Source organism: Populus alba, chromosome 15 (assembly GCF_005239225.2).
Source record: "Populus alba chromosome 15, ASM523922v2, whole genome shotgun sequence".
NCBI classification, from domain to species: Eukaryota; Viridiplantae; Streptophyta; class Magnoliopsida; order Malpighiales; family Salicaceae; genus Populus; species Populus alba.
In genome coordinates, this window is record NC_133298.1 from 13,376,861 (window position 1) to 13,521,039 (window position 144,179).

At 32.5% G+C, this 144,179-nt stretch overlaps 12 protein-coding genes and 1 long non-coding RNA gene across 25 annotated transcripts; 6 read left to right on the forward strand and 7 right to left on the reverse strand.

Annotated features, from left to right (window-relative positions):
* Nucleotides 1–4,693: 4,693 nt before the first annotated feature.
* Nucleotides 4,694–6,466, forward strand: LOC118033462 (uncharacterized). Its single transcript, XM_035038462.2, has 3 exons — nt 4,694–4,940; nt 5,046–5,112; nt 5,261–6,466. Exons 1-3 carry the CDS (start codon nt 4,875–4,877, stop codon nt 6,181–6,183), a joined length of 1,056 nt encoding a protein of 351 aa, XP_034894353.1. The 5' UTR covers nt 4,694–4,874; the 3' UTR covers nt 6,184–6,466.
* A 3,131-nt stretch (nt 6,467–9,597) lies between these two features.
* On the reverse strand, nt 9,598–12,451 carry LOC118033461 (protein EDS1L). 2 transcript variants are annotated; one of them, XM_073404804.1, is made up of 3 exons: nt 11,732–12,451; nt 10,705–11,478; nt 9,598–10,475 (listed from the first exon to the last, which is right to left on the reverse strand). In XM_073404804.1, the coding sequence occupies exons 1-3, from the start codon at nt 12,122–12,124 to the stop codon at nt 9,798–9,800; spliced, it is 1,845 nt and encodes a 614-aa protein (XP_073260905.1). In that variant the 5' UTR covers nt 12,125–12,451; the 3' UTR covers nt 9,598–9,797. The 2 variants fall into 2 exon arrangements, with proteins under 2 accessions (XP_073260905.1, XP_034894351.1); XM_035038460.2 differs by having other exon boundaries at nt 9,598–10,460; nt 11,732–12,447.
* A 5,200-nt stretch (nt 12,452–17,651) lies between these two features.
* Nucleotides 17,652–23,043, forward strand: LOC118033460 (coatomer subunit alpha-1). Its single transcript, XM_035038459.2, has 4 exons — nt 17,652–17,909; nt 18,217–18,452; nt 18,955–19,449; nt 19,695–23,043. The coding sequence occupies exons 2-4, from the start codon at nt 18,245–18,247 to the stop codon at nt 22,646–22,648; spliced, it is 3,657 nt and encodes a 1,218-aa protein (XP_034894350.1). The 5' UTR covers nt 17,652–17,909; nt 18,217–18,244; the 3' UTR covers nt 22,649–23,043.
* A 6,584-nt stretch (nt 23,044–29,627) lies between these two features.
* LOC118033457 (formin-like protein 8) lies at nt 29,628–32,923 on the reverse strand. Its single transcript, XM_035038456.2, has 2 exons — nt 31,864–32,923; nt 29,628–31,761 (listed from the first exon to the last, which is right to left on the reverse strand). Exons 1-2 carry the CDS (start codon nt 32,904–32,906, stop codon nt 30,435–30,437), a joined length of 2,370 nt encoding a protein of 789 aa, XP_034894347.1. The 5' UTR covers nt 32,907–32,923; the 3' UTR covers nt 29,628–30,434.
* Nucleotides 32,212–33,178, forward strand: LOC140954659 (uncharacterized). Its single transcript, XR_012168092.1, has 2 exons — nt 32,212–32,487; nt 32,575–33,178. It is a non-coding gene; the product is annotated as an uncharacterized lncRNA (long non-coding RNA).
* Nucleotides 33,179–34,641: 1,463 nt separating this feature from the next.
* Nucleotides 34,642–36,798, reverse strand: LOC118033459 (two-component response regulator ARR5). 2 transcript variants are annotated; one of them, XM_035038457.2, is made up of 5 exons: nt 36,396–36,798; nt 36,232–36,308; nt 36,057–36,134; nt 35,845–35,918; nt 34,642–35,271 (listed from the first exon to the last, which is right to left on the reverse strand). In XM_035038457.2, exons 1-5 carry the CDS (start codon nt 36,556–36,558, stop codon nt 34,989–34,991), a joined length of 675 nt encoding a protein of 224 aa, XP_034894348.1. In that variant the 5' UTR covers nt 36,559–36,798; the 3' UTR covers nt 34,642–34,988. The 2 variants fall into 2 exon arrangements, with proteins under 2 accessions (XP_034894348.1, XP_034894349.1); XM_035038458.2 differs by having other exon boundaries at nt 35,845–35,915; nt 36,396–36,795.
* Nucleotides 36,799–47,394: 10,596 nt separating this feature from the next.
* On the forward strand, nt 47,395–52,112 carry LOC118033456 (uncharacterized). Its single transcript, XM_035038455.2, has 6 exons — nt 47,395–48,086; nt 48,905–48,956; nt 50,457–50,540; nt 51,218–51,282; nt 51,441–51,599; nt 51,671–52,112. Exons 1-6 carry the CDS (start codon nt 47,490–47,492, stop codon nt 51,719–51,721), a joined length of 1,008 nt encoding a protein of 335 aa, XP_034894346.1. The 5' UTR covers nt 47,395–47,489; the 3' UTR covers nt 51,722–52,112.
* Nucleotides 52,113–53,674: 1,562 nt separating this feature from the next.
* LOC118033455 (pentatricopeptide repeat-containing protein At1g74900, mitochondrial) lies at nt 53,675–59,901 on the forward strand. Of its 5 annotated transcripts, none has more exons than XM_073404730.1 (6): nt 53,675–55,710; nt 55,861–56,142; nt 56,667–56,776; nt 56,856–57,085; nt 58,545–58,666; nt 59,457–59,898. In XM_073404730.1, the coding sequence occupies exon 1, from the start codon at nt 53,842–53,844 to the stop codon at nt 55,342–55,344; it is 1,503 nt and encodes a 500-aa protein (XP_073260831.1). In that variant the 5' UTR covers nt 53,675–53,841; the 3' UTR covers nt 55,345–55,710; nt 55,861–56,142; nt 56,667–56,776; nt 56,856–57,085; nt 58,545–58,666; nt 59,457–59,898. The 5 variants fall into 5 exon arrangements, 4 of the variants coding, with proteins under 4 accessions (XP_073260831.1, XP_034894340.1, XP_073260830.1 ...); XM_035038449.2 differs by having other exon boundaries at nt 55,861–56,112; nt 59,457–59,896; XR_012167987.1 differs by having other exon boundaries at nt 54,198–54,302; nt 55,861–56,776; nt 59,457–59,901.
* A 4,496-nt stretch (nt 59,902–64,397) lies between these two features.
* On the forward strand, nt 64,398–67,862 carry LOC118033454 (E2F transcription factor-like E2FE). Its single transcript, XM_035038447.2, has 11 exons — nt 64,398–64,776; nt 64,866–64,933; nt 65,062–65,114; nt 65,202–65,279; nt 65,409–65,468; nt 65,602–65,710; nt 66,042–66,109; nt 66,199–66,271; nt 66,361–66,422; nt 66,532–66,934; nt 67,495–67,862. The coding sequence occupies exons 1-11, from the start codon at nt 64,685–64,687 to the stop codon at nt 67,581–67,583; spliced, it is 1,155 nt and encodes a 384-aa protein (XP_034894338.1). The 5' UTR covers nt 64,398–64,684; the 3' UTR covers nt 67,584–67,862.
* Nucleotides 67,863–74,001: 6,139 nt separating this feature from the next.
* Nucleotides 74,002–79,660, reverse strand: LOC118033452 (uncharacterized). 7 transcript variants are annotated; one of them, XM_035038441.2, is made up of 16 exons: nt 79,465–79,660; nt 79,113–79,172; nt 78,747–78,844; nt 78,530–78,630; nt 78,361–78,439; nt 78,128–78,188; nt 77,865–77,911; nt 77,644–77,736; nt 77,195–77,285; nt 76,853–76,901; nt 75,872–76,000; nt 75,635–75,782; nt 74,992–75,084; nt 74,794–74,862; nt 74,393–74,435; nt 74,002–74,286 (listed from the first exon to the last, which is right to left on the reverse strand). In XM_035038441.2, exons 2-16 carry the CDS (start codon nt 79,168–79,170, stop codon nt 74,186–74,188), a joined length of 1,260 nt encoding a protein of 419 aa, XP_034894332.1. In that variant the 5' UTR covers nt 79,171–79,172; nt 79,465–79,660; the 3' UTR covers nt 74,002–74,185. The 7 variants fall into 7 exon arrangements, with proteins under 7 accessions (XP_034894332.1, XP_034894331.1, XP_034894330.1 ...); XM_035038440.2 differs by having other exon boundaries at nt 79,113–79,225; XM_035038439.2 differs by having other exon boundaries at nt 79,113–79,256.
* Nucleotides 79,661–86,873: 7,213 nt separating this feature from the next.
* On the reverse strand, nt 86,874–92,580 carry LOC118033451 (aminoaldehyde dehydrogenase 2, peroxisomal). Its single transcript, XM_035038438.2, has 15 exons — nt 92,351–92,580; nt 92,003–92,145; nt 91,334–91,414; nt 91,109–91,257; nt 90,133–90,225; nt 89,910–90,033; nt 89,728–89,793; nt 89,574–89,640; nt 89,334–89,410; nt 88,465–88,578; nt 88,125–88,202; nt 87,887–88,038; nt 87,660–87,720; nt 87,445–87,551; nt 86,874–87,250 (listed from the first exon to the last, which is right to left on the reverse strand). The coding sequence occupies exons 1-15, from the start codon at nt 92,457–92,459 to the stop codon at nt 87,160–87,162; spliced, it is 1,512 nt and encodes a 503-aa protein (XP_034894329.1). The 5' UTR covers nt 92,460–92,580; the 3' UTR covers nt 86,874–87,159.
* Nucleotides 92,581–104,145: 11,565 nt separating this feature from the next.
* On the reverse strand, nt 104,146–104,757 carry LOC118033450 (uncharacterized). Its single transcript, XM_035038437.2, has one exon. The coding sequence runs from the start codon at nt 104,641–104,643 to the stop codon at nt 104,386–104,388; it is 258 nt and encodes an 85-aa protein (XP_034894328.1). The 5' UTR covers nt 104,644–104,757; the 3' UTR covers nt 104,146–104,385.
* Nucleotides 104,758–141,397: 36,640 nt separating this feature from the next.
* Nucleotides 141,398–141,934, reverse strand: LOC140954617 (uncharacterized). Its single transcript, XM_073404811.1, has one exon. The coding sequence runs from the start codon at nt 141,932–141,934 to the stop codon at nt 141,398–141,400; it is 537 nt and encodes a 178-aa protein (XP_073260912.1).
* Nucleotides 141,935–144,179: the final 2,245 nt, after the last annotated feature.

A 144,179-nucleotide genomic window follows, 5' to 3' on the forward strand; every position in this document is an offset into this window, starting at 1 on the left:
ACTCTGCCAGACAAAAAGACAGATCATCAAAAGGTGGATGAGGGGGTAGAGTCATCAGAGCTGTGCAACGACTGAAAGACTACAGCAGGGGTGTTGGGTTTCAGCCCCATACGAGGGATAGCAGCTACTTTGCTTCGAGTGAGATACTGCCTTTTGAGTGGTTTAGATGCAGTGCCCACCTTATCAGGAATTGGATCAGAGAGCTCAGTACCATCGGCATTGGATCTCTTGCGACCAGGAAACTAGGTGCTTGTAGGATCTGCTGCAGCAACTGCAGTGGATATAGGATCCTCCTAAAGATTAACAGAAGTCCCTACACAATACTGATCCTGTTTCTCAACAGCAACAGTCTCTGCAGAAGGACTAGAGCTAGCTGAGTAGGCTGAATTGTCATGGGGCCTCTTTTTATTGCGGGGGACGTGACCTTTGGTGCAAGTAAGAGTGGAATGGCCAAAAGACTTACACTGCTTACAATAGCGTGGCAGTGATTCATATACCAGTTGCTGCACCAAAGTGTTACCATTAGGTAATGCACAATGACAGTGGATGGCAGATCAGAAAGGAGGTCTACTTCAATGAGGACACGAGCATAAAAAACCCGGGTCATTTGAGCAGTAGGCCCATCACAATGAATCGGTTTACCAACCATGCTTTCAATTTTGGATAAGCAAATATGACTCCAACAACGTAATGGCAAATTAGGGAATCGCACCCATATGGGTATTGTAGTGAGCTCAGTGAATTGGAAATAAAAAAAATCAGGCATGATTTGCAGAACAAGAGGCCTACCAAATATAACATATGGACCCGCCCCTAGAACATCTAACATCTCTAATTCTGAAGAGAATGCAAAGATCAACCAACCCGAATCATGCATAGAGAAATTTGCTTTATGTTGCCATGGGCGGTTAATAAACGATTGCAGAGCAGAATATCCAGAAATTTCCTAGCCATATAGCCAACCAAATAAAACTTCCATTTATCAACTGGTTCACTAACATCACTACCTTGAATATGACATGCAACACAGGATGCAAAGTCAGGGAAGTGAACAAAAGTGGGGAAATGTAATGTACCTGGTGGTGAACCAGCCGGAGCAACTCGACTACAGCCAGCCTGGGGTGTAGCTATCACCCAGGGCGCCAGAGGGACCCCCTCAGTAGGGCATGTCACTGAAGGGTGACCCTAAACTAAAGTAGGGGAAGGAGCAACCTGTTTGGAGTGAAGGCGAGAACCGTTAGCTTTAGCCTCACTACGACGCACCTCATGGTGGTCTAAGTTCAAAGGGATGGCCCTGGAATGACTAGATGAGTCACTGGTACGACCACCAGAAGAGGGATAGTGAGAAGAAGGAGCAGGGGAGCCCGGCATTGACATGGGTTTTTTCTTGTGAGGAGACAAAACCCTAGCATCACTGGAGAAATTTACAAAATCAGCAAAAGCAACCTTCGATCGAGGTGGAATAGAAGTCGAAGATGGGGATTGCACCAGCGAACAACTTTTAGACTAAACCCTAGCCGTGTGCAAGGCAGGGCATCATTTGGATTGGAGCTGGAAATCACCCTAGCCAGAGCGAATAGTTGAGGATTTAGCCTTTGATTTTGTCATGTTGACCGAAGAAAGAGCGTGGGACAGAAGAAGATAATTGGTGACCAGAGAGGGAAGGACACAGACACCGAAGGGTTGCTTCTCTCACTACATCGGGAGTGTCTACTGAGAGCTCTTTCTTCTTTGATTGCTCTTTCTTTTTTTTTTAGTTTAACGTGGGTGTCCGGGCCAGCTTGCGCGCACCTCGACTAATACCACGGGCCCTGAAGTTAACGACCATGTAAGCCTCCAGTGGCCATCATATAAGCAACCTAGGGCTCGAACCTGAGACCACAGAGAGAGCAAAACCTCTTGGTCCTAAGCTCTTACCACTGGGCCACCTCTTTCTTGATTCTATGGGTAGTGGTGCATGGCCTCTAAGAGCTCTTTCTTTCTTTCTTTCTTTCTTTCTTTCTTTTTTATCAAATGTAAGAATTTATAGATCAAAATAAAAGGCTGGGGACCAGCAGTACATAATTACAAAGCTAAATAGCAGCAGGGAACATGCTCCCAAGAGAATAAACCAAGGGAACAGGATCCCATATTGAAATAGCATGAACATCCTTCATACAAGGAACGAAACAAAAAACCTAGGGGAACATACCCCCACTAAGCCGAACCAGAATACCCTAAATAGCAGACCAGCACCTAGACAGCCTGAACCTACTGACTTCCAATCACCAGAGGGTACTAGTGAGCAGAATCACATATATAAAATCATGAATAGCCCTCATGTAGAACAAAATAGAACATCTAATCAAAGCCCCACAACAGAGCACACCAGGATCGAATAAGCAGCCTCCCACTCTAAAGAAAACAACAACAAAAAGCATCAGCATAAGACCCCACAACAGGCTTATACAAAACAGAATAATCCAACAGTAACTAACCAACCTAACCAGTAGGGCAACAAGCACATCTGTACAGCAGCAAACAACAAAATAAGATCCCACAAAAGGGCTTAAATACAACATAAAGACCCAAAAACAATTATCAAAATTCCGACCAGCAAGCCTTTAAATGACTAACGCATCATGAGAAAAGATAAAAATACCTTTGATTCTAAAACAAGCAATTTTTTTAGGAAGGCCATAAATGTCACTTCATTATTGTAATGAATAGTGAATTGTGTCTATATATATATAGGTTGGTTTAGTCTGTATCTATTGGGATTGGATTCAACTTTCATCCTTACTTAAAAATAAAGAGTGGCAACTCCATTTTTTAACGAACATATCTTCGAAGGAGTGATTATACCACCAACTTGTTTTATGCAAGTTGCGATAAACATATACATAATTATAAATGTTTTCTTGTTAAAAATTATTATAAATATGTGTTTAAGTTGTTTTCATACAAATTAAAATAAGTACAATTTCAAAGTTTATATTAAATTTAAACAATAATTCAACTTAAAAGTATAACTTTATTGTTTAGACATTGAACCAATCCACCATTGCAAAAAAATCCTCAAGAAATAAATAAATAAAAATAAAAATAGTGTAAACTACATTTGTGGACTTTTGCTATACTGCGAGCCAACATTTTCTTTTAATTGATTAAAAAAAAATGTTTGGATGACACAAATGTCTCAAAGAAGTAAAACAAAATAACTTGAGGCATAGATCTGACTAAGCAAAAAAAAAAACTAGTATAATTTAATTAGATAATAAAAGAATAAATAACAATAGTTAATTGACCAATTTAAATCAAAAGGTATTATAGGAACTTGCAGGAAAAAAAAATGTTATCAAAAAAAAAAAAAGATGATGAAGCAAAGATTTTAGTCAATTAAATTAAAAAAAATAAAAATAAAAAGAAGAAAAAAATCAAGATGAACGAACCTAAGTGAGTATGACAAGTATGCAATCAAAGTAATGAGATTGAGATAAGTCAAGATAAAGCAAAAAAAAAAAAAATTCCAATGTAGAGGGATTAATTGGAAAAATAAATTCAATTAAAAAAAAAACCATGAAGTCGAGCATGCCAACTAAACTCTATAACTTGGATAATACAAATGAGATACCCAATAAAAAGCAAATCAGAAAAGATTTCAAAGCTTAATTCTTAAATAACCCAATACTAAAGGATGAAATGTAAAAAACATTAAACTTAAAAAAAAAATATTCCTAAAAAATACCTAAGCAAACTAAACTAGCCTGCTAGACTTGTAGTCTAAGTGATGTGACTAGGATAAGTGAATAATATAAAAAAAACTAAAAAAAATCATGAAATTCAATATAAAAAAACTTCAACCTTGAAAGACATGGTTTGGCCACCAATTATTTTCACATATGGTCTCAATGGTGGATGGAGTCACTGTCAAAATTCAAACATCACCAAAAAAAAAAATATGGTTTAGCCAATATTTTTTTTTTAATAAAAGGAGTAAAATTATTATTATTTTACTATTTCAACTTATAGCACTAATGAGTCTAGAGATACATTAAAAATGCTACAAAAAAAAAAACCATCCCCTTTAGTTTTTTTATTAATATATATATATATTTTATTCAATATTAAGAGATATTTTAAAGTCCTCTTACACATTAATAAAAACTAAATCCCATCCTATGTGATTTTAAATGCATACTTTTATATCAACTTAATACATTTATAATTTTTTTAATAATTTCAATCATTTCAAAACTATATAAATATATATATATATAGACATATCTTGTTTATTCTATCTATTTTGTTTTTCCTATTACAATTAATCACTCTATCTTTTCTATCGCTACACGAGTGGTTTGAACTTTGAAATAGAATCGATATGGAAAAAAACCTACTTTTCTCACAAGATAATTACTTTATACAATCTTAAATTAATTAATGATACAAAAAAATCTGGATAACACAAACTTCCTTGTTACAAAAAAAAAAAATACACAAACTTCCATGTGAAAAGGGAGAAAGGTCAAACGACATCGTTTGTCTCGCATAGAAGTTCATTCGGCTTCGCGACGGCATCTCCGTGCACAGAAACTTTGCTCCCCACAATCTACATGCAAAACACACGTTACCCAATGCGGTACATCAGCAAATTAAGTGAAAATTAAGGGCATTTTTGTAACCGGGTCATTATATAAATAAAACAGAAGGCCATCTGTTGCTGGAAAAAATTGGAGGGCAGAGCGAAGCAGAGGAGTTTCCGTTATCCATTTCTCTTTCTCTCTCCAAAGAAACCAATTAGTTTCTTTTCTCTCTCCAGAAAACAAATTCCCTTCTCTCCCAATTGAAACGAATTAGGGTTTTCCAAATCCACAAATTTTGCAGCGGTAACCATGGCTTCCGGTTCAATCAACGCTTCAATTCCTTCTATCCCTAGAGATTTCGGCAAGAAGAAGAGGGTATGAGGGCCACTCCTCTTTTTTTTTTTTTTTTTTTTCTCTCCCTCTCTGGAATTTGATTTCTTTCTAAACAATCAATTATATTCTTTTTTGGGATTTATGCAGGCCAATAGGTCAGCCAAATTGAAACAATGCAAGCTTGACGCTCGTCGAGAGCAATGGCTTTCTCAAGGTACCGTGATGATCTCAAATTTAAATTTTTTGTATATTTGATTATTCTTTTTGAATATTTTTTTAGTTAATTTTAGTTTTTGGATACTGTGGCGGGGCTTTTAATTTATTGATGCGATGTGTGGTGGGTTTTATTTCATTTTTATTAGGTGCAGTGAAGAATAAGGGATGTAAGGAGGAGTTGACGGGCCCACGCGTGTCGCCTCAGCAAATTCATGAAGAGGGAAGGAAGAATACGTTGGAGAATTCGCAGATGAGGCGACGAGGAGGAGTAGGGGAGGATGAAAATGAGAATGAAAATGGGTCGATCCATCATGATTTTGATTTGGATTCCCCTTTGAATAGTCCTACTGGCAGCAGTGTCCTTGGTGGCAACGAATCGGGCACCAATTTTACTGCTTCCAGCAGTAGCAGCACTACTAGTGGAAGTAGCGTTGGTGGCAGCATAACGGGAGAGGATGGAGAAGAGAATGATAATTGCTTGGATGACTGGGAGGCTATGGCTGATGCTTTGGTTGCCAATGATGATGATAATAAGCTAGAAAACCATATTGATGAAAACAATCCATGTTTGGAATTGCAGTCTTCACTGGAGCATGAAACTGTTGTTCAATTGGATTGTAATTTGCAAAATTTGGGTTCTAATAACGAGAATTTGACACAGGAGAGAGGGGTGCCACCGAGAGTGACTCCTGGAAATAGTCGGGCGTGGAGGCCGGATGATGCACTTCGTCCGCAGAGTCTTCCTAATTTGCCCAAGCAGCGCAGCTTTCCGAATACTGACAGGCATTATGGACAAGGAGTGCTTCCGTGGGGCTGTGCTAGTGGTGTTAATGTGCCCACTTCATGTCCTATATGTACAGAAGATTTGGACATCACGGATGCAAGTTTCCTGCCATGTTCCTGTGGGTTCCAGGTCTGTCTTTTCTGCCACAAGAAAATGCTTGAGCTGGATGGCCGCTGCCCAAACTGCAGGGAGCTGTATAAGAATGATCCTGTGAAGGTGGAGGCCAGTGTGCGTAGAGGTAGTCTGACTTTAAGATTGGCTCGTTCTTGTAGCATGAGGTCGTAAGAGGATGATTCTCTGTTTTGGTGAACTTTGGGTCCATGACTTTCTACGTGTGTCTTGTGTGTTCTGTTCTATTGTTAGGCTGTCACTTCGTAGACTTTTTAGATGCAGGGGTATAGATCATTATGTCTTTTGGCACCCGATAATTGAGCTGTTTCTTATTTCGATTCTTGGTTCTTATCTGTGTGGTGCGGATGTAGAAAACTTCGGTATGTGAATAGATAAGGGATATAGAAACTCAATACATGAAAGGTAATTACAATATCCTGTGTTTTCATTTCCCTAATGCTCGATTGAGTTACTATCTGCTTGTGCATGTTAATTATTGTAGATTCCGTCATTGTTAATTGCTTTCTGGGAGACAACCTTAGAATCCAATAGTTCATGGATGGGGCTTATTAGCTAATGGCTTTGATTGCAATGCAAGTCTTGATACTTCATAGTTGTACTGCATGTGATTATTTAAATGTTACATTATATGTAGGTTCATTGATGGAATTACATTTTTTGGCTTTTGCTAATGGGAACAAAAAGGAGCAGAGTTCCGAAAACATTGATGGCTGCCTCTCGGGCTAAAAATATGTTTTAGGAGTCACCTTTTTGGGGCCGCATACAAATTTGTGTCTTTCTTGAGACTGCTTAGCGGTTGAGGTTTGTGCATGAATGCTGTCTCTAATTATGGAATAAAAAGTTCCCTTACTTCTCACTTGAAAACCTGGTTTCTTTTTCTTATTTAATTATCAAGAAAGGTTGGCGTGTGACGCCACCATGCCTTTGCCACGTAACAGCAGAGAAGAATTTGCATCTCATTGACAGCCTTTTGGCTTAATTCTGATTGAGACATCTAGGAGGGAGATATGTAAAAATGTTTGTTTCCTTTGACATCCTTTTGGCATAATTCTGATTGAGACGTCTAGGAGGGAGATACATAAAAGTGTTAGTTTCCTTTACAAGTATTGATGAATTCATTGTTCTTTGGGCTTCGTGATTTACATAGCAAGGTCAAAGGAGCATCGAATGGCTGGAAAAGCAAGCTCGATACTTTTAGCGTGCTGTCATCTCAAGAATTGTTGGCGCTATAGCCTCTATGTTTGTGATTTGCGGGGATGGAGTTGTTTTCGTTTTGGCCTTGTTGGTTGTGGGGTGATTACATCTCTGTGTGCCAGCTACAATTTTTTGGTTATGAAAATCAAGGTGGTTTTCGTTTATACTATTCGTTCAGATATCACGTGATTTTGTCGTCATTTCTTGGCTGTTTCATTTTCAATTATGCTGAAAAGTTTAATTCTCTAAGGGACTCTTCTATTATTTCTAAGGATATTGGATGGCTTCCATTCTCTGTTAGAAACATGTGACTTGTTAAATTTTAGGTATGAATGCACAGATTGTGATTTTGCAGTCTGACAATTTTGAATTACCTCTCAGATAGCAGTCCAAGGCTCCGTTTGTGATGTGAACCATGTTATGTCATGCTTGAAACATATATTTAAAAGTGTTTGATTAATGCTTCCAGTGTTTGATTAATTAACAAATATCACAGTTTTGTATGGATTTTACTAAAAATTCTCTCTTTAAACCTTGGTTAAGAAAAAACTTAAGGGTGCATTTATCAGTTTAAAGTGTTTTTTAAAATTGTTTTTTTTTTTTTTAAAAAAAGACATTAAATTAATGTTTTTATATGTGTTTTTTGGTTTTAATATACTAATATCAAAAATAAAAATAAAAATATCATCTTGATGTATTTTTAATTATAAAACATTTTTGTAAAAACACTTTACATTGCACTTTAAAAATTTATAATGTTTTTTAAACCTACTTTTTTTACTATACCCACAAAAACTATCCCAATGATCAAACACTCACTAATTCAACTTGAAAATTCCAAGTTTATTGGTATCATGAAGCATCCATTGCAGAAGTTCACAAATTGGCATGACAATGGACACTACATGATCAATGTCTAGAAACCTATGATGCGTCCTGGCAACTGAAGGAAATGCAGATGGCAAGCTTTCACTGTTTTTTCTTTCTTAAATACGACGCTTCCAGATGTTAAAACGTGTTTGTTAGTTAACTAGGTCCTGCACTCGATTAATGTCTTGGAATCTGTTTGTTTTCATGGCCACTCATCTCCTATATTAGTTCAGTTGATGAGCATATATTGGAAGAGGCAATGAACAGAGGATCTGACAATAATTTTCCAGGAGCCAGGCGGTGAAGTTTGATAAATAGTTTTGGTTTTTATGTGTAGCTAGATAACTGGATTTGGTGGGTACGTGTTGATCAACACTCTCTTGATTGGATCCTGTAATTTTCTGTTAAAAACATCTGCAATTTAGAGTGAACCAGTAAAACCTGATTAATTAATTTATTAATGTTTTTTTTATAAGAAAATATTTTGATTTGGTTAATTTTTTTATAAATAAAAATTAAGAGTTAACTCAATTTAATCTAGACAGTATTTTTAAACTTGTCTGATGATTGACCTAGCCCGAGTCAATAGTTTTTAACCAGGTCATCGAGTCACCTCAGATCAACGTTAATTTTTTTTTATAAATCAAAACAACGTTATTTTGATAAAAAAAAAATAATAATAATAATAAACTAGTTACAACCGAGTTTTTAACTAGATCACCGAGTCAACCCGCCATCCAATTTCAGCAAATCTTGTGGATTCCAACTCACTGTTACATTCCATGGAAGCAGATAAATTAGGCTGGATAACTAGCCAAGTCTTGAGGACTGAGCGTGTGAGATGCGAAAGAAGCAAAACTTACTAGGCCTAGCCCGATTGAGGCCGAATCAACTGTGATCATTTGTAGTTAATACAAGTGCATCTAGGTGGGCATGGTGAAAACAGGACACAATTTGCTTCTCTAAGCTCTTTCGTGTTCCATCTCTGTAGTTCAAATGATCTCTTAGACTGCTTCGGGCAACTGTCTCCTTTACTTCTACGGTTCTCAACAGAGAAGAATAGATCCCTGAGGGTGCATGGGGACTTGTATAATTTAATGAAGCTTGATAAAGTCTCTAAAAGCAGGATGTACTCCCCATGGTATTGCAGGCAGCATGGCTAGCAGCAGAAGATGCATTCTCCATCACTGTTACATAGAATCCTTGAGCTTCATCAGCAGGTTCTTGCTTCAAAACATCTGGTAGCTCAGTTTATGAGAGCAGCTGATTCATTTTAAAAAAGAATGAACATAATATGTTTTGATCTTAATAATTTTAATTCATATTTAGTCTTAATAAAACATTAAAAGATGACATTTTAAAATGATGTTTTGATGTGTTTGGAATTTCATAATTATAACAAATTTGTAATTTTCTTTGCATAATATTTTTGTCTCGTGAATTTTATCTTTATTCTAGATTTATTAATCAAACATTAAACTGCTAATCAAATATAAATGAACATTGAAGATAAATAAAGCTTTTATTAATAATAAATATATTTTATATAAATAAGATCAACGCTATTGGTTGCAGGATATATTTACTAGATAAGAAAAAGTTCTTGCTCAGGTATGCAAAGGGACATAACAACATTTCTTACACTTCTAAAAGTCCCTGCACATGCAACTCCGTCCTTATCTCTAAAATGCAAGATCCAGAGATCAGGTGGTCAGGAAATGTTGTTTCTGCAATTTCGTAAAGGTGGAATTCTCCAACAGAACATCACCACCTAGTTCCTCATTTTGAATCCACTTATCAACTCTGGTCTTTAGGTGCAAAATGCTTTCTGTAGTTCCCTGGCAACCTGCTTTAATGCATAGTTCCTCTACCTCAGCCCAGAAACAGGATTCTGGAATTTCATTTGGCAACTGCTCAGCATGCTCAAGCCATTTTTGAGTGCATTTATACCTTCTTGGCCTGCCCTTTCCCATGTAGGGTCCTGTGTCTTCATTCTTGAGGTGTCGGTAGTAATTCGCGATATCCAAGGGTTCAACAAGGCGGCGATACCTGGTTCCGAGACCTATCCATTCCTTCTGGCCCTCAAACTCATCAGGGAGTTCATGCCTTTTCAACATTCCTATTATTACATCCCATATACCTGCTAGCTCAAGCCTCGCTACATTCGCATGGAAGTCCTCCTCTTCTTCTGAACTCTTGAAGGCATCATAATAGCCGACTTTATGTGCACACTTACTCTGGTATTCTTGTAGCTTATCTAAACATTTCTCGATATCTTTCTTCTTCCCATCGATTGTAGCCTGGTTCCTCAACTTCTGATTCTCTAACGCTTCAGCAGCACGAAGACAGAGTCTGGCTCTTCCACTCTGGAATCCCAAACACTAGAGCATTTATAAATGTTGGAGGTGTCAACTAATTTCATTTTATTTTTCACTAATATGTCCGGTTTCAGAAAAAAGTTTGAGCATTTCCAAGTCTGATGCTGCTATTTCCTATGTACTGAAACTTGTAACCAAATAAAATTTGCTAGGATAACTTTAGCCAATCTGTGATGAGTGAGCATGTTTATGAAATTGAATGACACATTCAGGAGGGAGTAAAGGAACTTACCAGGCCTAGGTCATTCAAGGCCTCATCAACTTTCTCACGCTCAACGCTTGCAACATTTGAAGACACTGAAAGTGCTTCTTGGCGATGATGAAATAAACTTGTTACAGCTGGCGTTTTTAAGTGCTTTTGCAGGTACTTTTCGTAGCCCAAATGATCTCTTAGGCTTGCTTTGGCAACTGTCTCCTTTTCTTCTCCAGTGCTCAACTGGGAGGAATAGAACAGTACTTGAAGCACAGCATCAGGATTACTTATGACGACAAGTTTCCCAGTTCCTGTACAAAAGACGTAAGTCCCGAAGGGTCTATACGGACTCAGTTCAACGAAACTCGACACGGTTTCCAGCAACGGATTCGTGCTCCCCGTGATCTTACAGGCAGCATAGTTAGCAACAGATGATGCATTTTTCACCACAGTTTCGTAGAAAGCTGGGGCATCATTAGGAGGTTGTTGCGCGTTTTGATTGAAGTAATCGAGGACTCGCTGAAGCTGTTGCTTAATGGAAGAGAGTGGACTGAGGGAAATCCGAGGGACAATGTCATATCTCATAACGAAATTCACAAAGTAGCGAGACCATTTTTCACGCCTAATTGCAATGTTTATAATGTAATCGCCGACGAGGGGAGACCCAAAAGTCAGGCAGAGTGGCGCAATGCAGTCGGAGCTTTGTCTATTGTACACTTCCAAGAACCAAGCTGTTGCCAGTATGGCAATTGCCCCTCCTGAAGAGTGGCCTGTAAACACAACTTGCCTCCTGTCGGCCACAGCTTTTTCCACCTGGGAAAATTGAAAACCAGCATCAGACTGGAGTTAATTAATTTTTCTAGTCCAGCTATTATTTTAATGTTTACTTATTGAATCTATTCTGCTCTCAATCTGTTTTCCATCTCACACTTGTAAATCTTATCGATTATTGTTTGTTCTCGGGGAATTCAATTAGCTTCTTAGAAGGATATCAAGAACACAAATGCAGCTATAGGATCTATATAACAGAAATGGAAATAAAATGACCAGGAGTGGATTGAGTTACCTCATCTTTGAACCGTGGATTAGCCAAAACTGCTTCGAATCTTTTGAAAAAGGCTTCATTGACCCTACCAGTTTGATCAAGACCAACATATTTGAGAGAAGGAAAGAACTGAAGATCCACCTTCATTTCTCCAAAGGCACTTCCAGCAAACCAATCATTTACAGACAAAGATCCAGCAAAGCTAAAGAAAACTTCAGATGATGAACTTTGAATCCCTTCAGAAAGATATTTCTCTGTAGATTTGTGAGCCTTCATGGCCATTGAACATGCTTTCATGATCACCTCTTTTTCGATCTCCATGTTCTCTCCAAGCTTAACAGTACCCATCACTACTCTTCGATTTCTTCTGGAATTTGCTGCTTTTGATCCTTTTCCTTGTCTTCTTTCAGACATAAACGAAATGAAACACTCACGAAATCATAAGGGCACAAATGGTCGGTTCGTCGTCGTTGACTTGTGGACTTTACCTGACTTGGTTGGAAACGTGAAATTTCCGAAGGCTTTCTGTCTTCCCTTTTCTACTGAAACATGTTGGAAGTTTACAAAGATTCCCATATTCCATGCTGTTTCACGCTCAACTTGCGAAGCTGGAAAACTACCCACCTTGATTTTGTTTACAATTTATTTCTACTTTTAGCATGATTGATTCCTTCGATACTTCCTATTTCAACTTTAATGCATTAATATTTAAATTTCGGACAAGTAGTTCTTTGCACAACAAGTCATTCAAGTTTAAATATATTTTTAATATTCTATATAACATATCAAAACCATTAAAAAACATCATCTTACTTTAGTTTTTGCGCTATATTGTAAAATGGTTAAATATATTTAATGACAAACATGATGATGCTCTTAATTAACATTAGAAGGATCATACTTGTTCGACACGTTCATGAAAGTTATGGGAACGGATAGGGAAGACTTTGGAAAAGTCAGTTTTATCCCTGAAGGGGATTAGTTGAATGAAGGTAGAATTGGCCAAGAAAGCCCAAAGTCAAGTTTTGGGTAGGGTCTTGTCTGTTTGAGAATATCTTATACAACTGACATTTTCATTGATGAAGTAAAGGCTAGTCTCTTAAGAGGGTGTTTGGAAGTGTGGTAGCGGTTGCTTTTTAAATAAATTTTCATGTCGAAAAGCATGCTAATAATATTTTTTTATTTTTTAAAAATCATTTTTAATATCAGCACATCAAAACGATCCAGAAAGTACAAACCAAACTCAATTTTAGTATAAAAAAAAATTTGAATTTTTGCAAAAAGTTGTTTGGACCGCAGTGCCAAACAGCTTCTAAGTTTGGAACAGTTCACTAAATTTTGAGAAAAAAATAATTAATATTTTTTATATATTTTTTAAATATTTTGATATGTTGATGATAAAAGTAATTTTTTAAAATAAAAAAATATATTATTTTAATGTATTTATAAGCAAAAAATACTTTGAAAAATAATAACCGGTGTCACACTTTCAAATAATACCAAAACTTTTATAAAAATTAAGTGCTAAATTTTGAAGGTTGTGTGTAAATTTGGTGCATCACAATTTAAATTTAAAAAAAAAACTAAAAATAGTAGTTATAAATAATTCAAAATAATCTATTAAAAAATTAAAAACTACTATAATAATTTAATACTACACATGTGTGTCAAAAACTTACTGGGGTGTTTGGAATAGCGAAAGATATTACTTTTTAAAGTGTAAAAATATATTAAAATAATATTTTTAAAAAATATTTTTTTATATTAAAACATCAAAATAATTTAAAAATATTAAAAAATATAATTTTAAATAAAAAAGATCAAGATTAAAAAAAAAACCATAGGAAAATACACCTCATATTAAGTAAAGTTGGGCCACATTAAGAAATCCATTGCCTATAAAGAAAGAAATTCTAATAGGCCTCCATCATCCCGAGTCCAATAAAATTAATTTCATTTGTCTCCCACTCTAACAAGTCTCTTGCAGGCTTATAGGACTTCTGCTTTGCTCAAAATGCCTAGAGGCTAAGCTAGCCCAATTTTTTTGAGAAACAATCAACAGAACGGGTTCTCCTCCTTAACAACTATGTAATATAAATAAATAAATTTTGAATTATTAAAACACACTGCTGAATGTCAAGTATATTTTGGAATGAATAATAGTTTTCTGCTGCCTAATAATAATAATTCTTCATCCCTAATACATGATAGTCTCTATCATGTGTTAATAGCATTATTTACTTTTTTATTTTTATTTTTTAGTCAATGAAAAAAAATTATAATAATCATTTTTTTATAAGGAAAATTATTTTTTTTACTATAGATGATTGATTTGGACTTTCAATATATTTGCTAAATAATAATTTAGTATGTAAAAAGTTTAAAGAAGCATTTGGGTATTGTTTTGAACATGGGAGATGAAGATAGAAGACAAAGTAAATATGTTTTTTTTTATATATACCTTTTGTTTTGAAAATATATAAAATTATATTATAGACATATTTATTTTACATTTTTTTTAGCTAAATATGTTTTTATATTTTTCGTATTTATCCATTTTATTCTAGAACACTAACCTAACCAAACATAACCTAGATGTTGACATAGATTGGTTTAGGAAGTTTCTTATAGGTTTGGAAAACAATGAATTATTATTCTTTTGGTATTATTTGAATCACTAAAATGCTAAAATGATTAAGTTATTTAATTTAAATTTTATAAATCTCTTTTTCTTATTTTAAACTCAAATTAGTTATTGAAGATTCATACTTTATGGCTATTAAAACTAGTTAAAACTCATCTCGTATAATGTCATTCTTATATATTTATGTACAAATTGATGTTTCAAATTTAAGTAATAATCTATGCTAAAAAATTTCTAATAATTTAAATGTTTTGATCTTCATAATTTTACTTGTTAAATATGTTATGTTTTGTACGCAATCATAGTATTCTTTACTATTGTTATTATTTATATGCATAATATTTATTATTATTATTATTATTATTATTAGTGAAAATTACCTTGAGCATTCTATAGTTTATTCTATTTTACATTTTTCCTCCATTACTTTGAGAGTTACAAAAAAAATTCTCGATCAACAAAAAATTTAAAATTAATCAAAATAACCAAAATAACCTTATATATATTATATCAGAAAAACTAAAAATGTATTCTTTATTTCTCTTCACCTTACAACTTCTTCTCCCTCCTTGTTTAGAATAAAAAACAAAACTCTCATGTGTTGAAAAGAAGCCAAGATCTATTTAGAAATTAATTTTCTAGTTGAGAGAAATAGTGTGTTAGTAAGAGAAGTTTCTTGGGTATTAGTGGCCAGAAATTTATAGAATGTTTTGTGGTGTTTTCAAGAAAATACCTTTTTAAAAAAATTTATAGCTATTGATTTTACGATCAATCTTGCCTTTTATTTAAGTTGTTCTCTAGAGGTTGATCAGAAACAAGTTGATGTGTGGAGAAAAGGGTCGTGAGAGGGATTGTGAAATCGATGGTGAGAGGTGGTATAAAGGTTGTGTTGTTATTGTTGGTTAGCTTAGTTGGCATGGAGAGAGGTTTGAGTTGATTGATGATGGTGGTGATTTTGGGAAAGATGGAGACAATCTTCCCATGAAAGTTACTCTTTCATTTAGATTTTCATATCCTAGAACAATAGTTGAATTTTACTTTGATAAAAATTATTAGATATAGGGGAAGTTTAACTAATGTTTTGACAAATGCAAAATTGATTTTATGCTAGCTTATTGCTCTTGCTTCTTTTAGGGACTAGATGTCCAATTAGGTTATAGCAACGTACATGAAGGATATAAGGTTATGCCAGGGGTGTTGTTCTAGGATTAAGACAACAATAACATTTAAATGCGATGAATTAGGTGTTTCATTAATTATGTCAAATAATGAAAAAAAAAATAAACATATATAACACGATCACCAATAATACAAATAAAGTGCTTAAAGTAAAAAAAAAATAAGGGAAGAAAGATTGTAAACTCAATTTTAACGTGGTTCGATAAGCCTACATATACATTTTAAGTATCAACCGTACTTGAGTATTGTATTTTTTTACTAATCCAAGTGAAAGATACAATGCTCTTGATGAATCTATACCAAGCAACTATAGTACTTGAAGATGTTTCCTCTTCAGAATTTTTTTCTTGGTGATAATAGCTTACCAATGCCGAAAGTTTATACAAACTCTCAAATGTTTACAATTATGATATGTTTACAACAAGATTCACTTTCTCAAAGAGTAGATTGTACAATTAAAAACTATAATCTCTATAACTCACTAAATAACACTTAGGATGATTGAAGGTGTGTAAATGTAATGGGTTTGAGATTTTATATTATTGTGCTAGAATATAAAAATTTAATTTAGTACAACTTAGGGTATGTAAGGATTGATGATTTCTAGTTGATTTTTCTTATGGAATAATTTATATATCATGTATGTTTGAATCTCACTTTTTCGCATAAAAGAGAGCTATATATATATATATATATATATATATATATATATATATATATATATATATATATATATATATATATATATATCCAAGAGAAACTTATCATTGATAGCTGTTGGAATGCCTTTGACAGCTAAAACGATCAACAGGTTTATTCGGTCGACTGATCCCTATAAAATTCTTAAGTGTTCATTCACAAATGAATAACGATCGACTGGTTCACTTGGTATGTCCAAGGGACCGATTCAGCTTAAAAACCAATTTTGACAATTTCAAACTTGGTGAAACTTGAATTGATTAAATATATATCAGTTCTATTTATGCATGCAATGTGAAGAGTATGAGTTCATTTTAATTTGCTATTGAGTAAGATATAAAGATTTAACAATAAGTATTAAAATGAATCCTTGAGAACTAAGTTTTTATTTGGTTTACATCTTGAACTTGTTGATGTATTTATTCATTCAATTCCTCATGCTTATTGATGTGATCTTCTATAAACATGTTTAAACTTATTCTTATCTAAGCATATTACTAGTCTATTTTCATTTAATTATTATCATTAAAATACATAAAATATTAACAATTGACCCAAAGGTCAACAAGAGGAGAAATGGTTAGCTACAAAATGAACTAGGCAAAAAACTACAACCTAACTTGATAGTAAACCCTAGCTTAGATATATTAAAAATATATCTCTTTTACATGGGTCACATGGTATATATTTGGATACAAGAATTAGTGAATGTGAATTAATCTTAAAGATAAAAGTAATAAATAAGCTGAAATTAGAAAGTTATTTTAGTTTTTAAATCCTTATTAAATAAATAAATAGGGCATGTACTTTTTTTTGTTAAAAAAAAAAGTTTCAAATATGAAACCACAACTTGAAGGGGGAGCGAACATGGTGATTTTTATGTTAATTGATGGGTGGTTGGATTTTTTGTTTTGGCAACTTTGTAATCTTAACATTACAAAAGCTCTTTAGTTATTAATTAAGATATAATAATAATTTTATAAATAATTTTTTTATGCAAGTTATCAAATTATAAACTATTAAACTATAATTTTTAAATAAACAAAGACAAAAATGGAAAAAGAATTATTAAACTATAGGAATGTGACAGTAATTTTTCATTATTACTTCCACTGTCCATTATTTTTAAGTCAAAGCACATGAATTAACACTACCTAAAGAATAACAGGTCCAGACCTGACCACCAACTTACTGTCTTCTCTTTAAATCTTGCTTAATATACAAGCCTACATTTTAAAAAAAAAATGAAAAAACACCCCTCAAATTTCTAATCCAACGGCCACCATTCCCATGTCAAAAAAGTCACAACAAACAAGTTCTAATCGGACGGTCAACAGCGCCTTAACATCATAATAAATAACAAAAAATCCACAGAGTTACACTCTTGAAAATTACGGAAATCCCCTCAATATATTCTTCTCTCTAAAATTAACTCCCACACGCACTTAACTCCTCGACGAGACCCAGATCTAAAGTTCCATAATAATAAAGAGAGAGCCCCGCTCCCAAAAAAATAAATAAAGGAGAAGGAGAAGGAAAAAATTTCTCTTCCCCATCTAGCTCTCTTGCTTTCTCTTTTATTTTTTAAAACACAAACAAATTTACAGTCTCACTCAAATTCCAATACTATTTTGTAAATTGCAGATGCGTTTCCGTCTGTTTTGATCAGATCTAAAGGTAATATTTCTTTCTAATCCGAACCACTGGATCTAATTTCTCTAGGTTTTTGGATTAGAATTCGATCCCTTAATGTGATCTCTCCAGTTCCCAATCAGATCTAACTTAATTATCTCTCATTTCTTTGTGTTTTGGTGAATCTTAGATTCTTGTAGATCTGTTTTGATTTGATTTTATGGAAGAGTGATGGGATTAGGTTTTTGTTTTTCTTTTCTATTGTTTCAGTGAGTGTGATGATGACAATTGGCGTCTGATTTTTTTGATTGATTGACTGGTGATTTGTTGTTGTTGTTGTTGATGTGTGTAGCTGTAGTGTTTTTGTTGGATTGAAGAAGATGTTGACCAAGTTTGAGACCAAGAGTAATAGAGTGAAGGGGCTGAGTTTCCACAGTAAGAGACCATGGATCCTTGCTAGCCTTCATAGTGGTGTGATCCAGCTATGGGACTATCGTATGGGCACTCTCATTGATCGCTTTGATGAGCATGATGGCCCTGTTCGTGGTGTTCATTTCCACAAATCCCAGCCTCTTTTTGTATCTGGAGGTACTTGTTTTCCCTCATTTTATGCAATGACATTGCGGTTTTTAAGTGATTCTGGTAACCATTTGTCCTATTAGGTTTGTCTTGTTGGTTTTGGCTGAATTTACAGTAGATCTGCTTGTGATTTGATGGAATGATAGTACTGCCCCCCCCCCTGCAGAAGTAAGATCCAGGTGCTAGATTTAGGATTTTGATTGGATGAAAGATGTAATTCTTATGTGCTGATAGAATATAATGTTGGATTTTAGATTCAGAAAATTGTGTTATCACTCTTCTTAAGTGGGCATTGATATTTATATTAATGTTTTCCTTCATCTTCCCTACCCAACCTCACAATGATATATGTTGATTTTATTTGAATGTGGGTAGATATCATTGTCTTAAAACCTATCATCAGAGATTGAAGTAGGATCAACTCCCAGTCCTGGTTACAATGACAAAGACATTGCTGTGTTTTCCTTTGCTTTTTAAAAAAGGATGCTTATGTCTGTAAATTGATGGCCAGGTGATGATTACAAGATTAAAGTATGGAACTACAAATTGCATAGGTGTCTGTTTACGCTCCTTGGACATCTTGATTACATTCGTACTGTGCAGTTTCATCATGAATACCCATGGATTGTGAGTGCTAGTGATGATCAGACCATCCGCATTTGGAACTGGCAGTCTCGTACTTGCATTTCTGTGTTGACAGGACACAATCATTATGTGATGTGTGCCTCATTCCACCCTAAAGAAGACCTTGTTGTGTCGGCTTCTCTAGATCAGACTGTTCGTGTTTGGGATATTGGTGCTCTGAGAAAAAAGACGGTGTCCCCTGCTGATGACATCATGAGGTTGACTCAGATGAACAGTGACCTTTTTGGTGGTGTTGATGCAGTTGTTAAGTATGTTTTGGAAGGCCATGACCGAGGTGTCAACTGGGCTGCATTCCACCCTACACTTCCTTTGATTGTTTCAGGAGCAGATGATCGCCAAGTGAAGTTGTGGCGCATGAATGGTAAGTCATTAACTACCTGTTATTGATTGTTGGCTCGCATTGATATTTATCATCAATGAAATGGTTATTAAGCATCTATGTCAAACTACTTTGTTGTTCTCTTGCTGTCTTTGGGTTGAGCATTTGTAGTTATATTTTATTTTTGAGAGCTGAAATTTTGACCCCCTGGCATCACCTATTCTTTGTGTGCATTTGTTGCCTGGGATAATTCATCATATGAAGTTTTTTGTTTGTTTTGTTTTCAGACACAAAGGCCTGGGAAGTGGACACATTAAGAGGACACATGAACAATGTGTCATGTGTTATGTTCCATGCCAAACAAGATATAATTGTATCTAATTCAGAGGATAAAAGCATTCGTGTCTGGGATGTAACTAAACGAACTGGAGTCCAAACTTTCCGCCGAGAGCATGACCGATTCTGGATCCTTGCATCCCATCCTGAGATGAATCTTCTGGCTGCAGGTCACGACAGCGGCATGATTGTCTTTAAGTTAGAGAGAGAAAGGCCTGCTTTTGCTGTGAGTGGTGATTCTTTGTTCTATGCTAAAGATCGCTTTTTACGATTTTTTGAGTTTTCAACTCAAAGAGATACACAAGTAATTCCCATTCGACGACCTGGTACTACAAGCCTGAATCAAAGTCCAAGAACTCTTTCGTACAGTCCTACAGAAAATGCTGTCCTTATCTGTTCGGATGTGGATGGAGGATCTTACGAGCTGTACGTCATCCCTAGAGACAGCATTGCTAGGGGCGATGCTGTGCCAGAGGCAAAGAGAGGTGTTGGTGGATCTGCTGTCTTTGTAGCTCGGAATAGGTTTGCTGTGCTTGACAAGAGCAGCAATCAAGTCTTAGTTAAAAACCTCAAGAATGAAGTTGTCAAAAAGAGCAGTCTTCCCATCTCTGCAGATGCTATATTCTATGCTGGCACTGGTAACTTGCTTTGCAGGACAGAGGATAGAGTGGTCATATTTGATCTCCAGCAGAGGCTTGTTCTTGGGGAGCTGCAGACACCTTTTATCAAATATGTTATTTGGTCCAATGACATGGAAAGTGTTGCCTTGCTAAGCAAACATGCCATTATCATTGCTAGCAAGAAGCTTGTGCACCAGTGCACTCTCCACGAAACAATTCGTGTAAAGAGTGGAGCCTGGGATGATAATGGTGTTTTCATTTACACGACTTTGAATCATATCAAATACTGCCTGCCCAATGGAGATAGTGGCATTATCAGAACCCTCAATGTCCCCATATATATTACTAAGATTTCTGGAAGTACTATCTTTTGCTTGGATCGGGATGGGAAGAATAGGACTATTGTTATTGATGCAACAGAATACATCTTCAAACTATCTCTGCTGAAGAAGAGATATGAAAATGTTATGAGCATGATAAGGAACTCCCAGCTTTGTGGTCAGGCAATGATTGCTTATTTGCAACAGAAGGGGTTCCCAGAAGTCGCTCTGCATTTTGTGAAAGATGAGAGAACTAGGTTTAATTTGGCTTTAGAGAGTGGAAATATTCAGATTGCTGTTGCTTCAGCAAAGGAAATTGATGAGAAAGACCACTGGTATAGGTTGGGGGTTGAAGCTCTTCGCCAAGGGAATGCAGGTATAGTTGAATATGCCTACCAGAGGACAAAAAATTTTGAGAGGTTATCTTTCCTTTATCTCGTAACTGGGAATTTGGAAAAACTGTCTAAGATGCTTAAAATTGCTGAAGTTAAAAATGATGTCATGGGTCAGTTTCACAATGCCCTGTATTTGGGTGATGTCAGAGAACGTGTTAAGATCCTGGAGAATGCTGGCCATTTGCCACTTGCTTATGCCACAGCTAAGGTCCATGGCCTAGAGGATGTTGTGGAACGTCTAGCAGCTGAGTTGGGAGATGATATTCCGTCTTTTCCAGAGGGCAAAACACCATCCCTTCTGGTGCCTCCAGCCCCTATTATGTGCGGTGGTGATTGGCCACTTCTGAGAGTTATGAAAGGTATATTTGAAGGTGGGCTGGATAATATGGGCAAAGGTGGTGCTGATGAGGACGAAGAAGCTGCTGATGGTGACTGGGGTGAGGAACTGGACATGGTCGATGTGGATGGTTTGCAAAATGGGGATGTCTCAGCAATTTTGGAGGATGGGGAAGCAGCTGAAGAAAATGAAGAGGAGGGAGGATGGGACCTTGAAGATCTGGAGCTACCTCCCGAGGCAGACACACCAAGGGCTTCTGTCAGTGCCCGCTCATCAGTTTTTGTGGCTCCAACTCCTGGCATGCCTGTAAGTCAGATTTGGATTCAGAGATCTTCACTCGCTGCTGAACATGCCGCAGCTGGCAATTTTGATACGGCTATGCGACTACTCAACAGACAACTTGGAATTAAAAACTTTGTCCCGTTAAAGTCCATGTTTCTTGATCTTTACTCAGGCAGCCATACCTATCTTCGTGCATTTTCATCTACCCCAGTGATATCAGTGGCTGTTGAACGGGGATGGAATGAGTCTGCCAGCCCTAATGTTAGGGGTCCTCCAGCTCTGGTGTTCAATTTCTCTCAGTTGGAAGAGAAGCTTAAGGCTGGTTACAAGGCCACGACAACTGGGAAATTTACTGAGGCACTTAGACTCTTCCTTGGCATTCTTCACACAATTCCTCTGATTGTTGTTGATTCGAGGAGGGAAGTTGATGAAGTCAAGGAGTTGATTATTATAGTCAAAGAGTATGTTTTGGGTCTGCAAATGGAGCTTAAGAGGAGGGAGATGAAAGACAATCCAGTGCGCCAACAAGAGCTTGCTGCCTACTTCACCCACTGCAACCTTCAAGCTCCTCACTTAAGGCTTGCTCTTCAAAATGCAATGACTGTTTGCTTCAAGAATAAGAACCTTGCTACAGCATCTAACTTTGCCAGGCGGCTACTGGAGACAAACCCCCCGAATGAGAACCAGGCAAGGGCTGCCAGGCAAGTAATGTCAGCTGCAGAGAGGAGCATGACAGATGCCGCTCAGCTGAACTATGATTTCAGAAATCCATTTGTGGTATGTGGTGCAACCTATGTTCCAATTTACCGAGGACAAAAGGATGTCTCTTGTCCATACTGTGGTTCCCGATTTGTACCAAGCCAGGAAGGGCAGCTGTGTACTGTGTGTGATCTTGCAGTAGTTGGGGCAGATGCTTCAGGGTTGCTCTGTTCCCCTTCCCAGATACGATGATCAAGAAGTTGAACATGGAGCATTTTTTTTCAATCATTTTTCACCTCATCCTACTGGCAGCAGGAAACATTCTCTCTCTTTGTTTCATGTTCCAGGTAAAAAGGTAAGGGATACTGTAGAAGAGTTTAAGCTTCCAATGATTTGCTTGTGCTGTCTACTTTTTTTTTTTTTCTGCTTTCTCCCTCTTGTTTTCCTTTGTTTAGTTGATTATGGTTTCAATATAATAAACAACTTGAGAATTTTGACTTGGGCTATTCTTGTTAGTTGTTCATAGACAAGAATAGTCAAGGGCCCTTTGTTAAATTAGATGATATATCCTCTTATAGGCAGGACAAATTACATGTCAGTGTATGCAGATTTCATTTGGCAAATTTGCTTATTTCTATTTTGTTGAATTTGGTTTTGGCAGTACTATCGAAATGTATATCTATCCATCCGGCAACATGTTATCTTCCATCATATTTGCTGTATCTTCCTTAACCTACTTTCTGCGGATTTTTTGCCAAAACTTTGCATGGTGCTGTGTCGTTTGTATAAATAGTTTCATCAGTGGATTGGAAGGAGGGAGGAGATGATGACCAATCACCATGGAGGCATAGTTGGAACCTTGATTTTAAACAAACCATCTCACAGTATAGCTCTACTTTTTTTTGTGAGGCGACGGAAATAATTTTGAAAAGCCTGCCAGGACTAAGAGAACGAGGATTTCATCGGTGCATATTTTCTGCTTGTTGTGGAATAATATCGTGCTGTGGTGTGAGCAGCTTCTGCTTCGGTAGTTTGCTGTGATCGATACAAAAAGCTGCGCGCTCATTGAGGAGGTAATTAGCCATTCTGCTCAAGGTTAGCTTGTGAACAATATTATTTTGATCTGGATTGGTAAATAGTATGACGAAAAATGAAAGGACAGGGAACCTCACCTCCTCCCGCTTGATTGACACCTGTGTAGCCCTAGAATGAAAGGACACTATCCTAAAATGCACAAGTTTAGGTCTTGATTGACACCTGTTTAGCCCTCCTTTCGATTCCTCTCTGGTCAATGTTATGTCTAAATAACTAGGAGCAAAAGGATATTATTATTATTATTATTATTATTATTAACATACACCAGCTTCCAACCCTCACGCTGTAGCAAGTATTCCTAATTTTTAGTGAACAATGAAATAAGTTCAAAATCGAGAACCTAGCAAACATATCTTGGCGTTAAGGGACTAAAATAAAATGTTCAAATATTATAGGGACTTTGAGTTAACATGCCTATGTGACAAGAATCTTACAAAGCTCGTCAATTTACAAATGCACCAAAAGGATCCTCCAAAGTCCATCGATTTACAAATATACCAGCTCACATTAATGTTCCTTGTGTCTCATAAGATGGGCAATAAATCAATTATAAATCCAAACTCGCTACTACATGTTAAGCATATGGATGCACTTAGCCATATTGGGTACACAATCTTTTCTCATGAACTCCACTTTTAAAAGCGTTGTTCAAATTGTATTTGTAGTTGAAAGTGTTCATGTAAAAAATTAAAATAAAAATTAAGTTGTTTTGATATGTTAATATTAAAAATAAATTTTTAAAAATAAAAAATATTATTTTAATATAGTGCCTCACAGCTTCTGTTCCTTCATTTTTCTTTCTATCTTCACTGTAATAATCCCTTTCTCAGTTAATCAATCATAATGAGTCGTCATGGATTGAACCCATCATCCTCCCCTTTTCAGTCCATGCACGCAAAATCACAATTTATCGTTTAGAGTTCATGCCCATCACAATTTTATCAAGGCTCAAGCTCAGCTTATTTAAAACTTGCTAGGTTCATGCTTGGCTCGTTTAAATTGCTTAAAGAGCATATAAAACTTTCACATGTTTATGGTTGATATAGATCAATCCTTATTCCTTAAAATATAACAAATTGAACTTGGTAAAATATATATAAAAACTAAATAGAAAACTTGTTTATTCTTTGCCATTATGATTTTTCACGAAATATTATAAATGTGTTCCAAAAAACATATAATGTATGTAGATAGGACATAGGCTAATTGACTTGCTTGCATGAACAATCACGTGCTTGTGTAAGTGAGCAAAATGATATATAAAAAATGTTGCCTTGATTAAGGATCAAGATGAGGTCCCAGTGATCATATATGATATATGAATGGTTCTACAATCCCCTATAATAAATCTAGATAGGAGCTCAATTATTTGGCACTAGGCATGGCGGGCATTTAAAGAATGTAAATTGGACACTCAAATTGCGTGTTTGGGAGTATGATTGTGGTTATTTTTTAAAGTGTTTTTCACTCAGAAAAGTATGCCAATAATATTTTAAAAAAAATTATTTTTGAATTAGCATATCAAAATGATTTGAAAACATAAAAAAATATATTAATTTAAATAAAAAAAATTAAAATTTTTTTACAAACACTTTTAAAAACGTAATGCCAAACACGCCTAAAATTGACCGGTTTAAAGCTGATATGGTATTTAGATAACTGCATTGCATACGTTTGTTTTTATTGAAGTTTCTCCATTGTAACATGTTACAGGAGTTTTTTTTTTTTACTGAGTTTCTCTACATGTGATAAAGGGACCAAAGAGGTGAGTAAATGGATTCATGCTTCCTTACCATGTGAGTCGTTGAGTTTTTTTTTTTTTTTTTTTTTTTTTCTGGTTCTCTTCTAGAGCCTTTGGTCATTTTTTATTATATCATGAAAGTGAAGGATTTATGTTTCTATTTTAATGTCACCTAATTGATTTGGCCTTACAAGACATTATTAGGAAAGGACTTAATCTTAACCTAATGATATGAGTACAAAGGGAAGACTTTTAAATTACATTGAGGTACCATGCCTCATTAATGATAGATTTTTGTTGCTATTAGTTTTGCATCATAATTATAAATATAATATCAATAGCATACATATGAGGCTAGTAAATCTCCTATTGAGGAATTAGATTTACTAACTTATGTAATACTTATAAAATATATATGATTCTATTAGTCATTATACTTTTTCAAGTTGAACTCTCTATGTTATCTCAAACAGATTATTAGTGTAGAGCTCATAAAATTATAAAAGATTTAATGGTCGTATTTTTTATTAATCCGTATGAACAATATTAAGAATAAAATGATGAGGAATAAATTGTGCAAGGTCATCCCAACTATGTACGAGTGAGATGTATGATTTTTTGGATCGATTTTGTAATTGGGTGCCCATGATTAGTCTTGACCCAAAATTTTATGAAAAAAAAAATTAAAAAGTAAAATTGTCAAATTAATTTCTAACAATTTGATATATTAAGAAGAGATTTTGTCTCCTTTAAAGACAAAAAATCTCTCTAGTACTATCCTTATTTGATAAGGAAAATCAACTCTTTTAGTTTTTTAATATTAAAAATAGAGAAAACATATATTTTATTGTGAATATAATAACAAATAAAAAGTTAGAGAGTTCTAGGAGAGAAGAGTTTCACCCTTACATAAAAGGGATTTCATCAATGGTGTTCTTTATCAAAGAATTCTTAAAGAATGAAAATTATGTTGACTTGTGTTGTCAAAACAATCATTGGTTATTCTTTTATTGACATGTTTAATAGTTTGGTTTGATAATGATGAATTTTACAAGAGCTTGAAAGATATATCTAATCAACTTCATCCTTCCACTTAAGAATATATGTTGTTCTTCAAATATAATAAGTCATAATGCATATTTCCTTTCAAATAACTATATGAATAAGTTATAGCATTCCAATATTAAACATTAGATTTGCTAATAAATTTTGCTAGTATATCAATACCAAGGCAATATCAATTATGTCTTATAGTAAATAATTAGTTACATGACCAGCGCGATGCTGCAGGTCAATTATATTTTACATTTCAAAAAAAGCTAAGATCTAAAAGTGTTAGGTCTTTCTACAAAGTTATACCCAAGAGTTTAGATTTGGTTGCAACGCCTACCCCAAGAGTAATATCTATAATATTAATAATAACATTAAACTTGTATGACCCAAATTTAAGTGGGTTTAGCTTATCAGACACAATAGCATTGGATGTGGGTCTGGCTGCAAGGTCATGTCTTAATTAAAAAGAAAAAAAAACCAACAAGAAGAAAAAAAAACTAATGAAGAAAAAGAAAAAAATATATGAATTAACTAGGTTAACCTTTCAAACCAGGTTAACCCGAAATCCGTGTCTAAATAGACATTAACTAAAAATAAAAACAAAAACAAAAAAAAAGGCATCGGTCTTTTCACTGTAGACTGCAATGTGCAGTTTATAGTCAGAGCATAAAAAACAACAAAAAAAAAAAAGAAGAAAAACTAAAGGCATTAGTTGAGAACTACATAAAAAAAACTTTAATATTAATAAACTAAATTAATTAAATAAAATTAATTAAAAAGAAACAAAAAAACCTCTAAGAAGTAAAAACAAAAACTAAATAGAAAGAAATTTAACATTAACAAACTAAACTAAATGAAAAAAATAATTACAAACAAAAAAAAAATCAGTTTAACTCGTCAAATCAGGTTAACCCGTTAAACTCGGGATCTGTGTCATGAATATCTGATAACTAAATAAAAAAGTGAATGTTAACAAACTGAACTAATCGAAAAAAATTAATTAAAAACAAAAAAAAAATCTGGGTTAACTCGTCAAACAATGTTAACCCGTTAAACTCAGGATCTGTGTCATGAAGTTTAATAACTAAATAAAAAAATTAACATTAACAAACTAAATTAAACAAAAAAAATTATGAAAATAAAAAAACAAAAAAAAATTGGCAAGTCAACCTAAAATTAACTAAGTTCAACCGTGAAACCAGGTTAACCCGTGAAACTCGAGATATGTATAATGAAAGTCTGATAACTAAATAGAAAGAAATTTAATATTAACAAACTAAACTAAACAAAAAAAAATAATTAAAATTATGAGTTAACTTGTCAAACCAGATTAACCCGTTAAACTCAAAAAACATTTCATAAAAGTTTGATAACTAAATAAAAAAAATTAAACATTAATAATTAAATTAAACAAAAAAATTTGTTAAAAAAAAAACAAAGAAAGAAGCAAAAAAAAAATCCCGAAATGCATAAAAAAAAAGCTAAAAAAAATAAGAGAACTTAATTAAAAAAAAAACTAAAGGATCAGTGTTTTACTGTGGACTGCATTATGCGTCCATGATAAAACACTGATCCTTTTTAGTATAGGTTACAATTAGAAGTTAGAATGAGTCCACACAGGTTTGCAATCCAAATAATTATACTTTTTCATAATCTTTTCAACATAATAGATTGATCAAGAAAAACACCACGAGAAATTCTAGTAATACTTGTGCCAAAAATCATATTTGTTTCACTTAAATCCTTTATATAAAATTATTTTGAAGCACCCACTTACATCTAGTCATTTTGCAACCAGGAAGTATTGAAATAAAAAAAAATCATTTCATCATTAATGGTTTCTCTTCAAAAAAATTGAAACATGAGAAGATAAAGCTTCTTCTAAAGTTCTAAAGAAATGGGATCATTTTACACATTAAATAAATACTAACAAAAACAAAACAAAAAAATTCAACTGTAATCATTTTACTCCAATCATCCTCCTTGAATCAAAATTATTTTCATTTTTAAGTTTTTTTAAAAAAAAATTGTCCTAAACTTACTTGAATATTTGTATAGTTATTATTTTTGTTTTAAAATAAAATTTATTTTCTTGAATTCGATAATAATTTTTTACCTATAAGTTTTTTGGAGCACAATAACTAATAAGTGTAGAATTCACTAAATCAACTAAGATTGTTTTTCCTTTTAGCTATACCATTTTAAAGAATGGAGTTATAACTTCATGCACCATACTAAGATTGAATAAAATTATTAAAATCATATTTTATATCTTTATCACTTTGAAACCTTCTAATATTTTTGTCAAATCTATTCTTAACTTCTTTTAAGAGAATGGTAAAGTTTTCAAAAGCTCCACTTTTATATCACTTAAAAAAAACATATGAATATTATATAAAAAAAACTATTAATGAAACTTATAAAATAATATTAGTATATATGAGCTATAATAATTCAAAATTATGATCGACAATTTTAAAATATTTATAATTTAATTTAATAATTCAATATTTCTCTTTAAACTTTTGGCCATACTACAAGATTCACTTTATCAAAATCATTTTCAAGTTTAGAAATTAAACCAAGATTACTCAAGTTTTTCGCATATTTATAATTTATATGAGATAATCTGCCATATGTCAAATACTCACATATTAGCAGAGGAAGAACTTTCACTCATTTCAATATTAAAATTAAACATCCCATCACAAGCATAGTCTTTTTTTTCAAAAATAAACCTTTCTTTGAAAGTATATATTGATCAAACTCAATAACTTGTTTAAGACTACCCTTACTTGAAACAAAATCATAAACTAAAATTTTGGGAGTTTCAAGAACATCTCTACCAATTATAAATTAGTGAAGAACATCTCCTAATAATTTAGTAGTGTGTGAATCACCAAGCATGATCTTCTTTTTTTCCGATCATAGATGGTATACATCTTGAATAAGGTTTTATCATAGATTCATAGGAGACATGTTGAGTAGCTTTTGAATAATTCCATCATGCATCTAAGCCTTTGAGAATATTAATCTTAGAAATCATAGCCACAAGTGGCTCCTTGGTAATGTTAGCTTCAGCAACAAGTCTGTGTTTTTGGAAACTACAAGTTCAAGGCTTATAGCACCATGCCTAGATTTATCACAAGCAAAGCAAGCATAATTATTTTTAATTAATAAGTGTGGTTGTCATTATTTGATAGTGGGTTTGGGATTGGTCCGATTATTTATTGCTTGGTTGGAGTAAAAATGATTTCCATAAGGCTTTTCTTGAAAAAAAAATTACTTGGCTTAAAATGACCATTAAACTTTCCATTTGGCTTTTGGTATGTGAAAGGAGTTTTGATTAGTATTAAGTTCAATGGCTTTATCTTGGTTTTTTGCTTTCTCTTCTACTCTTAGATGAGTGATAGGGGTATCAATGGAAAGTTATTGTGGTGGTCTGTAGAATTTTCCTGGGACCGTATTATACATTGCACCCGCTGAAAAGAATCTCTAGATCCGCCCCTGCCATTGTCACTGCCACTCAAGTTCTGCTTCAATGAATTTCTTTCTATAATTAATTTATTTTACAGGTTGTTTGCTTTAAATTTGAAGCTTTTTAGAACGTGGGTTTTGATTGAACTTCTGACATTTCTTTCTATTTTACTCATTGATTGCTACTTTATCCTCCATCCTTGCTGCATGTAGCTGAACTAATTTTATGTCCCTTATTTTTTCTTTTGCAAGAAAATTGCTTTAGGTAACACGACCATTTATATGATCATAATCAACACAGAGCACACAAAGTTTAGAAGAACGTAGTTGAGCTGGAAATTTGAAGAACAATTACAAAGAAATATATTTTTGTGCCTATTTGCGTTTATAGGTCAGCAAATGCCACGTTCGGAGGTTTTTATTGTTTGCTCTACTGTCCATTTGGCTTTTTCTCGCAGTTTCTTGTCTCACGGGGCTAAGATTTTCGTGTTGTGTTGATCGCTTTTCTTCTTTTTCTTTCTCTCCCCGGCAGAGTAACCCTTTCAGTCTCAGACAGATGTACCTATGCAGTAAAAGCTTGGTGAATATCATGTTTTTGTACTTCTGTTTCCGTGGGAGCCAACTCCTTGATTTAACTGAATGTAATGTTCTGATGTGAACAAATACTGTTGTTCAGAAACCATCATCTGATTCACTCCAAGATGTTGCCCTTGACATATCTGACATAGGATGTAAACGGAAGTCTGGAAATCTCACTGGACTACTTGATGGAGGTGAAGGTGGTGGTGCTGGTGGTGATCCTGCTCTTGCTGCCACATTTTTCTTCTGCACCTTCTGGGATATGTCTACACTGACTCGATCAACCATGTCAAGAAAATCTTTCACTATAACAAACAGCTGAAGCAGATTTGCTTCTTTCTGCTTTGATGCTCCTGCTTGGTAATACTCTGTTGTTCTCTTAACAACCTCCATAATCCTTTTTTGCTCATCTCTCACCACCTTAAGCTCCTCTTCGCAATCCTCCAAGAATCCTTTCATTTGCATCACAAACCCACCAGCCTCACTATTGCCAAAGCTTACCACGAGTTGCTGAGTTTCTGTGACACGAGCTGTGAGAGAGGAGCATGTGTTGACGAAACTGTCAAAGTCTATTACGGCTGCTCTTTTAACGTTGGAGAATTCAGCAATCATGTCCCTCAATGCTGGTAGTCCCAACAACAGGTACTCTTTGTTTCTCTCTTCTGTCAATGTGTCTGAATTCAAATCACTGTTTATCCTTCTTTGACTGTCACTTCTTTCCATGCTATGGTTCCGATTAAGTACACGACGTCTACCTTCTGATCGAACTACTTGTTCTACAACAAAGTGAAGTAGAGTAGTCCTCCCATCTGTGCTTTTAACATCGGAAAGCTTTGTAAGAGCAGTAAGGTTGAAACCTTGTGCATTGCCTCTGGATGTTCCAGCATTCATCCTGTTGCCAGCCTTGAGAATGGCTTCAAGAAGTTTTAAGAAGAGGCCACGGGTTCGTAGCTCTTTGCACCCCGTTTCAAGTGTTTGTAAGGACTCCTTTAGATGAAGAATTTCTGAATCATAATTTGATCTGAAAAGCATTGCATTGATACGGGTGAATGCCGAAGGAATAGCCTTCAGGATGTGGTGAAGGAAAGATTCAGCATCTGCAAGTTTAGATGGGTTGCCCCTGTATTGGGTAATTTTGACTGCTTCTTCTTGAGTCGGGGAAATTCTGGTAAGCTTTTCGAGGACATCTGTATTAAGTCCATGACCCTCGAGAAGAGCATCAAGAATTTCTTTGCGAGAAATTGCTAAAGATTTTAGTACAATTGCTGTGTTTTGAGACTTCCTTGGTTCAAGGATGAAAACTTGAGTGGCTGGGGTAGGGTTGGAGCTGCTTCTACTTGATGAAACTTCATTTCCGAGAAGGATTTTGTTATTGGCAGTTGTATATCCAAACAATGTTTCTATTAGGTCGTCATCAAATCTGACAGAAAAATGGGAAAATGATGGATCAGAGAAATATCAACCTAAGAAATGCTATGTGCTCTGAAAAGAAAAATTAATATTTTAAAATTCAGAGGGAAACCTGAGAGAGCCATTATTAATCTCATCCCAAACCACTGAATGATCAACATCGGCTGTTACTTTATCCCAGTGCAGTGGCTTTAGTTTTGTATGACCACTGCTAGTCCCTCTCAAGCTTCCCTCTGTTGGAGCCCATTCCCTGCTCTTGCTATTTAATTTCCCACTTGGAACTGGTGGAGGTTTCAGTGATGATATTAAACCGCCTATTTTAGGTGGTGGGGGTGGTGATGCAGGATTTTTCTTTGTTATAAGTGGTGGTTTTGTTGATGTAGGCGGAGGCGGAGGAGGTGGTGGAGGAGGAGGAGGCGGTGGTGGTGGTGGTGGGATTTTCTTTCTTGGAGGAGATGGTAGAGGAGGTAGTTTTGGACTTTCCATTTCTGAAACTAATGCTGCAGGTTCTCCATTTCGCAATACTGGTTCTGTTACTTTCCCATGACCAATTCCATAAGATGAAAGCAAAACTTCCTGGGGATCACACTTTTTTAATTGCTCTGATATCACATCCACCCTCTTTTCTTCCCCTTCTTCTTCATAGCTAGGGTTCAGCGTAACCTTTGAGAAAGTGTTTTTGGGTTTCCTGTCAAAACTTTTTACATAAAGCAAATCCTGCCCATTTTCATCGAAGGTAAACTTTTTCACTTTTCTGATAACTTTTTTGAGCTCGTCACTAGTTGCCATAACTTTTTCCCGCTTTTTGGCAAATTTCAAGTAGATAAAGAAGAAGATCACAGCAATGGCCAGAGTGATTGCAGCTGTGACAACAATGGCTGCCACAACTTTTCCATTTGACGATGAGGACTCCTCCATTGCCTGTTTCCGGGCTGGAGGTCCCAAGAGTTGAGGCATCAGCATTTCCCTATCATGATCGGGAGAGACTGCTTCATAACTTGCAGATCTTATCATTGAACTTGCAGGTGAAGAATCAAATGCAGGAGAAACTTCTGTCTTCTGTGAGGAGTTTTGTTTACAATAAGAACGAGAAAGGGGAGGGGAGAAAAACAGTAAGAAAATGAGACATGGATGGAACCGCGGCTGGACCATCATTCCGACGTGAACCAGGGACAAGGATGCAGAGAAAGGGAGAGAATCTTGGTTGTTTTAGTTCATTGTGGCTATCAGTGGCTTTTGAGCAATTTCCTGTCTTCTACATTGTGTTATTTCTGACAGCTTCAATGAAGGTAGTTGTTGTTAGCAGCTCTGTTTACTGGTCCTGGGTCTGTCTTATTATATGTACTAAACTGCCCTTGTCCTGATGATGAAACTGTGTATGTGCAAACAGTGGCTCTTGTTCTAAGGTCGGATGATTTTGTTGTGTATATGGCTGGCTTGACATTTTAGCCGTCCTGCATGAGCTCCACTCTGATCAACGATGATGGTGACGTCATGCTAGTGCCAAATGGAGTCTTGTATCCTGACATAACAATGTCACTTGTATTGCCATTTTGTTGCTCTATCCTTGAGCTGCTTTTGTCATCGAGACGTGATACTTTCTTTGCAAGAAATAGAAAATGTTGAGCTGGGATGCAAGGTCTCTAATGGCAATATTTTAAGATTAAAATAGTTGCAGGGTTTGCATTGTCCTGTGCATTAAAAGAAAAGGATGGTAATTAAGAAAAACATTAATCTGCAAGGCACCCACCTGCCAAACAAAACTAGGGCAAACAAAAGACATTCCTGTTTTGCGGTTCGGTACGAACGAAGAAATTTCGAACAGAAGGATCAGAACTCGCTGATAAGAAAAGAGAGGAGCACATTTCTAAGCCACCACAAGCTGCCTCGGAGCCAGATGGGACTGTCTCTCTCATTCACTTGTCTCGGGACCCCCTCATGTTACATGTCCAAGCCAACACAAGCTGCACAATCCCGAGGCCTTAATTCTGGTAGAGGGACAAGACATTAAGGATGGCAGGCCGGTCGGTAACTGAGGCCTACCATCCAGTTCATGGTTTGCGGGATGATTTGAAAGCTCTGCATCCTTTTCATGGACGATGGATGGTCGCGTTCTTATGATCGTTAGGTAGCTGAAATAAATTAAAAGAGATAGCAAATTGATATACTCTGCAATGAATGAAACCAAACCTGTTAATCCTTCTAGCAATATATTTATTAAATTTCATGGTTGAAGGCGGGTGTGTGGGCTCGCGAGAGTGAAGACAGAGTCTTCAATGCTGCCAGATTTGTCGAATCATAGTGGGCACCTAGCATAGTTAAGAGACTGGACATTCAAGTAGCTGGGGAACTCCGTCCAAATTAGATAAGAGCGTGTGGACCATGGTTGTTTTGGTCTTCTTCGGGGACTGAAGCCTCCGTCACATAGCTGTATGATAAAAAAAAAGTGAAACCTTCCGGTGAGTAGAAAGTTTCCCAAGAGATGCAAAAAAGGGTGTAGAAACAACCGACAAGAATTTGAGTGGGACTCGGGTAGATAGTGTTGGATCAAGCTATTGGTTGTATTGCTCCATCCAAGGGTATAACACTCCTAGCCCCTTTTCTTTAATGGTTTCTGAAGGCACTAGCAACATGCCTAGACTTTAGACAAGCAAGCTCGATCAAGACTGGTTAATCCAGCAGATATCTTCAAAAATGAGTAAGGAGAGACAACAGACGATAATTGGCAGACACAGAGGGAGCAAGAGATGACCAGACAACGCAAACATTTGAAGAAATGTGATTTAAACGATCCCAACGCGATTTCATCTTTTTCCATACAATTAATCATAACAAATATGTGTTTAGGTGTTTATTAATGTGTAGACCTATCAGAGAGCAAGCCCGAGCATTGATGAAGACCAAAATTAGTAAAACAATGGCACCCATTCAGATGGCCAGGCTACAATAATCGATTGCACGATTGTGGTGCAATCCCTCTAGCATTATAATCGATTCACACAAAATGCCATCTTCTAAAGAATATCAACAAAAGAATTTCTTAATGTGTTCTTCAAATCCCCTTCACGGTCTCCCTACACTTGCTTGTTCATGTGCTAATCAATTCTTCATGTCGGGTTAGGTCAGCCAAGCATGAGCAAAACATTGGGAAAGTGATCTCCTGTCCGAAGCAGGGTGTGCTACCGAGTATAAACAAGACCTAACAAAATTGCCACTCCAACCCATGTGACTGCAGAATTAGTCTCTGGTTTGCAATTTAGGCCTCTTTGACAAGCTCAGAGTAGAAAATGGTGATGAAGACTGAAGTTCGGACGGCAGAAAATCAAACGCAGAGGACGAGGCCGATTGTACAAGCGGTGGTTGCGATAATGAATAGAAACAATCTTCCCTTCCTCTCTTCCTAACACTTCTCCTTTTCTTTTGCTCTCCGTCGCCTCCCATTATAACATCTTTAATTCGTTTCACATCTGACAATTTCACTGGCTTAAGTATGTATTCTTCTGCCCCTTCTTCTAAACACCTGAGCCATTTAATAATAAGCAGTTAGCATCAACGTTCATTTCCGATACAATCACGGTAAAACAACAACAAAAAAGGAAAAGAAAATCTCATCGCGGAGATCAACTTGTCGAGCAAGCTCACCCCATCTACAATTCTGATATTCTATAGTTCAAAATGCATGGAACTGGTCTCTGGTTGAAAACAGAGACATCTTAAAAAAATACAGGCAGACTGAAAATATTATCAGATTTTGATACACCCAAATATGCTGCTAATAAACAGTGAATCAGAGAATTTTAAACAGCGCTTAAGTAATCAGTAATTACATCAAATTAGCCCTTCATTTCCACAGAATTATACTTGGGCAGAGTCGTAGAAAGAACTGTATCCTACTCGACACGATCAAAATCTAAGATTTTCGTCAAGATTTGCTCTTTGAATTGTTAGCTACCATAATATTTAACAAATTCATTTCCTTTTCAAACTCAAAGTTCATCAATTGACAGAGATTTTCAAAACATTAAACAAGATGAAAAATTCATCTTTCCACTCCACCCACAAAAAAGAAAGATCGAGCCAGAGAGGAGGATACCTATCAATACGAGCCAAGATGTTCTCAGATGACATGATCACTACAGGAATCTCTCTGAAAGCTGATGATTCCTGCTAAAAAAACAAATTTCCAAAACCCCATCAACATACAATTCAATAAATTAATTTTCATTTCTCATCTTATGCATTCTAGCAACAAAATAAAGATTGAACAGAAAAGGTATGTGAAGAAAGCAAGAGGATCGCACGGACCTTAATCTTTTTAAGCAGCTCATATCCTGTCATCCCCGGCATCGAGTAATCGGTCATGATGAGATTGATTTTCAAATCCTATAATCACAACGATTAAGCAATAATAAACCGTCAGCACTGCTTGATTTCTCAGCAAAGAAACAGAGATCCAATAAAGTTACTCTTTTGTCCTTACATTGAACGCAACAGAGCTCTTCTCTCCATCCAATCCAAGATACTGCAAAGCTCTGCTCCCACTCTCTACAACAGTCACTGCAAATATCCAAAAATCCCAGTCAGTTTCAAAAACACACAAAATAAAAAGACCATTAATTAAAACCTCAAAAGAAAAGGGATCACCTTTACAAGATGATATCTTAAGCAACCTCTCTATAACCTTCCTGTCTACAAAGCTATCATCTACAGCAAGAACATGCAACTCCTCTGAACCAGAAACAGACCCTTTAGAAACTCCAACTTCATCCGCCAAACTTCGCCTTAAGATCTCGCCGGCCGTTGCCATATCACCAGAAAATATGTGTGTGTGTGTGGTGTATCTTTTGACGGGGTCTTTGGTTGGTAATGGCTTTCTTGCAATGCAGAACTACTATATGTCAAAGTTTAAAAGCGGTGAGGTTTCGAAGTTAGTGGGTGGATTTATATGAGAATGAAAAGGGGGAAGATATGAGGGAGATATTGCCATGTTCGCCTCTTTCTTTAAAGCAGAAAATGTTCGTGAGATTCTGAAGATTTCATTTCTTGAGATCTTAGCAAATCTTAAAGTAGCCCCACTTCGTCTCTTGTCCTGTCATACGTTCATGGATACTATGGTCTCTCTTGGATTTTCACTCTCCACTACAAGACAAAAGCAAAAGTGCCAAACAGCGTTATAGTGTCCTTTCTTTTTCTTTTCTTTTTCTTTTCTTTTTTTCAATTTTGGATAATCGAGTAGTTATTCTTTTCAAATTTGTTTCCTAATCTCTCAAGATTTTATCCGCACAATTTTAGAATCACATCATATGATTTTACTAAAAAGAATTTCTCCTGAATATTGGTTTTTTCGATACGATTCAATTTTAATTTTTTTTATTAATTTTAAAACAAGTGATTTGACCAAGGGTATAAAATATCTCCGGCGTTTCAACTATAATTTTTTTAAAAAAATTCAATTCTTTTTATTTTAAATTAGTTTGTTTTAGTATTTTTTGAATTTTTTAATATTATTAAAAATATATTTTATCATATCCTCACCCTATATTGATAGGGACAAGTAATTTTGTCATCCTTACAAAAACAATCTTGATTACAAGCTAACATATATATATATATATATATATATATATATATATATATATATATATATATATATATATATATATATAAAAGATAAATCATTCACATGTCATGTGATTGAGAACAATCATTGTTAACTATTATTTTTTAAGCAAAACAATTAACAAATTTGAAGTCGGTCATTGACTAATAAAGAAGGGTAAAGCCGATCATCAATCAAGAAGATTATTATAATTTAATAATCGATTGGTCATGTTCTATGTGGAATAGAATTTTTTAGCAAGATATCTAATGAATATTATAGATTAATATAAATACATTTGATTATCAGAAGGATATGTATAAAGAAATATAAATTATACAGAAATTAAGATTATACAGCCCTTATCAATTATAGATAGTTTATATAGAATTATGATTTTATGTTTACATAAAATTTATCTCTATAATAATATAAATAGGTTATTCGACAACTTAAAATAATAGCCAGCTAACATAATTTATTCCCACTTTCTACTATTTATTTATTTATTTAGATTATTGCAGCTTATCTGTTTTACTTAGAAGCCTTTTTTTATTACTTTCATTTTCTTTTATGTTCTTTTGTAGTTTTTTTTTTTTAGCATTATCATTTTTCCTTCTTACCTAATTAGAGATCAAGTTAAGAATTAACATTTCATTTGATCAGTGAGGCTACTGTATGCCTCTACTCAGAATTAAGATTAAAATTATAGTTTTTTCTTGTTGGGAGAAAAAATACGAGTAAAGGATTATATATTAATAAATGATCAATCCACAAGTTTAATGATGATTAGTTATTTGGTTGTCTATTATATAAATAGAATGGCACCCCGATGAGATAAGTTTTAGATTAGTTATTATATCTGGAAAATAAATTGAAAAAAATACAGTGATAATAACTGATGATTAATCAATCCCTAAAATTAATAGATATCATTCTCTAGACATAAAAAGTCGATAAATAATTCACCAACACAGTTATCAATGGAATAACATGCAATAAACATGTCACATGATGAATGTTCACCATTTAATTCCCTACAATAGCAAAAGACTATTCTTGGAAAAAACAATTTTAGTGTCTTCACGCAATCTACACCATGAGCACCTGTTATCGATCAACAAACAAGGAAAAAAACTATCAAGATTAAGTTAGCCCAATACTTAAAAAAAACAGGGTTAGAAGTTAGATGTACAACTAGATCTATATGCAATCATTCATATTCTGAATGAATTGATAGGCTATATGTAATCCTTACATGAATCAAGATGGTTGAGTTTAAACAGTTTTCTATAAAAAATAACAAATTAATAGGGGAACACATCGCGAAGTTCACGGATCAATATGGTGATTGTGTTGTTAATCCCTTTGTAAGAACTAAGACTATTTGGTTCATCATTGATCAAATTGTATTTTATTAGCTCTGTATACTTTTCATTATCTTCATCAATAGTTAATAAGAGATGGAAAGTTATTTTCATGAGTACTTTTATAGAATAAAACCAAAAGTAACATTGATTGACTTGGCTAGAAGATCATGAAAAACATTTTATGTAAAATATACAGGTGCCTCATTTATCATATAATTTTATCCAAGAGAAAATACTAGAGAGCCAAGACTGAACAAATTAGCACTTAACAAAAATCCAAGACCTTTTGGTGTAAAAAGCCTTGTGACAATGAATTTTATAAACATTAACCATAATAAAAGTCACCAAACTTAGTGATGAAAATGAAAAATTAGTAAAAAAATCATTAGCATCTTTTTAACCTTGAAAAATTAGCATTTAACAAAAATCCAAGACCTTTATGCTTTCACTTGATAGTGTATGTTAAACAATAATATAAATCATAAATTAGGACCTTACCTAATAGTTTAAGTTTTTGAATTGAATTGGTTATTTGATATTTATAGTTATATTTTTTCATTTGATAATAAACATATCTTTAAGCTAGTTTGTAAGTTGACTAAGGGTGTTTGGGAGTGTGGTAGCGGTTGCTTTTCAAATAGCTTTTCATGCCGAAAAACATGCCAGTAATGTTTTTTCATTTTTTAAAAATTATTTTTAATATCAGCACATCAAAACGATCCAGAAAGTACAAACCGAACTCAATTTTAGTAAAAAAAAATTGAAATTTTACAAAAAGCTGTTTGGACCGCAGTGCCAAACAGCCTCTAAGACTAAGAGTGTGTTTGATAGTGTGGTAACGGTTGCTTTTCAAATAACTTTTTGTGCCGAAATGCATGTCAATGATGTTTTTTTATTTTTTAAAAATCAGTTTTGATATCAACACATCAAAACGATCCAAAAGGTACAAACCGTACTCAATTTTAGCAAAAAAAAATTAAAATTTTTAGAAACACAGGTTGTACCGTGTTCCCAAAATGCCTTTAAATCTATTTCAAAATAAGTTTAAGAATACATCTCCACATCAATGTAGTATATTTAAATAAAATTTTCTATTTTCCCTTATGTTTTGAACCTAAAAAGTTGAAATGGAAAAAAAAATGATTTAGAGAATCTTAACTCATATTATTATAAGCATCCTATATTAGGTTTAACTATACAAGACTTATAAGCATTTTATGGTTTAATGATCGGTTATTCCTCAATGAGAAGAAAAGTGAGGGGAAAAAAAAGAGGGAGGAAACCTTTTACTTCAAGAACAGGTGCAGGTTGCTTTTCTTTTCTTCCCGTTACAAGGATGGATTCCTTTCTGTCTAATCACACCAAGGATCACAGAAGTGAGAGAAGGGCAACAAAAGTCCCTTTGACCCTAAGTCAACACCGTTAATTCTAAATAGTATTATTTATTTAGTACTATTGACTGACTGTAGCATACAGTATGAGAGCTGCTGACCTCGGGACCTGACAAATAGAAAGTGAAGTTTCTATTCGATAACCAAGAAAGGTCCGCAGCGGCGGCGTCAAAAATGGGAAAGGCCGCCCCTTGGACTGCCTGTGCCCTGTGGCCGTGACCCGTCGACGGATCACAAAATCTTTGATTGGATATTCCTTTACTACATGATTTATTATTATTATTATTATTATGTAATAAATATAAAAAACCGGTCTTTCCAGTTGTTTTTCAAAGAAATTTTTACTTTAAATATATTAAAATAATATATTTTTTTTATTTTTTAAAAAATTATTTTTGACATTAACACATCAAAATAATCCAAAAACATAAAAAAATAATTAATTTGAAATAAATTAAAAAAAAAATTTAAACAAAAAAAAAAACAAGATAGGTTTTATATTCATCCAGCTAAATTTCAATAGCTCATCTTTTGTAAGAATTTAATAAAAAATGTAATTAGTATTCTCCAAGTTTAAATCAAAATAATAAGAAAAAATAAAGTTGAGATGACATCATCGTACACTGTGCAACAGGCAAAAGGGTTAACCGAGTGGGATTCCATAGAAAAAGCAATATATATATTTGTCATGTCATGTAATCTTCTCTTTTTATATACATATATATATATATATATGTATATATGTATATATATATATATATTTATATTTATATATCTCCTCCATTTGCGTGAAGGTCCCTCTTTCACGAGTAATAAAATCGGTAGCAGATAGCGTCCCTTTTGGCAACGACAGCATAGGAAGATATGTTCTGTATACAGGACAGGTGACCGATGACTTCGAAGATACTGTACTATTTTTAAATGCCTGATCTTCGGCTACTTTCCTAAAGTGTATATAATATGACCCAGATATCTTACTCGAGATCCGGTTCGGCTCGGATCAAATTAAGAAAAAAAATGTTAAATTAATGCGAGTGTGTTAGGAAATATTTGAACAAAGTGTATATGAATATAGAAAAAGAAAAAGAAAAAGAAAGGATAAAATTAAAGAAAAAAATTTATCATACAAAAATAACAATTATAAGCTAAAAAAATATTTGAACATGCTTGGGTCAACTCTTTATCTAGATTTGAAAAAGAAAAAAAAAGATTGAATAATAAAATTGAAAAACAAAGCAAAAACTTCCAAGAAGATCAAGTATAAAAATTAAAAGAACAAGGATTGATACTCAAATATCCCCAACAAGGGGGCTATCCTGATATTTTAATTGATAAACATGAATTTCAGGGTAGAAAAGATGGGAAAAAAAACAACTCTGGTGAAAATTTATCAAAAAAACCAAAAACATGTTGTTGGAAAAGAAAAAGGAGACCACGAGAAATCTAAAAACATGAGAGAGTAAATTTTTATCGCCAGATGATGCTATACATGTCGTCGAAGCATGATAGAATCCTTCCACGCGCACCCGCGTGCAAAGCACAAACCTAACACATTAAAAAATTAAATAAAATTTAATTAATACAAAATATCAATTTACCCTTTTACTAATCTTGTTATAATGCAAAACCTAACATGAAAACCTCAAAAAAGCCTAGATTAAGTTTCATTCTAAGAATAAATTGGTAATTTCACTGCCTCAAAAAAATATGAAACTCGAAAAAGCCCTAGGAAAGAAAAACTTTTGTAACTTCATCAAAACAAAAATGACAAATAAATAATATAAGAAAGATTATTTCACCCTAAGAGAAGTCTTTTAGGATAATTTGATAAAAGATAAAATCATTAATTCACTGTTTTATTTAATAGTAATGTAATTTGTATCGTATCTTGTGCTTTAGTACATTTTATTAATATAATATTTTATTAATATAGGTGGCTGTGTTGCCCTGAAAGGCCATCATGGGGCATCCATCGAATCCAAGGGGATGCGATGCAGTAGTTGGGTGGGAATTGCGAGGAGATTGGATTTGATTTTCTGTGTCCTTTCATTTCGGCAACAGAATCCACGAGATGACATGGCACAGCACCTTCTACGCTAGATTGTTAAAAAAAAATGTTCTTTTTTACTTTCCCACGATCTTACCAGCAAAACGCCATTAGTCAATTTGAATGGACTCTTTTCATTGTTTTATTTGTATTTATCATTCAAGTCATGGGGTTCTTTATGGTGGATTTATCTTTTTATTTATTTAAATAGATAATTTTAATAAATACAATTAAATAAATATTTTATTTTACAGTTTGTTTCTTGATTACTGTTAGCAACTTTTTTTTTCTTACATAAATAGTTATTGATTTATTTAGTTAGATGATTGCATAAGCTTTTTAATTTACATTTTGAATTTTTCATGTAAAAAAACACTTTAAAACAGCTTGAATACCTAATATTGTTTTGATAAAAAATTATAACCCGCAGCGAATCACATATTAAATGGCTAGTAAATATAGTAGAGTTTGTGCAATGTTCTTTTTTTCTTGTAGTAATATAACTCTAATAATTATAGGCCATTTTCTATAAAGTAAAGTGTGTGTTTAGGAACATGGTTGAAACAGTGTTTTTTAAAAATTAAATTTTTTTTATTAAAATTAATTTTTTTTATATGTTTTTGGATCGTTTTAGTATGCTGATGTCAAAATAATTTTTAAAAATAAAAAAAAATATTATTTTAATATATTTTTAAATAAAAATACTTTAAAAAAATAATTTATATCATACTATCAAATACCCTTTAAAATATTAGAATAAAAGATTCCACGTTTAGGATTCCATCTTCCTCTCTATTTATGTTTTTTTTATTGCTTCTGGTATAAGTATTTTTTTTTGTTAATAGTTTTCTTGGAAAAAGAGGCTTTTACTGTTGCGAGAAAGAGGTCAATGTATGCTTGAACTATTTTATCATAGTAAGTCCGTAGTGAATTGTTATTTGGGCTAAGTTTCATGATGCAAGCTTTACACTTTAATATTAACCTTATTTCTGCAGACATTTGTACTGTTTATGAAAATCAAATGCTCTTAATTGATCTCACTATGATGCAGTGGGCCTAACAACGATGGCTGATTCCATTTTGGGCCTCACTGTGTATTTTGGGCCCAACTCAGATATAAAAACACTGAAGAAACAAAAACAATCCATCCATCCAACTTTCCTTTTGTTGTTCTTTATTAATATGTTTGGCATTGTATTTGAGAACTGTTTTTTTGAAAAATTTAAAATATTTTTATTTATTTTTATTTTAAATTAATATTTTTTTATGTAATGATATAAAAATAATTTTAAAAAATTAAAAACATTATCTTAATATATTTTAAAATAAAAATTATTTTAAAAAATAACCACTACCATATTCTCAAACATACACTAAATCTTTAATTACTTTTATGTTTGTTTGAGTTATCTTTTGTCTCCTCCAATAAGTATTTTTCCCCGTATTTATATACTATTAATTTTTTTAACCCCATAAAAAATACACGTACAACTGATTATATATAAAAATATAAATTTTATATTGGAATATTCTAGAAATATTATTAATTTTATTGCTAAAATAGGAATTTTAATATCTATTTTTATTTTTCATTGGCAGCATTAACTTTTTTATTTTTCATAAAATACTAATTATCAGTTATATTCAACATATCTCTTATTAAAAAAGACACAAACAATAATATGTTTTCTTAAATAAGTTACTTCTATTTCTCTATTTTATGTATATTTATATATCACATAAAACTTTAAATAATATAAAACAAGCTTCTTAAATTACTCCTAACTATTTATCAAATTTATCAAATTATTAAATCAAATTCTTAGTTTTTTTTTATATTTGAAATCATTGGTTATTGTCTTGCATTATATTTTCCTCTTTTAGACCAGAACTATTTATAAACAATTTGTTATTCCTTTGTAATACCAATACATTTATATATAAAAAAAGACTCACACATATTTTCCACAATTCTTTGGATTTTGTTTCAAGATTTTTCAACTATATTACTAAATATAATTGGTCAAAATAAAAAAAAGATTTTAGAGTATGACGTATTACATTTTACTTTCTTTAATCACTACTAATATTAAAAAAAGAGTTCTTTAAACAAAACATTCATAAGTTTTCTATTCATGTCTATATTTTAATTTTAATTTTTATATTCATGTAGATATAATTAAAATAAAAAATTAAATTGAGATTATTTTTTTAAGGGATCCTTAGTTATACTCCTATGTTATAATTGACTTTTTTATATGAAAATATTTTTATCTTTTTTTCTAAGAATTATTTTTACATTCATTGCAAGAATGAATAAAGTTTTTTTTTTTCTCCATTTTTTATTCTAAAAAAAGAAACTTTCTTATAAAACTGTGATTTACAAAATATTTCTGATTTTAAATGTGCATATAAAAAAATCATATAATTCTTTATATATTATTTTTTAGAAGTTATCATGATAAGAAAATCATGAGTAAAGTTTTTCTTTTTTCATATTACTTTGATTTTATTTTAGATTTGAAGGTTACTTTTATAATTAAATGAAATTAACAAGTTGCTACACCACACTCTCAAAGCACTAACGCAGGTGGCTCAATAATTAAACTTCATAATTTTTTTTTAATTTGCTTTTTAAAAGTGCTTATCTTGATATCACGATTAGGTCATAGATTTTATATTTTAATCCGGGCAAGTTTATATAAAGTTTTGTTATATCTTTTTTAATTATATTTTTTTCTTAATTTTCATCCTAAAACATTTTATTTGCTAGAAAATGAGTAAAAGATTTTTTTTTATTATTTTTTTTTATGTGGAGTTATCATGTTTCTCATTTAATTTATTAAGAATTAGTTTTTGAATTTTTTTTTTCTTGTGTTTGTTTATATGAAATTAACCTAATCTTATATTTATAGTCGTGAAGTTTGTGAGTTAATCCAATTTGACTGGATTTTTTTTTTCAGTTTGGTCACTCAACATTGAATTATTTGATAATTCAAGTAGACTAAGATCATATTCTTTTTATCCTTTTTTATTGTTATTTTGTTATTGATTTATTGATAATTGTTATATTTTATAATTATATTATTTAAATTAAAAATTAAACTAATAATTGAAGTCTTGATTTTTTTCTTAACAATAATTTTTTTTTAATGTTGAAAAAAAAGAGAGCAGAACTCGAGACACAAATATAGTTATAACAAAAGCTAAATGATATGAGAAAATCACTATAGATCAAGAGATATTTTACTGTGAATTGCAAATATGATTTCACTTTCAATTTCTCATCTTTTGCGAGATGTATTTTAGCCTTTCCTTTTCTTCCAAAATGAATGGGTGGTTCTCGTGTCATTAAGAATGCATATGACACTTTCTGACGGTCCAATCTGGTCATCCATTGTTTTTTTGGATGCGCAACCATACCCATTTTCATATGGCATGGCACGTGTAAACAAATAATTGTTGGATTGCCGCTAGTGATTGATTATTGCATTTTTTTTCTTTCCTTTCTCTCTCTTAACAACTAAAGTGCACACTTGTCCTATTTGTTTGTTGTTTGTCTAATCAAGCATGTTTGTTATACCCAAGTACCTTGAGTGTGGCATGGTTGCAAGACCTATGTCCTTCGGGTCTGACAATCATGCCAGACCCAAGTATTTAGGTCAAAAAATTTAGTTTTTTTTCAAAAACACAATTAGAGTGTAAAAACAAACACTGTCTCATTCAAATAGGAATTTTCATTCATATGCATTAAAACTTAATTGCAAACTCTTTTTTTTATGCAACTTATTTTATAAATTTGTTATATTCGAAGAGGAAAGAATGAAAAAAAAAATGTTGACTTCTAAGTGACTTATTTCAAGTCTTTAAAAATAAACTTTCTTTTTTTGTATGCATTGTGGATGAAAATATTAATTTTATGTTTCCATCCAAATGTTGGATAGATTTTTAAAGGGTTCATGCTTGTTTGAATTTGAGATGTTGTATAATCTAATTGTCAAAGTTTGTTACAAGAAAAGTTTATTCTATAATATAACTATCAATATATATGAAAATTTGGAATATATGATCATAAGATAAAACTTTTGAACTTTTGAATTGATACATTATGTTGTATAAAAAAAAAATATTATATATGTAAAAGACTTGCTGTCCTTTTAACTATCTTAATTCATGCAATTTTGTAGATGATTTCTTCAATAAAATCAGAGATTAATAATAATAAAAAAAGAGTGAATTTTAGGGATGTGCATATTTAATATCTTAGAATAGAATAAAGAAATATAGAAAAGATAAAAATATATTTGGTTAAAAAATAAAAGGATGAAAATAAAAAAATAAACATGTCCTTACAACAATTATAAGTGTATTCTTAGCCCAGCATGATGGATCAAACACGGGACTCGGGTAACCCAACAGAAGCCAGCAAAGACCTTTTTTTTTTTTACATATGTTTTTTTCCCTTATTCAGAAACCCCTCTTTTTTATTATTTTTATCTTTTTTAGTTGGTTACAAACCCATATCAAACTTCACTATATAAATACTAAAAAAATATTTTTTTTTCAATGTGAGATTTTCAAGCTCCCGACTCGGGTGACCCAGCAGAAGCCGGTAAAGACCTTTTTTTTCACGTGTTTTTTTCCCCTAATCAGAAACCTCTCTTTTTTTCTTTTTTCTTTTAATCTTTTTTAGTTGGTTAGAAACCCATATCAAACTTCACTATATAAATACTAAAAATAAATTTTTTTTCCAATGCCCCCCCACCAAGGTTGTGTTTTTTTAATGTGAGATAAAAAATCTTTTAAAATACTCTTTTAACTTATATCCACATAGATTATTTTTTAATTTTTCATATAAAATATTAAAAACTCAAATATTGTATTTTTAACAAATTTCCCGAGTTTACCCATGCTAGGCTAGCCCTAAAAAAATACCAGATATGTGCTTGAGTCTGGCAGGTCGAAGCGCTTTAGGTTTGCACATCAGATCCAAGTACCTTGAGTCTAGGGACCATGCCAAACTCAAAAGCCTTGGATCTAGTGATTATATTTGGTGCTAGACAAGAGTTGATATAATTGCCAAATCCAAGGTGACCTAAGTCGATTGGTCTGACTTAGTTGTTAGATACTAAACACTTAAAATATTATTTATATTTTTAATATATTTTTAAAAAAATTAATATTAACCCACGCACGAACCAATATACTTAGTATAACTAAACGACATCATTTACCCCTTAACCAGCAATTAACCGGCACTTCAGACTCTTTACCTCTCCCTTTCCCAAACCAGAACCCCGAATAACTGGAAAAAAAAGAACTACCATCAAAATGGAGGAAGAGAAAGCTGCGGCGTACTACGAAGAGCTCACTCGAAAAGGCGAAGGCGCCGCGCGCTTCAAGCAAGGCCTAGGCTTCTCCGCCAATAAGGACGTTGCCGCTCCTCCTCCGAGAGGCTCAGCTCTCCCTTCCTCCACCGCTTCTTTTTTAAGCAATTTTGTTAAAGCCTCTAGTCCTACACAAGCTTCAAATCTTGAAAGGCAAGCTCAGCTCGAATCAATTCAAAACAAACTCAAGAAGAAACCCAAAGATGAGGCGTCAGAGAGAAACAGAAGAGAATCGGGCCATCATAGGCATCGATCGAGGTCGAGAAGTAGAGAGAGGAATCACAGGAAGCGAAGCAGAAGCAAAAGCCGAGAGAGGAATTATAGGCGTAGAAGCAGAAGCCGAAGCCGAGAGAGGTATAGAGATGGAGAGAGGAGAAGGAACCGTAGATTGGAGACAAGAAGCCGAAGTCGTGGTTTATCGCCACGAGAGGGCAGAAGGTCGGAGAAGAGAAGGGGTGATGATGTGGAAAGGGAGAGAGCAGGGAAGGAGAAGAATGGCAGCATTGATTATTCGCGGTTGATTGAAGGTTATGAGAAAATGGTATGGTTGGTTTTTTTTTTTTTTGAAATAATTAAAAGGGCTTTTGAATTTATAATCTGATAGTTTAATTGGAGGCTATGCTAGTCTACAGGATTTACTCTTAGTGGAAAAAAATGGAAATGAAGGGGATTTCTGCTTCAAGTTTAGAATTGAGAAGATGATGATATTGTGTATTATTAGTCCAACTATTGATTATACACCAGCACTATTGTGTTGCCAAACCTTGAATACTAAACATTACGTAGGCGAGACACTCATTTCTTTTGATTTGTTGCAAGACATGGAAGACAGTGTTTAGGCTGTTGAATGCTTGAGGGATACTAGCCTGTCCTTGCCTAAAACAAAATCAGAACATAAATGTAAGATATATCAGTAGAAGATGGAACATATCGTGTTTCCCTGAACTCTCAACAATATGTTCGTGTTGGATTTGGCATCTGGGGTGGGAGAATTGGAAGAAATTTCTTGTTGACTGGTCAAAATAGTCCAACATGCTAATTGGTGTAACCTCTGTCATATCACTGGTGAAAGAAACAAAACAGAGATTTAAGAAAATATCAAGAAAGCAAGACCAGTTCTGCTGCTTCTCTTTGTATAATTAAGTCGAAACTAGATAATACCCCCAAATTGCTCCATGTAAGGAAAGAAGAAAGTGTATCTTGCTTCCATCTTCAAGTTACTTAAAAGAACTACTAACTAAAAATCTTTTATTTTTCTTTCCTAAGTGGTTTAATAATTGAGTCTATTGGCTATCTTCTATCTTGAAGAAGCGCAAATCTATTTCTTTCTGCTGTTGAGTGGGTTTCCTTGATAAACAGACACCAGCTGAAAGAGTCAAAGCTAGGATGAAACTTCAGCTTAATGAAACTGGTAAGCAATCACATCCTTTGCTGAAATTTGAGATCATCATGTCGTTTTCCTGTCTGAATTGATCTGAGGACTTCCTGCCTTATTTAGCAATCATGAATATTGTAATTTTCATGGATCTATGCAAAAAATAAATTGTTTGAAACTACAACAAATAAATGGCAATGATAGCTCATAGTTATGAAGCAATTTTATATTTCGATGGAAAATTAGGCCAAGCTGCTGATTTGCAGAATTTGTCTACACCTGTTAGGTACGTATTACTACTGTTTACTTGAATATTTCATTGGTAGAATGTTTGTCACAAGCACATAGAGATAAACACATTTTCGTGATTTTAAACAATAAAACTAAGTGCACCTTCATAAATTATTCTAAGTTATACCCAAACCATGTCATGTCAAAGCATCAACTGCATATCTACTTATATAATAACGGCAGGTAGCCAGTGGCTTTGCACTAAATAGGAAGCTGACATGTCACACTATCATCTGCATATCTAATAGTATACTAGTGGCGTGTAACTATTGGCTTTGCTCTAAATTGCAAGACATGATGTTAGACAATTAACAAATTATCTTAACTTTTATGACAAGGATAAGGTTTCATGTTGGAAGGGGCTTGTGTAATTATGAACTATTATAAATGAGAGTTAAAAGTTAGTTTTGCTATTGGGAAGACATGTTTAAATTTTTTTAAATATACAGGCTTTTAATTTGAGAACAAAAGGAGATCGTATTCTTTCACTCATGCTTGATTTTATAGGAAACTGTTATTGGTCAGTTTTGGTTAAGAGTGTTAGTTAACATGTTTCTCATCGCACTCCAGTGTTTTGATTTTACCATGCACTCTATTTAGTTCTACTTCTAGCCTTTGCATTTGTCTACATATGCAATATAAAGTCCTGTTTGGCATTGCAGTCCTACCACGCTTTTGAAAAATTTTGAACTTTTTTTTTAGCTTCAAATTATTATTTTTTTGTGTTTTTGGATCGTTTTAATGTGTTGATGTCAAAAGTGAATTTTAAAAAATTAAAAAAATATTATTTTGATTCATTTCTAAGTAAAAAACACTTTGAAAAGCAACCTCTACCACATTCTAAATAGGCTCTAAATATTTTCCTCCCACGTTACTTTTAGTAATTCTTAATAATGCATTTTATATAGAAATGTAAACTTTTATGTAGAATTATTATAATATAATTTGTTTATAGTTGGGCTGGTTGTTAGTGTATATTATTCATAATTGATCCATCTTTTGTGAATGTTGTTACTAGACTTCTGTAAATATCCACCTTACTGCAATTTCATATCCAGATTAGTCTTAAAACATTGGTTTATTAAGCATGTGAACATGCTAGTTGGAAGATATACTGCTGTGTTTCTCACCAGATAAACTCCCACTCGTCCTCGGTGGTATTGCTATTTTAAATTATGTATATTGCCCTTTTTATAGATGCTCATAAATATTTTCCATATAATGTTCGGATGCTTTTTTATGCAGCTAAAAAGGATGAGGGAATGGGCTCTGGTTGGGAGCGGTTTGTGTTCAACAAGGATGCCCCACTTGATGATGAGGAAGTTGAAGGTTAAATATATTTATCTACATTTCATTCCCAAGTTACAGGGTGGTGTTGTTTGTATGTGGTCAACTATTGCTGCTTGCACTATTCGGCTATTGGCTGATGGGTTGAGGTTTTTTGGATACTAAAATGCTTTCTGTTCTAATTTCATTTCATTGCTGCTGCTATCATCTTGTGTTCCTAACTTCCTGTGGCTTTTCTTTACTTGGCTGTGAAAGAAGATGTGCACTTCATTTTCAGAAAGAAATGAAAGGGGGAACTTTATGAAATAATGAATCAAGATACTCCCAGTATGTTGCATATACTCATTAAGCATGCCTTTCAATTGGCATACATAAAAATAATAAATTCCAAACTGTCATACTTGCGAACATACCTCTGTATTAGTTTGAAACCATACCTGAAATAAAATTAATTCCTATGATTGTCTATTTACTTTTAATGCTTATGTTCTTGTAATATTGTTTACAAGTACACACTCTGCAATTATGGGCGGTTGTGTTGGAGAAATGAGATGATCATAAATCAGCTAAATATAAATTGAAATTTTAAAGTTAAATCATTTTTATTGGTTATAAATTTTCTGGACTGATGAATACTCTTAGATTATAACACAGGATATCCATGGACCTGGTCAGAATAATTAAAACTGATATAAAAATGTTTCTTTGTGTCTGTATAGCTGTGGAAGATGATTCAGCACTAGTCAAGCACTTAGGCCAGAGTTTCCGTTTCTCTGCAGTGGAGGTAGGCATCTGCTGCTGTTTCTCGCTCAATTTGTCTTGTATTTAATGATAATAGGTGTTGGTTCATATTATCCGTGTTTTTCTTCCTTGTCATTCTCTCTTAAGCATGAATATGTTCTGTAGTTTCTTATGAAACTTTTATAATGACAATATATAAAGGCAAAAAGGGAAGAGCAAATCAAAGTTGCTCACGATGAGGCCATGTTTGGTGCACCATCACTCTTGGCATGTGTTGCTTCAGACAATGAGATAGAGATGGACAGCAATAGAAGCGAGAGCAAAGACACCGACCATGCTTCTAGCCTTCTAAGTGACAAGGTGGGTTCATTCTTGAGAAAAAGAGAGAGATTTGGAGAGCAAAATCTAAGCAATTCTTCTCATGGTTTCAGGTACTTGCAAAGCAGCAAGGTTCCTGGCGTGACCGTGCTCGTAAAGTGTAGATTGATCAAGAAGCTAACTGTCTCCTAGTAATAATGCTAGAGAAGGAATAGGCAGTATCAGTTGCTGCAATTGACCATCTGGTTCAAGAAGAATTCTTGGAGAGTAGTGTGTATATGATCAAGTTGATAGGTGAAAACCAGCACATGATCTATAATTTATGTTTTCTGGATTTCAGCATGATAGGAATTGGTGAGAGGACTGGAAAGTACAGGTGAGGCTTCATTGCTGGACAGTTTTGATTCATCCTGGTAGAGATCAGCAATAGGAGTTTTATGATCTGGGACGATAATATTTTTATGGAAGTATGCTGAAAGGCGAAGGAGGAGCTATGTAACTTGTAAATTGATGTCAGTTTTGATTCTTCATGATCTTTTAGTTTGTGAGCTTTTAGTTTTGATCTAAAATTTATTTTTCAGTCTCTAAGTTTGAAAAAAAATAAAATAGTCTTTAAGTGTGAAAGAGAAAAAATAAAGTGGTATAAAAACAACAAAAGAGAGATAAAAGTATTTAGTTGGTCATATTTAAGCTAAAAAAAGAATTATATTTTATATCAATGGTTCTATTCATCAAAAAAAAGTTTCGTTGGAGTATTTTTTTGGTTATTCACTTTGTTGAAAAAAGTTGTTCGAGGTTGAGATGTAATATATATTTTTTTTAATTTGGTTTTGTATTTTAGACAATGTTTTGAGTGTTTTAAGATGATTTATTGGTTTATTAACACTATAAGGATGTTTAATAGATTTTTTAGATGAAAATATATTATAAAAAATAATTTTTTAAGTCTAAAAATTCCCAACTAGATTTTCCAATTACCTTCCCGATAGTTTGGAAATTGGGCGCGTCATCAAGCATATATTTTTTTGAAAAAAAGAATGGATTTGTTTATCAAGCATATATATATATATATATATATATATATATATATATATATATATATATATCAATTTATTAAATATTATTTGATTTATATTTATATTTTCATAACATTATTATTTTTTTAAAAAATTATTAAACACTTTTTTATGCATCTTCATGATTTGAATTTGTTTATTTTTTTAATAAAATTATCAATTTTTTTTTTATGAAATCGTTATGGCATCATGAATTTTTGTCTCTAATTTCATTGAGTTTGTTAGATATTAAGTTTTATTGTATTTGTCAATTTTTTTTTTGAAATTATTTTAATCTCATGATTTAAGTTATAGATTTAATAGGTTAATTTGAACTGAATCAAGTTATTTTTTAATTTTTTAATTGATTTATTTTCAATTTTATTCTATAACATTTGGTTGATTAAGAATTGAGTTTTGTAATTGTTTTGATTTGCTTTCTATGAAGTTATCTTAATCTTAGAATTCAAATTGTTTTTTTATCAAGTTAAAGTGAGTTGGTAATAATTTGTTTTTTTTAATTATTTTTTTTTCAATTTCATCCTTTAATATTGAGTTGATTGTAAATTAAACTTCATAATTTATTTCGGTTTGCTTTTTATAGGCTTATCCCTATCTTATTAACCAGATCATAGATTTGACAAGTTAACACACATCAATTCAATATGTTATTGTCTCAATATTATTTTTTTAAATATTTAATATATCATCATCTTAATATATATTTTTTAAAATCCAATATACATTAATTTTTGAGTTAATAATTTATTTCTATTATTTTTATATTTACCAAAAAAACACATTAGCATATACCACCATTATTTGTATTTTAATATATTTTTTAAAAGGAATAACTTGTTTATTTTTATTTTTATGTTTTCAAAAATGGTTTTAAAAATTTATTTTATTTTATTTTAAATTAATTTCTTTAATATTTTTTAAATTATTTTTATACATTAATATTAAAAAAAATTAAAATAAAAAACATATTATTTTTAATATATTTTCTTACCAAAAATTTGTTTTTACTATAATAGACTGTAAAAAATTTCCCCTCATCGGCCTGCCCAAGTCTTGGCCACTGAAGGCTACAAACACGTTATACAGCCACATTCAACTGAAATCACCTGCCTTTTAACAGCCAGCCACATTCAAGCTGTGTCCCTGCCACCAAAGTCTGCTCATCAAGAACACATAAATAGGTCACTGCACTGAAGTAAAACACGAGCATGCAGACTCAAAAAATGCTCACTCAAAGAACTAACCCCTCCCATTTACTCTATCTTCGTCCAACAAAATCCTACCCCTTCACCACCGCCACCGCCACCGCCACCCCCACCCCACCACCACCTCAACAACCACTTGAAGCCGCCGCTCTAGCCACCCTAATCCTCACGTCATCAAACCCACAAGCATTAGCCCAAACCCTTCACTCCCCCACCATCCAATGGACCCCACAATTAGTCAACACAATCCTTAAACGCCTTTGGAACGATGGCCCAAAAGCCCTCCAATTCTTCAACCTCCTTTCCCACCATCCTTCCTACTCCCACCACCCCTCCTCCTTCGACCACGCCATTGACATTTCCGCCCGCCTCCGCGACTCCCCTTCTCTCCGGTCCCTAATTTATCGTATGCGCTCCGCCCGCCTTGGCCCTACCCCTAAAACCTTTGCAATCATTGCTGAAAGGTATGCCTCTGCGGGTAAACCCCATAGAGCTGTTAAAGTTTTCTTGTCTATGCATCAATTTGGTTGTTTTCAAGACTTGCAATCTTTTAATACAATCCTTGATGTGTTATGCAAGTCCAAACGCGTGGAAATGGCTTATAATCTGTTTAAGGTTTTTAAGGGAAAGTTTAGGGCTGATTGTGTTAGTTATAATGTGATGGTGAATGGTTGGTGTTTGATTAAGAGGACTAATAAAGCTTTGGAGATGTTGAAAGAGATGGTTAAGAGAGGATTGACTCCGAATTTGACTAGTTATAATACAATGCTTAAAGGGTATTTTAGAGCTGGTCAGATTAATGAAGCTTGGGATTTCTTTTTGGAAATGAAGAAGAGAGACTGTGAAATTGATGTCATTACTTATACTACTGTGATTCATGGGTTTGGTGTTGCTGGTGAGATTAAGCGAGCTCGAAAGGTTTTTGATGCGATGGTGAAGAAAGGAGTGCTTCCTTCCGTTGCTACTTATAATGCCTTCATTCAGGTTTTGTGTAAGAAAGACAGTGTGGATAATGCTATAGTCATTTTTGAGGAGATGGTGGTGAAGGGTTATGTGCCAAATTCAATAACTTATAATTTGGTTATTAGAGGGCTGTGTCATAGAGGTGACATGGAGCGGGCAATGGAATTTATGGGAAGAATGAAGGATGATGGTTGTGAGCCAAATGTTCAAACATACAATCTTGTGATCCGGTACTTTTGTGATGAAGGAGAGATTGACAAAGCGCTGGACTTGTTTCAGAAGATGACTAGTGGGGATTGCTTGCCGAATTTGGACACTTACAATATATTGATAAGTGCAATGTTTGTTAGGAAAAAATCAGATGATTTATTGGTGGCTGGAAACTTGTTGATTGAGATGGTTGATAGAGGATTTGTTCCTCGGAAATTCACTTTCAATCGGGTTTTGAATGGGCTATTGTTAACAGGTAATCAAGGTTTTGCAAAGGAGATTCTGAGATTGCAGAGTAGATGTGGCCGTCTTACCCGTAAAATAAAGTTGTGAAGCTCATCAGACTTTTAATTGGTCAATAAATTACTGGACTTCAACATGTCACCTTCGAAAATTGTAAATAATTATTGTTTGTTTGGTGCCATATGAGATGAAGGAAACCGATTCATTATTTGTGAAAATGGTGAAGGATGGGACTTTTCATTTATTTTCAACTCACTGTTTTAAACAGATTTGTGTGTATGTCTCTCTCCCATCAAAAGGTGGACAGGGATAATATGCTCAGTTTGGTCATGTATCATTTGATTCCATCTCCAAATTAAATGCCGGGGAGTGGATTATGTCATGCAGTGAATTAGAGAGGATGATGGAAGCTGTAGTACCTAATCTTGAATGTGATATTTCTTCAATGGGAGATAAGTAGGTATTCTATTTTTTGTTTTATAGTAAGGATCTGTTCTCTTTTATTGTTGGCCAGATTGATTCATTCTTTTTCTTGACTGCTGTTTGATGTTGTTACGGTATATTTGTTTGTCTATGGTTAGGCTACTTATACATGTACGGATGTAGGTAATGCTCTGTTGACCTCCGCTGAAGTTCTGCAAATCCTGGAATGATGGTTCAACCCTGTCCTTGGCCTCAGAGAGTGGCAAGCAGCACGGAACTTAATTAATCAAATGGCATATGAGGGACTTTCCTTTGTTAGAAACCCACAGACAACATACTGAAACTTCCAAACCAAAGAAATGCAACATGAGAAGGAGCTTTTTACACCTCAAACCCAGTTCTTGGAATGAAAATACACTCCATGGTCAATCAAAGGTCCTATGCCAGTTAAACTCATCTTTGATAGTAATGGACAGATTAATTTGTTTTTATCTTGGCACGAGAGTGTTTTAGAAACCGTATTCAGTTAAAGTGCTGGACAAGCTAGGTAGTATATTCATTGTGGGTGACAAATAACAAATGGTGGTTTCCATACAAATTTTGTTCATGATTATACTGATGAGAATTTCCCTGGATTCATGTAACTGTATGATGCTGTCTTTTTTCCTGTGTTTGTATATTTTGACTTAAAGAGAAACTTCATGTTGACTTTAATTATGTTAGCTTCCATGGTATGTTAGAATACGTTGAAACCTGGATTCAAATCTATCAATCAGCAGGTAAAAAAGAGAGGGAGAGGACCTCTTGTTAATTTCCACCTTGCATGCTCGAAAGGCCTTAACTCCTATGGAGAGACAGATCTTGTCTTATTTTTCTATCACACCAATGTGATTGATGCCGTGAAAGTGTTGATTTTACATCTTCAATTCAGATCTTTTATTGATAGGAAACAATAAGAAAGAGTTGGTCACCAATGGTTTTTGTTTCAGCTTCGTATTTGATTTTAAAAGGACTTGGATTTGGAAAAGAATTCTCCTGTCTTCTTTGGTGTATGCTTTGAAGAAAGTGTTCAATGAATTGGAAAGCAGCAGTTTTGGAGGTGATTTTTCTGGTCGATACCATGTTTATTTTGTTTTTGATCTCAAACAAATTGACCAAGCAGAGGAGTGCTTCTGCAGTTTTGGATAACATTGAAGAGGAAGAAGTATTCTGAACATGTCCTAAGGAAATTTGTTTGCAACAGCGGCCCTGAAGTTATGCTATCCATCTTCTTTTCCAGAGAACCAGAATGAGAAATTCAGCATTGCTGCCCACCTCTGCGACTTCCCTGTTCTCTGATCCTATTTCTTGCACTCACTGTGCCTCCCTTGGCCTCTCCCCCAAAAACCTATGCAATCATTGCTGAAAGGTATGCTGCATCAGGGGAACCCTTTAAGCTGTCTAATTCTTCTTTTTTCTATGCATCGATTTAGTTGTTTCTTGACCTGCATCCTTTTAATACAATTCTTGATGTGCGTAAATCAAAGTGAGATGAAATAGATTATAATTCATTTAAGGTTTTTAGATATAGGTTTGAGGTTGATTCTGTTAGTTATAACATAATTGTGAATGGATGGTTATGTGTTATGCGATGAAAAAATAAACATCCTTCATCGTGCTCTGCATCAGATGGTGTTTGATTCTGATAATAAAGCACTGGAGATGCTAAAAGAGATGGTTGGGAGAGGATCGAATTTGACTTTGAATTTGACAAGTTGTAATATAATGCTTAAAGGGTACAACTTAGAGTTGGTCAGATTATGAAGCTTGGGATTTCCTTTCGGAAATGAAGAGGAGAGATTTTGATATAGATGTTGTTACTTATACTCTGTGATCCATGGCTTTGATGTTGTTGGATCAGATGGTGAAGGAAGGAGTGCTTTGGCATTTAAAATGCTCTGATTCATGTTTTGTGTGAAAATATTGCCGAGGGAGCTATATTGGTTCAAGGTAGATGATAAAGGGTTACCTGCCAAATTCAATAACTTATGATGATTATGGGATTGTGTCATGTGGGTGAAATGGAGTGGGCAATGAAGTTTATGGCAAGAATGAAGGATGATGGTTGTAATGTTCAAAGTTGAAAAGCATAGTCTTGCGATTCAACATTTCCTGATGTGAGACAGATTGAAAATGGGCTGGCCTTTCTTCAGAATATGACCAGTGGGGATTATCTGCCAAATTCAGAAACTTTATGTTTATGAGAAATTTACTTTCAACTGTGGCAGGAAGTTGTTGATTGAGAAAGTTCATGATGGATTTGTGCCTCAAAATTTTACTTTCAATTGGGTTTCGATGGGCTATTGCTAACTGGCAAACAGTTTTGCAAAAGAGATTCTGGGATTGCAGAGTTCATCTGGCCATCATTCCTGTTAATAAAGTTATGAATCCCATCGGATTTTGTATTTGCTCAATGCAAAAAAATTACCAGACCTTGTTGTTCCTTCCAAAATTGTAAAAATTTCTTTGGTGTCAGTTGAGAAGAAGAGAAATTGAAGGGTATTTTTGTATAGAAGGATTGTGGGGGAGTGCTATGGTTTTCTCCACAAAATGGTGGAAGCAGATAATGTCCTATTTGATTGTGTATTACTTGATCCCATCTCCAAATCCAATGCCATGGAGTGTATTATGTCATGCAATGAAATAGAAAGGGTGATGGAAGCTGTAAATAATCTTGGATGTGAAATTGCTTGTATGGGAGCTATGAGGGTATTCGACTTTCTTGTGGTATCATAGAAGTGCACTCTCAACTAGTGTATGCCAGATTGATGCATTTCTGTTCTGTGATTGATTCTTCAATCTTTTTCTTCATATTTGTTTGTGTATAGGTAGATGTTGCTGATGCATTCTGCTCACAGGCGTATCATCCATTCACAACTGTCGAAGACTTGATGTTGTTTCAGTGACATGTGATTTACAGTTAGTTGGCAATGTCTATGTCAACCACCAGGTCATGTCCCTCCCTCCCCTTTATCTCTTTGTGCTAGCATACTTGTTTTATCACTACATGTATATGCTACCATGCATTGCTATAGATAAATTTTGACCACATTTGCCTTTTCTTTCTACTTTTTCAATTTTTGATCTTTGATGTTAAATGATGAATCAGTTTATCATTGTAGCAAGGGGCAATGCTTTAGATAACAGTTAAAAATGCTAGACAAGCTAGGGATATTATTCATTTTGGTTCATGGAGATTGGAAAGGTGATGGGGTTGTGGATATGATGTTATTGTGAATTTGTGATGGGGTTGTGGATATGATGTTATTGTGAATTTTATGGGATTTATTTGGCTAGATCATGTCATTAATTTTCCATTGATTGTATACTGTGACTTGAAAGGAAACTTTATGTTGATTCAACTATGTTGGCTTCTGTGGGATGATATGATACGGGGTTGTGACTTGGTTTCAAATCGATCAATGCTAGAAAGACATTACCTGCTGCGAAGAGATTGAGTTTGTCCTTTTCTTCTATGACATCAATGTGATTTATGCAGTACAAGAATAAAATTTCCATCTTCAATTTGTCTCTTAAGGAAAAGAAATACTAAAATAGAGATGGGTTCTAGACTTCCAGCAGGTTTTTTTTTTCCCCTACGAACACACTGGATTCAGGAAAGAATTTTCTAATCTTGAATGATGCTTTGAAGTGTTCAATGACTTCAGTCATAGCAGTTGTGGGAGGCAATTTTTCTGGCTGAAGCAAAATATTCATTTAGTTTTTATTTCTTGAAACAGGGTTCCAGCAGGGCTGATGGAAGTACAGGGAACTTGGCTGAAAGAGAATGTTATTATGAGCATGTTTGAATGAAGCGCCACCTACAGTTATATCGTTCATCAACAGTTTCTTCACGGACCCAAAATGAAGTGCATAATGTGCTAAATTCTGGTGGAAATTTTTTGTTTTAGTGGACCTGGTAGGAAATTGGATATAAATTAATGTCATCTTTTCTTTTTGAAAATCCCAGCGTTTGATTGTAGCTGCTTGTGATGAAAGCTGTGTTTCTGGACCTAGTCAATGTCATTGAACTGAAAATTGTCTCTGTATGAACTTGTTATAATTACCTGTTGTTTTTGGACTTTTTTCTTATTTTTTTTCATTTAGCAGTAAAACTTTTGCCAGTGTTATTCGGTGTCAAAGATCGATGGCATGCCATACCACGAAAATAGTTTATTCAGATGATTCAGATGCGAGATGTAATGGTCGTTTTTTATTTAAACATATATTAAAATAATATTTTTTTTTATTTTTTTAAATTATTTTAATATTAACATATTAAAATTATCTAAAAAATAAAATAAAAATAATTTGAAGCAAATAAAAAAAATTTAAAAAAATTAATTTTTTTAAATATTTTTGAAATGCAAAAATAAATGAATTTTTAAAGGGGGATGAAGTGGTGGTTTAATTATTTATTTTATTTGAAATAATTTATGAATATGAATTTTTAAATATCCTACATGAATGAAAATTGTCTCACCAACTTGAAAACAACTCAAAGATATGTTGAGAGATATTGGTTTGGTAAATTACTATATCAGAACTTTGAATATTTCTTAGTGAAATACTATTAGATTTACTTGGTTAAATAATGAACGTGATGTCTTAAACTATTCAAATTTTTGTGCACACCAAAACAATAATACTCACATAGTTTTGTACCTAGATATTTCATTTGGTTCTCACTATTGTATTTATTTTGACCCCGAGTAACTATTAGATTTATAAGTGCTTTAGAGAATTTGATTTTTATTAAAATTCTCAAAGAAATGAGAATTTTTTTTATTTATATAGATAATCTTTCATTAAGAATATTTTGTTATACTCCACTTGGTGCATCAAGATATAAAAATCATTAAGAGTTCAGCTTACCTCTTATCACGCTATAATGAACATTTATTTCAACATATAAATAAATAGGAAATAATAATTTTTTATTGCTATAAAAAATGTTATATGATTTAGTGTTATATGACCTAGTTTTCTATTTGAACCTATACCTTGGGATCTATAATCAACTAAGTATGGTTACCATCATTTAAAGGCCTTAATCATATTTTTCCTTAAATAATTATACACAAGCTCTCTCGATAAATTTTTAGTTAGTGAATCCACAATTTTCCCTGTGCTGACCTTTGGGTGCATATTAATATTTTATGTATTTTAATAAAAAATTATATAGAAATTGATTAATGATATTCTTGAATGATATTAAGTTTAAACAAATTTATATAAAGATCACATCAACATGCATGAGGTACTAAATGAAAAAAATCAATCAACAGGTCAAAAATACAAAGTAAGTAAAAATTTAGTTTTTAAGTATTTATTTTAGTGCTTAAATGTAAATATTTATATCATACTTGATAGACAAATTAAAATGAATGCAAAAACTTCATTTTGCATGTATTTAAAAAGGATTGATAAAACAATTATATAAAATTATCAGGATTAAAACTGATATATATAGTACTCTATATGAATCGATCAACTTTTTAGTAATACCAAATTAACCGGTTGACAACTTGTTCATATATAATGAACACATGATTATTTGTAGGAATTGATCAACTGATCAGCTTAACTAATCTAAATTTTTATCTATTATATTTGGTTTTTATTCTTTTAATAAATTTGAAAAAAATATTTAAAAAATATTTTTCAGTTTATTTTGTATAACATAACAAAACACTAGAAATAATTTTTGAACTTCCTTTTGAATTTATTTTCTATGAATCTACCAACTATCAAGTATATTAAAAAAAAAATTCACTTTTCATAGAAATTATTATTTTTTTTAATATTTTTCAGCAAACAAAAAGAACTTAGGTGAATTACTATTATACCCCTGCTCATTCTTCTAATCCTGATTTGTTATATTTACATGTCATTGACCGTTTGTTGCTGAACTCATTAATGTTGATGGAGAGAGGAGGGAACATCAATGGAAGAGAAAGATAGAGGTGAGGGTTGTTGTTTCATAGAGAAATAGAAGAGAAGACAATATGTAGCTAGGTTAATTGTTTTGTTGTTTTTATTGGGCTGGTAATATAAAATCTGTTTATTTTTATGTTTTAAAAATATTTTTAAAATAATTAAAGGTAAATAATAAGAAATTTTAATTTTTTTAAGATAACAATGGCTAGTGTTTCTTAGGAATATTTTTCAAAATTAATCAACAAAAAATAAACCAAAATTTATATATAAAAAAATATGATATTTTGAATGCTAATGAGTAAACACCCCTCAAGTCATTTTTAACACCCTGTAATTTTATTTATTTTTATAATTCAACCTTCCATTCCTTCTTCTTCTTTTTTGTTAAATAATATGAGACTTGAACATGTTTTCTTATAAACTTTAAAAAATATCATAAAAAATAGGTCAAAAAATATTAATATTATGATAAAAATAACATAATTTACAATGTGAAAAAATTATCATCAAGCATTTAACCATTGACAGTCTTATGACTTCTTAATGGCTTTCTGGTATTTTTAAGGACAATTGGTAATTCTTTTTAAAATGAGAATAATTAATAAAATATTAATAGTACATCATGATTTTTTTTAATAAAAAAGAAAAGTATATATAAAAAAACAGTTAGCCTCCTCCTCTGCCTCTCTGTCTTGTCTCCTCTCACCGTTGACCTACTGGATTCCAGCCAAAACTCCAGCCATCACGTTAGCACTTTTCAAGGACCACACCTCCCTCTAATTTTCCAGCAATAAAGAAACAGCAGTAGACCGTCAAAGAAACTCCATGCAAATCAACAACAGCCACCCCTTGAATCAGAAACAAACTTGCAGCCTCTCCTCCTACCCCGATCAACACAAGACTCCCGATCGATATGCGGAAACACAGCCACCGTGATGGTAGCCACAACTCCCATTTATACACCTAAGGGCGGAGTTAGGAATTTTTTTTTATTCTTGGCTATTAAATAAATTTATAAATATTTTTTAAAATTGATTATTAACTCATTTATATAAATTTTTGAAATTAATAGTAAAGTTTTAATTCAAATATACTATCTAAAATATTAAAAAATAAATTTAAAAATACATAAAATTAAAGCGAAAGTAAAAATAAACTCATTATTAAAGTTATATTATTCGATGTTTTGTGGAATATAATTAATCTATAATCGAATCTGAATCAAAAGTGTAACAACGCCTCAACCGAGATAAAATAACAATCTCATGTCAACTGGAAAACAAAGTAATTAAATTTTTTCCCTCTTTTAATTCCTTCTTCCTTCACTTGATTCTTTCCTAGATTATTGTTTTATAAGTTGGACTTTGTAAGTTTACAAGGTTATTCTCTCACTTTTTATTTTTTCTCTTAGATTTTTTTTTATGTTTTTCCCTTATTTTTTTTTTCTATTTTTCTCTCGTCTTTTCTTTTCTTTCTTCTTCTATTCTACTTCTGCTCAGTCGGCAATATATACAAGAAAGGAAGAGTTGATTTGTTTTATTTTTTAATGGCAAATAACCATTTTACTCTTAACGAGTCATTTTTTTTATTTGACGGTTCTTTTTTTTATTAGCACTACCAAGCTCCGTTCATCCTAAACTCTTAACTAGATTTTATTCAATATATTTTAAGATTCCTTGTAAAATTTTAACTCGATCTGATGGTCAGATTGAAAATTACGTCCAATAACATAAAACTGATCGAATTGTGATTTTTCATCAAATTTTTAAATTTCTCCAAAAATTCTGAAATTTTAACTCAAGCTAAAGCATGATATTAGAAGGCTCCACGTAAATTTTCAGAATTTTTTGATAACTTAATTGATAATTATAAATTTTTTTAATATAAAACTAGTTAAAAAATATTGATAAAATCTTGACTTAGACTAAAGCCCACCGCAGTCTTTGCCATGCCTCCGCCTATGTATACACCACAGATCAACCTCCTCCATTTCCGAACCAAAACCCATCACAGAAAAGGTTCGAAGTCCACCCAGAACTAGCCATGAATTCCGACCCCTTTCCATTATGTATATAAAGAAACAAATATCTACGATTTAGGCATGGCCAAATACTTGTTATATATATATATATAAAAACAAGGCTACTTCTAAGAAAAAAAGGGTACAACATCAGAATGACATAATTAAGAGGGTTAGCAACTTAGAGTAGTGTTCGTATGAAGAACCAAACAAGAAAAAATGAATTCACGTGGACATAATCTAACAAATGTATTTTATCATTCTTTTAGCTTTGATATAGCGTAGTGGTTATGTTTGAATTAGGGTTAGTTCGATATTATAGATACATGAATATGGTATGTTGAGTTTGGTAGATGCTCATCATTCAACTCCATAATATATTTAAATATAAGTTTTAATAACATTATTCACTATATATATATATATCATACTAAATATAAATAATAATAATAATAATAATAATAAAATCTATCTATTATTTTAGGGTTAGAAATGCTTTTGTGTATGTTAAATTGTGATGTATGATGTTTTTTAATTAAAAATATATATTTTTTAATTTTTAACATTAATATATTAAAACCATCATAAAATACTATATATATTTTTAATTTTTTATTTAATATCCTTTTCAAGCTAAAATTACTTTTAAAAAATATGCCAAAATCAAAAGCACTCCTCAACAAGCATCATGGCATCATAATTACACAAACGGAGAGAGCGCGTCTACGTGAAAAAAAGAGGGAATGGAGAATTCAAATTCCCGCTAGAGCTAAGTTTTTAAAAGACGATTAACCCTCCAAACGTCTTCTTCTTTTTCCTCTTCCTCTGTTCAAAATTCCAAACCCCCGCCTACAATAAGTCAAACAACAAACCCTCTCTTCTCCAATCTCCGCCTTCCTTTTTAACGGTATTCACCTCTCTTCCCTTCCTCCTCCTTTTTATCAAATCAAATCCACAGTCCTTATAGTTCCATTAACCGCATCAGATCTTCAGCCAAATAAGAAGATAATGGCTTTGTCTTATACCGATATCATAGACCCCCCTTCAAGGCATCACGCTTATAGCAGAAAACAGAAATCTCTCGGTCTCTTATGCACCAAGTTAATAAACCCATATTTCCCTTTTCCTTTCTTTCAAAAACCCAGAATTTTCCCGGAATTAAATTGATTTTTATTTGTTTATTTTGCAGTTTTTTGACCCTGTATAATCGAGATGACATCGACGTGATTGGACTTGATGATGCCGCTTCTAAATTAGGTTTTTATTGTTTCTTTATTCCTTCCTGATTTTGAAAATTTACCGGTTATTATGGTTTAGATGTGTTGATTTGTAATTTTTTTGGGTGGAATCTTGAATTCCTTTTTTAATGGGTTTGTGATTTGCAGGAGTTGAGAGAAGACGGATCTACGATATAGTGAATGTCTTGGAGAGTGTTGGGGTGAGATTCTTGATTTATGATGTTGTGATTCTTTACTGTTTGTTTTTTGAGTTCTCTTATGTGTTTTTCCCCCTCTATTTTCTTTAGGTTCTTGCAAGAAAGGCAAAGAATAAGTATTCATGGAAGGGATTTGCTTCAGTCCCTAAAACCTTACAAGATTTGAAGGTAATAGAAATAACCCAAAAAAATAAAATTTCAGGTTTTGTTTCGTATATTTGAGCTAGATAAGGGTTTTGTGAAGTGTTGTTATTTTTCGAAAACTGGACTGATTTCATGTTGTTGGTGATATAATAGGAAGAGGGTTTGAGAGATAATGTCAGTACAATTGATAGGCAAAGCAATAATTCCGCGAAAGTAAGTGGATTTTTAAGGGTTTATTTATTCTTTCATCATGAACATACTGTGTTTTAAAAAGGGTTTCTTTCATTCGTTTTGTTGCTGGGTTTTGGGTTAATCTGTATTTTGTGTGCGTGTTTTGAATTTTTAGGTTGCAAATGATGATGAGGACGAGGACGATGACTCTGATTCTAATCCTAACACAGGAAGCCAGAATGAGAATTCTGGTATTAACAAATCTACGGCTGTGTCAAGATCTGGTAATGTCCTCTCTTTTTTATGAACATATCTATACTGAAGTTTTCCTTTTTTCTTTCTTTGTTTTTTCAGTATGTTACATCACCTGTACTCGTAATTTTTTTTCCCAGAATATGTATATGATTTAGAAAAGCAATTACTTTAACGAACTTACAAAGATCCTTTAATTATTTATTCTTGTGATGTGTCAAACTGGAACTAGACCTTTGTTTTGTTCAAATTTTTCGGGTGGACTTCAATTGTTGTCAATTGGGTCATTAAGGAAACGGTGGATATAATTACCCATCTACTTTTCTTGGCATCTTATAACAAGCTCAATTATTTTTGTTACAGATCATCGGAGAGAAAAGTCGTTGGGGCTTCTTACTCAGAACTTCGTGAAGCTCTTTGTGTGCTCCAACGTGAGTGAAATCTTAAAAGAGTTTAATTCTTAATAGGTCTTCTATGCCATTATCTGTTACTTTGGTGCTTACGAGGGATTCATTTTTAGGCAAATTTGATCTCACTCGATGAATCTGCCAAGTTATTACTAGGAGATGGCCACAATTCGTCAATTATGAGAAGTAATTTTTCTCACCTTATCTACTTTTGATAAGAGCTATTGGTGATCTACTTCTTTGATTTACATCCTCTGAATAACATGATTGTGCAGCGAAAGTAAGGAGGCTATATGACATTGCAAATGTGCTGTCTTCTCTGAAACTTATTGAGAAGGTAATCAATTACGACGCTTGTTGAAAAACTAAAAGGATCATGTTAGCTTTTTTTACTCAAGCGCTAATACAATTCTTTGAAGTTCTGATGTTTATTAAATGTGTTGCAGACCCACACTGCTGATACAAGGAAACCTGCATTCAGGTGGTTGGGCTTCAGAGGCAAATCAGAGAACGGATCTGGTGATCCTTTGGCTCCTTTTGAGTCTAGGAAGAGGACATTTGGAGCTGATATCACAAACACATGTTTCAAAAGAAACAAAATGGATTCTTCAGTTGACGGGGATAAAAGCCAGAATTTGAAGATGCAGCAAATAAAAGATGAAAATACGGTAACTGTCGCCGAGAGAGGCAATTTTGGTCAGGATTTACATCAGAAGTCGGGAAGTTTCCAGTTTGGCCCCTTTGCTCCTGTTAGCGTGGCCACAGCGGGAAACCCTGAAGACGAAGTGACTCGGATCTATGATTGGGAGGGTCTTTCCTCTACTTTTCGTCCTCAATATCACAACCAAGGTACAATCTAATGCTTAGTTAAAAATTCAGTGAAATAGTTTGATCATATTAGTTTTCAAGTTCCAATTATTTGACGTTAGGTTCAGAAATACATGTGCAGCAGGAAACAACAAACACCCGTCTTACATAACCTGGTCAGCTTTTCATTTCATGTTTCCCTGTGATATCATGCAATGAGTTGGACAGCTGATGACTCCCTTGCTGAGTTACCTGAAGGCATGAAAATTGTCAATAGGCTATTTGTTTAGAAGTATGCTAGTAGAGCTATACATCCAAGAAAAGCAAATAGGGTTTGCTTAGGTCATATCACTTGTTTATCCACTACAGTGGATTGCTAAAATATCTGGACCCATTCCCTTGAGACCTCCACTTGAGCAATCCTTTTGTCGTCCAGTTTTTTTTTTTTTTTTCCTCGTCCTATCCACACTCTTTCACTTAGTTCTCTATTCTTGTTGTTAATCGTTTATCTTGATATGCCTTATCATCCAATTGAATTTTCTTGAGTTCTTAGAACCCCAGTGTGGAAATATGAAAAAGCTCATATGCTGATAATTTTGCAGCTCTGAGAGATCTCTTTTCCCATTACACGGAAGCATGGAAATTATGGTACACTGAAGTTGCTGGGAAGAAACCATTACACATCTCCTAATTTTTCCCATTACACGGAAGCATGGAAATCATGGTACACTGAAGTTGCTGAGAAGAAACCATTACATATCTCCTAATTTCTGATACTTTGTGGCTCTGCTTTTCGCTATGACCAGTACAGTGTTGGGCTCTCAAAATTCTTCTTTTTGTACTTTTTATGACAGAAGAAATGGCTTCAAGTTGGATGCACATTCCCCGTGCACCATCTTAGCATGGCCACGCAATGTTCTTTATCTGATGCATCGAAGCAAATAAATTTGAATATATGGTCTTTTCTCCACAGGTTAACTAGCTACGAAGTTGCCTTCGATTGTGCAACATATCATTTTCTTCATGGGACAGCAGCTGTAGCACAATACTCCTGACTTTTTTCTATCTAGAACTTGTTCTGCATCTCCTGGTTGTTTCAATACTCTTATGATGCCAGAAGGTATAAAAGATAATATTACAAATAAAATCTCTGCAAATGTATATTGAATGGAAGCTTCTCATCCCATCTAACACGGGATAGACGTCAATCACATTTACAAACACCCCTGATGTCTTCTGGTTCTCTTTTGGAAGTGATAGTACATGAAGCATTCAACTTTGGGCAACAATGGCGAATGGAATATCGTCATTGCACTAAGATTTTTTAAAAATAGTTAGACCGCTGCCGTAATTTGCCATATCAAGACAGTGGTTGTCTCAAAAAACTGAAAACTGTACTGTAAATATCTGGATGTATCCATATTTATGGTCTTTTGCGCCATTAAACTATCAAGCTCACAATCTTTGGCAGGAAGGTGTCAAACAGCTAAAAATCAAATTTTGATATAACATCTATAATTATATATATTGAATGTACATTAAAATTTCTTAAGATTTCACAACTCTTAAGTTTAGTCTCTTGATTTTACACTTGGATTTCTTAATATCCTTTAATGTTTTCATTTTTTCTTTTATATATAGACTATTTGTTTTTTTTTTTTAAGGATTGAAAGAATATATAAAAAAAATGTATGAATTTTAAGTTATATTTTGAATATGCTTATTCTTGTTATTTTTTTTTTTTAACATGTTATGAGCACAATTACTTTACTTAATTTATATTGAAATCTTGGCATGCATAAACTTCTATGTTATTTGGCTTGTATCAAATTTAATTTTTTTTTCACTATTGTACATACTTAATGGAATATATTTGGTTCTTAACTTATTTTGACAATTTTTCTTTCATCTTTATTTATCAAGATTTAAAGTTGTTGAAGAACTAGTATTGTAACTTCATGAAGAATTAAATAAATCAAATACAATTCTTGAAGAACTAGTAATTTTAAAGAACTAAATAAATAGTAGTCTTAAAAGATTGATTTTTATTTTCTTTTATATTCGTGACTTCATTTAATAAGTTGTTTCTTTTTTTTAGATAATATCGAATCTGATGAAACTTGAATTTACCGTTCTTAATATATCTGAGAATAATTTTTTGTCATGGATCCTTGACGTTGAGATTTATCTGAAAGCTATGAATCTTAGAGAGATTATCAAAGAAGAAAATAATGCATTCTTGCATGATCGCACAAAAACAATGATTTTCATTCGCCATTATCTCTATGAAGGATTAAAAGTTGAATATCTCACAATAAAAGATTCTCTTGTTTTGTGGCAAAATCTAAAAGAAAAATATGACCACCAAAAGTTTACCATAGTTCCTCAAGCTCGTTATGATTGGTTGCACCTGAGGTTGCAAGATTTTAAATCGGTTAGTGAATATAATTAAGCTTTTTTTAAAATGACCTCATAGCTAAAATTGTGTGATGAAAATATCATAGAAGATCAAATGTTAGAGAAAACATTCTCTACTTTTCATGCCTCAAATATTGTCCTGCAGCAACAATATAGAGAACATAATTTCAAGAGGTATCCATAAATAATTTCATGTTTTTTTTTTTTTGTGGCTATACAAAATAATGAGCTTTTGATGAAAAATCATCAATCCCATCCCACAAGTTTTAAACCATTTCCTAAAGTGAAAGAAACCTTTGTCCAAAAGACAAGAAAGAACCAAAGGGTATAAATATGAAAAAAATAAATGAAAAAGGAGAAGAGATAATCCTTCAAAAAGACAACCCACCATACCACCATAAATGGAGACACAATGAACCCAAACAAGAAAAAGGCAAGAATTTGCATAAACTTAAAGATACGTGTCATAGATGTTGTATGCATGGTCACTGGTCTTGTACTTGTTGCACACAAAAACATCTTACATATTTATATCAAGCTTTTTTAAAACAAAATGCAATCAAGACTACTTTTATTCACAAAGATGATTTTGAAGGTCATAATACTTATCTTGATGTTTCTATTTCTTTGAAAACCCAAATAAAACAAATAGCATGCTTAGTGGTGAAATCCTTAGGTAAGATTAATAATTTTTTTATTTGTATTAGAATATTTATCTTATTGCAATTTTAATAAACAATGTCAATTTTATTTCAGTTAAATAATAAACTTTAATTATATTTTGAATAAAGGTTTGCATTTTCATGAAGGAAATTCATGTCTAGCAGAAAATGCAACAATACACACAATTCTTAAGGACAATAAATATTTTGAATATTTGATATTAACCAAAGCTAATGTCATTACAATATCAAGTCCAACAAACATGATTAAAGGCTCCAGAAGAGCTAATATTTTATTATCAAATAACATAAAACTTGGCACCAAAGATGCATTATATTTACTTGAGTCTAGAATAAATTTACTCAGTTTTAAAGATATTTATGCTAATGGTTATCATTATGAAACAATAGATAAAAACAAAAAAGAATATATTCATATTATTTCATGTATTTCAGGCTAAAAGCTTATACTTGAAAAATTATATGTTTTTTTTTTCTGAAATTTATTATACGATCATGAAATCTATCGAAACAAATATTATGATACACCAAAATTGTTCTGACTAAAAAATATTTATGCTTTGGCATGATTGACTTAGACATCCGGGATCAATAATGATGCGATAAATTATTAAAAACTTATATGAGCATCCTTTAAAGAACTTGAAGATTATTTTACCAAGTGAAATCCATGCGTTGCATGTTCTTAAGGTAAATTAATTACCAAAATCTCCATCAAGAATTGTTATAGAATTACCATTTTTTCTCAAAAGAATTCAAAGAGATATATGTGGACCTATTCATCCACCATTCAGATCTTTTATATATTTTATGATATTGATTGATGCTTCAAGTAAATGGTCACATGTTTGTTTACTTTTTAGTCGAAATGTTGCATTTTCTAGATTAATAACACATATTATCAGACTAAGAGTGCAATTTCATGATAATCCAATCAAGAAAATTTTATTGGACTATGCTGGTGAGTTTACTTCTGAAGCATTTGATAATTTTTGCACTTCTATTAGAATTGATGTTGAACATCTTATTGTCCATACACATACTCAAAATGATCTAGCATAATTATTTATAAAGCATCTTTAATTAATTGCTAGACCATTACTTATAAAATCAAAATTGCCTACATCTGTTAGGGGACATGCTATATTACATGCTGCATCATTTGTTAGAATTAGACCAAGTGCTTACCATATATGTTCTCGTTTGCAACTTGTTTTTGGTATGCCACCAAATATATTTCATCTATGAATTTTTAGTTGTGCAGTTTATATGCCTATAGTAGGGGATAAAGGACTAAAATAGGTTCACAACGTAGAATAAAAATTTACATTAGTTTTGATTCTCCATCTATTATTAGATTCCTTAAACCTTTAGCTGACGATGTTTTTAAGGCACGTTTTGAAGACTGTCATTTTGATGAGAACATTTTTCCATCATTAGGGAAAGAAAAGATAGTGTCTGAAACACGACAATAAATTACTTGGAATAACCCGAAGTTATCTTATTTTGATCCAAGAACAAATCATTGTGAACTTAAAGTTCAAAACATAATTCATTTACAAAATATTGCAAATCAATTATCAGATGTTTTTACCAACAATGAAAAAGTGGTTAACTCTCATATTCTAGCTGTAAATGCTCCATTTAGAATTGAAATCCCTGAAGGAAAAAAAAAGCAACATAGTAACAAATGAATCTATATCATGCCTAGAGCGTGGAAGATCTGTTCTTGCTAAGGAAAAAAATCATAGAAAATAAAAATTACAACAAATAGATGATGATACTCCTAAAAATTTATCATTTATAAAATAGACGTAAATATTGTGTCAAAATCATCTTCTATTATTGATCCACCTGAAGAGGCATTTCTTAAAGAGATCCAGGTATCTGAAAATAATGAGATCTCCATAAACTATGTTTACATACGAGAGATTTTGGATTGAAATAAAATTATCATAAATGGCGTATTTATATTTAAGGTTACTTTTGACATCACCAGAAGTGATGATGAAAGTGAACCACAAATTATCGAAGAATGTCGACATATAAATGATTGACCAATGTGGAAAGAAGCAATCCAAACAGAGTTAAACTTACTTACAAAACATGAAGTATTTGGACCTATAGTTCATACATCTAAATGTTTTATGCCCGTTAGATATAAGTGAGTTTTTGTTAGAAAACAAAATGAGAACAATGAAATTGTTCAATATAAGGTATGACTTGTTGCACAAGTTTTCTCATAAAAACCTGTTATTGATTATGAGAAAACTTATGTTTTAGTTGTGAATGCAATCACTTTCAGATTTTTTATTGGTTTGGTAGTCTTAGAAACTCTAGATATACGTTTAATGAATATAGTTACAACATATTTATATGGATCATTAGATAAACATATTCACATGAAAATCCTTGAAGGATTCAAAATGCCTGAAGCCTTTTATGATAAACCCAGAAATATTTATTCTATTAAACTACAAAAATATTTATATGGGTTGAAACAATCTGGTCGAATGTGGTATAATCGTCTTAATGAATACCTCATAGAAAAAGGGTTTGAGAATAATAAGATTTGTCCATGCATTTTTACTAAGAAAACCACATCTAGATTTGCTATTGATGTCGTAAATATTGATGGTTTGAATCTTGTTGGTACTCCTAAAGAGCTAATAAAAATTGCAACTTCTTTGAAAGATGAATTTGAGATGAAAGATCTTGGAAGAACAAAATTTTGTCTTGGTTTACAGATTGAATATATTTTAAATAGAATATTTTTCCATTAATCAACATATATAGAAAAGGTTTTGCAGCATTTTTTTTTAGATAGTACTCATTCTTTGAGTACATCTATGGTTGTTCGATTACTTGATGCGAAGAAATACCCCTTTTGACTTTTAGAAGAGGATGAAGAAATTCTTGGTCCAAAAGTACTATATCTTAGTGCTATTGGATCACTCACGTATCTTGCAAATTGTACAAGATTAGATATAGTTTTTGCAGTCAATTTTTTAGCAAGATACACTTCCACTCCTATAAAAAGACATTGAAATGAGATCAAATATATACTTTGCTATCTATGTGGAACAACTAAAATGAGGTTATTTTATAGTGGATCAAATTCACAATTGATTGGATATGCAATTACAAGTTATCTCTCTAATCCTTATAAAGGGAGATCATAAACATGTTATTTATTTACCTAAAGAGGTACTGCAATTTCTTTAAGATCTGTTAAACAAACATTAATGGCTACTTCGTTTAATCATTCATAAATTATTGTAATCCACGAATCAAGTCAATAATGTATATGGCTAAGGTCAATTATCTAGCACATAAAAAAAAAAAAATGAATTGTCAACCATTGAAGATAGTCTCACAATATTATTTGAAGATAATGCTACATGCATCACTAAATTTAGAGGAAGCTACATTAAAGGAGATAAAACAAAAAATATATTATCAAAGTTCTTTTATACACTGAGCTTCAACATAAAGGAAAATTAATATTAAGTAAATCAGGTCAAGTGATAATTTAATAAATTTATTTACAAAGTCATTACCAGCCTTAATTTTCAAGAAACTTGTCCATTATATTAGAATGTATCGTATTAAAAATTTATCATAAAACAAGTAATTTTAAGGTAAAATTAATACAAATTGTAATCTTTTTTCTTCGTTTAGATTTTATGTTGGATTTTACTTTGGAAAGTTTTATTATGAAAATTTGAAATTTTTAAAAATCCTAAAGTATTCAAATATAAATATTACAGGATCTATATTAAACCTTTTATTAAATTCTAAAATATTAAAAAATCACACAAATATTACTCCTTTTATAAAATCTATAATTATATTTATTAAATGCTCATTAGAATTTCTCAGACTTCATGACTTAAATTTAATCTTTTGATTTTTCATGATATTTCAATTTTTTAGTATCCTTTAATGTTCTTATTTTTTTTTCTATAAATAAATTACTTGTTTTGCATTTTAAAGATTGAAAAAAAAATATATAAAAAGATATGAATTTATTCTGAATATGCATGTTCTTGTTCTTAATTTTCTTAATAAATTTCTTATTATTATAATTCGCAAATTTCAATTTACAACCTTGATAATAAACTGTTTAAAAATATTGGATTCCCGGTGAAAGAGAGATGGCAGAAATGGACATCGGAGCCATCCAGGTCTCCTACAAAATAATTTCCTCCTGAACACTAACATTGAGTGTCTTGTTCGGGAGGACAATGCTGTTAACCACCACCACTTCATCTTCAACGGTAACAGCTTCGCCTGGATCAAGGAAAAGAACACTGAGATTGTGCAGAGAAACAATTTGTCTCTGAAAAATGGAAATGGACTGTTAAGGGAAAACAGGGTTTGTGCATAAAGAAAGTACCCAGAATTGTAACCCCAAGCTTGGCGTTGTAGTCCCCTTGAGCCTGTGTAATCAGTTCATTAAACATAATAAATCTTACCATGGATTAAAGCGAAAGCAAGCTGATTAAGGAACAGACCCTAGTGCTAGTAATAAGAACAACAGACGTATCATATCAGACAAATTTGGACAAGATACAGAGAAGATTTCAGAAAATGTTTGAGAGGGGGGGGGGGGGGAGGTACTAGCACAATGTCATCACTGATATTATAATGGTATTACAGATATTGAGAAAAACACCACCATACGAATATGATGCCTGCCTTTGTTACATTGTCGGGATACTGATTGAAGAAAAGAGCATTGGGAAAGTAGCAAATAACAGATGTACCATGCCAACTAAAATATAACAGGAAACTTGCCTGGACGCGGGACCATCTCCCAATGGAAGACTTCCACCCGACAATTGAATGAATGACAACTGCATTTTCCTGATAAATGAAACAAGCATACCATCAAGTTTGAGATATCTTAAGTGGCACCTCCACAACCCCCCACCCTAAAACAATTTGTATAAAAAAGTAATCTAATCCAGTAAATCCCTTATTTCAGTTTCCTACCATGACTTCAACGTCATCTAGGATGATACAACAGATGAGTCTTGCACCTGGTCCTATACGAGCATTAGCGGATATAGAGACATTGGGACCAATCTGTTTCATCACATTCCACAAAATGTCAGTATCATATATGAATTAGATGAAGGAGAAAGAAAAGGTACATACAACAGGAAGGAGTAAGGCTATAGAAACAAACATATCATAAAAACTGATGTAGCAGTTACAATTTTTTCATGTTTGACCAATCATTTCTTATTTGCAAGACCGACAGTTTTACCGCTTATTATTTCACAAATCAACTTGTATGGAGTTTCAGTATGATTTGTTTGTTTGTAAATCATTTTCTACTCCAACAGGAAAAGAGTATGCCAGCAACAATCATTTTGCATCATAATAGATGAATAAAGAAACAAGTTTTTTAAGGTGATCTAGAGGCATGCACACCTAGTTCTCATCACCTAATCAATCATAAAGGGACAAACAGAGTACTAATATGTATTCAATGGATAAAAAAAAGTAATTACTAACTTATAAACAGAAAGGAAAAAAACGCCTCAACTTAACATTATTCTAAAAGGATTGCATCGGCCAACAGTAATAGTGTACCCATAGTTCCATATCATAAACAAGATGGAAAACTTGCCTTAGCAGTTGGATGTACTTTTGCTGATGGATGTATATAAACATCATCAACAATGGTAGCAGTCTTTGAGCCATCACCACCAGCCAAAAGATGGGGTGAGGTGAATCGGAATTGGGCAAGATATAAACCAGAGCACTTCAGAGACATTCTGCAGTGCGGATGTGGTAAAAATCACATAGGGTGAATGGTTAAAGATGGAAAAGAAGATACTAACATAATATGCAAGCATTGTCTTACCCAGGAGTTTTGATTTGTTCCCAGAAGTCCATGGTTTCATATGTATATAGCTGCTTTTTTCCTGCGAGGGGTGACAGGATATCCTGATCCAATCTTACAAAATCGGTTGGAAGACTCCTGTTAAGGAAACTTGCATAAGGGCAGGAAGTTGTGGTAAATATTGGGTTCTATCAAATCCATTATTAAGCAATAACAACAATATTCTAGCAGGTCAAGAAAGGAAAAGAAAAGGCTACGACAATTTTTTGTTAAAACTACCAAGGATGACTCTCCCAAAATATTAGTATGGATATTAGAGGATGTATATTGCAACTTAAACAATGAAGTTCATATTACCGCAGTGAATCTGTATTCCAATTGACTTGTACAAATTGAATTTTCTTGTTATACTGAAGATCTGTTGACTACTTGACTCTTCAAACAAGATCAAGATGCAGTTGCAAATCCCATGGCAATAAATAATCAATCATGACAAAAGAACATACTGGAACAGTCACTCTCCAAATCACTCATCTACATAGATACATAAACAAATATATGATTATTGTCATTCACCAGTCTAAATTTTAGCCATTTCAACAACTAAAGAGGCCCAAGAAAGAAATAGATCCACTCTTAGTCCATTACACAAGCATTGTAATTGATGGTTTTCAAACCAGTGAGTTACAGAACAGGTATATGCATCTTATGGATTGTTTGGAATATCCCAGCTGATAGCTTCTTTACATGTAACCCAGATTGACATAGTCAACAACAGGTCAATTATATTTTGAAATCAAATTACCAACTTTAACAAGTACAATAATGCTGTATGTTAGAATAAAAACAAAAGACAAAACATTTGTTGAACTTCATTTCAATAAATTTATCATAATAGTTTAAAGTGAATTATTATACTAGCAATGCTCAACCTAGAGTCAGTAATTCCAAGATAAAAGGATGAAAAAGTAGGGAAAGTCCAAACCATGAGTGAGGACAAACCTTGTAGCTGATTGGAGGGCTTCGAAGCTGGAAACACGTCTCAGATTAGCTGCAAATGGTAAAACAGAGTTCACATTTTTCACAAGCGATACTCAAGACCATCCATAGTTGCATAGAATGCTATCATATTCTAAAAAAACAAGCCAGGATATGGCAAGCTTTAGGGTCAAAAGAGTTTTAGTTGATGCAGGTTTTCATGATGAATTGTGAAACCCTTGGTTAATGCTGAAACAGGCTACACTAATATATTCAAGTTGTTTTAACAAAAGAACCACAGAATTCTGGAATTTCTAAATTAATCACGGACCAGCACCCTACAGGCCAAACACCATATTGCATTACCTCTGTCTTTCCGTTGAGAAGAAACATCCTGGATGGCTGTGAATATTTCTGGTGTAAACACATAAACACCGCAATTTATCCGGTCACTTACCTGCATCAATACATAACATCAAACAAATAAAAAAGAAAAACCTAATGAAAGTGAATGGTAGTGGATGGTAACAGACATCACCATTCAATTCAATGAAATTTTAAGCCTTTCTTACTTCAATAAAAGAAAAGAAAAGAAAAAGTTGATTTTTGGTTATGTCCTAGCAATATGGCATTCAGAAAATTTATTGATTTTACTTTACAGTAAGTAAAAAAAAATAAAAACCAGAAAAGATCAGTCGCATAAAAAGCAAAAGCGAAAAAGCTTGAACCAGATCCATCTTTAACCAATCATTCAAGAAATTGTGGAAGCACTGAAATTTCCTAAATATTAAGAGTATATCTGAACTTGTACTTACAAAAGTTTCAGGCTTCTCTGTATAATGCAACAACTCATTGGTGTCAGGATCCGCTACCAATTCACCAAACTGACTGGCTGACTCAGCAGAGACCTGCATGTAGAAAACATTAAGGGAGCAAAAAATTCTTGTAGACAAACAGAGGACAATCCTACTGCTGGAATATCAAACTCTGAAAATTTTTCCTTGGGTATCATCTTTATCTTTTGCATTCAACCAACCTTGATTACTAGGATAGTTCCCATCCCACCATATGTTCTGTGGGCCTCTGCAAACATTGTAGTTGATATAAGGTAATTAGTGCTTCTGCTACATAAAATATAAAATAAAAACTGTCCCGGGTTAAAAAATAATATACTTGCAGCATAAAAATAATTTTCCCAGGCTCCATGAGGATTTACATGATATTCTGAAGAAGAATTTATGAACAAGTTCATACAAATTCAAGGAGTTAAGAAGAATTCAATCTGGATAAGTGGATTACCAAGCATTTCTGGGAGTGGAAAACTGCAGCAAACATCACAATTCAATAGAAAGATATGGGACTGCGAAACGATAACCAAACATCAGTACTAAATTTTGGAGTACAAGACATCCATCTATATCTCCAGAAAATGCTAGCACCTACACATGTTCACATAAGAGCATGCAAAGAAAATATTGAAAATAGGAGACAGATGTGCATGCCGATAGAAAAGTTTAGGCTAAGATGTTAACTGGGCTATCTTCCATGATTAGGTCTCTGAAGTTATAAAGCCCACCGGCAGAACCATGTGGCTTGTCTTCCCGCAAATATCTACAAGCACAGATTTGATCATTAAAAACAGAAAACCACAACTACAGAATCAAAAGCAAATAACCAAGAAAGACCATCAAGTCACTTTACCTAACAGGAACTTTCAGCTCATTGGAGATTGAGGAAACATACAAAGCAAACTCTCGTTCCTCGTAGAAACCAACAAGATAGATCTGTGCCAAGTTTGGAATCTGAAACAGAGATGCAATCTGAATGACTAAACAATCTTCTATGCTCACAAAGAAACAAACGAACTCAAAATCAAACTAATAAAATTGAACCATTGCTTTAAGAATAAAATAAATACCTTTTTACAAGCAGAGATTGGATGGTGAACCATTGGTTGTCCAGCTAAAGGAAAAAGAGGCTTTGGAATATTCAATGACAATGGCCTGAATCTAGTACCTGCAACATTTCACATTCCAACTCAGCTCAATTGAATGAAGAAAAATCAAAGAAACTAAGAACTGGGTTTAATTATTTGCACTAAAAGAATCAAAATTTCAACAGAAATAGAAAAAATCAAAAGAATCCTGCAAAAGGGTCCGGTCAATTAATTATAAAATGAACATTAAGTTGCATTGCATGCAATCAAACAATCAAAATTGAGAATTCCCAGATAGAAATCAAACTGTGATAGAGCAATTGAATACAAAAGAAGAAGATATGATACCTTTAGTGGGTCCACCAACCATGATGACAGCAACAACTCTTTCCTCTGAGCTACCCATATCTTCTTCAATCAAAACAACAATCCCAGATCTCAAATTCTTCAATAACTCCTGTCTATTTATTCATTTATGTATGTGTATACGGACTATACTCAATTGTGCACCGACAAAAACAAAAACATTAAAAGCACGTGACCATTGAATCCAACACAGTAACAATAAAAAGACCGAAAATATGTTGCTACTTTTTTTTTTGGCAACAAGTATGCAATGAATTTTTAAGATCCGGTGCAGTGACGTATGAGTGAAAAGAGTTAAAAAGCGAGGGCAAAGCAAAGACCACTCAGTAGTTACCGGTAAGAACGCAGCTGCTCTTTTGTCTTAGGGAGTTGACAAGGGAGAGGAAAAGAGTAAAGGAAGTTTCGTGGAGCTGGACAACTAGTGCTCCGACTAGTGGTAGTGATCCGTGTTTTTTGTTGTATCGGAAGTAAATGTATCTCCGCTTTTTGGTGAAAGATGGAGCCTTGGGAGTGAGGACAAATTCATTCTGGCCCGCTCTTCTAAACTATTACAACTTGACAGCTAGATCAGGATGCTTCCTGATCTCTTCTTTTTTTATTTTTATTTTTATTCAAGAATATTCTTGATTCCGACAGGTATTTCTTGAATTTATATTTTAAAAGTATTTAAAATATATGTTTTTTATTTTAAACAAATTTTTTTAGTATTTTCAAATTATTTTGGTAGGGTGATATCAAAAATAATTTTTTAAAAATAAAAAATTATTATTTTAATCTATTTCTGAAAAAAAATACTTTTAAAAATAATTATTATATTTTATTATGATTTTTTTTTAATAAGAGGTTTGAAATTGTTTTTAAAATATTGTGATTCAAATCATAGGTTTACATCTCTTGGAAAATTTATTAAATCTCTTTTTTAAATGCTTTGAGGAAATAAAGTGGATGACTCATTAGGAATAAATAATATATTTTTTAAAAAACTATTATATATTAAGAATTAGTAATGGATTTTCTGTTGCTAACATGTAGCACAAAATTTTCTGTAGCACAAAATTTGCAAAGAGAAAATCAGCTGCTGCTAAAAATAAATAAATTAGAATTAGGGGTGAGAAAAAAACTAAAAAATTGATTAAACCGAGAAAATAAAAAAAATAACTAAAAAAACTGAACCGTGAAAAAAACCAATTAAATTGATTAGAATTTTAAAAAAACCAACCGATTTGGTTTTGGTTTTATAAGTCTAAAACCGAAAAAACCGAACCGAACCGAATCCAAAACGTAAAAAAACAAACTAAAACCAGAAAACCCGAGTCAAACCGAACTGAAACCTATCAATTTGAACCGGTTTAAGTTGTTTTTTAGAAACAAATTTAATTTATTATTTTTTTAATAAAAACCGAACTAAACTAAAAAATAATCATCTCTCATTATGATTATATTTTTACAAAAAGAAAGTGAAATATAGTTGCATGTTAATAATTAATTGGTGCACTTTACCTAGAAAAAAAAAAAACTCGTGTTGCGCCTAGCCAGTTTGGCTACGCGTTAGTGTTCGCATTTTTGTAAAAACGCACTAAGTAAACATTTGGTTAAGAAAAAAAGCTACTTATTATGCATGAGACCCACAATAAATTGCGTGCGAAACGCAGGGAGTTGGAAAGCAGCAAACTGCTTTCTTGTGCGGCTAGGAAATTCAACCACGCTACACTGTTTACTAAACAGTGGAGCAGTGAATAGTGGAGCATAGCTCCACTGTTCCGACGGGACCGGGTTCAGTCCAACGCGCAAAATGCATTGAACCGGGTCCAATGCAGTAAAATAAAAAAAATATTTTTTATTTTTTAATTATGTTTTATTTGCTTGACGACATAATATTTGCAAAATTTGATCACAATTCTAATTTGTTCTTGATTATATTTTACAAGTTATGTTGTTGTGTGTTAAAGAAACTAAGAAAATTATCGGATGTATTTCAGACGTGATGAAATTGTAGATAGTTCAATGGAATAATAAAAAAATATTTTATATAAAGTATTATTTATTTCATGATGCAATAACAATAGTTAAATCTACAATATTTAAATTAAAAATTATCAATATTAATATCTATTTTTTAAAATTATTTTATAACCTCAATTTCAAAAGCATTTTTAACCAAATACATTAAACTACTTTTTATTCTATCTTAATTTCAACCACAATTTTAACCAAATATATATTTTTTTAAATCAACCTCAACTAAAAATATTTTTTATAAAATAATTTTTTTTTAAATCACAGTCACAACTAGAACCGCAATAGCAAATACACTATCCCACTCATGTCCCTCTCTTCCTTTTCTAAAAACCTCATTTGTCAATTTTTTTAATTTCTTCTTTAGTGAATTTGTGCTCCCAAGGCGCTGACAACCTCGTGATCTTAAAGGACGGCATAGCATGTTAACAAGTATATTAAAAAATTAGAAGCTTATATGCATATTTTTTCTTGAAAAGTAAGTCTTATTTGTATTGTTAATTATCTTAAACATGAGAAAATTATTGTAGTTTAGATTTTATTATCCGGAATTTATCTTATTTAATATATATCATCACATGCAAATGAGATACGTAAAAAGGGCCCAAATGATGGTTTTGAAGAGAGATGTGACGGACCTGAACGGAAACCACATAAAAAGATTATAAAAAACTATTTGATTAGCTGACAAAACTGAGAAGAACATGTCGAACAAGAGAATTTAGCAGAGGCGGAAATGGACGAGTTTCGAATAACCAAGAAGAATGAGACGACGCGGCAGATTGGAAGAGGGCAACGAAAGCAAACATGAGATAATATAAGAAAATAATCGTTGAGATTTTAGATTTATTTTTTTAATGATTATAAGTTTTGAATTCTTTTATGATCATTAAAATTTTATATAATTATTAATTTTAAAATTTATAAAATTATCGAGATACATATAAGTTATTTAAATAATTATGTTAAAAAAAAAAAAAACCAAACAAAGATAACTTAATGGAGATGTTACGAGAGGAAACATAAGAGAAGGGAAAGCTACCCGTTGCTGCGACGACGCTTTATTTATTTTTTATTTAATTAGTTTAGAATTTATAAATATTATTTTTAAACAGTGAAAATAAATAGAAATAAATCAAGATAGCTACACTTATTAAGACAAATTAACAAGAAAGCAAATAAGGAAAATTAAGAGATGTAGACATAGTAATTAGAACAAAAAGTAATTAGGACATTTCCATAAGAAGTAAGTAAACACATCATGACAGGCATGAAGTAGTAATATGAAAATGTTATTAGCGAGGATGTGTAAATAGAGAAAATGAAGTCTCACCTTAGTTTACTACGAGGCAAGATAACTTGTAACGTCTGGAAATCTAAGAGCATCCCATGATACTTTGAACCTTAAATATAATTTTTTTTTAATATATAAAGCTTATCGTATTGCACACATCATATAACTATGATATATATATCATTTAATTCCTATTTAAAAGAGTTTTTTTTTTTTTTGTCTGAATCTCTTAATTAATGGTTCTTCTCTTCATCTTAAAACACCTGCATATCTCATCTCAACTAAGTTTATATATTCATTTACCATTAATAATCACAATTATATACTACATGGTTTTCAATTAAAAACTTTATTAATCAAATATTTGCTGACTTTAAGCTAAATGCTACATGCATGGTTTTTCAATTAAAAACTTTATTAATCCTTTTATTTCCCATTCAAGTGGCATTCCTTCCAATCCAAGGCTACCAATCAGTCACGTTAAGGAAATGTAATTTTAAGTTTTAGATGAAAAGAGGTAAAATAATTTATTAGAACTTCCTCCTAAAAAAATATAAAAAAAATGCAAAAAGAAAATAAAATTTAGCTATAACTTAACAAAAAATATGCGCATAAAATTTCGTTATAACTTCTGATTTTTGGACAATTAATGTTTTTTTGGTAAAGGGATAACTAAGTTTTCTTTTATTTTTCAAGAAGATGCTTTATTATAAATATTTCAAATATTAATGTATTTATAAATTGTTATTTAGTGTGTTCACTAGGTTTGGACTCTTGCTATGCTGCAGGGCTAGACTAATTTTTGTATAAAAAAATAATGTTAGGTATTGTAAACTTGTTTTGAAAAAGAAAAAAAATATGGGACTCTAGTTATAGATCCAATTAAATCAAATAAATTGATTTTATTTAAATTAGATGATAAAAAAAGATAAGAACAACAACATATAAACAATTGTTTTTTTTTTTAAAAGTGATACCAATAACCTTGGAAAATAAATAATATTTCAAAAGAAAACAAATGATGTAACTCAATTTTTAGCTAATTAAATATAAAATGATGAAATTGAGTGAAAAAAAAAACATAAAAAAATCACGTATGGTCAACTCGAGTTAGCATAATAAACCTATAACCTTGGTAATCAAGGTCAAAGCTAATCTGAGTTATCCTATTAAACCTATAACCTAAATCATGAGATCAAGATAATCTAATAGAAAAAATATATGAAGAAAATCACAAAGCCCATAAAACAAATAATGTTAACCCGTATTAATTTTTTAAACTCATGACCGAGTCACTAGACCCGAAGCTCCCTATCAGGAAAAACCATGAAACCTAATTCTTAACCAATCAAATGTTGATATATAAAATTGAAAAAAATATTTAATTATATAAAAGGATTCAAACACACAAAAAAAAAACAGAAATTAAAAGAATGAAGATTAAAATTGAAATATCAAATTGTCTCTCACCTAACCTGATAATAACAAAAAAAAAAAAAAACCTTAGGCACCGTTTAATTTTTTATTTTATTTTTAAAGGTATTTTGATTGTTTCACTATATTTTTTTATATTTATTTAAATATTAAATTACTAATTAGTTGACTGATAATAACAAAAAAATATATTATGAAAATATATAAAAATCCTTGAGGCAATTTTAAAATTTTGGTATTTTGATCATTATACTTTTAAAATGAAAAAAAAACTTTACTTATTCTGAATTAATTTACTAATAATTAATACGCCTCATAAAAATATCTTAACTAATAGCCGGCTCAATAATTTTTATTTTTATTTTGATGTGAAGTGCAAATACATTATTACACTGTTATAATAAACAGTATAAATGGATCTCCGTTCTGTAGTGTTTTTCCATTCCTAATTAGCTTTTGCTAATAATTTGTAATTTTCAGCATGGTTTTATTAATCTTTCCGTTGTCACGAATCTCAACCTTTATTTTTATTTAACCAACAAATTTGATTAAAAGGATCACGATTGCCAGGTTAATAAAAGCTTAAAGCTCACCACCCTCAGTTTCACGTAAAATAGCAAATTTGACCAAAAAAGCTAAACCAAAAGAACCCTAACATTTTTTATTTAGCCGATGAAAAGTAGTTAAGAGTCCCTCCATTAGCATAGTTAGCTTTAAGGTGCTTCAATTGATCTTTGGATTTAATTTTTAATAATCATAAGTTTGAGTTTCTTTAGGGTCACTGAAAGCTTATATAGTCGTTAATTTCAGGTTCTGTAAAATTAGTCGAGGTGCGCACAAACTGGCCCAAACAACCACATTAATAAAAAAAAAATACATACAATGCGAAGTGGATGTGAGGGCACCTCTTACATCATTGTAAAACTAGAATTTTTTATTTTTATTTTTTTAAACTTTGAGAGATATAATTTAACTGGTCAAGTTCTGAGTTTGCTCCTAAGAGGTTACTAGTTCGAGTGTCATAAACCTCATAGTCACTGGAGGCTTATATTGTCGTTAACTTCAAGGTCTCGGATGATTAGTCAAGGTACACATAAGCTGGCACAGAAACTAACGGTTAACAAAAAAAAACTACAATTTTTTTGTAGAGTAGGACTTAAGGACCGCCAAATAAAATCGATCCTCTGGAGGAGGTATGAGGTTGATTTGGGAATATTGACTGTAATATGTAACACAACACTTGGTGACTCAAACTCAATGGTTGAAGAATGAATGCTTGCCTTTTATTTTGTATCTGGATAAGGCGTAGCATACTATGTAATGTTGTTTTTCTTGGATCCGACACTATCTCTCCGGTCCATTTTATTTTAACCACCAAGGGTTTTTGAAACATATATACGTGTTTGTTTAAAAGCCTATAATTAAAAAGGCTAAAAATAAGATAATAACTCAATGTATCTAGACGTAGTAGAATTTCAAGCTCAGATAATATGAGTCTGGTTTGTTTTCACACTAAACACCATTGGGTTCAACTGCACGCTGAACCCAAATACATGTAAGTCTGACAAGATGCCAGACCTTACACTTTTGGGTTTAGCTAGAGGTTGACGAGATGCCAAACTCAATACCTTTAAGTTCGATTACGCAATGAGTCCAAGTGCATGTAGATCTAGTGAGATACCAAGCTCAATACCTTTAGGTTCGACTACGCACTGAGTCCAAATACATATAGCTCTAATGATTTACCAAACCTAATACCCTTGGGTTCGATTGCACACTAAGTCTAAGTACACATGGATCTAGCAAGATGCAAGACCTAATACCCTTGGGTGAGTTTAGCCACACACTGGTCCTAAGTGCATAGGTCTGCAGAGATACCAAATCCAACATTCTTGGATACAATTATACTTTGAATCCAAGTACATGTGAGTATGACAAGTTGTCAAAATGACAACTTGTCAGACTTATTGCTCTTATGTTTGGAATCATTTCAGATCCAAATATATATGGAGTTGATAATCTTTTTAGGTTTCATGTCGAGTCACAAAAATTTTTTATTTCTATTTTTTTTATTATGACTTTTAACTTAAAATGTTAAAAGTTAAGAATGATCATATCTCTACATCAATCCCTAAGTGTATAAAAGTCTCACAAGGATTTATCATATTTTTATTAATATTAATATCGTATAAGAAATATTTATTAATCCTTAATGTTATTAGAATGAGATAATGTTTCAACCCCTTCATTCAAGCAAAATGACAAAGTATTCTTAATTTTTTTATTCTCTAAGTATTTTTACTCTTATTAAAGCATTTATCATACATCAAACTCTTGTTTTTTAGCTTTTAAAACTCATTATCTTATTTATTGTAATATGCTATTAAAAATCATTAATTTTATTATTATAAAGTCTTTAAATCCTGAAAAAAAAAAAACTATTTTATAGTTATCGATTCTTCTACTATCAATCATTAACTTCATACATTCTGATAAGTGAATATTGATGTAAACATGTAATCACCTCTATCTAAAAAAATAAAAACTCTCTGACACCTAATATATTAGATTTTAAAACATCTTCCGTTTCGGTAGGAGATTTAGACAGGAAACTGGGTGCACCGGCAAAGAATGGTAAAAAATAGGATTGGCAGAGTAATGACAGTTAAAGTCATTAACATGTGTGTACAGAGCTAGATAACTAGAAACCACGAGGGGTTAGGAACTGAGAAATAAAGAATAGGATCTGCCACCGGGAAACGAGTGGCAGAAACAAGGTGAGAAGGTGGGTGGGGCAGCCTGTTCACCGCACAATTTTGAATGGGCTAGAAAACTGACCATAGCAGGTGGGCTCTTGGTTTTCTTACCGGTGATCGGGAAAGCCGAGATGTCAAGTATGGTATCAGTTTATAGAACCCATTGCCGCAGGATTCACCCAGCTTCAACTTTGGTTGACATCCAACCATTTTTTAAATTAAAACAAGCAAATCACGGTTGGATTTGATGATAAATGACTCAATAGTAAATGCCGAATAAAAGCAGCATCCGGCAGCTTTATTCTCCAGATTTTTAACAGGGTCAACAGTAGTACATGGCAAGGGCCAGCAAAGACACTATGTTCGGGTTATTAAACCATACCTGACGACAATCTAGTTTGGGGAGAAATTCCTTATTCCGCCCAAAGTTCCATTCAGTACACAAACATGGAGTTCATTGTATGGTATTCATTTCCATCATTTTGCTACGACTGCAATTCTGCATTTTTTTTCCCCAGAAAACTTGCTCTTATAGCTTGGCGGGAGACTGGTACCAACCCCATGGTTCATCAGAGATATATTGCGTTACCTGCTTCACACTCAAGTAATTTTCAAGTCCCCTGAGAAAAAAAGAGGATAGCGAAAGGAGTCAGCATCAGCTAGCTATCAGTTGAGGCCCATCTAGAATAATTTCAACAATGTAAGGAAAAACAAAGCTGCACAGCTGGGCATTGCCTAAGTTTGCATGATAACCAAACAATTTTCTCTAAAAAATAGTATCTTGCATGTCTGGTAAGTGTAATTAGGATCATACCATTCTCCTAATTCACGCCCAAAACCACTGCGCTTAATGCCTCCCCATGGAGCCTGACAGAAGCATGGCTGTGAGCAATTGATCCATACAATACCTGCCCGGAAAGCCTGTAAAACGGGGGCAAAGGAGAAATATTGTCTCAAAAGGTAAACAATCCCTATGAACAGATTTTGATGTGTAATTTGCACAAGATTGGATGTTATTTCATGTCTCACCTTGGTTACACGATCACACCTTTCCAGATCATTTGATATAACAGCAGCTCCTAAGCCATAACTGTGGGACATCCATAGAAAGTCAGAATAAAATCTCCAAGAACAGGGCAGATTGAGGGGGGAAAATAAGAAAGAAAAGAAGCCACAACAAAAGATGATGGAGATAAATCAAATCCAAGTATTCCGATACATTCATTGTCTTTATTGAGATACAAGAATCAACTTACTGGGTGTCATTTGCCAATTCGATGGCTTCATCTTCAGAACTAAATGTTTTAACACACAGAACAGGCCCAAAAACTTCTTCTCTCCAGATTTGCATGGAGGTCGTTACATCAGTAATGATGGTTGGTTCAACAAAGAATCCCTTGGTAAAATGCTGCCAAAGCATTTTTAAAATCACTCAAATACCCTGGAAGATAGAGAGAAAGAGCAATTCCCACTAAATGCAGGAATTATAAATACCTTGGGACGATTGCCACCACTCAAAATGGTTGCACCTTCACTCCTAGCTGTTGCAATGAATTCTAATACTTTCTCATACTGCAGCAACGAAGTAAATAATTAATTTAGCAAGTTTAGTTCGCCAAGAAATATTAAAAGTTCAGAGAAGTGCATAAGATACACAATGTGACTAGGTGAAATCACAAGTTGAACAGAAAATTAGAGATTGGTTGAAACAATGATAGGTTTAACAAAAATTTGCCAGCCCTCCACTAACAAAATATAGTAGGGCATAACAAAATATACCCTCACCTGAACCAACAAAGAGAAATCAAAACACAGAAATTTAACAAATACTTGCCTGCCCTCCACTAACAACCGGGCCAAGCCTACAACCTTCTTCGAAAGGATCGGAAATTTTAATTTTTTTGGTCCATTTGACAAGCCTGTCCAAAAATTCTGATGCAATGCTTTCCTGAAACATTAAAGTGAATAAAATCTCAACTTTTAGAAGGCTAACAAATTTTAACAAAAATATATCATTTGATAAACTATACACTCAAGGATGAAGATTGCCAAACATTTCTTATCCCATTTTCTTTCACTCATAGTAAATCTTAGATTTTAACTCTGCTGATACAGGCAAGTTCCTCATTTACAGTTAAAAGATTGGAAAGTTGTAATTATTGTCCTTAGGGAGAGTCATTTTCTTGAAGAAACATCGAGTTTTCAATTTATTTTTGAAGATGAAGAAGATTAGCCACAAGCTGTTAATATTTTATAGTGAGTTCAGACACCGGTGTTCTCCAGCATGGAGAGAATTTTTGAAGCTGTGATCACTTGCCTTTTTAGTATCTGGCCATGATGTTTTGTTGTTTGGATTGTAGCAATGGAGGGTTTCTTTTCATGCTTTGACTTGGTCACAAACTCCAAAATCTGGCTATTCTTTCATGGATTTGTTTTTTATGCAATTTTCTGAGCTCCTTGGGATGATTTATAACATTCTTTTGAGGCTGTTGGCTTGGAGTTTAGAGCATGGTTGGTGCTGCTTCTCTATATCAGGAAGCTAAATTCATTTTTTAGGGATCTCAGTAGTTCTGGTTGTAGCTAACAGGAATATTAGTTCAATTCTGTTTTTCAGGGCATGAAAATTCAACCCAAAGCACGAACTATAAACTACAGGTTTAGAGGTCAATGGTATGTATTACGCACAGAAGGTATCACACTTACATGCACTAAAAGACGAGATGTTGCACTGCAAATCTGGCCATTTGTCCAAAAGCAACCAAAGAGGGTCCACTCAACCGCTGGAAGATAGCAAGTAAAACAGTAAACTACTATTAAGAGCAACACCTGCATAATCATATACTTGCTACCCTATGTGATAAACCGTGGAAGCAAAAATCCTATAACATACTGTTGTTGATAAAAAAAAAAAAAAAAAAAAAAGACCACGAGTGATCCTCCTACCCTTATCGATATCAACATCCTCAAAAACAATGATTGGGCTTTTCCCACCTAGCTCCATTGAAACAGGCTGACAAAATATTACATGCAGTGATTAGGCACAAATCAACAAAGAGCACAAAATAAGCTGGCAAAAATTGTTTAGCAGAAGACATACCTTGACCATTTGAGCTGCAGATGTCATTATCTTGCTCCCTGTAGCAGAGCTACCAGTAAAGGCAACCTGTCATCAACTTATTAGCAATTAAAGCAAGGTAGATATGAAACCCAAAAATAGTATTTATGAAGATCTGACTTGAAAAGGTGTCCAAAGAAGCAAATGATGAAAAAATACCACACCTTGTCGACATGAGGATGGGATGCCAAAGGAGCACCTGCTTCAGTGCCCAACCCAGTTAAAATATTGAGGACACCAGGTGGAAGACCAACCTCTCTACACACTTCAGCCAGCTCCAAACAGGTCCTGAAATATTAATAAAAAAATAAATTATAATTAGCATAAAGTGCAGCCAACCACCACCATAATTTATGCAAGGTCCAATAACGTAAGGGCCAGACATACACGGATGCCAGTTCAGATGGCTTCAGTATTGCAGTGCACCCAGCAGCTAGGGCTGGAGCCACTTTCCATGCACCCATCAATAGTGGGTAATTCCTTCAAAATATAAGAGACAAGAATAGTTAGTTTCTATAACATCTGGTTTATTATTCAGAGAGCAACTAAAACCATGGTTGCATGCAAAGCGAATTTTGCAAGTAGACGTCTAGGCAACTAATACAAAGTTATATGAGTTATAACCCAGACTACAAGATTCCAGATCGCAAAGAAGTAGAAATTCAAGTGCAGACTACAAACAGCCAGCATCAGTGAAATAACACATTATATCTCAGGAGAAGTACAGAGTAAGAGTGCACGAACAAATTTGATGGAGAACCACAAAAGGCTGCTATAAGACTTGGTTAAAAATAATTCACTGAAATCTAATAATGCAAAGCAGACACTTCAAGTTTTATTCTGCACAATTAAAGAAACACTCTCTTGCATAGATTTCAACTGGAGAATTTTTGGAGATTTATTACTATCAAACCAATAAACCGCCTAAAAATTGACGGCACAAGGGGTTTTAGCTCATAGAGGCATTTTGTTAACATGATGAAAATTAAGGAAAAGTTAGAAGCTCCAGGCTCTCGAACTTCACAAATTGCTAAGAAATTAATAAGAAGTCACATTCAGTGTATTTCTTTTTTCCAAGTAATGAATGGAGCTTCTCGGTTCCACACAATTCATTCTTCCAGCTTCCTTAGATCCTATCATATGGAAACCACAATGTGTTTTTTTCACAATTCCACTATTGCTCATTGTTATTGACATTAGTGTAGCTGAATAGTGTAGCTGAGAAGGGGTAGCTTATTGGTGATGATCAATTTCAAAAACAGCTGGCATGCCCAAGCCAGAAAATTTAATTACAAAAAGATAAACATTAAATAATAAAGAGTAGAAAGGGCATAAACTTATCACATAGTGAAGCAGAAAATACCATGGAGTGATCAGTGCAACAACCCCAAGTGGTTCTTTAAGAACATAGCTCTTAAATGTTTCCATAGGAAGAGAAACAGGAGCTTTCTGCTTTGCATCTAAGCCTTCAGCAAGGTCCGCATAGTACTCAAAACATCCTGCGACATCATCCTGGACAACAAGAATTCCCACATAAGAAAATGTAAATGATATTCAATTCAATATCTTGACAGTACCACAAGCATACCATGTCCCACAGTGCTTCATCGAGAGGTTTTCCACAATCAATTACTTCAAGTTTTCCTAGTTCAGATTTCTTCTCTGTTATCTGCACACAAACAAAGATACAACAGCATTGAAACCCAAGATCAGAGGGGAAGTTCAATGGCCAACATTAAGAAAATTATTGATAGACTTGCACAAAAAAAAAACATCAATAACAAATAATTTATCTCATACTCCTTCATTAAAAAGAAAATGGGTTCCATATTTGACACCCGTAAATTGTCATGAACATTTTGAATATGAAAAATGTGAGCTTGTTATTTAGTAATCAAAGAAAATATCCCTCTCTGATTTTGACTCCAAACAATACTAAATGACGGAAAATAACTTTTGTAATTCCTCACAACAATAACAACATAAATGATACAAAAAATTCTTATAAAACGTATATAGTGATCAAAAGTAAAGCTTACTACAACAGAGGAAAGCAATTCATAACAATGAATGGACACCACCACCGAGAAAATTATGCAATTCAATTCACTACATGATTGGACTCAAACAGATAAGAAACTGCAATATAAACTAAAGAATCTAAGCAAACTGCAAGATATAAAAAGATTCCAAGATTAGTAAGCTTTCGAGTCGCCAGTGACAAAACATGTCAGCAAAACAGCAAATTAAACTGTACCTTAGCAGCAATAGCACGCAAATACTTGGCACGATAAGCACCAGAAGTGGAGGGCCAGTCTTGGCCTTTGTTCCTAGAAAATGCTTTCCTAGCTGCTTCCACTGCAATCTCCACATCTTCTGCAGTAGCTGCAGGTATATCACCTGAACAAGTACCATGTTCCACAAAACTATAAGGATGGAAACCTTTTTTGGGGTTGCAAGTCATTTAAGAGAATGAAAATCATTTAACAAGGGAAATAATAAGATCCCACAAATTTTAAGCAAGAAAACATTCATTAGGGACAGGAATTAACGATTTAACCCAGCAAAACACCCACACATGCAGAGATATAGTGAGTGAACTGACCGACGATCTGTTCCGTTGCAGGGTTGATAATGGGGATGCGTTTTTTGAGAATGGGTTCTCTCCACTCTCCGTCGATGAATAGCTGTCGAATTGGTAGATGGATCGCCATTTTGACTCTATTGAGTTTTAGTGAGTTGAGAGCTTTACGGGGGATTAGTTCTTTTTATCCAAAATCTTGGAGTCGATGCTCATATTTTCAGTACAGATTCCCTGTGCGTTACCTGACAAAGAGCTGTTGGGGTTGCTTTTAAATTGTTTTTTAAATTATGATTATATTAAAATAATGTTATTTTTAATATATAAGTATATTAAAATGATTTGAAAATATTAATTTTAAAAAAAATAAATTTTTTTAATTTTTTTAAAACACAAATATAATTGTGCTCAAAGTAGAAATTAAATTTGTTGTTCCTCCACTCTACTAGTTTTTCTTTCCTTTTCTTTTCTTTTTTAATAAAAAAATATATAATTTGTTCGTCTTTCCCAACATTTCAATTCCCAACCATATCGTAAAATTCATTTGTGATCGAAATAGAGAAGTTCAAATAAGAATTTTTTATCCTCCTCCTCAGGTGGCTGAACCCTAGTCTCTTATGTGCATGGTGTTTTTTAATCTCCTTGGCAAAAAGTTCATAAACAAAAGCAATCTTTGCTTATGGGATTAAATTGCGTTGAGAGGATTATATTAATGGACATAATATAATTCAATTATGCACAATCCACCACTAATTTTCTAGTACGTGTTAAAAAAATGTGGTTGTTTTTTAAAATATTTTTTATTTAAAAAAATATTTTTTTATTTTTTAAATATTATTTTTAAGATTAGTACATTAAAATGATTTAAAAATATCAAAAATATATTAATTTAAAATAAAAAAAATTTAAATTTTTTAAAAACATTTTTAAAAATCACTCCTAAAACAAGCAGCAGCAGCAAGCACTGAGCCACGCGCGCACATTATCTTTTTTTTCTTGGAAACATATAATTTGCACATGGATGATCACCTTACCTCACACCAATATCCATTCTTTTATTCTTTCTGATTACCAGAAAACAAAGATTATGATCTTTTCCAATCTCACCCACGTGCCTTCTTTCTTTCTTTTTATTTTTTATTTTTAAGACAGTACCTACGGTACTCTAGAGTGTTCATTCTCCACCACCTTCATTGTTTATATAAATTAACATAATTTAATTTTAATTTTTTTTGAAATATTTTTCAAAAATTTTAAAAAATATATATTTTTATGCATTCATAACATTTTCGGGATGTTCATTCCAAGATCTTCAGTTAATTTTCTCATATAATTGATACTGATGTTCTCTTTTTTTTTTAAAAAAAAAGATCAAACTAAAAAAAATTAGAGAAAAAGGGACAAAATATCCAAAAACACAAAGAAAAAAATATAAAATATCAAAGTAAATTCAAGTTGCTTGGAGACCAAGCAATTGAAGAAAAAGACAAAAATATTGGTATATTAACTATAAACTAAAAGAGATGAGGTTTTCGCTATATAAATTCACAGTGAAAGCTTGATATTTTCCTTGGTGAAAAACTTGGCTTTAGGAGTAAAAGAATCTTTTTCACGGGATTTATTGCTAATTATATTAAAAAGGGGTGTTAATTAGTAATTTTATATTTTTTTTATAATATAATTACCAAATAACTCTTCAAAAAAAACTTATTTTCATTCATGAGTTTTTTGGGTTTTTTTTCCTATTTTTTATGCATGTCAATCACTTAAACATCCCTAAAAATAAACTTTCTTTATTATGGATGCAAGGTTATTTAGGTTTTTTGCTATGGTTTTTTTTGTAATTCTTATGTGGGGTTAGAAGTGATTTAGTATTTTAATATATATAAATTAATATTAAATCCCAAAAGCTATGCGCCGCCAACGCCCTTCGAGTGACATATGTGACATCCACACAAAGTTGAATACTGCTATCCAAGGCGTCATTCAAAGTGCCTTACCAACCTTGTCACCATGATGAGGCGCGTGTTCTTTGACAACATGTGGAGAAGCTCCAGCAAGGTGTTTTACCCTTCCTTCCTCTTTTCCCTTTCCCTACCTAGAAAATCGTGGTGGCCATTGCAGAAAAAAAAAAGTCTAGCTATTTATTTGTTAAGTTAAATTTAATTTTTATTCTTTTGATTACAATGTATTTGATCTTGAATCATTTATTGAGTTAATTTTTTTTTCAATTTCATTCCTTGATATTTTATTTTTATATCAGATTTGGTCATCATTATTTTAATTGCAATGTATTTAGTCTTGGATCATTTATTAAGTTAGTTTCCTTTTCAATTACACCTTTTTATCCTTTGTTTTTATATTAGATTTGATATTCATTCTTTTAATTATGATGTTTTTGGTCTTGAATCATTTATTGAATTAATTTGTCTTTGGATTTCATCCCTTAATATTTTTTTTTTTATCAAATATGATCCTTATTTTTTTTATTGTTATTTTTGTTATTCTTATCCTTTTTTTAATTGAAATTGTTTTTCAATTTTATTGCTTATGATATGGTTTTAATTTTTTTTTTGTCAAATTTGATTCTTGTTCTTTTCAAATCTATTTTTTTTAAATCACTTTTTTTATTTGTTTTTTCAAATTTATCTATAATTATTTTGGTTGGTATATAATTTTACATTGTTATTTTGTTGGGTTTGCTTTTTATGTTATAATCTGATCTCATGATCTGTATCACAAATTTTAAAGGTTGGAACGAGTTTAATTTAGTTATTTTTAATTATTTTTTAAAATTCCATCCATCATCATTGAGTTCATTAAAAACTGATTTTCTTTGTTTTTTTTTATGTTTTAGATTCTTTTGTGAATTTGATTTTTCTTTTTGATTTTGCCCTTCAATTCAATATTTTTTTTTATATTTAAGGTTTGACATGATACTACTCGCGGGTTTTGATGACCTCACTTGATTTTACTAGTGTTTTGTTTTTTAATATTCTTTTTTCATTGATTTTTTTCCCGATTTAATCATTCTACAATTTGATTCATGGAGTTTGAGGACAATTGTTTTTAGTCCTCTTTCTATTATATCAAGTTGTTGGTATTTTTTTGCTCTTTAAAATACAATTATAGTGCTTTAGCATCATTTTTTTTCCCGCTACAAAGAAATTAGCTTGGCTCACGACGAAGAGCGGGCCATCAATCTAGTAAATACTAAAAGAATCTTGTAAGAGAAAAGAGAGTCCATCATTTTGAGGGGAAAAAAACATTATAGCCCCCATCCCTCATATTTTTCTCTAACACTAAGCATACAAACACTCAAAGGAATACTAAAAAAACCAAAAAGAAGACCAACCCTTCATCTTTAATATTTTAAAATAAAAAAGCAGCTGATGATTCATCTCTTATCTTAACTACCTGACTTCTTAGCTCCCACTAGTGACCTTTCATCTTCCTAGTGACCCATTAGCTTCCTCCTTAGTGGCTGTCCATTTATAGCACCCAAGATGTCTTTCCCAGCAGCACCACAAACCGGTACCAACCTTGTCTCCTTGCCTACAACAGTCAACCTCTTGCCACTAATTGTTCCTCCCACATATCATCCTAACATACTCATGATTGATTCAACATTTCTTGAGCTACTAGACTCACAACCACCACTAACCCTTCTTCTAACAAGCAAACCATCAATCATCAATCTCTAGCTAATATGAAACCAACTTCTCTCATCCATTATCCTCTAACGACCGAGACATCCTTGCCCTCTATATCACTAGCTAACATTGATCGTTATTTTTCTAAAAAACCCCACACTTTTCACCAGTCTCATCAACAACAATAATAATGAAAACAACAATACAAATATCAATGGAGAGATCATGAAAGAATATAAGAAAGAATGCATTTTTGGACAATTGAGTCATCACTTAAAGAAACGTGGAAGGCCACAACCAATCTTGATGTAAGGAGATAGGAGAGAACTACATGATCCACTAACTCATGTGCACTTCAGGTCGCAAGAGAGTCTTTTCTATACACCACAATTTATGGTAGCTACTCCTTAAACAAGATTTTTTTTCTTTGAAAAACATGATGTTAAATATATTTTCTTTTCTTTTTTTATATAGTTGTCATGATGTCGGGTAGCAATATAGTGACGACCTCATTAGGGAACTTTTTAAAACTAAACTTTGTTATTTGTTTTTCAATTGCTATTTTATTTGTTATGTTTTTTTTCCTCTACAACTTTAGCATACAACATCACTTTTTGAAAATACACACCTTAAACTTTAGGTTAGGTAAGGGAGTAGTTGTAAACCCTAAGAAGAAATATAGTTAAATTAAATAATTTATGAATAAACTCTAGCAATGTGATTGATAATAATAAAATTTAATAGGTTTATAATAGTGAAGTACAACCTAAGAGAATATGAAATTATAAATTATAAACCCACAAAGAAAAAAAATGAAGATTTTGTTAGTAAAGAAATGCTTATTTAGAAATATAAATGTATATGCAATTTCTATGTCAAAAAATGTGAGATAACCTACCTACTTTTTCATTTTCTTCTGTAAAAAAAGATTATCGTATATTTAGTTGCCTCACGTGATGCCATAGGTAACTTTTTGACAATATTAATAAATCTACCTCAATCCAATGGGTCAACATGGTGGCTAACGAACCAGTATTTGGCTTGGGTTAGGTTTCAAATTAAAGCAGGTAAAGGTTAATTCGATGTAACCTAGTTGATTTGACAGGTGCATCAACAACTTGGTTAACTAGTCGAAACTTAATTTGATTTTTTTATATAAAAGAAATTTAAAAATAACATTGATCTAATATTTTTTATAAGAAAATTGAAATAGAAACATCTTAAATTGAACCATATCAACCCACATTAACATGCTCAACTAGTGATCGAGGTCATGGACCTGATTGAGCTTAGTAACTTTGTCTTTTTGGAATTTATTTTTATTTACTTATACAATAGTAAAAATATGTATTTGTACGTGAGGAACAAATAATATTGTGGAGGAGAAATGTGTTTTTCATTAAAATGATACTTTTTTTATTCATATTTGTTTACAACAAAAAGGTTTTATTTATTTATTTGGCAAGATATTTCATTGAATGAAAAGCAACAACTATATGAAATTTTTTTTTGGTAAAACTATATCGATTTGAACTAAAAAGAAAAAAAAAAGTATTTCTAATCAAAAACCTATTTTTTCCATTCACATATTTCTTTTTATTTTTTATGAGAACATTGTGTTTTAATCAAAAACTTATGACAATCATGAAAAAATAAAAATTTGAGAATTGATCATTTTTATGCACTTACATGGAAAACAAAATGGTTGAACAATAAATTTAAGAAAAATTTATAATAAAAAAACTAAACAATAGGTATTTTATTCTCATTTAATGTTAAGCAATAATTTATTTTAAGAATTCTACATATCAGGCAAACATATAACTATGCATAAAATAATCTATGATATCATCACAAAAAGCCCTAATCTTCTTAAAAACAACTACATGAATTTTTATTAGTAAAATATTTTTTTTAATAAAAGACAACGACAATTAATATAAAATTTTGTTAAAATTTTCAATCATTTCAAATACGAAAACATGCCTCTTTAATCTAGATTACATTACATTTCTTTATCGTTTTGATGAAAACATGATTTTTAATCGGAAACATTGTTTTTTAGATTAAAAAGACTATCATGATTTCAAAAAACAAGTTTTTAATAAAAAAATAAAAAAATTATTTTAATATTTTGTATGTGATTGAAAGAAAAAAAACTTAATTAATTTGAAAAAATAATGTAAAAAATATATTGAAAAATAACATAAATACAAAATTCATTTTCATTGAATATTCAAGAATAAACTTTTAATTTTATTTCATATTAGGTGTGTAATAATAATAATAATAATAATAATAATAATAAAAGAAATTGTTAACATTATCATCAAAACTTACAACATGGTATAAGAAATATGCCAAATTTGAGCAATAACTTAAATATCATGTGAAGTATTTTATTTATAGTGCATATCAATAAAAAAAATATTGATGAAATTTAAAAAAACAAAACATAGAAAAATGTTAGTAGCCTTATTGATTTTTTTTAATGTTCAAGGGAAGAGGACCTATCATTTATATTTTTTACCGCTAAAGAGATGGCTGAAACGTCAATGCAAGGGTTTATATATATATATATATATATATTTAAAAACCTATTTTCAATATACTTTTACATAAAAAGACCTAACAAAACCCCACGTATCATAATAAACCAATTTATAATCCTAGAAATCCCTTAAAATTGGTCAAAACAAACACAAATCAAATTAAAAAAAATAAATTCTTTTCTATTTTTTATATATGTTTTTCGATGAGATGGAGGCTAATAAACAATTTAAAGAAATTCCCTCTCAATAAAAGGAATTGAATGACAACTAGATTAGTTTTTTTAGTGTTTCAAATATGATTGATCAACAACTTTTTCTATGATTGATCAACAACTTTTTCTTTCCTCCTTATTTTTTGATATCGCTCTCTCTGCTCTCAAACTTTAGATAATAAAATGTAAAACAAATAAAGTTAAATACTAAACCATGAAACCTAAGCAAAAGAGGGATCAAAAAGGAAAAACGTTAAACTATAGAGACCAAATTGTAATTTTCTATAATAAAGTGAAAAAGGGTTGTATTTGTTTGGATGTGTCATTGTTAATCCTTGTTGTTTCAATTTCTAAAAATGATAAATCAAATCCTATTTTGCAAAATCATAGAGAAATTCAATATTATTGCATTTTTTACACCATGAACACAATGTTGCACATGAGTTGAGAAAAATAATTGTGTTAAAATCTTGCAAATATAAAGTAGGACAACAAAATTGAAAAAAATAATAAGGAAAAAAACAGAGTAAGTTTTGCTTACAATGATGAATAAAAAAAGAAAGAGGAGCATTGATCATATCCTGAATGATGTTAAGTCCGGTGCCATAATGAAATAAATAGTAAAACAAGGTTTTATTTCATTTTATCTTATAATATAGTTGTAACTTTTAATTCTAATATATTGTATAATTATAATTAAAAGAACCTAAAACACCTTAGAAAATCAATATTGTAGATGAACACTAAAAAACATTGTTCACTAGAACAATGTAATAACATTTTTGCCACTCCACCTAAAAAACTTAACGTTGATATCTAAAGGCATTGAAATCTTTTCACATGGATCATTTATCATTTTTAAATAGAGCGGGGAAAAATAAGTTTTTTTTTTTCATTTTGATTGCACAGTGAAACAACTAGAGTACCTTTTGAAGCAAAAAATTTCAATTTGATGCCAATGAGTTTTTTGTATTTTTATAATGGTTTTTTGGTTATTACAATTTAAGCTGAGGGACAACTTAGTATTTTCCAAATAAAAAATAAATAACTAAATTGCACAGTATAATGATGACATTACCTTTAATGTAAAAAAAAGATTAATCTTGGGGTTTGAGGGCATTTTTGTTTTTTCACAATGGTTTTTTATAATTATAAATTCAGCTTATGAACAATTTTGTGTTTGGTTAAATAAAGAAAAAACCAAAAAGACGGGCACAAATGTGGTGCATATAAAGGAAAATGAGAGGCACCCGTTCCCTTCAAGAGACACCTTTTGGCATAAAAAATGCCCTTACACTATATTGTTGTCATGTCCTCTTTTTGTTAGTGTGGCGTGTGTCACTAGTGCTAGTCTCGTTTGCCACTAGTGAGCACTTTTTTTTCTTTTTTTTTTCTCTCTCTCCTCCTAAAAAATTACAAATTAACCCTTTTGATTGTTGATATTTCAACTTCAGTCCTTATTGTTTTTTTGGCCCATTTATAGAAGTTTTATTTATTTTTAATTTTATCATTCAATTCTAATTTACCAAATATTATATTCTCTAATGTGGTCCTCATCCTTTGAATTTCATTTTTTTTCCTTGAACCTTTATTAAAAGTTTTAGTGATTTTTAATTTAATCATTTAATTCAAATTGATGGTATTATTTTTTTAATTTGGTTTTTAATATTTTGATTTCTAATTTTTTTCTTGGCCTTTTTATAAAATTTATTATTCTTTTCAATTTCATCTTTTAATTACAACACTGTTTTTATTTGTTATGTCAATTTTGATCATTATTCTTTTTTTCATTATTTTTTTGTCCTTTTACTCTATAGATTTGTTTTTTGAATTTCACCATTCGATTAAATATAAAATTTATTTTGTATTTTAATTTTGATCTTTATTTTTTTAAAAAAATCTTTTTGTATAATTGAAATTCCTTTTCAATTTCATCCTTCAATATATAATTGATTGAGAATCAAATTTCATGATTTTTCTAGATTAAATGCTTCGAGTCTAGTGACTTGGATTACGAGTTTGAAAAGTTTAAATGGTTTTTTTATATAAAAAATAGGGCTTTATAGTTCTTTTTAGTTTTTTATTGAGTTATTCCAATTACATTACCTAGGCTGCGGGTTTGACAGAATATTCCAAGTTGGCTCAACTCTAATTAGCATGGTTATAAATTTGATATGACCATTTTTTTATGTTTTTTTTTTACTCTATTTCAATACATGAATATTATTTTTTTTAATAAAAAAATAACCCCCTCCACGGCAAAACACAATCATCAAGGCTAGTTTAATTCTAATTGTAATGCAATATTAAATGGTTGTTTAGTTGGTAAGACTATGTTGTTAGGGGTTTGATTCCAGAACTACGATTATACCATTAATTGCAGTTTATGGAGTAGCCAAGGGCCTATAGTTTGTCGTTGCCCAAAGGGCTGGCCCTAACGAATTCTTCGTAAATAGCAGAAAAAACCTAAACAATAGGTTTAGGTTGGAAAAGACTTCAAGGAACTTTTAAGGAAGGAGTTAATTACAAATTATTCATTGTGATTTATAAAACTAATTAATAATACATCCATGTAGTATAAAAAATGGTTTAGTAGTCTTTTAATCAACATTGACCATTCTCCATGTAGTAGCTTTTTATTCCAAAAACAAATATCTTTTTACTCCTATAATTTCACTCTTGTATCCGGTTCTTCTTTCCTTTTACTATTTCTTAAAAAAAAAAACAAGATAAATTACATAAAAAATATGAAAGTAATCAAAAAGACAAGTTATAATTGAGGGAAAATCGTAATGAGTTGATATTGTGATTTCTCTTTGAAAATTTTCCATATAAAATTTTTAAAAGTCTTAAAAATAATTTTGTGGTTTTGCTACTTTCAAATTATGGAACTGCAATAATTTGTGAATTTTTTCTATCATTTTATTTGGTTTCCATTAACTTTTCGTTTTATGTTTATCTTTTAATTTCTATAAATAATTGATGATAGTTTAGCTATGTCTTTGAATTTTATGTTAGAAAATCTATTTTAAAAACAAGGTTAGTGAGTATATTTGAAGACAAATTTAAGGTGGATTCCATTTACTTTTAGGGTTAATTAAAACTTTGTTGGAATAAAATTTCACCTACATGGGTCATGATCAAATAAAAGTTCTTTGACGTGGAACATTAACATGATTAAAATAATTGTGAGTGAATAAGAAATCAATTTCAAAGAATTATTGGTTAACATGTTTTTGTGAAATTCAAAATAAAAAAAAATTAAAATTGTCTTATGGTTTATATAGTGTAGAAAGTTGAAAGGTTATAAATGAACTTGAACAACGTAGTATGAGTCTAACCTACTTGTGCATGCTCGGCTCAGGCTAAACATGGGTCTCAAGCGCTAGACTCTAAGGCTTGAGTTTGATTTTGAGTTTATTTTTTGTTTGCTAACATATTTTAGATTTAGATTTGGGCTTATTATAAATTAATTCTTTAGCCTATAAGGAATAATTTTTTGCTTGCCTATTTATACATCTAGCTATGGATAAAGAGTTTGAATAGTCTTTCTTACTCCTGAAAAATTTATTTTTTTAGGGAAAAATGTGTGGTTTTTAAAGCAAAACATTTTTATATTTCTTTTCTTTTTTATGGTAGATAATAAAGGCAAAATGGTGGGAATTCATTGTCGTAATTACCGAAATTAATTTTGGTTATGAAAATCAATCTAAATAGAGATTGAAAGATAAATGTCCTGCGAGGTTCTTTGTACCTTATAGTAGCTCTTAAACCTTTTTCTATCATTTTGTCTCATTTTCCCTCCATTCCAGAAATTAAGTTTCAATCCTTCAATAAGAGATTGCGAGCTTCTTTCCTTTGATTATTGAATCTTAACAAATAATGCAACCAATCAAGATAGTGTTATTGGAGTTCTAAAATCCTTGTTAATATCATTTATTTGCACCAAAAAACGAGCAATAAAGTATTAGGCTAAATATTTTATCTTTTATGATAACAACTTTCATTTTAATCTAATTTTAAGTGCTTTACTTTTCTTATGAACTTACTTTATTTCAAGTTTAATAATGCTAGGTTTATATTTTGATTTCTATTACATATTTCAATGTAGATTAACTTGATTATATAAAAGTACATGCTGAATAAATTAAACAATTGTGGTTTCTAATCTAGAATAACATTTTATAGACTTCTTAATAGAACCAAATAAGCATAGTGTTATGGACAATTTATTTCATTATTTTTATTATTAGTATTTCATAATTTTTTGTTTTATACTCAACTATTTATGAAAACTATCACTAAATTTGTTATTATTAGGAGTTAATATTGCTCTCAATGTTTTTTTTTTCTTTTTTATTTGTGTTGGTTTGATAATCATAATATTATTTCAAACTAGCTTTCATATTCGATCTTAAAAATACACCCTCACATCAACATGATATATTTACAGCATATTTAAAACTCTTTGAATTGTTTTAATTCAAAGGTTCTAATAAAATTTTATACGTTGAAATTATTTTGAGTGTCAAGAATTAAATTTTAAGTAAATATTCTTAATCTCTAAAAATATTACTAAAGTAAACTAGAGAGGCCAACCACTTTGATTTACTATACTAAAAAGAATAACTTTTCTAAAATATTTTTTTAATAGATCATTGAAGAAATAAGATGAAAGTGATGAAGGTGTTGAACGTAATATAGAGAATAAAATGAATTGAAATTTATATTTTTTCAAATATATAAATTTAATTTATTTATTAATTAAATTTAAATTGAACACTGAATTCAATTACAGTAGAGTTAAAATTAGTTCAAAAGAACATGTTAGAAAAATTAATAAATTTTTCTGGATATTGCCTTAAACTCAAAAAACGAGAAGAAACCTTCTTAAACATACAACACCTTAGAGTTTGTCCAAAATTGTTTCAAATTAAAAGAATAGGATGTAATTAAAAAGAATATACTATTATGCAGGTCCAAACTATAAAAGAATTTGATTGTAATAAAAAAAAGGTATACATTTTTGGTCGGCGAGATATCCAATTGCGGATCAATCTCATGATCCTATCCGATTATTAATTTGTACAGCAAACATGTCTTTAATTTCTTTTTCCATCTGAGTTTTTCCTACATGGAGTGGCCAGAAAAATAAAAATAAATAGAATTTAATTTATATATCTATGCTTTTGTGAGTCAATGGTTTTTAATGAACTCTTTAAAGGGGTAATAAATCGTGAATTTTAATTATTATCAACCTAAATCCCGTAATAATCCATATCATCAAATCCCTCATCCGAACGATAAAGAGAAGAAGAGATACTAAAAACTAATGAAAAAAGGAAAGAAAAACCACCCATCCAAATATCACCGCATGAAAATAAATCTGATTCAAGAATCAATAAAAAAGAAGAAAATAATATATATAAAACATGATATTTCACATTAAAAAATATGGATGGATGCCTATGGTGTCTTATATATATGAATAAAAGAATGGAAAGAGCAGGAAAAAACGGAAAAGAAGAAGCATGATTAATGAAAACAAGGCAGTACTCAGTAGCAGTCAAAACAACAGACAGTACAGAGCACAGAGAGCCTATGTAAGAAAAAAGAGGTGCATGCATGTGATCAGAGGATTGCTAATGTTTCTGGGAAGCCTTCTGACACTTGTCTTTAATCCAATTGAAGCCAACAGAGGTTCCCTCCTTCACCTTCTTGATCCCAGTTGAAGCAACCTGTTTCGTCTTTCCAAGTCCTTCTCCAACCTTCTGCTTGTATTTGGCTTTCGAATCGCTGCCGCCGCCGCCGCCGTCCTTGCCATGATCATACACGGCAGGATCTGGGTTGTAGTCCCACTGATCAGCCCATGAAGTCTCATGAGAACTATTTCCAGACATGATCCTGATTTCTTTCCGGCAAAGAATGAGAAGAGATGGAAGAGAACGAGGCTCGTCGAAGAAATATTACCGGAATCTGTCAAAGGAAGGCTAATCAGAAAGGAGGGAGTAGCAGGTTTCTTGTTTATGACCTGGTGTGCTGCTGCTTATTATATATATACACACACTATTCCTGACGCGGTCCAACATGGTAGCGTGGGGATTGGAATTTGCACCTGTCTTTTAAATTTTCATACGTTTGCGGTGACAATCTTTTTTTTGGACGAAACTACCCTTTCATTTGCTCCCGATTATAGTTCATACTAAAAACTCCACTTAATTTGATTATTAGGATAATATTACAGTCCAAAACACTGATATAGTAATGTTCTCATGCAGAATCCTGTCTAATCACTCAGTTTTCTTAAGGGTTTCTCTGTGTTAATTGTTTGATCTCGAGTATCTGCGTCTAAATTAATATTCCTGCTATAAAATATTTACTGGAGAGTTGCAGTATATTAAAAAAACAAAACCCTTTAATGAAGTCAAAACGTAAAATTAAGTAAAACCCTAATTTTTTAACATGTATATTGGATGATTAGCCAAAGATATCGAAACGAGATAGTGAGATATATATATACATGGAGAATTTTACAAAATTATACTAGCAGAACTATGTAGAGAATTCAGGGGCAGGGGAGTAAATGCAGAAACGCGCTTGTGCTTCTGGAAGCTTTGAGAAACTTGGCGATTTTTTACCATGAACATCTAGGACTCTAGGAAGGATTTTCTCAAACAAGGTTGTCAAAAACGCTTTTTTAACACGATATGAAACATATAATATAAACTCGACTTATAAACTCAAATCGTAAAATTGTAAAATTGAAAGTCAAATTTTTTAACTAAAAATCGTAAAATCGCAAGTAAAATATTTTAACTGAAATCGCAAAAATCGCAAAATAAACATCCAAACATCTTAAAATACATAATTCAAATACAATAAAAATAAACAATATAAATATCCAAATATCTTAAAATATAAAATTCAAATAAAAGTAAAATAAACAATACAAATATCCAAACATCTTAAAATACAAATACCCTATGGTATAAAATGTTCAAGCAAAAACTATTCTTAAACTGGTGAAACTAGTGATAAATTTTAGGTAAACATCAACAAAACGTTGACAGATATTCATAATACAACCAGGATTTCAACATACTTGGTCACAATACAGGAGTAGAAAATTCACCATCTCTTCCAACTATTGCCAGCCATCTTTTATTGAAAGCATATAGTGGCAAAGAACAACACAAAATAAACTCCTGACCTCATATGTTAAAATTTTAAATTCTCAGAAGATGTTTCATAAATATGACACTTAATATGACAGAAGATTCACAATTTATATTAAGCATAATTTTGAATCAACACTGTATTTTATTCTATATTAAGCGTAAATGCATATATTGAATAAAAAAACAGAGGTTGTACAAGTCCTCCCTCTTTTCCATTTCCAGCTTTGATGTTTTTTAACTTGATCGAAGCATAGTAAAAAGAATTAATTAAGAAAAAAGAATTGAAATAAAATAAAATAAAATTATAACTTAATATAATTTTTCTAAATGCTAATAAAAAAATAGAAGCAAAAAAAATTAAAAGGAAAAAAACAGAAACAAAACAAGGAAAAATGATGTAAAATATTAAGGCTTCACAGTCTAGAACTCCGCCTGGTGTGCCACAATTTCTCCCTGTAGAAGATCTAATTCAATGCAAGCTTTCTTTAGATCACACCATTTCTACACACCTTTTCTTTCAAGTTTTAAACTGTGGTTTAATTGGCTGAAAAGTAGCCAAAATAATACTTTTTTATAATTAATTCTAAGAGTGCAATTTGAAAAGAACAAAATGACGTCACACCTCTTCAGTTTTGCTTAAATCGTGAAAACGTTTCGTTTTTAATGTTTTTTACGAGTTTACCTGTTTTTAAGCGAGTTTGATCGGGTTTGACTGATTTTACTGGTTTTCGAATTTTAACCCTAATTTTACATGTTTTATATATTTTAACTAGACGTATTTTTAACAACCATGTTCTCAAGTAACCAAACACCATGCGTTGGCTCTTAGATGCGGGGCGGCCTATCCATACGCGTATGGATTGTTCATGCCCTTTACACCTCAAATGGAGCACGCACACCTACCCAATGTACTTATTTCCTGTACATGCATTGTTAAAATTATATATACAAAAATGTATAAATTAATTTAAAATATTGAAGAATAAAAAGTAATATATGTATTAGCTTTTTGACTCGTGAGTTGAATATATTTTTCTTAATATATATATATATATAGGTTTTTCTAACATGTTTTTTGACAAAAAAAAATCATAAGAATAAATTAAAAAATCTATACATGTATTTAATTAAATAAATCGAGAATTATCTATAATAATAAATGAAAAATAATATTAACATGTCTATTAAACTCGGATTAAATAATTTTTTTTCTATTGCAAAAGAAAAACATGTAGGTGTTGCTAACAAATATTTAGACATTAATTAAGAAAAAAATATAACTATAAATCAAAAAATTAATGTATACATATAATAAAATATAAAGAGAATTATATATTTGTGCTTTGTTGTGGCCTATATCATGAGATTGTAACAGTCTTATAAAAAAAAAATCACAACAAACTAATCATATAGAAACAAACATATCATAAAGAACAATTTAAAATAAACCAAATACTTCAAAAAAAAAACATAACACCTGTTTTAATATATATATATATATATATATATATATATATATATATATATATATATATATATATATATATTAAAACAGGTGTTAGGTTTTTGTAACTCAACTCGTAAAAACCTGGGATTCAAATCATGGACTCCATTAGTTTCTAATAAGATTTTTATTTTTGTTTTGCTAAATAATTAACACCTTCACTTTTTTCATAAACTAAGAAACCACCATCCTTTTTTATTTTATTTTTATGTTTCTACTTTGATTTTTTGTCTTTTAATTTTCTCATCCCTTAATAATCTTACTCAAATTGGCATTCAATTTAGTTCAGAAAGGATAAAATTTTAAAAAATAAAGAATTGAGAAAAAAAAAAACCTTGCATAGACAATGCAATTTGCCCGGTGAATGCTCTACATTTTGTAAAGTATTTGCTAACATGAGTCGTATGTAGTTTATTTTTTAAGCATTTGTTGCCTTGTTTTCTTAATGCCCAAGGAAAGAGAGAATGCCTTCTCGCAAAGGTGCCGTTATTCGCCCGCTCCATGAGGAAAGTCAACCGCCGCGGTTGTCCAGCCTCTTTTTCCCTCTTCTTTTCTTTTTTAAAGACCAACGATATCGCCTTGGTCCATGCTTTCTTTTTTAAAAAATGATTTTGCACAGGCGGTTAATGGTGATGGTATTTGCCTTTAATTAAAGGTACATTTTTTTAATAATAATTTAAACTATTATGGAAAGTTCCTTTATGTTAAATTCTTTAAAAACGCACATTATATATATATATATATATATATATATATAACGATTTTCTTTTAGGATTTTATACAAAAACTCATTGACTATTGAGGAAATAAGAAGTCAAAAAGCCAATAAGCTCCAAACTCTTTTTTTCTTTTTATCTAAGGCAGCTTTAGCAGCTGCACGAGCTCAAGCCACAGCGGCAGCCATATTTGCGTAGTCCCCCCCCCAAAAAAAAAAAAAAAACTAATACAGTAAATACAAATATTTTTCAAACTAGAATAACTGAAGAAATAATTCTTAAACTAACACAATTTAACTAGTTGTGCAGGTCTTGATTTCTTCATTTATTCCCTTAATTTTTTCTATATAGTTAATTTTAATTAGTTTTATTATTATAATAATTTCATATGTTGTTTTTGCACAAATTTTTTTTTTATAACTAAAGCTAATATTTATTTTTGAATGAGAAAAAATAGTTAATTTTTGCTCAAAAAGATCATTATTTTTTGCTCAACTTAAATAAAAATAAGTTTATATAATTGATGAAATAATCATAATAGTGAAAATAAAATTAACTAAAAATAAAACTTAAGGGACCACATGAGAAAAAAAAAAGAATAGGATGACATAATAATTAAAGAAGGAGAGAGAAAATATAAAGGTAAAATGAAAAAGAAAAAAAAAAAAAAAAGAGATCTCGAGAACACACCATAGCTCTAATAAAAACACATGCATCTAGTACTACCAGAAAAATCATAATGAAACTAAGCCATAAATACAAAAGAAAGTCAGCTAAGGAGCTTTTAAGAAGTACACAAAAAAAATAAATTAATGGGAGGTAGCGCATGTGTGATCTCATAGGTGAGTCTGCTATATTAGTTTGGGCAATATTTTTCCACATGTGCTCGTTTGGGAATGTTTTTCCATACTATGCTAGATCTGAAAAAAAAAAAAAAAAAAAAAAACTCTTGCTAGTTTTTGTTGAAAGTTGGATTGGCAGATAAAAAAACATTTTCAGTAAAAGTTGGTTAAATTTTAATAAAATTGCAAATTCATATTTCTATTTGAACGGCATATATGTAATTTCCGGTTCAAGTTTTGAATAAACAATCCAACACAAATTATTTTAACCAAAAAATTAAAGAATTTGTGATGTAAATCTTATAGATATAAATATCTAGAAACCCATTGTCAAATTAATTAATCCTTCCCAAGAAAGGTAGGACTACATTTGAAATTAAACTTTGACACAATAATAGCTTGTACCGAGAAACCAAAACTATTAAAACCACACCCCGACTCAACACCTATAATAAAGATTCAAATGAGAAGTATAGAAGATGCTACGAAACTTGGTTAATTCTTTGATATGTTAGAGTGATTCTATAAGGAACCATGAGTAAGAGAAAACTCTTTCATACATGTTTTATTTCTGATCAATCTATTTCTCATTAATTTTTAAAATCTAAATACAAGCTAAATAATTCTATTTATAATATGTAAAAACTTCTTAAATAATGCTAGAAAAATAATAAAATAGAAAAAAAAATAATTCTAAAATCAAAACAGATTACTTAGGCCAACTATGTTTGCTTTATAGTTAAATATTTAGGGTATGATTGACATCCTAAGATCGTTATTCTAACATGACAATCAACTATAACAATCATTACTTAGATATCCAAGAGACAATATGGTATTACTTAGATATCCAAGAGACAATATGGTGATTGTTTTACTACCAACTATCTAGTAGGGGGACATGGAAAAGAATAAGAATGATGTGCTCTTCATGGATGTTGATTATTACATGGGCTCTACTAAAAAGTTAACAAACACAAATGAAAACATCAATAAAAAATTTTTGTCGGTAAATTAGAGTGAATTTACCGGTAAAATATTCTCTTGTTATAACAATCAGTAAAAACCAATGGGAATTACATCCATTTTTTATTTATTGTTCTTTACACATATATTTAACTAACAATGATTTCTCTTGCGGGATAAGGTTTTTGGACACAAGCCAAGCTTGGTAAAACTTTTTTGTGAAAATACATATGTGGAGTGATGATTGTCAAAAAGAAGTATAGTAGCTCGTGAATAGTCCAGCTCATCACTTTATGGTATATTGATTTTCAACAAATTTTTTTAAGTTATTATTTTTTTTAATTTGCTAACTTTTTTTTTCAAGATACATATAACACCTGATTGAATGAGAGATGCTAGGATGATCTTTTAACCAATCTAAATCTCAATCCGGATTTATGGTTGGAGGCAGTATTGTCCAGTGAACCTGATAAAAATCATGTGTATAGTCTCTCTAACACTATAATCGAGGACTTGTGAATGACCCGTATTACTTTAATTATTGGATGCTTGCAATCGATTCTGAGCACTCAAACTCTAGAGTTCAAGGTGATTTTAAACCAACGAGTTCAAGTTTAGACGATCCATCATGTTGTTAATTATGAACAACTCAATGCTAAGATGACCAAATTCCATCAATTGATAATAAAGATGAGATAACAGATGGATGATTTATATGCCTCACGGTCTCGGAAAAGACCTACCTCCTCCTCCTCCTCCTCCTCCTCCTCCAGTGTCTCTATTCTAGATTAATTATATTTGAACTTATAAATGTTTAAGTTTATAATAAATATTTGATTTATATATTAATTTAATTAATTTTGATTATGTTCTACTTCTGTTTAATATATATTTTGACGGGTTATCAATGAACTTAGTTTCTTGGTATATTCTAGAGTGTTGGAAAAAAAAATTACTGCAAATACCGCTATCATTATTTAATTAATCACCAACAGAATTACAGACAGTCTATTTGTTAGTTATATGTCAAATACGCTGAGGAAAATACTAACGGAAAAAAAGAGTCACAAATAGATTTACATACAGGTTTTTTATCAATGATATGTCATATTCACTGATAAAAATACCAATAAAATGAAGCATATATTTTTTTTTTGTATGCCTTTGTTACTAGTAAATTTATTGGTAAAATTATTACAGACAAACCACAAATCATCAAAAAAAAAAAATTTTAACAGGATATTTCTATTTGCGAGTCTTTTGATAAAATTCATGTTGACAAATTGAGAATATTAATAACGACAATTTTTTTTAATAAATCTAAAAATCCATAGATGTCCACTTTATACGGTGAGATGTGTGAACTGAACACTAGTTGTGAGCTTTTTATGTTTAGAAGCAGTGTTTTAAAACCTGGCCCGGTCCCGTAGGTCGATCCGAGACTGAAATCCAACCCACCCGGTGTGACCCAGCAAGATCAAGTCAAGATCCGGCCGCAAACCCATTGACTTTTTTTTTTTTTTTTATCAAAATGATGTTGTTTTGATTTTTTTAAAAAAAAAATTGACCCAGTCAATCCGGTCAAGATTCGGAACATAAACCTTAAACCGAGCCGGTTGTTAGATCGAGTCTTAAAACTATGCTTAGTAGTCTTTTATATTGGCAATGCCATGTCCATCAAGCAAAGCGTTGCGCTGGCTCGGCCATGATCTTCTCATGATCAATTTTTTTAATTTAGGGAAACACCATATCCATCTGTCTAAGCCACGCGCTGGCCAAACGGTGAGCTTAATTTCCAACGAGAATGCTAAAGTGACAGCCAAAATGGCTTTTTACAAATTGAAGAGCCATTTCTACATTTAACTGTAGAAATGGCCAACGGCCAACAACTTTTTTTTTTTTTTTTTTTTTTTTTTATATAGAAAATTTTGTCTATAAATACATGAAGAAAAAACTTTTAGTTTTAAATTTTTCTATTGTGCCTCACCCTTCTCTCAAATTAAAAAAAACAAGAATCGATTATTCTCCGGTTAATTATTAACAATAAGTAGGATTAATTAACTTAAAAGATAACAACCATAATGAAAAAAAAAACATAAAAAATTAAATTTTTAACAATAACATATAAAACTGAAAATTAAAAATATTCATATAAATAAATTTTAAGTTTAATTTTAAATTATATCTTTTAACTTTCATATTATTTCATTAAATTTTATATTATTTTTTATAAATTACTAATATTAATTATATAATTAATAACATCATAATTATATTATATATAAAATATCTAAATTAGTTACATAATTATATAAAAATAAATTTAACATGAAATATATTAAAATATAAATGGCTTTTCTAAATAGCTTTTTACCATTGGAATGCACATAATACAAAAGGCTATATTTATACTATTCAAAAAGCCATTTTCTTTTATTTGGCTCTTCAAAATGACATTTCCCATTGGAAATGCTCTAAGTTGTTATTTCTTATTACAACATCATGTCCAAATGGCTAACCTACCTGATGGCCAAGCTGTGAGCTTGATGCTGTTTTTATAAAATAATATAAATTATATATTATTATTTTATTTAATAATTTGAATTTTTATATTAAAATAATTTTTTAATATGATATTAGAGTGATTAAGTAGTAACAGATTTGAATTTCATCTTCTTTATTTATTTAATAAAAAAATTAAGTACAAGATAATATATATTTGTACAAATTTGAACATTAAAAATTTTAATTAAATATATTTTAAAAAATAATATAAATTATATTTTAAAATTTTATTTAATAGTAACGGATCTTTGATAATCAGGAAAATCGTGTTTTCTCGTGCTTACTTTGAACGTGGCTGCGGGTGAGGTTCACCCGCAACCACGTTAATTACCGTTTGGTAACTTAAAAAAAGTTGGTTTCTGTGGGTAGGACCAACATAAAACCGGCGTTTCATGAGAAGCAGCATTTTGCTGCTTCTCATCTGACAGTGGAGCGTGGCTCCACTGTGGAGCCATGCTCCACTGTAGCATTTTTTATTTTTTATTTTTTTTTTTAATTTTGAAAAGTCAGTACACTGTTAAAAGTTTAGGTTTTTTTTTTAAAATCAGTCTAATTAATTGATTTCACTCGTACTATTCATGTGAACATGAATAATATTTTTTTTGTTTGTTAAAAAAATAGTTTAAGATAAATTAAATTTACTCGTACTATAATTCTAATTTTATTCCTGATAATATTTTACCTAATTTTATTGCATGCTCAAAAAATCATGAAAATTATAGTTCTTGTCGAATAAATTTTGTACGTAATGAAATTGGAATTTTTTTTTTTAAATTGAGTTTTACTCGAAAAACTAGTATTTAATATTATTTAATAACATTACATAAATTAGAAGGATATCGCATAATGACGTAGCATTTATGGAATTTGATCGCAATTCTAATTATGTTCTTGTCGGGTCCGACTCAGTTAAAAAAATTCAGTTTTTATTTTTATTTTAATTGTGTTTTATTCAAAAAATTAGAAGCATATCGCTTGATGACGTAACAAAAAATTCAGTTTTTGTTATTGCATGTTTAAGAAACCATGAAAAATATAGTCATTGTTGGGTAGATTTCGTATGTGATGACATTGCATATAGTTTAATTGAATAATAAAAAATATTTGATATCAATATTATTTATTTCATGATGTAATAATAGTAGTTAAATTTACAATATTTAAATTAAAAATATTTTTAAATTATTTTATAACCTCAATTTAAAAAGTATTTTTTTAACCAAACACATTAAACAACTTTTTATTCAACCTCAATTTCAACCACAGTTTTAACCAAACATATATTTTTCAAAACTAACCTCAACTAAAAGTACTTTTTATAAAACAACTTTTTTAAAACCACAACCACAACAGCAACCACAATACCAAACACACCCTTTATCTTTCCAAAGGCGATGTCATATGCGATCTGGTGAAGCTGCACATTGACCTTGCTGTTCTTTATAATTAATGGCGACTTCATGTCCATCTGGCCAAGCTGTGTGTTGGTAAAGACTTTAGCTTCTCATGATCAATTGTTGTGTTTTTTATAGCAATATCATATCCATCAGCCCTGGCGGCGTGCTGGCCGGCATATGAACTTTTCATAGTTGTTTTTTTATAATTGCAACACCAAGTCCAACTGGCCAAGGTGCACCCTGGCTAGGCTGTGAAATTGTCTTTTTCAATTGTTCTTTCTTACGGTACTGCTGAGTTGCGTGTAATCTGAGTTTTTTTATTCTTAATTGTTCTTTTATATATATATATATATATATAAATTAAAGAACTATCTCAATTTAATAATTTAAATTGTTAGGTGAGGTTTCAAGATATGATTTATATTATTCTCTAATATACTCCCTCAAGTGAAAGCTTTTTAAACTTAAAACTTGTACAAGTCCATATTATTTTGTGCTTAACTTTTATCAAATAAATAGAGATGGTAAAATTCAAATTCGTGACTGTTTGGTAATTAAAGTTTTAATATCATATTAAATAACTATCTCAATCTAATAGCTTAAACTATTTGGTAAAATCTCAAAATATAATTTATATTATTTTTTAATATATAGCAATGCCTTGTCCATTTACCAATCTATATACGTGTTGTTCATGTTAAGCTTTTAATGGCTAGTCATTCTTGATCTATGAGGGCTAGTTGTCTGTTAACACGCCTTGTTCTTCTTATTAAGCTGCTCTATCATGAGTAAGTTTTAGCTTTAACAAGCTCGAAGGGTTCATCTCATGACATTTTTAATATTGAAAGCTAAATATCATCATCGTTAGTAGAGTGTTAAAAAAAAGGATCCTACCGCCTATATAATTATTGGATAAAAAAAAAAAAAGAAGGAAAACCATTGAGGCTTACGGAACCGTTGTTTCCCAGTACCAAAAATTTTTATATTAGCGATGAATTTTTCCATTGATATTTATATTATTATTTTATTGATAATTAATTTATTAATAAAATTACTAATGAAAATACTTTATTGGTAAATTTTTATTTATCAGTAATAATTTTTTTTTATTACCAACAGATTTACTGAAGGAAAAAAAACCCTAAAGTTTTTTAGCTGTTTTATTCAATTGGTATTTCCCTCAAGAAGCTTGTCATATAACCAACAAAAATATCATATGCAATTCCATCAGTGATTATTTAAAAAATATGTTTTTTAAAAAAATCTATTTAATAAAACTAAACAAATAATTAAATAATTAAAATCTATTTAAAAATCTTATAAATAAATCAACTAAAAATTGATCTCACATGAAAAAAAATCCTACAGCAACATTCATACAATTATTAAGAACATAAAAATTTAAAAATAAAAAAAACACATAAAAAAAATCTTACCTTAATGTAGTTGCGAGTGAAGTTTGGGAAGAGAAAAAAATCATAAAGTATGTTAATTAAAAAAAAACCAAGAAAAAAAAAAGAGAAAAAAACATACCTGAGCATGAAGAAGAAAAAAAGTTAAGGAGAGAAGAAAAGAGAAAAAAAGTGATATTGATGTTTTTTACATAACCAAAAGAAGAAGATAAAGAGGCTCGTCTCTTATGAAATGAGATGTGAACAATTTACCAATGATTTTACTAACGGATGCCATTCCGTTGGAATAAATGAAACATCATCTTATTTTTTTGGTTTTATTTTAATTTTTTTTCCACCGTAATTACCTTAGTATATATCAAGGGAATATTTTTATCAATAAAATTTACTGTAATTTACAAATAAAAATATTTTATCACTATTTTGGTTTGTATTTATTAATTTTCTAGTAATGATTTATATTGATTTGTTGATGTTAAAATGGATGTCCAACCAAGACTTTATCTAGTAGCTTGGAGACTGACCTTCTTATGCTTTAATCTGGAGAATCCTAGCTAGATGATGAGATCATCTCTATTGCCAAGCTTGAATTCCCTATAAATGTACATTCTTACTAGGGGGTTACCTTCTTGCTAAGCAAGCTCCCATATATGCTTAGCAAAATTTTTGGACAGTCAGCAATGGTTCAGACACTAGCAATGACGCGCACCAAGTGTGGTGCGCACAAGAAGTGATTGGCATATCTTGCCTAGTTATAGAACTTGGATATTTAGGCTTGTGAAGAGGTACGGGCTAAAAAAAATAGATTGACTCAATTAAAACTTTAAATTAATCTATCATCCCATCAAAACTTGGTTCTTTATCATTGATGTTTTTTTTTTAATTTTTAAACAAAAATTATAATTAACTTTGATATAAACGTATTTGAAAGTGTGGTTGAGATTATTTTTTAAAATATTTTTCATTTAAAATTATATTAAAATAATATTTTTTATTTTTTAAAAATTATTTTTGACATTGAAAAGCTGTTTTTATCCTTATATTATGTTTTAAAATAAGGTAATATACTTGCAAAACATGCAAGCATTCAAGGGGGGGAATATATGGGGGTCCCCATTGATGCTAGAAAGGGTACTTATGCGTGCCAATTTTTTTTATATTTTTTTTTTTGAAAGCTTACATTTGATGTCACTATAAGCCTACATGTTTCATCATTTATTTTATATGCTTTGGAGAGGCTTGTGATGATTTTATTGTACTCTCCACTACTCATTTACGTGAAGAAGGGCTCACATTAAGTCTACTATAAGTCAATTTATGTGTATATCATCCCATTAATGATTTGCAAGATAAACTCGAATTTGTCTATTTTCAAGTTGATTGTACTATCTCATTTTTTTCTAAATTTTTTTTTTTTATCTCTCACTCAACATGATTGCATGAATATCCTTATTTTAAGATACTTGTGTAAGGGGTTTCTTTAAAAAAATTAGCAAATACAAATAAATATATAGATAAAATATTTTTATTGGTAGATTGTGGTGAATTTTTCCAACTAAATATTTCCTCATAGTATTCATCGATAAACACTAATAAAAATATTTCATAGAATATACCCAAAGAATTATAACAGGAAAAAAAAACTAACAAATATAATTCTCCACAACCTCTCACTAATTGTGGGGACTATTTTCCAACTCTTTTGCTCTCTAGCTAAACACCCAAACTCTTTCCCCTAAAAACTCTCCTACTTATCCACCGCCTTATACATAAAAGCTCCATTTACTTGGACTTTGATCATCCATTATTAATATGCCTTACTAGCATTGTATACTCTTCTGAAAGTTAAGAAGACAAGATGGCACACCAATATGAGTTAGTTGAAGTTAAGGGAGAAGGAGTATTGAAGAATATTGTGGAGGCTATTATTCAATGTATGCAGCACTCCCTTTATGTAATATATATATATATATATATATATATATATATATATATATATATATATATGTAGGGTTGTACATGATACTAACCATGTAGTACACTACACATGATCAGAAACTTATATAAGGTAAATACAAGATAAATATATATATACATAATAACATTCCATAATATGCCTCCTTAAGCTGAAGGAGGAGAATTCACATGAAGCTTGGACTGAAAATAAGTGAAGGGCGCGTGAGGAAGAGGTTTGGTAAGTATATCAACAAGTTGATCCTGTGATGAGATGAACCGACCACAATTTCCTTTTTGGCAACGCGATCACGAACAAAGTGATAATCAACTTCAACATGCTTAGTGCGAGCATGAAATATAGGGTTAACAGACAAGTAGGTAACACCCAAATTATCACACCAAAGGATAGTCATAGGATCAGAGGAAAAATGAAGATCTGATAGTAGAGCTCGAATCCATAAAATCTCAGCAATACCATCCGCAAGAGCCTTATATTCTGCTTCAGTCGATGAACGAGCCACTGTGCATTGTTTTTCAGACTTCCAAGAAATAGGTGTGCTGTCAAGATATTCCAAGTAACCACTGGTGGATTTTCTGTCATCAATACTACCAGCCCAATTAGCATCTGTAAAACCATGTAAGGAAAGAGAGGACCCCCGAGTGATGTGTAGACCATAAGATGTCGTTCCTTGAAGGTACCAGACAATTTGTTTAACAAGAGACCAATGACCTTCAGTAGGCGAGTGCATAAACTGACAGACTTTATTTACAACATAACATGTATTTGGGCGAGTAAAAGTGAGATACTGTAAAGCACCAACAATCTGTCGGTAACAGGTAGGATCAGAGGACATAGTATCCAAGGTCAACAATAGCTTAGACGAGGATGAAGCAAGCGTGTTGGCAGTTTTACACGAAACCATACCAGTTCGCTGAATGATATCGAGAGCATATTTATGCTGTGAAAGCATAAGTTCCATGACAGTTTTGGTGACTTCAATCCCCAAGAAATAATGCACAGAGCCTAAATCCCTGATTTTGAATTCAGAATTCAGTAAGGTAATCAAGTGGCATATAAGAGTTGAATTGTTCCTAGTAAGCAGAATGTCATCCACATACACAAACAAGTAAATGAGATCATGGCCATTAGAAAAATAAATAGAGAGGTGTCAGTAGTGGAGGCACGAAAACCAAAAGAAATGAGATAATCACTAGGTCTGGTATACCATGCCTGTGGAGCCTGTTTTAAACCACAGATAGATTTATACAGGTGACAAACATGAGATGATAGAGTAGGGTGAGAAAAACCAGGTGGTTGCTCCATATACACCTCTTCTTAAAGAATCTCATTTAAGAAAACATTGTGAACATCAAGCTGATGAATAAACCAACCACGGGTCACAACAATAGTAAGTACTAACCTCACAGTTGCAGGCTAAACAACTGGACTGAAAGTCTCAAGGTAGTCTATTCCTTCTTGTTGAGTGAACCCTCTAACCACAAGACGGGCTTTATACCTGTCAATACTACCATCCACGTGCCGCTTGATTTTATAGACCCAGGGACTGCCAACAACATTCATAGAGGAATAATAAGGAACTAGAGTCCACGTACCATTTGATTGCAAAGCTCGAATCTCATCTTGCATAGCTTGTTGCCATGCCAAATGTTGAGAGGCATCTTTGTACATGAGAGGTTCATGCTCAGGAGAAGTAGAGCTCACGATAGCAGGGGACTGAGACACACTAAGATGCGCTTGTTTGGGCGGGCGTGGACGAAGTGTCATATGGTGGCTGCAAGAGGAGTCTGTTGGCAGAGTTGAGGAACTATGAGAAACCTGCTGAAGATCAAAATTAGATAAATCAACTACCAGACACAAGGCTGGAGGAGAGCCAGAGGAAGGGTTCAATGTGGGACTACTAAGAGGTCGAGAGGAAGCCACAATAGGAGAGGTGGCCGCTGACAATGGGATCACCGTACCTAGAGAAACATAGACCATACTTAGAGAGTGATCAGTAGCAGAGTAAAATGGAGATGAAGTAAAGGGATTGTTACTCACCGGACAAGGTGAATGAAAAGAGGCAACAACCCTATGATCAGGTGTTGGATAAGGTGGCAAAAAAGGGGTAGATGGAGAAGGCATGGGAGTAGGAAAAAGGGTCAAGGCGGGGAGGGCTGTTTGTAGAGATGGAGAAGGTAAGGTTGTTGTCTGTTCAGAATATGCAAAAGGAAATGTATTTTCATGAAATTTAACATGTCGTGCAATATACATACGAGATGATGATAAATCAAAGCAAGGATAACCCAAATAAGAGGAACTATAGCCAAGAAACACACACGGGGAAGAGCAAAAATCTAGTTTATGTCGATTATAAAGACAAAGTAAAGGAAAAACATAAACACCCAAAACTACGAAGAAAACTGTAATCAGGGGAAGATTTAAACAAACATTCAAAAGGTGTACAACCATTTAGAACAACAGTAGGCATACGATTTATGAGATAGACAGCCATTTCAAAAGCATAACTCCAAAATTTTAACGGAGCCTTACACTGACCAAGAAGCGTAAGACCAGTTTCAATAATATGACGATGACGACGCTCAACAATACCATTTTGTTCATGCGTATGAGGACACATGAGTCGGTAATGAATGCCAATGGTTTTAAAATATATGTTTAACTTCCTATATTCACCACCCCAATCTGTTTAGACATATTTAATTTTGGTGGCAAATTGCTATTCAACAAGGGCTTGAAATTGAAGAAAAATTTTAAACACATCAGACTTAGCAACTAAAGCAAAAAACCAGATATACTTAGTATATACATCCACAAAAATCATAAAATATCGATAACCATCAGTAGATAACATAAGAGAAGGTCCACAAATATCACTGAAAACAAGCTCAAGAGGAGCACAAGTCTTATGACCAGTAAGGCCTAATGACAGACGCGATGCTTTTTCTAAAGGACAAAATGAATAATTAAAATTAAAAACTCTAGAAGTACATGCAACTTTATTATTTGATACTAGAGACCCTAAAATACGAGAGCAAGGATGTCCAAGGCTACGATGCCAACATCAGCAGTGGAGGACACAAAGATTGATAGGAAAGCTTGAGGTACGGACATTGCAAAAGACTCGGATAAGACATATAGACCATCGCTACTCTAACCGGAAATGAGCACCTCATTGGCTATTAAATCCTTAACATAAAACACATATGAATAAAATTCAAAAAATACATTATTCTCAATGCAAAATTTCTGAACTGATAATAATGGTTTTTTAATATGTGGTACATGCAGAACATTTGATAAGATAAAAGTCCGTTTGGGAGTATAGAGTTTAGATTGAGCAATATGTGATATAACAAGTCCCTTACCGTCACCGACACGTAATTGATCACTGCCAAGATAGGGCTCTAAACTCATCATATTAGCGAGGTCCGGTGTCACATGCTAATTAGCACCCGTATCAGGAAACCAACCTGTAAAGAAGAGCTAAGGATTCTGAAATGCCAAGTTAGCAGTAGCTTGCAAATGCTGTGAGGTAAATGGAGAACAGTATTTGGCTGAATGCCCAAAACCATAACACAATTGACATTTAACATTTTGAAAATTTTGGTTGGAGTTAAAAAGTCCACGGGAATGCTGCTGCCAACCAAATGCAGAGGTGCCATGGTTTCCACCATGGTGGCCTCTCCATCCACCTCGGTGTCGCCAACGCCCACGGTAGGAATGGCTAAAAGGACCACCAAAACCACCACGCTGAACTGAGAATGCTGAAGCTATGGAATGTAAAGGTGTGGGCAGTAGAGGTGCTATCATAGGAGAACCAAGAATGGATTGAAGGGAGCTTTTATTCAGGTATTCATGAGTGAGCAGGTAACTGTGAAGATCAGAGTATGATAAAGGTTCTACCCGTGTAGATAAACTGGTCACTAAGTCTTTGAAATCACTGCACAAGCCCCGAAATACATAAAGATTAAAATCCTCTAAGGAGAGAGGCTGGCCAACAGCAACCAACTCACCAAAGAGGACCTTAGCTCGTTGCAAATAAGTGCTAATTGAATCATCTCCTTAACACAAGTCCTGAAAGGAACCATGTAACTGTATAATCCTTGAATGTGACGGTGAAGCAAAGGATTTTTCAAGTGTCTACCATATGTTATGAGATGTGTCCAATCAACCACAAGATGTAGAATTTCAGTAGATAAAGAAGTGAGGAGCGCACTCATAATTAATTGGTCTTGCTGCTTCCATAAGAGAAAGAATGGGTTTATATCAGGGGCTACTGTATTGGTGGCAGTAACATAGAGTGCAGGACAGGGATAGGATCCATTCAGAAAAGCATACACACCTTGAATCAACAAATATGGTTTTATTTGCATTCTCCAGTATAAATAGTTATTGGTGGTCAGTTTCAAGGACATAACCTGATGTGTATTTGAGAGAGGGACTACGGTAGCACCATGAAAATGTGTGTTAGGAATAATTGACGCTGCAGAGGGGAGTCCAGGTAGTACCGAAACAATCGGTGCAGAGGAAGGTATTGCTGCCATTGTTAGAGGAAAGCTACATCCAACAGAAGGAATTGCAGACGCAAAAAAATCCAAGTGGAGGAGCCATTGAAAAACTTGGCGCAGGTTGCATATGTGAAGAATTAGCAGGGAGAACAAGGGATGCTGTAGCTGACATGTTTGTTGTAAGAAGAGAAGAAGATTGGGCCGCGGTAGAATCCATGAGAAGAAGAGGAAGGCGTCGATGGAAACTCTTTTGAGTATAATGCTTTGATACCAAGTTGAAGTTAAGGGAAAAGGAGTATTGGAGAATATTATGGAGGTTGTTATGCAACGTATGTGTCGCACGTCGGAAAATCCCGCGCGGCATCGACTGGCGATTTTATTATTTGTGTTTTGCTTGGTTCGTTGGAGTCGCCACCTAGTTGTGCAAGGGGAAGACGCATCACCCCCAGTGCACCCTACCTAAGGTAAGCTGCAATGTTGTTTGATTGTTTTTTCTAGGTCGAATTTCTATTCGTTGGTCTTTCTAAGGTTCAAGGTAGATCTATCTTCATGAGAAAGTCTCTACCTTATTGGATTAAAACCTAATCGTTCTAAAGTCTGAATGACATTTATTTACACCTTGTATCTTTAATACTTGAGGGTGTACTTTATCATGTAATTTTACACCTTTCAAATATTAAAGTCTACATTTGGATCCTAGAAAAAGATTGAAAAAAGGTTTTTGATATTTTGGCCAAACTCTAATGGATAATCATAAACTAGTTATGATATCCATTTTTTTTTTTCAAAACGTGAGAAAGATGCAATTTTTTTTGAAAAAAACATGCTTGGAAAATTTTTAGGACTTGGCCGTATGCGATAAAATATTTTTTTCTTTTTGATTTTTTTTAAATATTTCAAAAAAATCGGGTATTTTAATACCAGACTTGTATCTTACAATGTAAGTATACAACTCAATATTAAGCAAACTTGGTGGAAAAAATATTTGAGAAAACCACAAATTTTTTTATTTTTTTCTTTTTGATTTTTTTTTTTAAAAAATTTCAAAAAAATCAGGTATTTTAATATCGGACTTGTATCTTACAATGTAAGTATACAACCCAATATTAAGCAAACTTGGTGGAAAAATATTTGAGAAAACCACAATTTTTAAATGATTTTTTTGAATATTTTTGAAAATTTTTTAAAAATAAAAAAAGAAAAAGGAATAAAAAACTAAAAGGTATGAACAGTGAACAGTGACAGCATGAATAAGACTAAAAGGCATGAACAGTAGACATGAATTATAATTCACGTCTACTGTTCATGCATGAACAGTGACGCCGAAGAAGAAGAGGAAGGTGATCGGGCCACCTGGCGTGGCGGCGATGGCTGGCTGGAGGAGGAGGACCTGAAGCTGGTGGTGGAAACGGCGGTGGAGTTGGCTGGAGCGGCTGCAGCTGGAAGAGGAAAAAAAGAAGAAAATCTGCAGCAGGAAAATGGAGGAAGGCTGGTTTTTTGGCTTACTTTGGACCCGATTTTCTCCTCCCTCAGAGCACGAAATTGGCTCCTATTTATAGGGATGGAAAGAGGGTAATCTTGTCGTTAACGGGGAAAAAGTCTCAGCCCTTGATTCGACTCGAGGAATCCAAGCCGTTGGTTCAAAGTGTGCACCTCGAACTGCAAAATTTGGCAATTCAAGGCTACAGACTGCCCGAGGGTGCCACTTTGGGCCAATAAACGGAGCCGTTTACAAGATTTTCGACCCGACCGGAGCACTCCACGAGATAAAGGGATTTCAGGTGAACATTTCGGTGCATGCCTTGTCGGATTTGGGGAACAAACAAGGTAGAAAATGCGCCTGGAAGTCTGCCACTCGGGCAGCTTCACGAGGAAGATGATGAACAGTAACCCTTTTTTTCTGATTTTCAATTTAGTCCTCCATAGTGCCATCCTTTATTTTATTTTTTGATTTTTTATTTTGAAAAAAAATGAAATTTGGGGAATAACCCAAAATTGGGTTATGACAGTTGCCCCCCTCTTTACAATGCTTATGAAAGAAAGTTTTGTAAGAGACTTTAGGTAATAAGCGTTGTAAAGAAGAAAAAAAGAAGATTTTTTTTTTTTTTTGAAAATTCAAAGATTTTGAAATGGTCGAATTGTCATGGGTGACCTACCCGGGTGAAAAACATGAAGATGTTTTAAAGTGGTGAAAAATACAGAGATTTTTCAAAGAGGTGAAAAATACAGAGATTTTTCAAAGTGGTGAGAAATGCGAAGATTTCTCAAAGTGGTTTTGCTGTAATGGGCAACCGACCCAAGATGGAAAGGTTTTGAAAAATACAGAGATTTTTCAAAGAGGTGAAAAATGCAGAGATTTTTCAAAGTGGTGAGAAATGCAAAGATTTCTCAAAATAATGAAAAATGCAAAGATTTTTCAAAGTGGTTTTGTTGTAATGGGCAACCGGCCCAAGTTGAAAATGAAAAGATTTTTCAAACGGGTGAAAAATACAAAGATTTGTTAAAGTGGTGAGAAATGCAAAGATTTCTCAAAATGATGAAAAATACGAAGATTTTTCAAAGTGGTTTTATTGTAATGGGCAACCGGCCCAAGTGAAAGGTTTTGAAAAATACAGAGATTTTTCAAAGTGGTGAAAAATGCACAGATTTCTCAAAGTGGTTTTGTTGTAATGGGCAACCGGCCCAAGATGGAAAAGTTCAAAGGTGGGGAGAAATGCAAGGATTTCTCAAAATGGTTTTATTATTATGGGCAACCGGCCGAAAAGAGTTTTCAAAGAAGTCTGATTATAATGAGTGACCTACCCGGGCGAAAAGGCAAAATGCCTGAAAGGGATGACATGATAGGACTCGATGGGGAACGAGGGCTGAAGAGCGCACTCGAAAGGACATAGGGTTCGAAAAACACACTATCTAAGAGATGAGTGCTCCAAGGCGCACTCTAAAGAAGGTAGGGTTAGAAAACACACTACTCGAGAGGTGAGGTCTCGAAGGAGCTCTCAAAAAGAGGCAAGGTTGGAAAACGCACTACCTATAGGTGATCGAGGGCTCAAAGGTGCACTCTAAAAGAGGTAAGGAGGTAAGGTTGGAAAACGCACTACCTAAAGTGGTTAAGGGCCCTAAGGCGCACTTAAAAGGAGATAGGGTTGGAAAACGCACTACCTAAGGGGTTGATGGCTCTAAAGCGCACTTAAAAGGAGACAGGGTTGGAAAACACATTACCTAAAGTGGTTGAAGGCTATAAGGCGCACTCAAAAGGAGGCAGGGTTGGAAAACACACTACCTAAAAGGTTGATGGCCCTAAGGCGCACTTAAAAGGAGGTATGGTTAGAAAACACATTACCCAAGGGGTGAGGCCTCAAAGGAGCTCTCAAAAGGAGGCAGGGGTTAGAAAACACACTACCTAAAATGGTCAATGGCCTTAAGGCACACTTAAAAGGAGGTAGGGTTGGAAAACACACTACCTAAGATGGTTGGGGCTCGAAGGCACACTAAAAAAGAGAGGTAGGGTCAGAAAACACAACACCTAAAAGTTAGGGCTCAAAGGCACACTAAAAAAAGAGAGGTAAGGATGAGACACCGATCTGTCAAGGATGAAAGTAATATATCATGATCAATATGCATGTATACTTACCTGAGAAGTATAGGTCCCCTTTTCTTAATGGAGTTCTCCTTTTCTCAAAAGCTGGAGTCTCTGATAGTAAGCTTTGATGGCTCTTTTCGCTCTTGCTTACTCGAGTCATATCTTGTGATCTTGACCACTTGGAAGGACTTGATATCATCATACTTCTTTGTCCTCCACCCCTTTTATCTCAAGAGTTGCCAATTTTGCCCAATAATTTCTTCGAAAGGGAATCATGGAGCCAGCCCTACCAGATGTTTTTGATTGCCCCCTAGCTTGATCATGCCCCAAGTATTCGATTCGGGTTTGGGGATGGGGCTATGTAAAGGAAGGTTTGATAAAGAGTTGTTTTCATGCAGAATTTTTGGAATTTCAAAGCTATTCCAAACACAAAAATCATTTTGACATCAATTCAAAGCGAACTCATTCTGAAGAAATTCAAGTGATTCCTATGGAGAGGTTTTCAAAAGTGATGAAAACTTTTTGTTTTGATTTTGGTGAAAAAATATGAAGTGACATTTGGTTGGTCACAAAAGGTTTAAATTTCAATTTGAGGGTTATTGAGAACCGTTGGTGAAAATATGAAGAACCCAAAGTGACATCTGGTTGGTCACAAAAGGTTTAAATTTCAATTTGAGGGTTATTGAGAACCGTTTTCAAAGCATTCATTTTATTTGCATGAATAATGAATTTGTTTCGCATGAGAAAGCACTGCCTACCGATCCAGATTGCTTGCCTTTGATCAGAAAGGGCTTCATTAGGCACGTAATGTAGGCTTGGGCTATTGGCTATAAAGAAAAGGATATTTGTAGGCTCAAAAGGTGTTTAAGGGATTTTAAGACTAAGGATCACAAGTGCTTATATCCCAAACTCTTTTGTTTATACATTTTTGGACCTTGGAATTGATTTGTAAAATGGTCCACGGTGCCCCCAGTGTTGGCCTTGGGCTCTTTCTCTTTGTTTTTGTTTCATCATTTGATTTTGAGCATTATTGCATTAGTTTTGTTTTTTGCTCAAAATTTTTGGATCCTTTGGATTTTTCTTCATGCCCCCTAGCTTTGTATGGGCACCTTTGATGATTGAAAAGTTTCTTTTTATGCCCCCCAGTATTGTTTGGGCACTTTTATCATTGAAGACTTTTTCATGCCCCCAAGAGTTATTTGGGCACTTTCAATCATTATGGATTTTATTTTTTTTTTTGCACTTGCCCCCCAGTGTAGGGTGTGATCTTAGCCAGGGTTAATTTTCAAGAAAAATTTATTAGGCTCAAATGGGGATTGCAAAGGATATATTTCAGCCTTGTGAAAAGATTATCAAAGATGGCATTTCTTCATCTCAAATGCATGCATTTAGGATCGGTAAGCCTTGCTTTCATGCGAGTATGCAGAGTGATTTCTCATTATTCATGCAATCAAAACTCAGCTTTTGGAGTCACTTCAAGGTGTGTTTTTTTTTTTTTGGTTTTCTAGGTGTATGGTTACCTCTCTAAGGAATCACCTGAATTTCCAGAACTCGTTTGTTTCGGACAAACATCAACATGATTTCTGTTTTTGTACTAAGCTTTGAACTCCCAAAAATCCTTGTGAACATGTATGATCATGCATTGTTTTGGGAAGAAAAGGGAAACACGCCTAAAGATTTTTGGCGCAATGGTTTCATGCTTAAAGGTTATGCTCAAAGTGTTATTTGCATGAAACAACAAAAAAGAAGGCATGTGATGAACACAGCAAAACACATGATCTTATTAACAAGACAGGCTCAATAGACAGGGAAAGTCTTGTGGAATTTTGAGCCAAATTACCAACAATACTAAAACGGGTTAAAACAAACATGATCAAGCAAAAATGCAATAATTGGGTAGGCTCCATCTTCCCATTCTATAGCAGAACTTTGTCCTCTATCCTCAAAAGTGCACATTGCCTTCTTCACACCTTGCTCTTGCCATTGGTGCTTTGAGGTTTCTAGAGCATTCCGCCTCTAGTGCATTCACCGATCCACTACCTAAAGCATGATTGGGTAGAGGGTTCGAAGTTATGTTTGGAGTTCCTTCGAGGGTGACCCATCCGACTTTAATCAGATGCATAAGCCTCTTCTTAAAGGCACTACAAGTATGAATGTTGTGTCCCACGGCGCCAGCATGGTATTCGCAAGTAAGGTCGGGCTTGTACCAATTGGGGTAAGGTGGTTGTAAGGGTGTCAAGGGTTCAGGAGCTATACACCCAATGCTCAATAGCTTTTGATACATCTCATTTAAGGGCAATGGTAATGGAGGTAATTGTTCTTGGGTTTTTTGGTGTTTGGTTTGAAACTCAGGTTTTCTGGTAGGAAATGAAGGGTTGAAATTGATGTTGGCGATTTGGGGTGAAGTGTGGTAGTTTTGGAATGGGTTTTTCCTACCCATGTAACCACCTTCAACATAGTCGACCTCTTTCATTTTACCCTCAAAGCCTCTTTTCTCAGTGGGCACAAATATTCTACCACTTTTTACCCCTTGCTCAATGCGCTCAGCTACTGCCACAGCATCAGTAAATTGCTGGGCCGAACTACCCATCACATGCTCGTAGTATGGGTCCTTGAGTGTATTGGCGAACAGAGTGACCATCTCTTTATCTAGGAGCGGAGGATATATTTGAGCAGCTAGGTCTCTCCATCTTTGAGCATATTCCCTTATGCTTTCCTTGTCCCTTTTCTCTAGATTGGAGAGACTGGTTCTATCAGGAGCAATGTCCATATTGTACTTGTATTGCTTGACAAAAGCATCCACCAAGCCTTTCCATTTTTGGATCTTTGTGTTGTCCAATCTCATGTACCAACTTAATGCTGCCCCACTTAAGCTATCCTGGAAAAAGTGCATCAGTAGTTTTTCATCATGTACTACTTCTGCCATTTTGTTGCAGTAGGATTTGAGATGAGTCATGGGGCATTGCGTTCCGGTATATTTGATGAATTCAGGAACACAAAACTTTTTTGGGACAACCATATTTGGGACCAGACACATTTTTGTTGCTCATACTGGATCGTACAACTCTACCCCTTCAATGGCTCTAATTCGAGCTTCCAACGCCGCCATTTTATCTTGACCAATGTCATCAGATGACTTGGTCTTGTGAGACTCATTGGCCAATGGATCTATGACTATAGGTTCTGGTGCTGATGGCGTTGAGTGCACAAATGTTGGATTGTGTGGAGGTTCTTGACCATGTTCACTCATTGTTTCTTCGGGTTGAGCCATAGTAGGTCGGTTGGAAGGACCTTCAACAGAGGCATTTCTAAGTGCATGCTCGAGTAAGCTAGTGAGGCGAGCCACGCTTGCTTTCAGAGACTCTAACTCTTCTTGGAAATGGGCATCACGGTGAGCACGCTCTTCACCTTCTATGTTTCTTGCTCGGAGTCGAGTGTTGTAGACTCTTTGGGGACCTATATTTCAACCTGGCGTATGTATGTATGTTATTTACAATGGATGGATGTATGTGTGTGGATGCAAATGTATGCACATTTGGTATGAATGGAAAAAACTCATGCAAAATGAATAACAAGAGAGTTCATGCTCTAAAGGAAGGTTCTAGGTCATTACATGATGGGTAGGCATTCTACCTGGTCTTGAAAAGGTCTATGAACTGCCCAGTGACCACCTCACGTGAAGGCAGTGTAGGGGTTTACAAGGAATGGTTGGGGCACAATGTGACCACCATTACCAAGTAAACACTCAGCTCATAGTTGGATGTTTCACGAATCTGAACCCCGACTGAAAGTCATGAGGCAGACCGTTACTCCCCACCTAACCTAGAATAGGGTTTATTCACAAAATTAAAATGCATGCTAAAGTAGAAAAAAATGCGAGCTAAAATTAAAGACCAATAAAAGGAAAACAATCAAACAATCAATGCTTAGTTCGACCACACATGGTTGTCCCCAATGGAGTCGCCATTCTGTCGCACGTCGGAAAATCCCGCGCGGCATCAACTGGCGATTTTATTATTTGTGTTTTGCTTGGTTCGTTGGAGTCGCCACCTAGTATTATGGTCACTAGAAACCTATGGTATGCGAGAGTCTGAGTAAGGGACTAGTTGTGCAAGGGGAAGACGCATCACCCCCAGTGCACCCTACCTAAGGTAAGCTGCAATGTTGTTTGATTGTTTTTTCTAGGTCGAATTTCTATTCGTTGGTCTTTCTAAGGTTCAAGGTAGATCTATCTTCATGAGAAAGTCTCTACCTTATTGGATTAAAACTTAACCGTTCTAAAGTCTGAATGACATTTATTTACACCTTGTATCTTTAATACTTGAGGGTGTACTTTATCATGTAATTTTACACCTTTCAAATATTAAAGTCTACATTTGGATCCTAGAAAAAGATTGAAAAAAGGTTTTTGATATTTTGGCCAAACTCTAATGGATAATCATAAACTAGTTATGATATCCATTTTTTTTTTTTCAAAACGTGAGAAAGATGCAATTTTTTTTGAAAAAAACATGCTTGGAAAATTTTTAGGACTTGGCCGTATGCGATAAAATATTTTTTTCTTTTTGATTTTTTTTAAATATTTCAAAAAAATCGGGTATTTTAATACCAGACTTGTATCTTACAATGTAAGTATACAACTCAATATTAAGCAAACTTGGTGGAAAAATATTTGAGAAAACCACAAATTTTTTTTATTTTTTTCTTTTTGATTTTTTTTTTTTTAAATTTCAAAAAAATCAGGTATTTTAATATCGGACTTGTATCTTACAATGTAAGTATACAACCCAATATTAAGCAAACTTGGTGGAAAAATATTTGAGAAAACCACAATTTTTAAATGATTTTTTTTAATATTTTTGAAAATTTTTTAAAAATAAAAAAAGAAAAAGGAATAAAAAACTAAAAGGTATGAACAGTGAACAGTGACAGCATGAATAAGACTAAAAGGCATGAACAGTAGACATGAATTATAGTTCACGTCTACTGTTCATGCATGAACAGTGACGCCGAAGAAGAAGAGGAAGGTGATCGGGCCACCTGGCGTGGCGGCGATGGCTGGCTGGAGGAGGAGGACCTGAAGCTGGTGGTGGAAACGGCGGTGGAGTTGGCTGGAGCGGCTGCAGCTAGAAGAGGAAAAAAAGAAGAAAATCTGCAGCAGGAAAATGGAGGAAGGCTGGTTTTTTGGCTTACTTTGGATCCGATTTTCTCCTCCCTCAGAGCACGAAATTGGCTCCTATTTATAGGGATGGAAATAGGGTAATCTTTTCGTTAACGGGGAAAAAGTCTCAGCCCTTGATTCGACTCGAGGAATCCAAGCCGTTGGTTCAAAGTGTGCACCTCGAACTGCAAAATTTGGCAATTCAAGGCTACAGACTGCCCGAGGGTGCCACTTTGGGCCAATAAACGGAGCCGTTTACAAGATTTTCGACCCGACCGGAGTACTCCACGAGATAAAGGGATTTCAGGTGAACATTTTTGTGCATGCCTTGTCGGATTTGGGGAACAAACGAGGTAGAAAATGCGCCTGGAAGTCTGCCACTCGGGCAGCTTCACGAGGAAGATGATGAACAGTAACCTTTTTTTTTTTGTTTTTTTAAGCAAAGTCGTTTTGGGTTAAAATTTGGGATTTTTTCTGATTTTCAATTCAGTCCTCCATAGTGCCAGCCTTTATTTTATTTTTTGATTTTTTATTTTGAAAAAAAAATGAAATTTGGGGAATAACCCAAAATTGGGTTATGACAGTATGCAGCACTTCCCTTATGTAATATATATATATATATATATATATATATATATATATATATATATATATAGGGTTATACATGATACTAACCATGTAGTATATTACACATGATCATAAACCTATATAAGGTAAATACAAGATAAATATATATACATAATAACATTACATAATATGCCTCCTACTTATCCCCTAAAAGCTCTCCTATTTATCCACCGCCCTATACATAAAAGCTCCATTTACTTTGACTTTGATCATCCATCATTAATATACCTTACTAGCACTGTATACTCTTCTGAAAGTTAAGAAGACAAGATGGCGCACCAGTATGAGTTTGATGCAAAAAGTTCATTCATTTGGTAACATTGTGCTATGGACCAATGGCAGCTCATAATTCAGATTGCTATTGTATTTGTAATAGAGCCACCGGGATTTGTTCAGTGCATCTCCGTTGCTTTCCGCCGGGAATATCTTCCGACTTTTCTGCCAGTTGCTTGGAAGCTTTATCCATTATCTTCTCCAGGCCTTCAAGTACTGGAAACCGTGGCCATTTTCCAAACTCTTTGTTAAGAATTTGAAATGTATAGCTGCCCGAGGACCATAGTAATCTCTTAGAAGACCACTCCATTACTTGTTCCCTGCAAAAAGGGGAACAGAAACTCGATGGAAATGCTTGTGGAAGAAGCCTTCAAGTTTTCGATCATCCTGTGATAACAACTTCGATGAAATGTCCATCTGGGGAGGATGGGCATGAGAAAAATTGATTTTAGAAGCTACGCTTTTCAAGCAAATTAGGTTAAAAGAAACACCAAGGTATTGTTCATCCCCTTACCTTAGTCTCGAAGAAGACTTGCTTCCACCTGTGTTGTCATAATATCCCATAGTTATCTGAGTTCTTGCATTCCATTCAAACTGCATTTTCAGAGCACATCAAATTGCAACAAAACACAAAAGGACTGTTTTCATTGTTGACATCAAATGGGGTTATATTGTAATTTGAAAGCTCCTAACTTGTGTTTGCTGTTCTTCATCTTGCTTTGCTCTTTCTAACCACGGCCCCTGAAGAAATCCTTCATGACATGCCAGGAGCATGTCCATGTCTTCCACGGGGTCTAGAAACATCTGACTTTCGTGAGGAACTCCATGGTTGTCATTTAATCGGTAGGCAGAAAAGGATATCTGTTGACTTCAGGAGCTCTTTGGTAGGTATTACTATTAAATAAATATTTATTTTTGTGTTTTTAAAATATTTTTAAAATAATTTAAATTTTTTTTATTTTTTATTAAATTTAAATTAATATATTTTTAATATTTTTAAATTATTTTGATATATTAATTTTAAAAAATAATTTTTAAACATAAAATAATATATTATTAATATATATTTTAATATAAAAAATTATTTAAAAAATAATCACAACCACAAAACATAAAAACAGCTTATTTGCATATTTTCCCAACACTTGTCTTGTTACGTCAACTAAGGGATGGAAATAAAACACAGAATGAGAAAAGGATAGTGTCGGAAAAGGATAGGAAAACAGTGGAAACTTGATAATAATTTAAGAATGACACAAATGGCTAAACTGATCGACCATAAGGTCTTGCTGAAGACAAACCAATCCATTCCTGCAAGAAAGACGAGATGGTTATGATCTTGATTGAAAGTGTGAACTTCCTTCCCATCTAATCCATTCTTATTTATTGTCCCATATGCCCACACTTCTTGAAAGAGAAAGGAGGGGGAGGAACATCTTAATTTCAGAAAGAAGTCTTCAGTTTCCTGATAAACTTGACATTTAAAAACCAGTAACAAAGCTTTCAGTTGGATTTTGAAATCTAACACAATTTTATGGAGCATTTGGAGAGGCGATTGTACAAAGACACATCGGAGGTGATCTAATTCAATTCCAATAAGACAAGAGGAACCATCAAAAGACGAGTATTTGACACAATAATAATTTAGTTTAGTGCTTAGTGATGCATATTCTGGACACCATAGAAACCAGTCACCAAACATGACAAGAAAAAAGCAAGGATGACAGTGTTCATGGCTTTAAGAATCGGTTAGGCAGACACTATTTCGAGAGAGTTCTTGAGTTATCTCACATTCAGACTTTTTTAATTGCAAGTCAGAGACATATATAAATGTACAAATATGAAATGGTGGGAAACGGGGGAAAAGCTTTACATTACCTTGACATCAACTTTGTTCTGATGAAATGCCATGTTAGACATGAGGACAGAAACAACTGGGTTTTGTTTAATACCGTCCAATGACATTCCAACACCAACCTTCACATAAGCAACTAGATAGAACAAGATGAATGGTTGAATAAAATGATAATTCACGATAAATTAAAAAACTACATAGTGATATTAATTGTTAAACGGAGTCTAATGAGATCTGCATGATATTTTATATAATATATACAAATATTTTATATAATACATACATCTTTTTAAATATTTTTATAAATATCCTAGATATTTCTTAAGATATTTATCTTAAAAAAATTTATATAAACAAGCTTCATCTTTCTAGAATGAAGATTGGCCAAAGTCAAAAGAGCTGAAGCTTATCTCTATAATGCTCATTTCTCTATAATTCAAGTTTAATACAACATTAATTTAATACAAAACTTAAATAAAACTTAATTAATATTTAAGCTTCCCTGTACAAATATTATACCAACTTAAGCTTTAAAATGCATTTTTTACAGGTGTCGCTGGATCCATCAAGTTCTCTGAATCCTGTTTTATAAGCTCATGGAAAGAGATTCCAATATTTCTCCAGTGGATTTTTTCAACCTCATCATTGATTGCGAGAAATAACAAAAAAACTAATTCATTTTTATTTCTCAAAAGTTTTTTTTAATGACGGATGAAATACCAATGCAATAGTTGATATGCCAACATCTATATCTATAGATCCAACAACGACGTGCCAGTAGCTAAATCAGATGTTATGCCTATGGCTAGGTTCATGGCTACGTACGCACACAAACAACTCACTAATATCAGTCACATAAAGAAAAATATAATTCAAGTGATATATGGCTTCAACAAAAGGGATTGTAAAATAGAGAAATATACTTAATTTTTACCTTTTCCAATATACACCTATGTGCAAAACAATTCTTTGCGCGGTATACATTTTCTCAAATGATTAGGTTAAATTAGTAGTTGAAATAATGCGAGTTACATGTATCAGGACCTCTGTTCTTTATTGTCGACATTGTTGTTTCGAAGAGAGATTGTTCATGATTCCAATATCATAGCAAGTACTAGCACAAAATTTCACTGGTAAGAATGCTTCCATGATGATAAGCAAAAAAGAAAAAAACAGTTCCCTAGAGCTCAGATGGAAGAACATGAAAACAATAGGAGAAAGGAACCTAGAAAACTTTTTGCCAAATAGTTTCCTTTCCTGTAAATGCTAGAGGCAAGTTGATGCCTTGAAGGGCCATCCAATCAATTTCTTTTTCCCAACTTTTACAATCCCGCCAAGCAAGAGAATCTTCCATAGCAACACATCAATCAGACGAAGAAGAAGGGGCCCTTGTAGGTGGTGGTGATGGTGGTGGTTCATGGTTGGCAATTCGACATGGGCTCGGGTCCCACCCTGATTGTGGCTTGAATTTAAGGTTGGTTTATGAATATACGGGCCCAATAATTTTGATAAGAACTCGGTGTGATTCGGGGCTTTAAAAGGAAAGTGTCGTGTGAAAAAAAAAAAAAAAAAAAAAAAAAGGAGAAATACACACTTGTTCTTATTGTTATATTCGTGTAGGTCAAATGCAGTTGGCTGCGGCCTCGCTGAGTCCGGCACTGTACTATGATAATTGTAATTTAAACCTTGTACTTAATCGACTCTCAAGTTATATTTAATAATTATGAATTTATGTTGAGTATTATGATGTTATTTATTGGTTCATTTAATATTAGGTTTTTCTTTGTCAAGCTTAAGTTTTATATTAAATTTAAATTAATTTTTAAAAGGAATTTAAAATTATTAGCAATTGTAAAAATCAAATAAATATTATTCTTGTAATATAATTTTTATTTATTAAAAAGAATTATTTTGCACCGTTTAGATTTTAAGGTTAACAATTTATTAAGATTTTTTAAATACCTTTATGATTAAACAAAAAAAATATCAAGAATATATAAGTAAAATATCAAGAATATGGAAGTAAAATATCCTTATCATGGTTTATTATTATACATAAGTATATCTCAACTTTACTTAAGTGAAGATGTTCACAGAAGTAAAATGTCCTGAAAAAATATAAAACATATTGAGGGATCAAGATATATAAAATATCATCCTTGACATTTATACGATCTTTCAAGGATGATCTAAGACGACAGGCTTTCCAAACTACCTTGAAGACAGTGACTCAAACTAGGCATAACTTGGTTTCTGACCTGTTCTAAGTTCTGATTGGTCTCAACTGTCTTAGATTGGATTAGGATGATCTTTGTAAGTTATTTTCAAGTAAGTTTTTTAGGGCTATCGCAAGTTTGGTTGCAGCAGAAATATCAGAACCTGGCAGCTATTTAAAATTTGAAGTGAGAAGGTAATAATTGACTACAAATTTAGCAATTCGTACTAACGTGAGTCTTCGTTAACTGCCGCGTGAAGTTCTCTGTCAAGATTTGTTGAGTAGTTATTACTAACAACGTAAGTCTGCATTGCTTTCTACGTACGCATCTTTCACTTTCGTAAACCAAGATATCCTGACGCCATGGAAGATCAAGCTCGGAATGTTCAGGCATGGCGCCTGAGATAATTGAAGGTTCACATGCATGGTGACGATTCATGAATACCTTATTTAACCAAGGCAGGTCTACTTGCTTTGAAAAGCCTCTCTGTGTATAGGGTTCGAGAGACAAAATATGAAAAGTAGCTAGCTGGGGTCTAGCTGAGAGTATTGGTGCATGAAATCATAGAGCTTGCTGATCCAATTGCCAAGTCAGATGGGACCCGTATTAGACAGGACATGGACATGGGGTTTCTGCAAGTTGTCCCATTGCCCAGTTAATGATAATTAATGGGGTGGCTAGCTAGAAAGAGCCTAGCATTCATGATGATGTAATAGTGATCACTTTCAAGGAGAAAGGAGAAAGAAAGGCACGCGTGTTAACTCCAAAAAAAAAAAAAAAAAATTGATTAAGTAATTACATTTTAAATTTATGTTTTAAAAATTATTAGTTTGAATATTACATATTTTAAATTATTAAAAATTTATATAATTATTAATTTTAAAATATATAAAATTAATCAAAATATAAATAAATTAGTCCAATACTTATATTAATCTAAAAAAAGCTACGGGTGTTAATGTTGCCTTCGAATTGCATTGGGTTAAATAGGTTGGCACGCCCACGATGAAATTGGTCGCCTGAGCATCTCCAAAAGCTATAGCTTTTTACTCTCTATTGGAAGTTTTTGTTATCTGAGAATTTCAACCATGCTTTTTGAAGCTTAGGCACTCGAGAGACTAATTACAAGGAACCTAAAGCAATGTGCTTTTTGAAAATTTTGCATTTGTAATTTTCATGGTTTTACTCCTTTTCTTCTTAAGCTTTTAGAGGGTGGGTATATGTAAACTTCATCGCCTACCTCTTGAATACGCATCCTTGAATATTATGTTAATTGTGGACCAGACACTCTTTATCTCTCGTAGAATGCAATGAAGACCTACTTGCAAAAGTAAGCAAGCTTGTTGATGCTTACTTTGAAATAATATTGCAGTGGGAAAGTGATTAAGATGTTTGCACTTCCAGTTTTCAACTTCTCTTTTTATCTCCGAATCAATCCATCATGATCTCTTTTGTCTTGTGCTTTTATATATTTAGGTCCAACCATCGATTAGACATAAAGTCAACAATATAAACTCGGACAAAATTAAGAAAAATGAAAAACGAGACGAATTTAATCTGATTGAGGGGGGGACATAGCATACCAGAGACTGATTTAAAGCGTAAAAAATGCATTTTAGAATCCATTTTCCATCTTCCGAATTCATAAATTGTGTCTCGTTCCTCAACCAAAAAGCATTCCAGCCACTAAAACAATTTTAAATGTGGAAAATAAATATATACATTTAAAAGATATGTGATGAAAGCTCAAGAATTCATTATAAAAGGGTTTCGAAATAAAATTTCGCGAGTTAATTCCCTTCCTAAAGTGGTGTTTGTAGAAAATTCTATGTCAATATATAATATAAATGGAGTGTTTATTGTAAGCCATTAAGCATATATATAGGTTTAAGAGTATGAAGTTGCAAGCTCTGTGCTCCTGTGATTTATCTTCCTCTCCATAGTCGTTAAATGAAAGAGTTCTGGTATTTATTTTATCCTCATATAGTAACATGTTATAAGGTATGCTAAGAATTGTATTCTTTCCTTTCACGTAAACATGACATGAACTTTTATAAAACATATTCATGAATATCATTTTTATGCAAAAAATAAGAATATAATTCAAGATGGGTTTAATTCAGATGATTCTATCCAATTAAAGCAACGAAAAATGGGACTCGATAAGAATTAAGAATCACCAGCTCCCTCTAGCGATCCAGCCTAGCTAGGAAATGAGGAAATCCTACTTGATTTGCACTGCACCCATTTACGCTTACAGCTCTTACATGTTTTGCACATTCAAGGAAGTGCAGTATAATTGAAAGACACCGCACCAGCGCCCACCAGACATGAAATTGCTTGAGAGGAGACATTAATCCAATAATTTTCAAACCAGGCATCATTTTCTTTCCTATTTCTCTTGTCCCACTGCATTCTATCTAGTTATTACAAGCATATATACCTACCATAGATCCTGTACTTAGGTCAAAGGAAAAGTCAGGCTCCTACAAGGGTAAGGAAGAAAAAGAAGGAGAATTTATTTCTCAGAGAACAGTACTCCGAGCGATTTCCCAGCTGATATAATCAATGGTTCTACTTATTCCACTTCTCTTTTTCTTTGGGAACAAAGTCCCCAATTACTAGTCATTCGTCTACATGTAAGAACAAAATCTAACCATAAAATGCAAGGCTATGAATTCACATGGCTAACAAATTTAGTGAGACGCAAATTTGGAGATAAAAGGGTTATGCAGTAGCTGTGCTAAGACTTGGTCCCAGCTAGCTCACGTGCACTGATTCCACCTAGTCTATGATGCCCTTCCTCTCTCATCGGTTTTGGTGAATACTCAATGGGTGGCATGCAGCTCGTCGGATTGACTTTTTTGTCATTTTAAAAAATAATTTTTGCTAATATGTTTTAAATCATAAGAAAAAATTTGATATTGGTACTGTTGTTATGATTGTAATTTTAAAATAATTGTTCAATAAAAACTATTTTTTTATGAGGTTTATTTTTTAATTTTAATATGTTTGGTTAAAATTATGATTGAAATTATAATTGAAAAAAAAACAGTTTGTTGTGTTTGATTAATATTACTGAAAATGATATTATATATATAGTTATTTTTTAATTATGATTCCATATGAAATGAATAATCCTTATATATTAATAAAAAATTTTCATTGTCTCATCAAACTATTTGCAATTTCATCTCGTATAAAATCCATATGTAAAGGCCTCAGTGATCCTTGAATAGTTGAGCGAGGTACAATATCAGGTAAAAAGTCAATCTGGAATGAAATTGGGATTGCGATTATACTCGAAAAAAACATCATCATCTTGCGATCGCCTTCTAATATAGTTATGTAGTGTCATTGACGCAACTACAATTTCAACTTATGTTTTATATGGATAAGCAGTCATGCTTTTCAAAATTCTCCACCTATGTTTTCATATCCCAAAAGAATGTTCGATCACGTTATGTAGTGATGAGTGTGCACGGTTAAACATTTCTTCACGGCCACTTTATTGTCCACGACGCTTAAATTCTTGTAAATGATATCTCTCGCCTTTATAAGGACCCAAATACCCATACTCATTGGGATATCCAACATCAACCAAATAGTATTTCCCTGCAAAGAATCACAACATACTAATTTATTGCAAAACTAAAAAAAATAAACATTTTTCGATCAAGTCATCAATTTATTTTCAAATCACAACCTTCTGGTGGTTTTGGAAAATTTATATTGTTATTGTCAATATCTTTAAGAGAAATATGTGCATCGTGTGCACTGTATTCTCATCCTGCCCACACAAACATGAATTACAAACTACAAGCGGCCAAAACATTTTGTGTTGGTACACTTTTTCTCCTAATAAATGGAATTTGATTATCAATTGATATGCAGGCACGACATGTGTGCCATCAATTACATCAACACAATTCTATAGGAAAAAAAATTAAGTAAACATAAACTTTAATAAAATATTTCATATTAAAAAGAAATTCGTCTTACCTTGAAATATGACATATATCTTGGATTCATTGTAATTTCTCTTAGTGTGCTCGTAAATTGTGAATCTACTGGTTTTATGACTTTTACAACAAACAAAAATAATGATTTAAGGACTTCTTTGAAACATCTACTAACAGTTTTACCTGAATGTTGAAATCTCTCCCGCATTTCCCTATTTGACGCCCCTACTGCTATTATAAATAGAAAGGTTGTCACATTTTCAATAACGTTCATTCTTCTTGAAGATTTTAAGTCATGATGTGTTTCTAAATCATTGCACAGACTCAACAAAGTGGTTGTGTTCATCCTAAACATGTTGAAACAATGTTTCCAATAACCTCTTAAAACCTCATTCAACCAACGCATCATTGTGTTGTATGAAACCATACATGATTATTTGTGCATATAATATATATTTATAGCTTCAGCCATGCATATAATTAATTTATTCATATCAAACTGCCTCTTTAAAATAAATTCATCATCATCATCATCATCATCGTCACCGTCATCATCATCATCATTACTGTTGTTGTTGTTGTCGTCGTCGTTTCCATCACTGTCATCTTTAGCATCAGCAACTAAGGCACCACTACCTTCATAATTAGGATAATTAATGTGATCTACAATGCGATTCATTACACTATCATAAGCGTCATCAAACTCTTCATTAAATATAGCATTAAACCGTGGATCATCCATATCTTTAATTACATGTCAAATAAAAAAATTGGAATGTTATTAATAAAATACTACAAATAATTACATATTATTCAATAAAAAGAATTTAATCAAAGAGTTTGTGAGAAATCATTGATTACATACCTTTAAAGCAAAAAAAAAAAAAAAAAAGGAATTCCACTTGCTTGTATGAAATGAAATTGAGAGGTTTGTTCTGAAGGAAGTTATGTCATTAGAAAAAATAAAACACTTATCCCTTCTTATATAGAAAAATTGAAATGATATCTATAACTCTTTTAAATTATTGTGCTTTCAAAATACTTATGTTCTGACATATATGAGTTGTAATAAGTACATATATATATGTTCTTTTGTAGGCAACATTTTCAAACTTTCACCTGATTCCAACAAAACTAATATCCTCTCCCAATTAGTCAAGATGCTTTGGCCCCACTTTTTTGTTTTCATTATTCTACATTTTTTTGTCCTTATATGTTTTTAATTTCTGCACTCTACAACTATCACATGCATCATTTTCATTTGCAACTTTTATCTTTAATTGTTGTACAATTTATTTTCTGCTACTGTAAATAGTTATACTGACAATTAATATTTCAGAATTACATTGAATTAAATTCAACAACTAATCTCTAGAATATTAATTTGAAAAAAAAATACATGCAACTCAATAGTCTGATAACCAACGTAAAAAAATCCATAAATACACCGACTAATCTCTGAAATATTAATTCGAAAAAAAATACACGCACCTTAACAATCTGATAACCAACATACAAAGTTGATAAATACATCAATCAATGTTTGAAATATAATTTTTTTTAACAAAAAAAACTCTTAACACAACAGTCTGTTATCTCACGTCAAAGTTGTCCATAAATACAACAACAGTAAAAAACTAATCGCAGTGGATATGCCCATATCTCTCAACACCAAATATGGAGTAATACAATGACTCGAACGAACTTCTATAACTGCAAACTACTCTTTTCAAAATTGTCATCACATTATTCTGTAAAAATAAAATAAACATGTAGAAATAAATTATCGTTCATATCAAAAAACATCACACGATACAATTTAGCTAGCACTTGAATTTAGTTGATTGATTATCATTTAAGAAAAATAAAATCATACCATGTCAGCTATGCATGTTTACTTCATGCATACATTCGCTACAACCATTTGAACTTCTGTTCAAGAGTACCCCTACTATACCACATTTCTTGTTTCCTTTTTAAACCAAGATAATCCATATCAAAGTCATGAAAATCATCATCAACCAAAACTCTAGGAATTGAGTGGAGCTCAGCCATCATTTTGAGAATACTATAGCCTTCTTGATCCATATTCAAAGAATTTGAATCACTCTTAGTCGACATACTCTCAAGTAGTTGATCCCACATTGACATCATCTGAACACCAATTCCAAATGTTTTCTTCTTTCTACATCGACCCTTAGAAGGATTTCGTTCTTTTCTTTTGCTACTGCTTTTGTTGCTGTTACTTGATATATTCACCCCACCAACCATTCGAGACATATTAGTGTCTAAATTTGGAATCTCATCCTCCTCTGAATCACCGCTTCCTTCTTTGAAATCAACACCATCAATGTTGACTTTGCTTGTGCCAGGATTGACATCATTGCCACCAAGTACTCCTGACGAAGGAACCCATGCAAACTCTCTAGTTGCGACAATGTTGGAATACATTATGTCAGATTTAATCTTTAAAGACGATTCAATATCGTTATGTTTGAATTTTTTAGCTCCTCTAATTTTCTATATATAATAAGTACAAGTAATGTAGGATCATGAATTGAACATTTTTTGAAATTTGACAATAAGAAATGAAATTGTTAGGATGATGAGGAATTAACTTGAATTTTTACTTTCCACCACTCATCGTTAAATGCAATTGTTCCTAATTCACTACTCCAACCGACACCAGTTTTAGAAACCAGCTTTGTCCATATCCTCTAATTCTTTTTTCATCTATCCCATTTGTTTTTTAGTTGTGTTTTCTTGAATGTATGACTAGTTTGTTTTTTGAATAATGTTATAAGAAATTTCCACCTTGTTTTATCGAAATGAGTATTAAGTCTCATTTTCATATCAATGGTCTTAATGCATAGATCACAAAATACATGCAACATTTTATTTGTCCAAACAGCCTTATCCAAATATTCAAAACCTCTCATGGTATCTTTTAAAACATTTAACAATATAAAACAATCAATAATATCCATTACTTGAAGGGACAAATAAATAATATCAATAACCGTGGATTCAACCACACATTCTTATGGTGAACCCGAATTCCATATCAAATGAAAAAAGGCAGACATATACTAGAAATCAAACGATCCCAAGTCAAGTTCTTACTACAAGGTGTTTTCTCTACAATTGCTAGAGATTATTTTTCTTAAAATCCAAAGTTCTGCACCAATAATATGATAAGACCAAGATTCAAATGAACTTCCCTAGAAATTAAAACTGAAGAGCACGGTTTGATTACCCAAAACCTAAAGCACAGTTCTCTCAAGAAATCAAGATCACCACCAGATAAAACTACACAAAAAAAAACTTCTTAAAATCTTGAAATCCGCCAACACTACCAAGAAAACTGATTAACAAAGTCTAAGGAAACAACAAGTTTGAATGGCAGATTAACAACAAAAAGAGCCCCACAGGAGTTAAACAAAAAAAATTGATCCATAAATCGGATAAAAATCTCCAAATCAGTACTCAAAACCCAAAATGGCAACTAAATAATTTCTTCAACTGACAATTTCCATTAAAAAATCAAGATTTCATAAACAAGTTATCATTTTTTTAAGCTTATGAACCAGTCAAAACAAAACAAAAACAAAAACAAAAACAAAGAAACATGAAGAATTAAATAAAGAACATGACTTACTATTATAGAAACATATTCAACGCAAAACAACATATATACTTACGCACATGAAACAGATGAAGCAGCACAAAAATTAAAAATTTAGAGCTAAATAAAAAAAACAATTTAAGATGGAGATAAGGTAAGAACTTACGAGTCTCTCTCTCGTGTGACTTTTCCCAGCACGAATGTGCTTTGTTTTTCTGCAAACCGAAACAATAGAGACCGCTCGACACAAATTATTTTGATAAAGATTATATGATCTTTGTTTGACAGAAGAAGGGACAGAAGGGAACAAGGATGAACATTGTCTCTGGCATCAATCTTCGTCCAGATCAAAGGAAAAAAAGGGAAGGGAATAGAGGAGAAGAACTCGGGTTAAAAAAGTTTTGTGTTAAATCTTCGTTTGACATAAAAGGGGATAGAGGGGAACAAGGATGAACATTGTCTCTAGTGTCAATCTTCATCAATCTTCATCCAGATCAAGGGAACAGAGAGGAAGGGAATAGAGCTAACAGCTCGAGTTGGGAAAGTTTTGTGTTAAATCTTCGTTTGAGAGAAGAATGGACATAGGGGAACAAGGATGAACATTGTCTATGGTGTCAATCTTTGTCCAAATCAAGGGAACAGAGGGGAAAGGAACAGAGCTAACGGCTCAAGTTGGGAAAGTTATGTTAAATCTTTGTTTGACAGAAGAAGGGACATAAGGGAACAAGGATGAACATTGTCTATGGTGTCAATCTTCCTCCAGATCAAGGGAATAGAGCTAACAGCTCGGATTGGGAAAGTTATGTTAAATCTTCGTTTGACAGAAAAAGGGACATAGGGGAACAAGGATGAACATTGTCTATGGTGTCAATCTTTGTCCAGATCAAGGGAACAGAGGGGAACGGAACAGAGCTAACAGCTCAAGTTGGGAAAGTTTTGTGTTAATTAATTGCAGTGTTGGTGAGAGAGGAGAGGAGAGCACGAAGTGAAAAATTGTAAATTGCTTTTTACAAATTGAGGTCCAACCTCAATTTTTTAATGGGACCCACGTGAAATAAAAGTGTGGTTCGA

Coding starts and splice junctions, on each gene's coding strand:
- LOC118033454 (XM_035038447.2), top strand. CDS start 64,685: ATGGCTTTGTCTTATACCGATATCATAGACCCCCCTTCAAGGCATCAC. Junction 65,469..65,601: donor AAAGCAATAATTCCGCGAAA/GTAAGTGGATTT, acceptor TTGAATTTTTAG/GTTGCAAATGATGATGAGGA. Junction 66,272..66,360: donor CAATTCGTCAATTATGAGAA/GTAATTTTTCTC, acceptor ATGATTGTGCAG/CGAAAGTAAGGAGGCTATAT.
- LOC118033450 (XM_035038437.2), bottom strand. CDS start 104,643: ATGTCTGGAAATAGTTCTCATGAGACTTCATGGGCTGATCAGTGGGAC.
- LOC118033455 (XM_073404730.1), top strand. CDS start 53,842: ATGCAGACTCAAAAAATGCTCACTCAAAGAACTAACCCCTCCCATTTA.
- LOC118033461 (XM_073404804.1), bottom strand. CDS start 12,124: ATGTCTGAAAGAAGACAAGGAAAAGGATCAAAAGCAGCAAATTCCAGA. Junction 11,479..11,731: donor ATCCACGGTTCAAAGATGAG/GTAACTCAATCC, acceptor CAATTTTCCCAG/GTGGAAAAAGCTGTGGCCGA. Junction 10,476..10,704: donor CCTTGAATGACCTAGGCCTG/GTAAGTTCCTTT, acceptor TAAATGCTCTAG/TGTTTGGGATTCCAGAGTGG.
- LOC118033462 (XM_035038462.2), top strand. CDS start 4,875: ATGGCTTCCGGTTCAATCAACGCTTCAATTCCTTCTATCCCTAGAGAT. Junction 4,941..5,045: donor ATTTCGGCAAGAAGAAGAGG/GTATGAGGGCCA, acceptor GGATTTATGCAG/GCCAATAGGTCAGCCAAATT. Junction 5,113..5,260: donor AGAGCAATGGCTTTCTCAAG/GTACCGTGATGA, acceptor CATTTTTATTAG/GTGCAGTGAAGAATAAGGGA.
- LOC118033459 (XM_035038457.2), bottom strand. CDS start 36,558: ATGGCAACGGCCGGCGAGATCTTAAGGCGAAGTTTGGCGGATGAAGTT. Junction 36,309..36,395: donor TAAGATATCATCTTGTAAAG/GTGATCCCTTTT, acceptor GGATATTTGCAG/TGACTGTTGTAGAGAGTGGG. Junction 35,919..36,056: donor AGCTGCTTAAAAAGATTAAG/GTCCGTGCGATC, acceptor TTGTTTTTTTAG/CAGGAATCATCAGCTTTCAG.
- LOC118033460 (XM_035038459.2), top strand. CDS start 18,245: ATGTTGACCAAGTTTGAGACCAAGAGTAATAGAGTGAAGGGGCTGAGT. Junction 18,453..18,954: donor GCCTCTTTTTGTATCTGGAG/GTACTTGTTTTC, acceptor ATTGATGGCCAG/GTGATGATTACAAGATTAAA. Junction 19,450..19,694: donor GAAGTTGTGGCGCATGAATG/GTAAGTCATTAA, acceptor TTTTGTTTTCAG/ACACAAAGGCCTGGGAAGTG.
- LOC118033457 (XM_035038456.2), bottom strand. CDS start 32,906: ATGATGGTCCAGCCGCGGTTCCATCCATGTCTCATTTTCTTACTGTTT. Junction 31,762..31,863: donor ATTAATAATGGCTCTCTCAG/GTTTCCCTCTGA, acceptor TTTTTCTGTCAG/ATTTGATGACGACCTAATAG.
- LOC118033456 (XM_035038455.2), top strand. CDS start 47,490: ATGGAGGAAGAGAAAGCTGCGGCGTACTACGAAGAGCTCACTCGAAAA. Junction 48,087..48,904: donor TTGAAGGTTATGAGAAAATG/GTATGGTTGGTT, acceptor CTTGATAAACAG/ACACCAGCTGAAAGAGTCAA. Junction 51,283..51,440: donor TCCGTTTCTCTGCAGTGGAG/GTAGGCATCTGC, acceptor CAATATATAAAG/GCAAAAAGGGAAGAGCAAAT.
- LOC118033451 (XM_035038438.2), bottom strand. CDS start 92,459: ATGGCGATCCATCTACCAATTCGACAGCTATTCATCGACGGAGAGTGG. Junction 91,415..92,002: donor TGCGTGCTATTGCTGCTAAG/GTACAGTTTAAT, acceptor GTTTGTGTGCAG/ATAACAGAGAAGAAATCTGA. Junction 89,411..89,573: donor GGATGTTGATATCGATAAGG/GTAGGAGGATCA, acceptor GCTATCTTCCAG/CGGTTGAGTGGACCCTCTTT.
- LOC118033452 (XM_035038441.2), bottom strand. CDS start 79,170: ATGGGTAGCTCAGAGGAAAGAGTTGTTGCTGTCATCATGGTTGGTGGA. Junction 78,845..79,112: donor GGTTGGTGGACCCACTAAAG/GTATCATATCTT, acceptor GAAATGTTGCAG/GTACTAGATTCAGGCCATTG. Junction 74,436..74,793: donor GGAGATGGTCCCGCGTCCAG/GCAAGTTTCCTG, acceptor CTGATTACACAG/GCTCAAGGGGACTACAACGC.
- LOC140954617 (XM_073404811.1), bottom strand. CDS start 141,934: ATGTATTCCAACATTGTCGCAACTAGAGAGTTTGCATGGGTTCCTTCG.